The sequence below is a fragment of the Aphidius gifuensis genome, linkage group LG4 (assembly GCF_014905175.1).
Source record: "Aphidius gifuensis isolate YNYX2018 linkage group LG4, ASM1490517v1, whole genome shotgun sequence".
NCBI lineage: Eukaryota > Metazoa > Arthropoda > Insecta > Hymenoptera > Braconidae > Aphidius > Aphidius gifuensis.
The window spans coordinates 18390948-18535126 of record NC_057791.1 but is presented as its reverse complement, the minus strand read 5'-3'; the positions used below and the strand labels follow the sequence as shown (position 1 = coordinate 18535126).

At 26.2% G+C, this 144179-nt stretch overlaps 1 protein-coding gene and 1 long non-coding RNA gene across 2 annotated transcripts; both read right to left on the bottom strand.

The window, feature by feature from the left end:
* Positions 1-36560: 36560 nt before the first annotated feature.
* Positions 36561-55065, bottom strand: LOC122855428 (homeobox protein abdominal-A homolog). The gene is made up of 3 exons (XM_044156773.1): positions 52761-55065; positions 51520-51552; positions 36561-37282 (listed from the first exon to the last, which is right to left on the bottom strand). Exons 1-3 carry the CDS (start codon positions 53503-53505, stop codon positions 36873-36875), a joined length of 1188 nt encoding a protein of 395 aa, XP_044012708.1. The 5' UTR covers positions 53506-55065; the 3' UTR covers positions 36561-36872.
* Positions 55066-56295: 1230 nt separating this feature from the next.
* On the bottom strand, positions 56296-115085 carry LOC122855429. Its single transcript, XR_006374072.1, has 4 exons — positions 114888-115085; positions 110456-110501; positions 82781-82828; positions 56296-56369 (listed from the first exon to the last, which is right to left on the bottom strand). It is a non-coding gene; the product is annotated as an uncharacterized LOC122855429 (long non-coding RNA).
* Positions 115086-144179: the final 29094 nt, after the last annotated feature.

The following is a 144179-nucleotide window of genomic DNA, read 5'->3' as shown; positions in this document are numbered from 1 at the left end:
ATTCGGTATAAGACAGTATAAAGTTTACACTGTTTATTATTTTTAATATACAATTTCTTATGTATTATTTCTATTCACATATTCGATATAGTTTTGAAAAAATTCTTGAAACAAAGGGTCGATTTCAATAATTTCTTTTGTTGGTATATACCGTCGCATACCAAGTCAAAGAACAGTTATGGAGATGAACTTTGATGATTATTAAATGGGGAAAAATACATCTTGGCCAAGGTTGGAATCGAACCCTAAAAAGTTTACAAATAACAAAGCAGCCGAACGTGCGGCTCTATATTTTACGAAACAAATATTGATTGTGTGCCGTCATCTAGCGGTATATTTTTGAACAAACAAATCTCAGATATATTTATAGATAGTAGTATAAAAAAAGTAAAAAGAATATATAAAATATTTTAAAGACAAAAAAAAAAGTGCTAACGAGGCATCATGACCGGCGATAGATTGAATTAAGATTGCAAAATAAAGCGAAAAAAAAAATAAAAAAAGAAGAAACTTTATTTTATTTTCAAAATGAGACAATTATGAATTAACTTTTTGCTGAAACAGTAGCATTATTGGAGTTTTAATATTCGATTATATCCCAACAACACGTATCAGGAATATAATCTACTTCATTGCCTTGAAACGACACTTTCTCGCCTTGTTACGATGATCGTCATATGAAAATTTACATATGGCGCTTAAACATATTTAATATTACTATTGAATTAAAGAAGAAAAAAAAAATAATCATCGAATTGCAACATTGAATATTAATATTATTTACATATCTTTAATTTAAAAAATAGATAATTGATATTAACATGACCTTGATATTAATATTTATGCATTATAAAGTGTGAAATAAAAAAAAATAATAACTTATAAAATATATAAAAATTATACTTAAATTATTCCATGCATTATAAATAGTATATGGTTAATGATTTTTCTGATACAACAGTATTATTTATAATTAAATTTTAATATCAAAGGGTGCTTTAATTTCAATTAAATTAAAAATATTAATTGTATTCACCGAAGTGTTGAACTTGATTGAAAACTTAGAAATTAAGTGAAATTATTATTATTTTGGATCCAAAAAAAAATTTCAATATTGCTCTCACAAATAATAAACATTATTCATGCTTAATAAATTTTTTAATAACCCAGTTTAATTAAAATTTAATTTACAATAATGAAACATCGACATAATATTTTAAGGACGTTGAATTAATTTGCTAAATTGCACTTCAATGAAGTGGATAGCCGACAAAAAAAAAATGTATATAATTTATGTTTAAAAAATTGTAGTTTAAAGTAATATTACTGGCTGTTTGATAAATCTTGTATTTGTGAATATGATTAACGTACAGAAAATAAAAAAAAATAATAATTTTTGTTTACATATTTTGAATGAAAAACCGGATTTACGCATAATGTTAGTATTATTTTAACACGCACTTGAAGTATCTTTTTATATTATCAAAACATGGCTGTTCAAGTTGGTCATGTGGGATATATAATTCGTGGCTGTTAAATAATTATTTGTAATAACAAGAACAAGAGCCAACAATGTACAGGAGAGTTAATGGCTAGTGGCATGCATTAGCATTTTCTTGGTGGGATACACACAAATGACTGTTACTATTATCATTTGTTTTAGTGCACTCAGTGTGTCATGAGTCATTAGTTGTTAGCTTTTATTTACAATAGTGACATTTAAAATATTTTATTTATGTACACATAAAAAGATAAAAAGAAAAATGACAAAGTTTAAATTTGACTTATCAATTTGTCAAGTTATCGACTGTAAATTCCGATAACTAGAAAAAATTATCGAAGGTTATTTACATTTTCATGACAAAACAAAATATAAAGACTCCAAATTTCACTCAACGGTACATCTTTATTGTCACATTGTGTGTTTTTTATTTTTTTAACAATACGATAAGTTAAAAAAGTGCTTTTCTTTTTTACTTTTTCTTTTCTTTAGTTGATTTTTTTAAATTTACTGACTTTGTCACGGTAATTCAAATGACACCTGCTATTGAATTTCACTTTGGAGCGTTTATCTTGTTGTCGAACTCGTAAAAAATTTTATGTGGAAGGTCAAAGCACCTGTAGTGCATGTTCCTAAACAATAACGACCTTATTTCGTGGGTGAAATAAAAATCATCATAAGACTGAGACCCATATTGTCCCAACCTACGACAAATTCAAAGACTCGTCTGTTTAGGTGTCGAAAGTTAACGACAAAGTCAAAGATTTTATTTAGGCAAATCTTAATGCTTCTTTTATCTACAAATTCAATAGAGCTATTTTGTTTTTTACGACTTGGATGTTTTTTATTTTCGTTTTTCAAGTTAAAATTGGTCGATAAAAAACGCTTCAAGTATTTAAACAAGGCTGGCCTTGATTATTTCATTAGGTTCTTTGGATTGAAAAATTTTAATTTAATATAAGTAGAATTATTTTTATTACGAATAAAATATTTTGATATGTTTTTTTGCGATCAATATATTTTACATTTATATGATTACGGCTGAGTTGTACGTCGCTTGTTTTTTTGCATAGTCAAAGCTCTTTTACAGATCTTAAATCAACTCGAAAAATTATTTAAAAATTACTGGAGATTACTAGATTTATTTCAAACAAAAAAAAAAGAGACGACCAATATTGAAATAATTTTTTTCAGAAGCTTGTTAGCTTGGAAAAGTCAAGGGGATTATTTATGTGTTGCATTTAATGACTTTTTCATGTTTAATGTTATTCGAAACTGTTCGACAGCTCGTGAAGGCTGCACTTAATTAAAGTTATTCTCACTATTGCTGTATACCATATTGTAGTCACGATAATACAACATTACACCTACTTTATGTCAAAATAAAAGACATAAAGAGTCCATAAAATACGACAGCAAGTGCGGATTTTAGCTAAAAGCTGATTCTTTATATGCCACATGAATAGAAATTCTTAGTATGACATGTGAATAAAAATTGAATCGAAATATATGATGCATAAATAAAATCTATGAATGTTTCTGTCTGTATACATAATCATCATGACTTTGTTCATTCAAAAATGAAAATAAAATGATTAAAAAAAAATTTTAACTCACTTTTATTGAAGTCGATGATGGAAATCCTTTTTTCGTATACCATCTGCAACAATAATTAAATAAAAAATTATTTAATTAAACGAAAAATACAAAGAAAAATATAAAAACTTATTTAAAAAATTTTAGTCAACACCCTTCAATTTTAAAATCGAAAAAAAAAATTAATAGACAGCTTGTTGGTGAGAAAAATCACTTATCGTTGATAAAATTTTTTTATAAAACATGTATCTAAGCAGAGCTTTGTTTTTTATTTGTTTTATACGACAATTTTATAAGTGACTATATAAAAGAAAAAAAATTTCCCGACGGAACGCGAATATATTGTTTCTCAATTTCCAAAAAAAATTATCTAGCTCACAGTCAATAACAAGCACTCAATATAATTGAAAGACATAATTTTTATTTTCATATGAAACGTCATATTTTATTACTATAGAATTTTCCATGTATATTAACAAGTTATTTAAAAAAATATATAACCAAATAATTCACATAGAATGCGACGGCGTCGGAATTTGAATATCACGTAATTATTTTTGAATTGTTAATAATAAAAATAAAAAATAAATACTACACGTAACAAAGTCTAATTTTTCAACTCAAGCATTTTAAAATAATCCTTCTAAAAAGTATACATATTTGACTATTTTTCAGTTATTAATTTTTAAATTAAATTGATAATTCAATTTTTTTTTGTTGTTGATTATTATTTCCTATCAAATGTACATAATTTATCAAAGTAAATATTAATAATTAAATATGTTAATGATAATGAATTATTTTATATGTACAATGTAAAATTTGTCAGGGTGGTCAGCAATATTTGTCGATCTATCTATACTCTATAAAATAATATTTTACATGTCTGTATATAAACACACTGGTATAATATGGTTTATATAAAGTTTAGCCACATTTTACGACACACTTTATCCCTACATTACCTGGTCATACACAACTCTCCTCTCCTTCGTTGAACTCGGTTTTAATACTTGGCCACAATTTCTCGTATGTGTTCAGTCATCTCGACTGCTTGTTTACCGCACCACCAAAACTCAAATGATTAATTACCCAGAAGTTCATGCATATGTGATATAACATAGTCGCAATAATTTATCAGTTATACAGTTAAATCAGCAATGCTAGATATGTCGATTAGTTGCAGACTCATGCTAATCATATATTTCTGAACTTGTCGTATTTACATTAGTGACAATCTCTAAATTCATGCGTCGAGGTGAAAATCCATAAATTCAAATATTTATAATTATTTTTATTTCTATGAAATTATTTATTAATTAATTTTATATATTTTGTTGATTTTTTTTTTCATTTCAAAATTAACAAACTTTATCATTTTTTATTATATTTGTGTAGGTTGAATTTTAAAATATTATATTTTTTTTTAAATAAATACATAAATATTGTAAATAATATAAAAAAAAATTTAATTATTTTAATTTCTTTTTTAAATCGTGCTAACAGACTATGAATGTCTTGGCACTAATATCGTTCAAAAATTTTTATGAATAGCTTTATTCTCTTTCTCTAAATTATTGGCCTATTACCATATTAAATACCATTAAAACGTGTTGATTTTTAGTCCTTCAAGATATCGACATCATTGCCACATGTAAAAAAAAGTTAAAAAAAAAAAAAAAGTAGTAATAATATCGTACCTTTTTGCGTTTGTTTATATCTTCCGCAGAAGAAAAAAAAATATATACCAGCTCAATTATCATATACATTTCAATGTCCGTTCAAACATAAAATAAAAAAAAAAGGTTTATGAAGTGATTATATTCATAATCATGCTTAATAAAATCACGGACTATTAAAATTGATAATTTCATAATCCATTTGAAAACTATATTCTTAATTCAAAAGAAAAAAAATTAAAATAACATTAAAGACATTAAAAATCATCTACAAATTCATATTGCAATATTAAAAAAAATTTTAAAAATTCATTTCTTAAATTTACATAATAAATAAAAAATAAATATAAGTTTATCATTTTTTTGTTTGAAATATGTTTGTAATGGATATGAGCTATGAATTATATCCATAAAAAAAATTTTACGATCAAATCTAGATATAATCTATATATATATTTAATATGATATATATATTTCACTTGGGGCTATATTTGGTGGATACTGAGTACACGAAGAATAGCATAGGTATAGTTTTAAGAGTATATTCAAGGGGTGATGAGGAGGGTAAAAGTAAGTTTAGAAGAATACTATGAGACGATCTGATGATGCTTGGCAGTAAGGGGATTGGTCGTGAAAGCACGAAAGACGAGGTCATACCGTATCAAAGTGGGAGACTAAAACGACAAAGAGGGTAGAAATGGCAATAGCAAGGGTAGTTGAGGCGCATGAGCACCACTTTTATTGATTCCGTAACTGCCGCCATGACTGCCTGGGATAGGTGGGTGGAGTATCCGTAACCGACAAGGGTATGAGGATTGAGCTGATGGGGTGGAAACTCTGTGGAGATAAAAAGAAACGATGGTTGGTTTGGTGCTCAGCAACGTCCGGAATAAAATAACGGAAGAAAAAAAGTAAAAAAAAAACAAAGAAAAACGGAAAAATATTGAAATAGGGAAAAAACAAAAAAAATAAAAATAAAAAAAAATACAGGACTTGGTTTTTCTTTGCACACTTTTCTCAGACTGGTGAGTTGATAAGGACAAAAAAGAAAAAAAAAAAAAAAAGTTGAATTTTACTTTTCCCGTACCAACGTCTATACACATACATATAGTATATAAATAGGATATTAAAAAGATAAATAGAATTACAAGTAATAACAATAAAAAAAAAAAATAAATAAACTCATTATTCATTAATATATATTATTTGCATAAATAAATATAATTTAAATTTATAATATTATTAGTAATTTTAATCAGACAAATAGAATTATCGATTGTTAAAAAAATATAAATTAATTTTAAGTTTAAATAACATAATATTATATGAAATTTAAAAAATAAAATATTTTTATAAATGATATTTAATTTTGTTATTTTTTTAAGGACATATACAGCAATAAAACAATTTTTATTTTTTGTTTTATTTAATCCATGTTTCACAGGTCTCATGGTAGAGGAGAAAATAGGGTAGGGTTATAGGAGTTAATGCGTTGAGATAATTAAGGCACATGATTAATGGCCATTTCGCGAGTTTGCTCGTTATCTCTCAGTTGGGTATTCATGGTCACCCTAGTATTTGAAATTACTGAGACATATACATAGTCGTAAAATCCGTTATACAAACAAAGGGTGAGTTTTAGCCTGTGGGTTTATTTTGCACCCTTCATTTTCCAATGTCCGTGAGTAAACCTATGTCCACCATCAAAAATTCGACAGTGAGTACAGAGGTCGCTGTTCAATGGTTGATGTTTGTTTCACATCTCTGACCCTCCCCAATCCTTTTATTGCATGCTCTCTGACTTTTGTTTGTTTGCTCACTTTTATATATCCATCACTGTTTTACTTTGTTTATTTTTTCTCTCTATTTTTTTAAAACTCATCTTATTTTTCTATCTCATTTCTTGACTATATATATACATTGTACATACAATACAACACAAAAACAACCGCCCACTCATTCTTTGTTTTTTTATATTTTTTAACGTTGTATCCTTTTATCGGTCTCACTTGCACTCTCAAACATCCCCTCACTCGAGTGCTTTATCGTCTGAAGCCGCTTCATCGAGGGTGCACCCTATTCCCCGCACTTTAATTGAGACATAAATAAGGTTTGTTTGGCTTTGCCGTCCAACCCGACGCCATCCAGGGAAATTGAGATTGAGCCTTTTGCCGATACAACTCGTTCTGCATAATGGTGATTGTAAATTTTTTTTTTTTCTTTTAAATAAATAAATAAAATTAAAAAAATATATACAAAAAAATTTCAATATCGTTATTTTTCAAAACGTGATATTTTATTTTTAATGGCTGATTCAAGGTCTTTTGGCAATATATACTTGCATTATTCATGAATTATAGAATTTCTGGAGATTAGTTTTTTCATCATGTCTGATTCATGAATCATTCCCTTCATTAAAGTTTTTTTTTTTTTTTTCTTGTTCTTTTTATTTTTTTGCTTAAATAAAAATTCTATCCAAATATTTATTTTTAAATTGTTGACTGTTTTTTTTTTTTTTTTAAATTTTGTTTATCATGCATGCTAAGTGCAGACCACCTACATTGACCTCTCAACTATCTTGCAAATCTTTTATTCGAATAAAAAAAAAATGCAATAATAAATAAATGTAAAAAAAAATATACATAAACACAAAGAATATCGTGTTATGCAGAAAAAAGTGTGTGATCTATGTTGACCGCATTTATTTGATATCATGGATTGTGTTTCTTCAGAAACCCGTTGAGTTATCATGAGCAATTTTAATGACATCAACATGGAAAACGAGTTAATGTGCAACTATATTTATGCAACCATATCTTTGTAGGCGTTCAGTGGGTGTAAAATAAAATAAATAAATAAATAAATATATTTTTTCACATTATTGTAATGTCTCAAGCTAAAAAATGCGAGTGATTACAATCATTGAAATAGTAATTGAAAAAAAATACAAGAAAAAACAAGAACAAAATAAAAAAAAAAAAGGTAGGGAGAGAAAATAATCGTCCAGAAGAAAATTCTATACATGGTAAAATAAACAATGAAAATATATTTTCACATTATATTTTTATGCTTGGGTTCATGTGTATATCAACATGAACTTTTTACACTTTTTTGCATTGCAATTGGTATATATGCGTAGACTGGTAGGCACCACATATACAGTTTTCAGAACTTTAACCCTCCCTCACACACAGACCTTTTTTTTCCCTTGTTTATTCCTTTTTTTTTTTTTTTTTTTCATCTTGCTTTTACTATTGCCTATATATTCTATTTTTTTTTTTTTTATTTTGCAGTTCTTTATCTCATTCGATCTACGCTGTTACACTGACAAATATCATGGAGTATATAGAGTGTAAAAAAAAAAAAAAAGTAGACTCCTCATATGTTATCCTGGCTTAATCTCATAGCACTCATTAATGCCACTGCAAAGCGACCAAACAACGACCAAATTGTCCATCTATTGTCGATTTCAGTAAAATATCTACCTCGTTTCAGAATCTCCTACTCGCCCCTCAGGCTATACCCCCGACTACGACCATTCCCATTTTGTCATCCTCGTTTATTCTCACAATTCCCATAATTGTGTTTATTTTTTAATCGTTAGAAAAAATAATACAAACATATAAATTCTTTCTTTTTGATTTTAATTTATATTTAAATATTATTTTTGGCATAAAATAAATAAGAAAAAGTATAAAAAAAAAAATAAAACCATTACTTTGTATTTAAATGAGTTCTTGGTAATATGGAAAATAACGAAATATCATAGTTCAAAATGGTGGACCATGGGGTGAAAGATATCAAGCATTTACCCCTGGAGGTCACACCATCACCAGATTCTAATCTTAGTCATATAGCCGTACTTCTTTCTCCCCTTTTCTTGTCTTTCTCTCGCCCCGTTATTGCCAGTCTATATACCTTAATATCTTCTGTAACTATACACAGACAATATATACCTATTTTGATCTCACGTTGGAGCATCTTCTCCTAATGAAATGTCAGTGAGCTATAGCTGCCGCGTGCCACCAACTGCTGTATCTATATATATACCTAGGTATCATCTCTACTTGCGTTTTAATCCTCTTCTTTTTTTTTTTTCACGAAAAAACCATCCCCTTATAGAATATATACATCGCCCATCCGACACCGTTTCGAATAAATTATTGCCACGCAGTCACAGTTGGATTTTATTGGATTTTTTTTTCTACTCGATGTATCACGTATACATAAATATGTATGTATACACTGATAGCTTGTTGTTATCATTTTGTTTTTTATTTCATCGCAAGAGTTTATTTGAGGTGGTATATTAATAAAAGCACTGATCGACAATTCATTCAAGTTCGAGGAGTTGAATGCAGAGTGAACAAAGAAAATATGATTTATATTTTTTAATTTTAATAATTTCATCGTAAAAGCATGCTGTCTAATAGATATATAGGTGCAGTAATATTTTATTTCAAGGAAAATAAAAAAAAAAATATTTAAAAGATGTCTGGCAAGCTTTATAAACGACATGAACGATTAACATTTATTTTGTAAATTAATGGGAATTTTCGCGACTCATATATGATGCTATTATTTGCAACTTTGAATTTAAGTTAGATGTTGAATTTATTTGACGTTTGAATGATTAAAATATATATATTGTCAATGTACAAAAATAAAAAAATATCAAACTCTTTTTGTCTAGTCATGAGGTCGTTGATGAGACTGGGAAAAGCTCTTGTGACCACTGAAAGTCCTTTTATTTGCAAAACTATGCGAGTAGTCCCTCAGAGGCTCGTTAAGGCATTTGCATTTCATTTTATCTCTATCCACACGGCTCTAATGGACTCCTATTTTTTTTTTTTTTTTTTGTTTCCATATAAATATTAATGCAACATTCTACTCTTGAAGCTTTTTTGTTTCTCTTTTTTATTTTTGTCTGTATATTCAGACTGGATGTATCTACTCGTGAACACGCCTCAAGCACTTTGAATGCTGATATGCTTCAAAGTTCTATGTAAAGCAAAAGAATATAGTACTGTGTAGAGGGTGTCATAAGTTCTCCGTCTAGTTTTTCAACCCCGTATACATAATGAAAAAAAATTTATGAATTTAACAATTTTTTATTCTACTGTTTAATCATAAATAATGTAAAAAATACTTTTATTATATTTATTCACACTTATTCAAGCTATTAAATATAATGAATAATTATAACGTTTGTCTAAAAAATATTAAACTTTTTTTTTTTCTTTAAATATTATTATGTCGTAGGCAATCATTTTCAAAGAGAAATTCTCCAAGTTCTTTTACGAGTAAAAAGGGCAAGCACGTATCATTGTAATAAGACGATGTTCCTTCTCATATATTTTTATAGCACAGCGTGCTTGGAATTTTCCAGAAGATTTTTCAACTTTTTTAATTTATCATTCTAATTTTACCTATTTGATTTTTCTCACGCTTTTTCAATTAAACAAAAAAAAATATTCAAAATATTCGCCAACAAAAATCTGTATATTAAAATTAGTAAATTGGAGAAAAAAAAAAAACGTGAGACAAAGAGAATGATTTAAATATTTAGAAAAAAAAAAAAAACTACGTGTGAAGTGGTGAAGCAACGAAATCTGATAGGGAAGGTCATAGTACAAAGGGGTAAAAAAAGAAATAGAAAAGTATGTATACGAGATAGTACCACGACTTAGAGGTATATATGTTGTGAACGATAAAATGGGCCTCTATATTGCCGGCATTATTGCATATATGGCACATCAAAGCAATCTTCATAGCTACGTGCTCAACATTCATTTCACCCAACATCTTTTCTTATCCTATTTCTTTTTTTTTTTTCACTTTTATCCGAGCTTTTTTTGCATTTTTTTATCTTCCTCGTGTTTTTTTTTTTTTTTTCTTTTGTGACCTAGACAAGTGTCTATAATATACTAGCATTAATCGTATTTGCGAATCTAAATTTTTATATTTTAATTACATAACGCGTTGTCATGTTAATTGCTCATATCTAGATACCCGAGTTATTAAAAAATCTCAAGAGCATCTGGCTCGTGATTTCTTTTCAATTCAAGTCGTGGCATGTCGTGTATGCAACACACTGGAATAAAATTATATATATTTAATTGTTTTATTTTCTATTTTCAAAGACTAATCAAATGATAAATAATATTTAGAATTTTTTTTCTCACAAGTTTGTATATATGCATGCAGTGTGCATCAGGTGAAGATTTTCTTATTAAAATATATCTTAATGACATTTTCGAGAATTGCCATAGGATTTGATAATTTTCAGCTGTGGTCTAGCCGAAAGCGAGAAAATGAGATTAGCTTTCTGTTGATGGCAAACGTTTGTTATTCGCAAACATCACCCGTGGGATCACTGTATAGAAGGAAGGTAAGTTTCAGTCGAGCTATTAAACAGATCACGTGGCGATTGGATTCCTTGTCGGGTTTAAGCCTGTCAAGCAACCCTTGTTTTTAGTCACTAAAATACACTCTTTTTTTCTTCTGGTGGTTTACCAATTTTCTACAAATACCATCAACTGAAAATACTCTCTCTTTCTGTTTATTTTATCCCTCACACAAAAACAATATAAAGTCTAGAACTTTCACTATAAATCTATCCTTTTGGCTCTTAATTTTGAAACTGTTTTTATATTTACTGTCAATTTGTTATATATTATTAACCCTTGTCCAACCCTTACCAATTCACATCAGTTTATTTTTTTTTTTTTTTCGTTTTTTGTTCAATTTTATTTTTCTTTTTTTTATTTTCACAAGAAATATCACAAATGTGCTCTTCAATTTGGGACAGTGCCAGTTAATAGCTATATTGGTTGAGCGCGACAAAAATTCTTATCTCAAATTGTCTCTTTTCCAACTTTTCCATTGCTTTACTTATGAAATTATACTCTGAATCATAGAAAAATGTTGATACGAAAATCCGCTTAATCAATTGAATTTCTAATCTAATGAAAATTCTCATTGCTATATATATTCTATTTTTTTTTATCATAATAAATACATGTACATTTTTTATTAAGTAATTTGAAAATTAAAAAACTTTTCTATAAATGTATTATATTGTGGGTTATAAAAAAAATAAATTGAAATTTGTTCAGCTCTGTATTAATTCGTTATATATTCATCGAATAATATACATTAAATATTATCATTTAAAAACAATATATTAAATAATCTACAACAAAATTTTGTTGTATTAATTCTATTTAAATCAAAAAGTATTATTAAATGAAATACTAAATATCGAATTGATTAACTTTAAATGAGTTAAATATGAGAAACTATGTGTTCCAATTTCAACCGTCGGTCTAGCACGTAATGGTTATTTCTAGTAAATTGTGTATTGGAAATTTAAAATAAAAATAAAAAATATATGAACATAGTATTTCAAATAAATGCAATAATATTCGATGAAATAGCTATTAATATTCCACGTTTGTACACGAATTGAATAAATTTATAATGGACAATATCATTTAAAATATTTGGAAAAGAGTTGAAAAATCTTTCAAATTGGCAACAATATCTTTTCATTAAATCTACGTTATAATAAAAGAAAATTTTTACTAATTTAAACAAGCACAAAAAGCAATGTTCCATGCGATTGTTAATAATGTAAAATATTTTTCATATTATTTTAATTAAAACAAGCCAAATAAATATAAAACAAAAATTTTTCTCAGTGTATATATTTACAGTAAGTTTTATCATATATGTATATACGAAGGTATTTGAGTAAAACCCCGAAATGGGAAAAATTTCTAGTTATTTCATTCCACATGACTCCCTAGACAGCCTTTTCCTGGTCCCGAAAACTCCACGCATTTTTATCAAACGTTACGAGCATCTGAATGGTTCAGATGAAAACCAATATCTTACCGTCGCTAGGGAATTCATCCCCTATTTCTACCGAGCTGCAGCTTTGTATCTGATGAGCTTTTTATATACCACATAAGTTTATTCGCTTTAGTTCTAAATATCACATCAACTTTATCAACATAGAATATCTAAATTATTCTATTTCTATTTTTACTTTTTGCAATTTTACAAAAATTAAAAATCGTTGATTTACGCTTTCATTCATTAGTAAATTACATTTAAATAACAAACTTGTTATTTATATTAAAAGTACCATATAATTTTGTGCATGTAGCCTGTGCCCATGGTTATTGTCTGGCATTTGTGGAGTTAACGTCTTTTGAACTCAAGCATTTTTACGCTAAAAGAGTAAATAGAGTATAGAAAAAAAAAAAAAGAAGAAAAAAATGAGCAAAAAGCAAGAAAAAATAGCCAAGATAAAAAAAAAAAGATAGAAGTACCCAAGCGAGAAGCTGGAACGTTGGCAAGGGTCGGAGGTAGTAGAATTCTTGAAATTGCGTTATCAATCTTCCGTTTCCTTCCCCTTTTAGCTTCTCTTCTATCGCAAGTTCTTACTGCTATTGTCTTACAGTACTCCATTTCATTTTTTTTTTATTTTTAACTCCTTCCATTCATCCACCCACTCTGTGCCACCCACATTTTACCAGACTATCTTCTTCAGTGCTGCAAACACCACCCGTCATACATGCCATGCTTTTACCAGGGGTCGTACCGTTAGCTCTTGCCGCGCAAGTCCTATTTCCCATCGAGTGCATAATGCTCTCTCATTCGACTAGATAGATATGCATATATACCAGATATATTTCTTTCTCTTTTAGCCCCAACCACTTTGGAAGAAGACTACCCGCATACCGAGACCTTTTCATCAGACTTTCCGTCGCTATTTCCGTTTGCCAAGAGGCAAGAACCCTTATTGCATTCTTTATATTTTATACATATGTAAAATCTATATGTATATTTCGGTTTTAGAATCATACCGACACGCAATAGTGAACCTGTTTCCATGCCATTACAACATTGAGAAAATTTACCAAGTTGCTGGTTCTCCACGATTGAGATATCGAAATAGAAAAAAAACCGCTTACTCATACCTATCCTCTACAGCAAAGATAAATTGTTATGGATATTTGCAGACTTTTATATATACGTATATGCCCACGGCTGGTTATTGCCATTACGTTATTAGCACTCACTTGAATTGAACATAATCTATACTGATAGAATTCAACTAAATATCAACATAAATGTATAAAGTTTCAAAAAATATTATTCGATTATTTTCAATAAAAAACAAAAACTAATATTTGAAATAAAAGTTTCTTTGATATAGTTTAAAAAAAAAAAACAAAATTAATGCTAATGTGGAAATAAAATTGAATTACTTGACGTTATTCATTTTACAATAATAAAACAATCATTTTTTTCATTGTCAAGTGTCTGGTATATAATTATTAAAACAATTTAATGAAGCAAAAAATTTTTAGTGCTTAAAAATAAAAAACATTTGTCCAAGTTTGTATATAGGGGTTGAATAAACGCTTTTTATTTTCATGACATGCTATCGAAACTTGTTTTATTTTTCTGTCATTCTAAGAGGTGTCAACAGTAATTACTCTCACGAGATATTCATTAATTGTTACGATATTTTTACGATGACATTAAAGTAAAACTACGGGGTGTCGGTCGACCGATACGACCAACATCGTATAAAAATAATTCTGAGGTCGCATATACACAAGAATATTCATAACCGTAATATACAGCACACTTGACCGAGCTATCGTTTATACGGTTTACATAAATTTAAGCTCTTTTTTTTTTGCATAACTTATATTTCCTTTTTACTCTATATTCAAGCCTTGATTTGTAAAATAAAATTTCATTGCGATATAAATGATTCTATAGAGCTCAGGGAAAGAAAGTTATATTTTTTTTTTTTTTTTTTTTATTATGATTTTATTGATCTTAATTGACATCTATAATATTTTTATATGAATTTTTTTCACAACTACAATGCTCAAAATGAAGTCGTTCAAGTGTAGAAGAAATTTACGAGTTCGAAATTTTCTTTTAATGTATGGGGTCTCGATTAGTAACATAAGAACTGGGAAAAATATTTGTCAAAAGACTCAAAACTATTTTGTAAGGACTAAACTATTTTTACCAGGAACATTAAATGTTTTCTTTATTTCTTTTATATAATATACACACTCTCTTTTCTAAATGGCGTACAATACTGTATTTTCATCACCGTTCAACGATTGTAACCTTACTATTTTTATAATTGTAAAAAAAAAAAATATATATCAAGAAACACTCAAACAACCGACTCAGATTTGACTCATTCAACATGTGCTTTTTATTTGTTCAGTGCATAATCGATGATGTGAAAGTACTTTCTATTTTATATCATGAAAAGAATTCAAAAAATGAATGAAAAATTTCAATAGATGGATACATGATGATTGATGAACCATCACGATAGTCATGTTGTTGGTTTTTCTTTTAAAAACATTTTCCTCGAAAAAAGTTTGAGAAAATATTTGACTTATATACCAGTTTACATGGACCCTCATTTTTTTTCTCGCATATTTTGAATAGGGTAGAAAATTTATGAATAAAAAAATATTTACGACACTAACATTATTTGATTGTTGGCATTCACCAGCATGTAGTAAAAAAAAAAGGATAATATCAAAATTGGCATGGGGCAGAAAGAAAAAAGAAAATACATTTTTCCAACAAACTGTTTGACAATAATATTATTTTGATATACTTGTGTACAATGTGAACATTGAAAGCTCGATGAAATCCTCGAATATCGTCGCATTATTTCTTCAAAAACAACACAAACACAACTTTATTTATTTTATATTTTTTTGACATATATTAATAATTGTAAACAAGACATTTAAACAAAAAAAAAAAAAAAAAAAATTATTTTTATCATCAGTTAAAAGTAGTGTATTGATTTTTATAATATAAATAAGACTCATGTATTCATACATTTGAATTCTTTTTAAAAAGAATTACAAGTATAATAACTCAAAAAAAAAACTCTAAAATCCTCTTGAGGGTCGTACACAAACTATCATGTGTGTAACCACGTCCCGTAGTAAATTTGATCGACAAATAAAGAACTTGATGCTCATAAACAATAAGACACTATTTTAAAAAGGATGAGTTGGAAAAAAAGAAAAAGAATTTTATGAGCAACGGTGTACAGAAATTATATGTATAATTAAGATGTCACTGTTGTGTGACCCTAGTAATAAATAGCTAAAAATTCTCACGTGTAAAAAGTTAGTCAATGCACACCTTGGAGCTATGAGCTTTTTTTTATATATATCTTCAGACATTTGTCAAGCATGCATCCAGTGTATTGTCTAAAATAAATTTTCAAACTATAAAGTATTTTGAATTGTATGTAGTTGTCAATTAATAGCGATTCGTATTTATAGTTTAATAGAAGAAATAAAAAATTAAAAAACATGAACAATATAAATAAATAAAATTGCAGGAGGTAAAGAAGCTGCTAAGTTTTATTTTATTTATTTTGTTTATTTATTAATTTTGTTAAACTGGTTGGTGTATGGTTAGCCGATCTCCAAGGGTGGTCTTCGGGCTCGTTTATCACCTGGCTATTGCGTTACACACTAGATTTAAAAATGTATATAGGCCCCACCTTCATTTGATTCAGAAAAAAAAAAAATAATGGGAAATCAGGTTTTAACACACAAACGTTCGTCATCTCTTCAAACAAAAATACCGGTATTAAAAATTCTTTCTACTGTCATTTTTTAGGTATCTTAATCTAAAACCAAGCCACTCCACCCAATAATATTATATTTCTTAATTTTTTTCATTTCAAGAGAAGTCGCTTGTTTTCAAGGTTTTCCAAGAATTTAAATGATGATCAAAATTAAACAGTCAACCAATTATAAATCTTTGAATATCGTATTTATTTTTTTTTCAACTTTATGTATGTATTTTTTATTAATAAATAATTATCTTTGAATTTCGAAAAAAAAATAAATGATAATTTGATGACACATAGTATGATATATCAATCAGTTGAGTCAAAAAAATTCAAGTACGAATTATTATTTTTTTTACCTGAATTTTAATGTAGATGTAACATTTCTTCGTTAACGTTTGCTTAAATTTTATACCCTCTTCAGAATCAGGCACTAATCGAATTTCAACGATCCCGCAGTTGCTTTCCATTCACCCTATTTTTTATAATTCTTATATCCCCCTAAATAGCATTTTTTCTTATTTTTTATTTAACTTTTTATTTATTTTTTTACTTTACTTTAGTTTTTTTAATTTTTTTTTTTTCGATTCTTTTCTGGCACGTTGCTTTTGCGTCTTCATTTTCTTTTTATGCTATTTTATGCTATACCAACTTGGGCAAAAAGAAAGAAAAAAAAAAAAACAAAAAACTTATACTACTAAATCTTGTTGTTTGGCAATGCCGAGTGAGACAATAATCTAAACGACTTTTTTAAATGGATTAGGGCTGATTCGAACGTTCCTTTTAGGATATAAAATACTAAAAAAAAATTAAGATAAAAAATAAAAGAAAAATAACGATCTCGTATAAGGAACTTTACAAAATGTGCATTGAAAATTTAAGTCTTTTCGTTTTAATTGATATAAGTTTATTGGATCGGTTTGCCTCCAAGATTGCGCTATTATAAGCATGAAATTCCAAACATGTTTCCTTATTATTGATTATAAAATTTTTTTAATTATCTTATTTGTATATCAATGAATAATTTAAAAAAATTATTTTTTTTATTTTTAAATATACTACTTCATTTTTGGGTCAAATTAAAATTACAATAACAATAAATTTTACTTAATAAAATTAATTTCTTAATTTTAAATATTATTTAAAACTTTGTATATTCTTTTTTTTTTTTTTTAGATTGATTTTTCAATCAAATCATAAATATATTTTCGAAATAATCATTTGCATATATGGCTAAATTTAGTATTTATATATTTTTACCCTTAAAAAAAAATTTACAAAAAGTACCATAAAGTCTTAAGACACTTTGGAGTAATATAAAGTTGTTAAAGATTACAGAAAACTCTTAAATTACTTGAAAGTTTTAACGAAACCCCCATAGCACAACGTCGGCATTATTAAGAAATAATTGAGAAGTATAAATCTTCTTACTTTTCCCTGAGTACCTACATGAATTTCACGAATCTGTCATAAAATTAATTTCTCTCTGACTCATATACATATTCAGAATTACCTTTTTTTTTCAAAAAAAAAAAACTGGTAAATTTCAAAAGAAGATTATGATGATCAGCAATATATTTGCGTGAAGAAAGATGAAACACAAAATAATACTAGTATGTTAAAGGCATATTTCATCAATCTACATATTAATTATCATATAAATAGTCGGTACAAGTTTATGAATATTTAATTCAAGATTAACGAGAGGGTTACATCGAGGAGTGTCAGAAAACAATTTGATTTAAACGATGAATATTTTTATGTATTTGTCTTCAGACTCTTATCCAGTTATCTTTTCGAGTATTCAATATTTCAATAATGAGACAAAGAAAAAAAAAAAAAAAGGCTATAAGAGAGATGTGTCTATTGGTATATAAAAAGGGGCAAACGAGAGGGTAAAAAAAGAGCAAGAAAAAAAAATATAGATATACTGTGTCGAAAAAGAAAAGCATTTGGAAAAACAAGTAAAAAAAAAAAATGAAGATAGCGATGCAATGAGAAAGACCGTCATGAAATAAACAAGCCCCGGTAATGTTCTCCTAAATCTCGTAGAAAGATTAAACAGTTAATAAGAATAAGAGACTCGGAGATTCCTCCTAACGTCTTTCGTTGTTGCACCTCTCCCCTTTTTTTTTTTTTCTTTTTTCTTATTTTTCTTATTTTATTCCCCAGTTGTACCAAAAGCAGAACAGCTCCTTTTTCTACCCACACGATCTCTTACACCCTCGCATATACCCGCGACACGGTAACGTGAACACGCACGCAAAAGACGATGGGGTGTGTGCGGAAAAAGGGGGGTTTTCCCCCTTGGGTGGTTGGAGCGAAATGGCGGCCATCTTTTTCGTGAGCTCTTTTCAAGAACCAATCACCTTTCTCGAACGAGCATTAAGGCGGCAACTCCCGCTGAAGAATTGCTTCAGTCACGTTAGACACATTTTTCTCGCTTTTCCTTTATTCTTACCGGTGAGCGCTTCTCTTTCGCGACGGGCTATCTCTCTTTTTTTTTTTTTTTTTTCCTTTCTTTATTTTCTGACTTTTATTTTTTTAACTGTTTTTTTTTTTTTACCTATCCTTCTTCTCGCTCTCCACCCTCATCTTGCACTCTATTTTGCTTTCTTTCCTTTCTTTTCTTATTTTTTTTTAGAGCGATCTTTTCCGACAACTTTGCCATATCTTAAGTCGTCGTTCCACATTTATTATTTTTCTTTGTTCCCCAACGTTTTCCCTTAGTGCAACCAGCCTCCCCCTTTTTTTTCACGGCTCAAACGATATTCATACGTACGTGAAAGGTATCAAGGAATATAATAGTGTTCATCGTTGAAGTGAGCTCCATTGAACGGCAGGTGGCTGACCTTAATAGCTTGGCGAACGTAATGCAATAGAATTAGAAAAAAAAAAAAAAAAAAGGAGAAAAGAGAAAGAAAAAAATGAATTATATGATGTATTATGTGTGATACCCGCACGCAGGAGTAATAGTGGGTATATAACATCCCAAAAATTTAAAATGATTTTACATGGGATATAAAAATGTGTTGTCAGACACCCTAAATGAAAAAAAAAAAATTTATATTACACTTTTGTCCTTGAGAATTTTTTGATATAGAAAAAAAATATTGTATATATATTAGAAATTATAAAGTATACACTATTTTTTCGTATGATAATTAACGATTGATTGAAAATTAATAATTGATAATTGCTTCGCTTAAAGAGAAGACGTTCGATTGATTTTTCTAAAGCACATGGTCAGTTAGAATAGCTATAACCAGTTGTATAAAGGGCAAATAAATTTTTTAATTATTTTTTTTTCTCATCTTTTCAAATATACTTTTAAAAAATTTTTATTACAATAATATTCTTTGTTTCATTTTTATGCATTTTACGAGACATTTTATTATCCAAACTACGTATTTCCAATTCCTGAAAGACCCCCTAGGCACATACAGAACATATTCTTTCAGTTTCAATACGTGAGATACATTTTTAGTCGTTTGTCGAGGCTGAATGCATTCGTAGACAACATCAATATTATTTTGTGAATAAGCACATGACTATCATATACAAAATAATAACAAAATAGAAGTCTTTTCACCAACAAAGTTTCGATTTATAAATAGAATAAAAATTTTATATAATTAAGAAATTTCATTTAAATATCTAAATCAATTGATAATAAAAACAATTAAAAATTGAAACATTATAATAAAGAAATTAAATCAGAAAGTTTACGTGATGTATTAATATTATTAAAAAATTCATTGTCGTTTTTTTTTTTTATGATATGACCAAATATAATAATCATTAATTATCTCATTAAGTAATAAACTTGTTGAGTGGTATTTACAGTGTCAATGCTTTTTGTAGGGGATTTTAATGATACTGTTAATTTTTATATGGTATTTTGCTTTGATATTTTTTTTTATTTAAAAGAAAAAATAATTAATGAAATAATCAATTTAATAATTAAATAATTACTCAATGCTGCTGATTTTCCCTATATTCAAACGTCAAATGGCAGAGTAGACAGACTGTCAGTCTATAAAATTGGAAACTATAAATCATAAATGCACAAAATCAATATCAACTGTATGGTAATTCATGCGGCATTAATATTCAATGAGCAAGTACTTCTATGTAGTATTTAAATCATAGCAGCAATCAAGTAATTTAAGTATCATTTTTGTATGACATAATATAATTTTTTATATTGTCTTTTTGTGATCGTTGCTCTATTAAAGATATTATAGAGACAATCATTGGCAATTGGGTACGTAAATGTCATATCACGCTCATCGCATTAGGGTTTGTGTGCTTGTACAAGAGGGTGAACTACTTATTTTTCTTTGTAACAGTGCTGTCTTTATTGCAAACGATATAGTATATTTTTGTGTCCGTAACCAACTCTATATATAGTAGCCTCTAAAACGTGGCACTTTTCCTCGGTCGTCAGAAAATTTTATGATCAAGTAACAGGATTTAAAGTGACGATGAAGCGACCTCAAGGTACTCTTTTTCATGACCTCATAAATTTATCTTACGATATTTTGAAATACTTTCACGCGTTGTAATCTTCTTACAAATTGTTTGAGTAATATAATGTTTAAGTATAAATTTATTGTTCATAATGTAGTAATAAATAAATTAATAAACAAGTCAATTAATGAATTATAGTTACATTATTATTTTTATGTAAATTTTATGATCATTGTAATACAATGTTGTTATTATGGCAATTGTAATTCATTAAAACATTTTTTTTTATTATTCATTTCAATAACTATCAAGTTGTAAAAGTTGAAAAAAAAAAAAAATTATAATTGATATTATTTTAATATTTATAACCAAGCACGACCTGTTTTTATCTCTTTCTCTTTTTTTTAAATTAAAAAAAAATAAGCGATTGATATTCGAGTCTACAGCAGCGACCTACAACGTAATTTTCATCAATTATGACGCCAAAAGTCAATCCCTACTAGCTCCATCAGCTGGAAATAGAATACCACTACGTATAACTTACCGACGGATTGCCTCGCAGTGATACGAGTCAATCAGTCGTCAGCCAGCTCAAATCTTTACGTTTATTTGAGCTTCAGTGCAACCTCCAATAAAATCTATACTGACATAATGGAATTATATTAAATAAATTTATTTCATAGTGCAATTATAATTGAAAACAGTTTATATAAGCAATCGCTTCTAATTATAAAATAGTTATTGAAATTATTTATGCAATTAACAAAAAAAAATATATAGAAATGAGTGCACTATGGATAAATTGGAGCGGCAAAAATTGTGAGGGCCGATAAAAATAATATATTCAGCCTACTGCATAATAAAGTTATATGCTATTTTCTACTGGCGATAATTTTTTCATACTGTCCGATCGTAAATGATTAGACTCATAAGTCTAACTTTTCATTGCACGAATAATTTTATTCTCTTTGTCTCAGTTTATAGCAATAAAATAGAGTTTTTTATTGTCTTATCTAGCTATGGAATAAAGAAAACCTCTAGATAAAAAAAATTGATACTTAAGCTAGACAAGAACGAGCCGAATGTTATTGACGAATGATAATATCCAGTATATAATTCTGATGGTAGTTTTAAAGCTTTTGCACTTAATGTTGGCTCCATCTGTGAGTCTTCATATCAAACACGTAATAAATTTAGTAAGTTTATTCTGAATAAAAAAAAAAAAATATTGCCCACAATATAACTGGGTTTGACTTTTGCGGCGAATATCCATATGAAATAAAAATAATTTAAAACAACAGATTTACGATCAAATTTGATCTGACAATTATTGTTATCATCCCATCATACAAGGAGGTAACAGATAATAAATTTGGTCATAAAACATTCAACTATAGTGGCCGCGTTTTGTAGAGTTGGTTTAGTGCGGAGTCGCGTGCACTGTTGATCGTTAAAACAGCCGTAAACCGACGTAACCGCCAGTTGTATTGCTATTCCAAGAGTTTAGCCATCTGAGACACCAACAAAAAAATAAAAAAAACCACTTTCTTCTCAACCGTCCTGTTCGCATTTGATATATTCAAGTTAAAGATTTGCTGAGTCTATAAAACTCAAAGGCATATCCAAAAATATATTCTTCTCACCTTTTTTTTTTTTTATTTATGGTTATTTTTTTAACTTTTATATTGCTATACTCGCCATATTTACAGTATTTTAGTGACATAAAATGGTGTCGAAATAAATCGTAATATTGTGATAAAATTTATTCGTCCCACAAAAAAATTTAATTGCCCTTTTTTATAGCAAGTTGATAAAGGAGGAATCTTCAACAGTAAATGCATCCCACAAATACGTATAAACATTTATTTATATGCACAAATTAAAATTATTATATTAGTCTATCATTTGCATAAATTAATTATACACTAACATGAGATTAAAATAAATAATTATAATCTTATTAAATTATCAATTAATTGCAAAATAAAGCAGCACTGTATAGCTTAAGAAAATACCCTTTATCCTATACAAACATACAGTTGCGCTACTAAAAAGCAACCTTCAACTTTTCGATTTTACGTTTACACTACCACTAAGTTATCTTTTTCAGTAGTACGACTATAGCTATATACTACATTAACTCGAGCTCATTCCAGACATCACCCACTACTTTTTTTTCTACCTCGCTTGTCACATACAATATATTTTTCACGCCAAGAATACCAAGTCCCTTCCCTTCAGATAAAAATTCAATTGATGAAAAAGATATTATTCATTGAGTTTCCGACATGACCGCAAAAGTTTTCCTGTCATTTCAAATGTTTTTTTTTTTCTCTTAAAATAAAACTTTAAAATAGTATATTATTTTTAAATTTGAATTATTTTTCTAGACTTTTGAGTATATAGTAATTACTTTCTATAAGTGGAAACGATAAATTTAAAAAAAAAAAAAAAAAACGATCAGCTGATATGTATAGAAGGTTAGTCGAGTTGACGTGGCTTACCAAATATATGGATGAATATATATAAACTGATCAATAACTATATACTTTTAACAAAACTTTCATAAGCCTCGTTGACTAAACACACCTGATACTGATCAATTTTATACAATATACATGAATAAATCCATCATTTATCGTATAACTTAAACAGTTTAGTAAGTTGGTAAAATTTTGCCAAGTCAATATAAACTCGATAAATATATAATAAAAAAAAATAATTAATTATTAAACGTTATCATCAAAAGACTAATTAAATCGGACTACTCAAAGTGTCATGGTAGTTTGCATGGTATTGTTATTCTAGCCAATCATAGGAACGTTATGGCTTCTAGAAGAGCAAGTGAAGCAAGTATAGTATTATAGTAACAATTGACACCGATAGATGTCGTTTTTGTATCATGATCATAAATCGTAACTGAGTTCCCGCCCATCGCATGGCTGAAGAGGCGGTGCTTGTGCATCACTATGACTTTAGCAGTCCCTCGTTTTACTCAACATTTATCCCTACTATTCAACATAACACAAATTTTTCTTTTTTTTCCTTTTTTCAACGAGTGATTCCCCTACCAAGGTGAAAACTTGCTAGGATATCATTTAGTCATCTTCAAAAATACAAGCGTTTGTTGAAAATTCTATCATGATCTTGTATGAGCTTTTTTATATTGCAATTTATCCCTCTAAAATAATGAAAAACTTTGTTTGATACAGTGTAAATATTTATCGTTTATGAAAATTTATATACTTGGATTAAATATTTAACTTTTAGCATGTCAAAAAGTCATCATACTAGACCAAGTGGCGCTAACCGATGAGAATCAAAAGCACTATAATATATATATAGCATCTCGATGACCCGTTTTGCTGAATCATGCTGTGTTTTTTATCTTTTTTGTCCCCTCTTTCTGTCTGTCCACCCACCCACTTTGAATAGTTTATTGTAACAAGTATTAATATTTGAAAGCCATCGCAATTCCTCGAGATTTTCTCACGACCTTAAAATTATTATGATATTAGACTGCTCAAATATATATATATAAAGACACAGTATTAAAATTATCACAGTGTTTATACGATAACATCATCACTAGTGAATAATTGAGATGAAAGTATTTTATTAATATTTTTATAAATATTTTATAAATTTATAAATATAAAATTTAGCTATATACATTTACAATAAATAAAGATAAATAATAATTATAGTGTGCACATTTTGAATGTACGATTATACTCTGGAGAAATAGTGTGGCTTGAAAGAATAATAAAATTTATTTATCTCTGGGGAAATAAATAGACTCACTCTCGACACACATACACACGAGTAAGCACACAAGTTGAATTCAGAATTGTAATTTAGTGGATACGGTATCTACTGGTATTATCAAAAAAATCAATCCAAAGTCTTTTTTGTTTTCTTTTTTTTTCTGCCAAAAATATTAAATATATATCAACTGACTAAATTAACATTTGAGTTGTCATATTGAAATGTGATAAACACACAAGTGAATATTAATTCATCAAAAAATATTGTTAAATAATAAAAATAATAATTTAAAAAATATCACGTGATATCTCGTTGATGATAAATAATTCAATGATTATTAATTTTATTTTTAATATTAAACTTTAATGACAAATATAAATTGAACACTTGAAACAAGATGAAACGAAAAAAGATGATGATTTGTTTGACAGAGACGAGACGTTTTCTTTAGCGGCATTTTTATTCATTAATTCACATCAGTTGTAATTTATTTAATCGGGATTATAGGCTATATTATACTGCATATTTTAGAAAGTATAAGATTTATGTTTTTTATAAGAGACAATTATTTTTTTCTTTTTTCGCAGCTATATATATAACGTGAGTAGTAAAAAACTAAAATACAAAATCCACAATTCAATGCCAAAGAATCAAAAAACGCATAAACAAAATTCTTTTTATTTTCGTCATTTAGAAATGAATGAAAATTATCATTGCTATCATGTCGCAGTGCACTGATCCCAATGCTTTTACTAATTTTTAATTTTTTTATATTCAAATCACGCGCAAATATTCAACAAACATACTCATGTTGAATAATTTGTATGGTCAAAAGATAATTCAAAACTCGTATAATTGATGTTATAACACTTTGTATTATTAATTAAATTATTAATTGAAGTAAAATATTATTATAAAATTATAAATGTAAACCGAGAATAAAATTATTGAAAATTAAAAGAAAAATGAAACAAAAAAAGAGCGTAATTAAATATTATCTTTTTTTTTTTAAACTATTACTGATAAACGATTAAAAAATAAAATTAATGAAATTAAATTATACTTGGTTTGTTGATTGTATTATAAAATTATTAAACGTGTTATTTGAATTCTCATATTTATATTCAGATCATAAAAGGTATATCAGTAAATTGATGTTTTTGTACTTTTATGATCTGCTTATTATGAATACAAAGTAACAGAGCACATAAAACGCCTGGGGAATTATATATGCAAAAATCATACCGAATATATTTTGCAGTGATTCAAAAAAATATAAAAAAAAAAAAAGTACAAGTCTTTAATAAATCAAGTAAATAATTTTAATGAGCAGTCAGACGATTCGTATAACCACGCATGAATAATATCCTTTCTTTTTGTTTTTTGATACTTAAATAACATTTATGAATTTTTAATTATTCAGTTAATAATTGAAAATAAAAATTTCAGAGAAAAGCCACGATTTGACAATTATTATTAATGTATTTATGTTTTGTAATGAGGAGAAAACTTTCGATGTATGTACACTGGATGCAGACAAATATATACTGACTAACTTTTTAACAAAAAAATATAGCTTTCACTGGGTATTGAAAAGAAAAAAAACTTATGGCTTTGAGATGTCTAAAGAAGGGTGCAAAAGAAGGGTATTTTACAAGGCTAAAAAAAAAAACTTTCACTCATGTAATAAGGGACAATATTTGTGTGATAACTTTCCATCACTTCCACGAAGACATCTACCTGCTGTATTTTTTTATTTTTTTTTTATCCATTACAGAGTTTTTTACTCATCATTTAACATTTATTGTTCAAGTTTTTCGAGAGAAAAGAATTATATTATAGGTTTAAAAAAAAAAAAAAAAAAAAAAAAGAATATTCAATGACGATTTCTAGTTATTAATTTACATACTTTTAATAACGATAATAATATTTTGTTATTTTTTATATTTTTCGGAAGTCTAAAAAGTGAAAAAAATATTTTATTTTTTCTAAATTTTCTTTGTTCTATGTTTTATCTATTCTACAACTCGTTTTACTTATCACACAAATATTTTATTTGACATTTAACCAGCACTAACGATTACATGAAAAAAAATTGATCATAATATTTGATTAATCCGAAAAATTCAAATAATAATTCCACTTGCCAATTTTCCAGCTTTAAAATTTCTCCAAACTCAAAATAATTTATTTGTTTATAATAATTATTTCTACGTAAAATTATTCACGTATAAAAAAATGATAACTAACTAACGTCGAGCAACAATTCCATTAAATAATAATATTATTGTTAATTTTTTTCACAAAGTAATTTAATGTATATATTGCTAACTAAGTCAGCTGGATAAATATGTAAATAATGTAACATGATAACCGATTTACGTTGACCAACAACGGCCGTCGGATAAAATAAACTACTGCCATTTGCATATAGTCAAAAATCATGCAACGAAAAAAAAGATGCCATTAAAAATAAAAAATTATTATTATGATTCTAATGATCGTCACTCCCTCACATGAAAAAATAACTTGAAACAAACAAGTAGCATACCGACGAAAAATTCTGTGTTACTTGTTAATAAAAATAATAATAATAATATATAAATAATAATAATAATAATAATGTTAACAATAATTTGATTTATGGTATGATTTTATTTCGTTTTTTTTTTTGTCTTGTATGTCATAGATAAAGCTTATGAGTATAATTCTACATCAAATTTCAAATAATGGATACATTTACATTCATTGTCAATGGATTGTTATTTAACATTATCATAAACGTTTTACGTTTTATTAATTTATATTTATTTATTTACTCACTGTAGTATAATTCTAAGATTTTTATATTTTTATTTATTAAAAGTGAGCACAGATGCAAGATCTATATTAATTTGTCTTACACGACAAAGACTTCGTTTGTTTAAATTTTTTTTATTTATTAATATATTTCTAATCGTAAATTAAATTAAAAATTATGACTTATTGTAATAATTAATTTAGGACAACTACGCTCTTCTTAAGCTAATAATCTTATATTTAATTAGGTATTTTGTGGATTTCCGAGGTGGGATGTTTTTTTTTTTATTTTCTTTATTTTGTAGGTGGTAATATTATTGCGACCTCATGATCACTTTTTTTTATGCCATGCCATTTTATATTCAGTAATGATAATATTTACATCAAGTTTTATTTTAAGGGCCTGCTTAATTCAAGGTTTTTTTTTTTTTTTTTTCTCCGTAGATAAAGGCCTATTTTACACTATCAATGTTTTTTAAATTACAAAATTAATGACGACTATCTGATTGGTCGAAAATAATTGGGAAGCATCGTTTTACCAATTCACTTGTGTATTAATAAATTTTGTAATTTATAATATCAAAAAATTGAATAGTGTAAATTAGGCCATAGTTATGCCAGTCGTGACAACACAGAGACACACACATTTGTGTTGACTTTGAGATTTAAAAAAAAATTAATATTTTTTTTTTTTCAAAGGTTAATATGCAATTTGCCCTATAGCAATTCTTTACAGAATTTTGCTACATTAATAACTATTTTTTTTTTTTTTTTAAATTATTTTTTCTATCATTCCATTGGAATTCTAATCATTCACTTAATTCATTGAGCTGCTCACTTTTCAGTACGTAAAAAAAAAAAAACAAACAAATTTTCTAAACAAGACAAAAACAAAAACGATGACCATTCCTGATGATCCAAACCAAACAAATGACCAATACTTATTTCAGCAATTAAGTTTGCCTTAAAAGTAATGCAATAAAAAACATGAAAAATATTACATAATGATTTTGACAAGATGCAATTGAAGAATACTAATGACAATATTAGTTTTTAAAAAAATTAAAAAAAAAGATTAACTATTTTCATGTCTTGTGCATATTTAAATTGCAATTTTTGATAAGTAACATTTAATAATGACGAGTTTTATTACGTATATATGTATTTACTTTTCGAAAAAAAAAAAAAAAATTTATTTTATTATTAATCTTTACATTGTTTCTCGAACTTTTAGACCATAATATTTTTCTAACTAGCGAACGAAAAAAATTAGAATTTAAAAAACAAAAAAAAAAAATACAAAATACAATCACTAGACTCTTTCGAAAATTTACAACATCAAAAACATTTGACTTTTTTTTACTGTAAGTTTTTTTTTTTAAGTGATATAGTCTCACTTTGCTGCCGACAGAATAAAAAAAAAAACTTATCGTTTACATTTTTGTAAAGAACGATTTCGATCATTTTGACTAAATATTAAATTTTAAAATTTAAAACAAACGAATTTCAGTAAACAATATTACGTAAAATAAACAATTTTTTTTCATAATAAATAAACAATCATATATAATTAGAGAAAAAAAAAAAATAACAGTTCTGTGCTTTCAATATTAAATTAACGACAGAATATTTAATTAATTTTCGAAAATTTTACAATGCCAAAAAAATATGTAAAAAGTTTAATCCAATTTTTTTCTTTCAACTGATTTTTTTTCTTCATACTCGGTTTAATCATGTTTAATTATTTTGAATATTAAATGTCACGTTTATTGACTGTTAAATTATTGATTATTCGTTTTACTATTTAATTCGTATAAGAGAGTTTTTATGTCACTTTGAGCCAGCACGGTAGACTTAGGATTTATAATAAAATTGTTATTTCAAATTACGAGTTTGGCAAGTCGGTGGCACTATATTAACGTTCCAATTTTTTCCATCAATTACTCTCACGTTATTATAATATTTGTATATTGAATTTTTCAATTAAATTCATTAATACATTTTGCAAATTTAAAGAAATAAAAAATTTGTAAAAATAAGTTTAGTTTGTTTCGGCAGGTGTTTCAAAAAAGCTCAAGTCTGGACGGCACCCGCTATCATATATGAATTGAGATGAAAAATTGAAACAAAAAAATAATAATAAAAAAAAAAAACAAATAATAATAATAATAATATTAATTGACTAAAATAATTTCAACTAATTTTAATATGTTTTTGACTTAAAATTTATAATTATTAATTTAAAAACCAAATAAGCTTTACTGAGATGCTGAATATCACAAGTAAATATTACTGTCACTTTAAATAACTAAACAAATTAATTTAATTATTAATATGGTCCGTAAATTATTTATAATAAAAAAAAAACATATTTTTTGACAGTCTTGCGAAAACCATTTGAACGGCCAACGAAATAATTCGCGTGTGTCTCGCGATTTTATAATTAATTTTGATGCTCCTTGAAGCAATTATTTTTTCATTAATTCCCTGTGATGAAATTATATATTTTTTCCTAATCCACATCATAATAAAAAACGTAACTGATAATGATAAAAAAAAAAGCATTCTACGGATATTTATATACTACAACTATGAGTAGTACTCTCAAACTACTTTGTAACAATGTTTTATCTTATTTAAAAAATTTTGTTGTTATATATATAATTTATGAATAATTTTTTTTCTTTTTCATTTGTTTTCATGCTCAATCGAATTTTTTTTTTTTACCGTATACATAATATGCCGTTAGAGTATAGAATTTAAAAAGGCTCAATCACACATTTTTTGACATTTCGAAATATATATTATTAATATTTCGAATAAATAAATTTAATAGAAATAAATGAAATTGCTAATTCGAGCATAATCGATATTTGGTTTTTAATTTTTTTTTATTATGCATATATGTATCCTTTAATTTCATATATGCAATATTACATTCAGCCGTATGCATTCCAATTAGGTTGGTTATTTTTATAAGATTATATTAGTATAAATAATGTTTTTTTTTCTTGTAAATATTTTATCGGATTGAAGAACCAATTATTCGATATTATACAATTTCGAAATTATATCATCTTTAGTAATTTCAAAATTTGGTTGAGATTTATCAATTATTATTTATTATTTTTCAGTTGCGTTTATTATTATTTTTATTTTTTTTTCTGCATGGGGAACTAGTTTGAATTTTATATATATAATTATTTTAAATGTAACTATACATATAAAATTTATTCAGCTTTGCACAGATTTATTATTCTATGAAATTTTATTGATACAAGAAAAGACTAATGAGTGATTATTCACTATAAAAATTTTTTTTATTTTTCATCAAGAATGGCATTGACCAACGAAGTTATTTTTAAATATATGTAAACGAATACATGGACAAATATCGTAGAATGTACTCAAATATTATCGCTAAGACTCTAAACGTTTTACGGTCATTTTTATTTTTTTATTTTTTACGTTTTACAATCATTATATTATTATTTATTATTATTATTATTTTTATCTTTTGAACTCTACTCCCCTTCTGTTGTTTACAATAATGCGGATACAATAGTATTTTTTGTCGTTTTAATATATATTTTTTTTTTACGCTATACACTTGTCATCAAAATTTAATTTTTGAATCAATTTTTATTAGAAGAATTTTAGTTTTTTTTGTCGGAGGCTGATGTGGTTCATCGAGATGAAGATATTTACAAAAACAAGATATATACACTGTTAAAAATTTTTATTTAATAATGAGTGAATTAAGGTATTTTAATGATAATTTTTTTTTTTGTTAATTATTGCAATTGTTTCAACTAGATATTATTCAATTTTGTAAAAATACAAGTTTTTTCATATGAGTGATATGTGAGATTGTAAAGAATTGATTTGATAATTTTAAAAGCGGATAATTGTTATTTTAAAATATTAAAAATTAGGAATAATCAAAGTAAAGTTTAAAGCCTCAAAAAAAAAGTATTTTGTGTGATAAAAGTATTTGTTTATTATTAAATTTAAAATAGTAAACTATTTTGGAGAAAAAAAAAAATAAACGATGGTTTGTATATGTACAAGTAATTTTGCATGACACAACAAATTGATAAAAAAAAAAAAGAAACACTGAGAAAATATTGAATTAAATACTAATAAATTAAATCATTTGAAACAAATAAATAAATAATTATTTGACATTGAAAAATATAATTACAAAAGAATAATTATGTATGGAAAAAAAAAATATATGTTTTCTCACAAATCTATTTGTTATTTAAATATATACAAATGTAAAAATTTATTCAATACAAATTAAAGTTTATAAGTTTTAAATTAATTCTTCTCGATTTAAAAATTTTAATATTCTGCATTTTGTTTGAAAAAAATTATTAAAAATAAAATAAAATTAAAAAAAAAAACAACTAGATTTTAACGCAAAAATTTGATGCTCAACTTTAAAAATTAATTAATAAATTTTTAATAATACACGAACAAAAAAAATTCAGAAAATAAACACGGAAAAGACAAGACATGTGTCTTATATTTTTTATTTTGCTTATAAACGAACTGACCTCACTCAACAAAAAAAAAAAAATAAACTTTGTCTGTTGATTGAAGGAATATGAAAAAAAAAAAAAAATCGATAATATTATTGGAGATCAAAGAAAGACATACAACACTGTTTTAAAATAATAATAATTATAATAAAAATTCAAAAAAAAAATCCCTTTGTTGTGACTGACACAAAAATTCAAGATTTTATTTTTGTTTTTTTATGTACTCTGTTATACCTAATGTATAATATATTAATTCGTTTTCTAAATTTATTATAATAAAGCATTGAATTGTTGGATAAAAATTTTAAGGAGTACTGAATATTGTTGTGTATATATTTTTTTTACTCGAAAAAAATATACAAAGTGCTGGAGTGGGGGTATGAAGTTAACTCCACTGTTGTCAAGAATGCTTGTTTACAAAAAAATGAGATAAATATTGAGAATTGAAAGAAATATAAAAAATAAAATTACTCACATCACATGTGGACAGCTCCAAACTTGTTTGACAGCCAAATCATTATATCATCATTTTCTTGGACTGCTCTTAAAAATATCAAAACTAAATTCACTCGAATAACCGCGAGTAATTTATTCACACGTAATTTTTACAAATAAAATTATTCAGAAATAATATTTTAATAATAATTAAATACCAAAACTTGAAATTTATTTAAAAAAATAAAATAGAAAAAATACTCCAATTTAGAATTTTCGCGCCCAATAAAATATTTTATATTAAAAACAATGGCCGCTGATTTATGGTTTTTTTATTTATATGCGCAAGAGGGAGATGCAATAGATAAAAAAAAAAAAAATTGGCAAAGACCGCCATTACACTGAGATGAAAAAATTGGCAATCTATAAATCAATAATCACTAATAAATCCGATCAATCCATTCGTAATTTATGAAAAATATTTTAGCCACGACAATTGTCAATAATAATACGAATATATTTTTATAATTAACTCACAATTATAATCACTATCAGTTTGCTCCAAATTTATGTTTTTTCACGGCGTCCTTTTTTTTTATTCCACTAATTGTTATAAATACACAAAAAATATATTGCATCTCACCAAAAAAATTATACACACGTATTCCTGACCTTTTAAATTTATGAAATATACAATTTTTATAATTTATTTGCAATAATAATTAACGCTATTATGACGATTATTTGGGACTGACCCGCGCGTGACTAAGGACAATTACAAACTGATTTGAGGGAGAGAGAACGCTAGGGGGCTAGGGCAACAAAAGAGAGAAAAAAAGAAAAAAAAAAAACATTATTCAAATATCAACAGGGATTTAAAAAATATGAATAAATATTTTTAATTAAAATAAAATAATAATCTGTGTTTTTAATTATTAATTAAATCATATTTAAATATTAAATAATTTATTTATTTATATTTTTTTTTTTAACAGATAATGTTGACTTGCGCAGTAGATAAAAATATAAATAAATAATAACTGCGTCATTTCCGTTGTAGAAAAAAAAAATATTAATAAACAATTACATAATATTTATAAATAAATTAATGTTTATTTACAACATTTAGCATTATTTTAATTTTTGCTAAAATTATTCATTTATATTTTTATTTGGATTTAAATTCATTGTAAAATTATGATTTGTTTTTTTTTTTTTTCTTTTCTCTCTCTGTTTCTTCCTTGAGCCGCTGTCGCTGTCTCCCTCGCGAAAAAAAAAAAAAAACAAAGGGGAGAGATTTATTTTTTCATCGTCGCCGGTTGCAGTCACATCGCTCCGATTTATTGTCATAATTTTGTTAATTATTATTGCGTATCAATTATAAAAATTGTATAATTTATTAGTTTAAACAGTCGGGAATACGTGTGTATAATTTTTTTGGTGAGATGCAATATATTTTTTGTGTATTTATAACAGTTAGTGAAAAAAAAAAGGACGCCGTGAAAATACTCAAATCTGGAGCAGACTGATAGTGATTATAATTGTGAGTTAATTATAAAAATATATTCGTATTATTATTGACAATTGTCGTGGCTAAAATATTTTTCATAAATTACGAATGGATTGATCGGATTTATTAGTGATTATTGATTTATAGATTGCCAATTTTTTCATCTCAGTGTAATGGCGGTCTTTGCCAATTTTTTTTTTTTTTTTATCTATTGCATCTCCCTCTTGCGCATATAAATAAAAAAACTATAAATCAGCGGCCATTGTTTTTAATATAAACTATTTTATTTGGCGCGAAAATTCTAAATTAGAGTATTTTTTCTATTTTTTTTTTTTTAAATAAATTTCAAGTTTTGGTATTTAATTATTATTAAAATTTTATTTGTAAAAATTACGTGTGAATAAATTACCCGCGGTTATTCGAGTGAATTTAATTTTAATTTTTCTTTGGAGCAGTTCAAGAAAATGATGACACATATTATGATTCGACTGTTAAACAAGTTTGGAGCTGTCTACATGTAATGTGAGTAATTTTATTTTTAATAATTTCCATTGAATAATATTTTTTTAATGATCTTAGTGTTGTTAATAAATAAATGTATACATAAAATATACATAACAAAGTGAGTTGAAACACAATACGATAGAGATAGAATAAAAATAAAATAAAAAAAAAGAAAACAAAACTCGTGACCTTGTAACTTCTGTGCCTGTCAAAATAAGTGACTGTTTTTTTTTTTACTTTTTTTATTACTTTTTATATGTTGTGTTTACGGATTTATTTTCGCTCATTATTGATAGTATTATTTAAAAAATTTTATCGCAATAATTATCAGAAAATTTTATTTAATTTTACGTCACAATATTAATGCTGAATTTCTATCCACATTATTCTATCAATTTAACAAAAATTTTTAACAGTGCATATAAATTTAATTTATTTTTTTATTTAAAAAAAAAATCTCCTGTCTTTAAATAAATTAATTTCGAGTAAATATTAAAAATAAAAAAGGTAATTTAATAGTCTCATTAAGAAGATTTTATTATTTCAATTGAAATATAAATATTTTTTTTTTTTCTTCGACAATTCCACATCAATCTACGTCTATGGCGAAAAATAGATAATTATCTAATTTTATAATAATATTTATTATGGTTTTGAAATATATTTTTATACCATATTTTGGTTTCTATACACTACTGAAATGTCTACCCTGACATGAAATTACGTATTTAATGGACTGAGAGTTTACATACTCATTCGGGAGTGCGTGTCACGTGACAGTAAAGATGACTTGAATCTTTATTCATGTAGACACTTATATCAAGTATTATTATTTTTTTTATTTTGTCTTCAAATTATTTTTGTTCTTCAGTGCCTTATGTAGGAAATAAAATTCGATAAAATATGATACCTTGCGAAATAAAGTAAAATTATAAATTTGTAACAAATAAATTTTTAAAAAATTGTTATTAAAAAAAAAATTAAATGAAAACAATTAATCAATTTCATTGATATCAACAAAATAATTTTTATAATTTAAATAAAAAAAAATACTAATGATCATTATTTAAAATCACGAGTATGATGTTTTTTAACAATTTCAACAAAACAAAATAAAAAGAAAAAAAAAACATGAACACAATGAGTTTCCAATAACATCAGTAGTTTTTTAGAAAAAAAAATAATTAAAAAAAAAAACATAATCAACAAAACTTAAATTTATTTAACTTATATAAAAAGAGAAAAAAAAAATATTAAATGTTTCCTGAAAGACAGATCCATCATAAGATCCAAGCTTGGAAGGATTGAAGCTTTGATAAAAAATTATTTTTTTTTCTTTCATATTATTTTTGTTATTTTTTTTTTTTTTTTCTTGACATCGATGATCCTTATTGTTGAATTTGCACACAAATTAAAATAATCATATCAGATTAAATTATTTTTGCATGACTATAGGTTGTCAATGAATTATTTGTTTTCGTAATTTTTATTTAAAAAAAATTCTGATAAAATCTATTATTGATGGCGTGTTTGTAAAATATCAAAAACCCTCAAAAGTCCAACATTTATGTACATGGTTCTTTTTACAAAATAGTCTGATATAAAAAGAACAAAACTTTATTGGGTCATTGATATACGGCTTTCAAGAAATCATTTTAATTTTAATTTTTTCTCATTTTTTTTAATATTTAAATATCGTTCTTCCACTTTAATTATTTCTCCAACTGTTTTATCAGCACCACGAGATTCACAAACACCAGTTCAATATAAAGTCACACAAACATCATGGACATACAATCTAACAATCTGTTCACATTAACATCAATGAATTAACATCATTGATAAATTATTTATTTCACAATCAGCAACCACCTTATATTGATAATTCAAAAGTCAATTGGCATCTACCAAAACCTTCAACTCCATGACAAAAAAAAACAAAAAAAAAATATGTCGAGTCTATGTATGACACTGGTATTTTAATCTTAGATTGTCCAGCTTATGAATTAACAGTCTCCATTTTTTTTTTTATTTTTTTTTAATTTTCTTTCTATCATAATTTTCTTTTTTTTTTTTTTTTATGTTATTTTTATCCTTTTTTTTTTTTCTAATTTGTTATTTATTTATTTATTTTTTTCATTAAAAAATACATTCTAAGAATCAGTCAGGCATGGCCGTCAGGCTTGGTTGTTTTTATTTCAAAACTTTTACTCATATTATTGAGATTTCATTGAGTATCTTGTTTCGGATGGCCAAGTAAGTACGTTATCGAGGATTTGGTTTGCTCCAAAAACTATACCCAAGAAAAAATAATAAAAAAGATACTTGAACAAAAAAAATTTTTTTTTTTCTTGTTATAATGATAACTGAAAGCCGTGATAATTATATTTTTAAGTTTTATCATCTATGTTGGCACTTTATTGACAGCCTTCAAAAGATCATTTTGTGCTTTATCCATACCAGATACATGATGTTGTTGATGTTGAATTGCATTTTGTTGTTCTTGCATTTTAGCTTGTTTTTCAGCTTGTTGTTTTTTCATCATATCTTGTTCTTCACGTTCTCTTCTTGCTTGTTCATTAATTTCTTTAACAGCTCTTAATTCTTTTTTTAATTTCATACGTCTATTTTGAAACCAAATTTTTATTTGTCGTTCTGTTAAGCATAATGCATGTGCTATTTCTATTCTTCGTCGTCTTGTTAAATAATGATTGAAATGAAATTCTTTTTCTAATTCAAGTGTTTGAAAACGTGTGTATGTTTGTCGTCCTCGTCGTCTCGGACAGCCATTTGGACCTGGAAGAAAATTATCACCTATCATTAAAATTAGTTTAATATTTTGTTCTTAAAATTATTGAATTACGTAATTATCTTCCTTATTTTTCAAGTTGAGTTAAGTATACATTAAAATTATTCTATTATTATTTTAGTTTTTTTTTTTTCTCATGCAGCCGCTGCAGAGATTTTATTTATATTTTTTATTTTGTTAATTTATAACTGGACGAATGCAAGTTGTAGATTATTTTTTAAATCTAAAACTTTCTCTCATACAAAGAATTAATTTCAATGGGTCAGTTTATTTCATGGGGTTGAGCGATTTCCATAGAAAATGAATAAAAAAACGAAAAGAAAAAAGAAAGTTTCTTTTTTTTTTCTTTGCTGATGTAAAGAAATATCAAAGAAAAAAAAATAGCTAACTATTATATACGACTTGAGGGCTAAAAAAAAAGAAAAAAAAAAAAAAAACCCTTTGCTGGAAATTTTTTCGTTCCGGTAGAATAGAAGGTGACAACTTTCACCTGGGATATGTGTGTATACGCTGCACATATATATATATGAGGAACCCTGAGTCGAAATGCCGTAAACAGACCGTTGACACAAGGACTTTTTTATGGTGTTTAGGGTCTCGTCATGATGCTCACGTGGTAAAAAATATATATACATTATTTGCAGGTATTTTATTTTCTCTTTTTCTTTATCTTTAAATCATTTTCAAGTTGTTTGGACTTTTAAAAATATATTTCATCAAATTGGTATTAAGCTTGAAGCTAAAATTGTCTTTTAAAATTATAATAATTAATTATATTTATGTTGCGAAATTTACAATGTAATAATGAACAAAAAAAAAGCAATAAAATGTTTTTTTTTTTCTCTAAAAATAATGCATGGAAAAAAAGAGCATAATCCCTGACTCAGACATTCGGAAAAGTAAATTAAAAAATAAAAAAAAAATATTTAAAGTGAAGAATGGATTCACTCAACTACTTCCTTCAAGCAATTACACTTTACTTGGTGTTTTTCATTTTGATTCTTGGTTTGTAATTTTCTTGAACGAACAAAAGAAGAATGAGGAAAAAAAAAAAAGATCCACGCCATTTTTTTTTCTTGCTCCAAGTTAACACCCGTTTCATTCTTTTCCCTCACGAATAACCGGTTTTTTATTCTGTAGCCCATAGATTTGTTCTTTATTTTTTTTCCCTCTTTTTTATCATTTTAACCGCAGATGAAAGATAGAATTGAGAGAGAGCAACCAATGACGCAAAACAACTGGCCATATTGTACCAGATTTTTGTGATAACACAAAGTAGTCATGCTACTGCAGTATGCAGTTAGTATTCTTGCACGAAAAAAATATTAACTTTACAATAATTTCCGGATAAATGTCATAAAAAATAGCAATCATTTTTTATTTCAAATTATTCTTTTAAACTTTCTAATAATAACAAAAAATTAGTTATAAATCAATCATTATTTTTCTGACAATTGGAGCAAAATATAAAATACTTTTTTATTCTCAATTCTTTAATTTTCATTTACTCCAATATCTATATCTAGATATAATCCTACGTAAAACCCTGATTTTAATATGAAAATCATTCATCATTTTTTTGATACAAGACTGCCATAAATGTGCGAAAACATCCATTATCCTAATCGTTATTGATGTAGTAATAAACATTGTGACATGTATATGGAAGGTAGCTGATTGTTAGGGAATCACCTACCTCCCGCAGTTGTTACAAAAAAAATACTCTTTCCAAATTCACTGACTGACACAGACGGTCGATGAAGAAAAGAAAAAAAATAAAAATTGAATAAAAGAAGCTCACGTAAATTTGAATTGTAAATAACAATGAATTTCCGGATGATGTTGGAATTTTAAAATGAACAAATCAGTGACAATATTCTTCTTCAGTTAAAAATATTCTTCTATGAGCATTCTAAATTTTTTTCCAAGTTATTAAACTACTTGTCATCTATATTGCATATCTCAGAAAAAAATTAAATTTTAAAAATCCCATACTCATCAAACAGTTGTCACTGAAATTAGCCATCCATCACGCGAATCATTGAACTACTGTATTCGAGTGTATCAAAAAATTATAATTTACAGTAAATTATTTTTTTTATTAACTGCATTTTATTTTAAAAAGAATATATTTGAATTATATATAAAAAAGAAAATGGTGAGAACAATATTGTTTTTTATATAATGAAAAATTATTGAAGCATTATTTAAAAAAATAATTATTTCTATAGACAATGTTTGTAATAAGAGTATATCATAATAATTATAGTACCACAGTCAAGTTAAAATTGAAAAAAAAAAATACATATATACCAATAAATTGAGGATGGAATGTGTATAATGCCAATATCGAATTCAACATGGCCGTAGTGTAGATATATAACTATATGTTTTTATGAAAGTTTATGTGAAGCTGTGTATATGTGCATTGGGTTTTTGTGTGTTGGAATAAAATAAAAAGACATATATAGCTATATTGGTACATCAGCAAGATAGAAATGTGGTTCGCTGTTCCAGCAAAAACTCGAGGGTGAATTTGTCGATGAGAGTGGGTACAACCAACATTCAGTAACCTTGGCAACCCAGAGGGGAAGTCATTTTGTATTGCCGACGTTGTACCAAAAACGGGGAAAAAAAACGAGACGAGAAAGATAAAAATAACAAAAAAAATATATAAAAAAAGAAAAAAGGATAGAAAATCAGATATACAGACAGTGCAATAAAGGATGAAATGTAAAAAACCCTCAGCTGCAAATATTCTTAACAATTTTTACCATAAGATTCAACACTTTGAACTAAGAGGATCCTTCAATAATTTTACCAATTTGAGTTCCATGCACTCCGTTTATAAAATCATCCCCCTTTTACTATCAGATACTTCTCCAATACTCATAAACACCACTGCTGTTTTAGAAAGCCATATATTCGAATATTATTATTTTTTTATTTTTACTCACTCCTATTTTTCATGACAAGAAATTAGCCTAACCCTGAATTATTATTTTTTTTCTTTTTCGTATATTACACACTTGGGGTTCGAAAAAATCTAAAAAAAAAAATACACATTGCACCCTTATGTAAATTTTGTCAGGTCAAATATAAAACTCATTGTTTTTACAATGACAGAATTTATATATAAAAATTTAAATATCATTAATTTTATTTTTTTTTTTTTATAAATATTTAATTTATGTCAATATGAAAATTTATTTCAAGATAAAGTTGTAATATTTATCTAAATATATTTTCTAGGCATTTAGAGAATGTTTGATTGTGCAAATAAAAAATATATATGACAAATTATATGTACATAAGATTAGAGAGAATAAAAAAAATATATTAACATATGAAAAATAATGTTTTATTATACAAGAAAAATAAGTTATCTATACGTGAGATTTATTCGAAGGCGCGGCTAAGTGCATAAGAATTTTTTACTGTGACACACTGGGTGCAACCCCTAGGTTTCTTGTATATATGTATAATTGTATATATTTATCTCTTTTGTTACGCATCATCATCTTCCATTCGGATATTCCCGCCCCTATGCATCTCACATATGAAATTGTGAAAGGATCGGCGAAAACCATCAGAAACAGAGCCAATGCTCTTCAAATGTTTCTCTCCTTTTTTTTTCTTTTCCTATTATCGTATCTCTTCTGCAGCCATGGTGGAACATCTGATGAAAAAAAGCTCTCACTGTGATTCTCTTTTTCTAAAGATTTATTTGAGCCTATTTACCGTCCCCTCGTAAAAAACAAAAAAGAAAATAAGAATAAATAAAAAAATGAAAACACGCACCGGCAAAAATGAAAAAAAAAAAAAAAGAAATCAACACTGCTCAGCGATTAGTTTTTTACTTTTTTTGCATCAACTATTTTTTTGTTTTTTTGTTTTTAATTTTACAGTACAGTACATAATATTTTTTTGCTTTTTTATATACGATATAAAATTTACTCGTGTTGGGTTGTTCAGAATGATACAACACAGCACTGAGGCTGAGTTGAAGGCCGGAACTTTATTTTTCTCGATAGCACCCATTTTGAATGAGCCTGCCATTGATAAAATATCAAAGCATCTTTTCAAATTACATTACAGCAAATTAATAATTACCAGAAAATTATTAATTATAGATTAAAGTAAAAAAAAGAAAACATTTTACTAATTTTAAAATAATATTATCTATACAGAAAAGTGACTTTGTATTGGAATGTCGTTTAACTGAAACTGGTTACTCTTAAGCTCGGTGAATTCTGTAATATAACTACACCGCCACGGAAGCTATACTACAATTTCATTACAAATTAGCTTACTTGAACATTATATTGCGATACGATGTGCATCGTTTAATTCACATTTGACAATTTTTTAAATTATAAAAAATGTCTTTGATGTGGAAAAAAAACTTAATTGAAGATATTTTCTAAAAAAATATATATATATAATTTTGATTTAAACATAAAACAAATTTTCATTGACTTCTAAAAGCTCATTATCCAATGACTGTTATAATAACGTTCAATTAAAATGAATAAAATTTTATGACTATTTTTTTTTCAATTATTTATTTATCATAAAATTGAGTTTTATATATTCACGCAGTATTATGCTTCCGGTCGTGGATGTCCTATTGAAGCAATAATACATTCGTACAGTGATATTGCCAGACTTATCTATCGTAAATCATTTAGAGGGCAATTAAATGTCATGGCCAGTTTCGAGGCTATTCGCACTCTATTGCTGATGAACTCGGTTTTGATAATATCAGTTTAATGAACGCAAAACAACAATTATTTAATATTTTTTTCGTTAAAATACTCTGGCCTGACAACAATAGATCATTATTAATTGTGAGCTTTTTTTATTTATCTGAAAAATTGACTATATAAACGACAATAAAATTATAAATTCAGGTGATTGTTCACTTAGATGAATTTTATCATGAATTAATCATATATTAAATGTATTTTTTTTTTTACATGAATTTATAAAGACGATATAAATTATCTTTTTTAATTTTTATCAGTGTAATTAATCTACAGTACAAGCCACAATTCTAGTTAATCTTTTATGTGGCATTTTATGTCAAAATTTTGTACTTTACTGAGACTTGATTATCCAGAAAAAAAAGGAATATAAAAAACCGTATACCATGTAATAACCAATAACAATTATTTTTATCTTATTATCGCAAAATACATAATTTTTATTCACGTATGAAATTATATTTTTAGTTGATATTTTTATTTCTTCATTGCAATGTATTTCTGAACATTGAAGCAATCGACTTCCCACTGTGTCGTTCATACAGTCAAGTTAGAAAAAATATTTGAAAAAAAAAAAAAACAGCAACTGTGTATTTTATTGCAATGATAAATGCATGAAACAAATAAACTTATTGCACATACGTACCCATTTATTTAAACCGAGTAGATTAAAAAAAAAAGGAATGTAAATATATGTAATTCTGGTAATGAGAGTTTAAACAATTTTCGCAATAAAGCTAGTCTAATCCTTGCAGGGAAATCATATATAAACCTGTTTATGTCAAATGGCTAAAAATATAAAGCTTAATAAAAAAAAAAAATTAAATACAAACTTACTGAATTATAGTTAACTTAAATATTGAATATGGAAAAGTTGTTGTTCAACAGTTAAGCGTGGTGTGTGGTTAGTGACATAAAAAAAAATAAAAAAATCCAAGGAAAGGAATGAAGCTGTCGTCGGTTCAATAATAATCATCTTAACATTTTTTATATGATAAAATTTTTTTTACAAACAGTACGTAGTTTAATAAAAAAAAAAAGAAAAAAAAGCTTAAAAAATGAGTTTATCAAAAGCTCGATTGAAGGTAAAACTTTGCAAAATAAATATGACAAAGCAAAAAATTGCTAAATCATATTTTACAATTTTTTACGAAATTCTTACTTCGATTTATTTATTTATCTTTTTTTTTTTTTTTGTTTTTTACCTATACCTCTATTTATTATCTTTTTCTTCTTACTCAGAGTATAACCTATTTGTATTGATGATCGCATCATACCTGTTCTGTCGCTTCCCACCCAAAAAAAATCTGTCTACATATTTCATTCTTCCCCAGGATTTTATTTACTCGAAATGTTCGCCTGCAAAATTAAGCCGTTCTGAGATATTTATGAATTGATCGAAAATACCAATTTCTTTTTTTTTTTTTTTCTCTTGGGAACACAGACAAAAGCAGTTGAACCAATCTTCTCTATAGTCTTTGGTTTTTTTGTTTTTTTTTTTTATCATTCTCCCCTTCGATGTAATACGTATTTGTTCACGATTGGCTGGCCAATGTCGAAAACATGCGTCCCCAATTTTTTTTTTTTTTTTGATATTAATATATTAGACATTGGGATGGTGACAGCCTTCATAAGATTTTTTTTTCTTTCTCTATTACTATCTATACCTCTGCATACTAAATATTATTTTTCAAATATATCTATCAAAAGAATGTTTAATAAAAAAAATAAAAAATCAACTATCAGTTTAAAAATGATAAATAATTTAAACAAATAAAACAAATTAATAAATAATATTACTCTTTTTAATGTTTAAAAGATAAAAAAACTATTTTGTTTTATTTAAACAAGTCATTTTATTTTTATTACGAGCTGTGTATCAATATATACATAAGTAAAATCATAACATAAAAATACTTTTCTCCGTTTAAAAAGTGACCAATAAAATTGGACAGTAATCGAGTGTGAATATCCAGATAAATGTCAAAATAATTATGATGCCATTGGACATGAAAAAGACCTCTCCCTATCTTAGTCTACAAAATTATTTCTAACATGTAAATATAATATTTGATTAGCGTATGTCATAAAAATAAATTTATCGAGCTACAGCCTGCTTAAAAAATAATAACAATAAAATAACCCTCTGAAATAATAACCAATTGAAAAAATCATAAAATTATATAAATAAAAGTACATTTTGTCACAGACATGTGTTGATCCATTATTGCTGTAAACCATGCCATTTAAATTGTAAACAAACAATAAAAAAATTCATGATAAACATAATGATTTTAAAAAAAAAATAAAAAAAAACCACAACAACAATCACACGATAAACACAGACTAGGTGTTTCAAATAAATATTTTTTTTTTGCAATATATAATATTAAAAAATGGGCAAAGAAAAAAGCAAATTAATTTTAAAATATATTTCTTTTAAAATGAACGTCCATTTGCAAATATCAAAAATAGTCTGATTGGTTGGATAGGCTATTCTCAGGGACGTTGCTGAATTTAAGTAGGGGACGTGTCTTGTACGCAAAAAAAAAAAAAAAAAGGAATGAGTGGGGTAGGGTCTGAATGCCAAATATATATAGTGAAGAATAGCAATAAAGGATCCTGACAAAGATGAATGGCTACAAGAGGGTTCGAGGTAAAAAAAAAGGCAAAAGACTATCATTATTTTGGTCGGAATCCAAGCGCCATCTGTATATCCAGTTTGTGTCTGATGCTAAACACAAAATTGTGTATGGATATTGTGTCCACATACTTGATAAACATGTACACACACATGTTATGATTTTATTCATTTTGTATAGTCGTTTCTTGCTCATATATATATTGCGAAACATCTATTCTATACTGAGATCTCTACCAATGTTCAATGCAGTACTGGATTATTTACACTACACATGTGTGTTTATATTTATTTTAAATCCCATGCAGCAATAATATCACCGCAAAATGTTGAATTTTGCCAGCAACAGATGAAGCGAAATGATAAAAGAGATATTGAAATTGCTGTGTGACTACTGTTTGGCTTATGTTGATAGATAAAATTTGCTAGGTTTACTGGGAGTTAATAGAACGTATCATAAAATACTATATCTAAAACCAAAGATTATTTGCGTATACTTAGAATTTTATTTTGAATGATATTAAATTAAACTTGAATTGTTTTTATCATAATGATAATAATTTTTTTTATGAATAAATATATACAAAGTATAAACATTTTAAAATGATTTTCTTCAAATGATCTTGTCTGTTGGACAGACATATTTATTTACAGGGAATATTAATCAATATTTAGTCAGCCATTAATGAAAAACACTGAATGCTAAAAAAAGTGAAACAAGTTTTTTTTTTACTTGTGAAAAAAATTCAAGCATGACTAGTGTAAACCACAATAAATTTTGCTCGTGGTAATGATTTTTTTTTTTAGTTCCTCTTTGTAGAAATACAATATTTTACTCCTTCGGAGAATAAGGTCTCAGTTATAATAGGTTTTTATCAAGAAGATGAGTTGAAGTAAAAGCTCGTAGAATTTACTAGTCGATAGATAGAGCTGTTGTCGTTCATAGTAGCTTAGTATGTTTGTTGCAAATAAAATAAGTCATAACTGTACTTGAAAAAATAAAGCATAATTAAGACATTCCATTTGGTATTTATATTTCAAACCTTATAAAATTTAATAATGCGTGTCTCAGTGTATAGAAATTGCGGAACTTATGAAGATTAAATAGAAAAAAATATTAAGCATTGCTGTAGAAAATGCAAACATCATGGCATGTCAGCATCGAATACTCAGTGAGCGTGACTTTGTATATATAAACTACTCAGCACAGCGCCAGATACCCAAAAATTTAATACTGCTGTTGATGAAACAACCCAGGGAAAAAAAAGGGACGAAAATAAAAAAAAATCAATCTTCCGAGCAGTAATTTAATCCCGCAGAACAAAGAAATACCATATTGAAATTATTGTTTTCTTGTTAAACATAATTTAAACTTAATTACAATCCTGGATATATCAAAGTGTATTTATATTTTCAAGAATGAAAAAAATATTAAAATTGCTCTTTTCTTTTTTCATTAGAATAAGTGAGACAGTGGCTTGGGATGGTACTGAGATATATCACCTCTTTGGTTTTAGGCTGCACCCCATTTGTGCCATTTCATGAAGCTCCGGAGATTCAAATTATAATATATTGTACAAGGGTCCCTGTATTTTCTTGCACCCTTATTCATGCTGAGCTCGTTACAAGCAAATGCCACCGACATGTTTCTTTTTTTTTTTAACCAATAAAAACCAGACAGTTCTTGCAGTGTAAAATTAAGGCTGAACTATATTGTTAAACTGACATTAACTCTGTGTTCCCTAACAAAAATGTTTTAAATTTTCATAAGAAATTTATCAATCGTTAATAATATTTTTTTTATTTAAAGAGTAAAGCCAGTGTGAAAGTTTTTTTCATAAGCATTATTTAAATAAAATCACTTGGTATTATTTGTGTATAATTTTTCTGAATTATTGTATTAATATATTGCAAAAAATATAATATACATATCAATCCAAAGATTTTATTTAAAAAAAAAAAAAAAAAGATGTGTCAAAGTACATGTCAGTTGTAGTTTAACAATATGTATATATAAAAATAATCAAAGTGCATGTTATGAGTATTATATAGTGCCCATTATGTTGAATCAGAACACACACTGTGTTTTTTTTTTTTTTTTTTTTTTTTTGAACATTACAGTCAAGGCTTCAAGTTGATACGGCAATTTTTTTTTACCTCCAGTATGTGTTCAAGAAATAAAATATATTTTTTTCTTTTTCATACTGAAAATAACTTTATTTGTCGTCAGATAAAAAATGAAATAAATGAATCGTGATATTCTTTGATATTTTTCAAGCTGATACATGACTTTTTCATTTTTATAAAATTAAAAGCGGCAAAAGACTAAAAAGATTATTTAACAGTCTAGTTTAAATTGACAGTATTTTACATTTAAGTTTAGCTAAATTAGACTAACTTTGTCGTTAAGCTCAAGCTTTACCACTCGGAGATCAGAAAGACATATTTATACCTCATTTTAAATATATATATTTGTTTAAAAGGATGAAATTCATGAAGCTCGAGAATATGGCAAGCATAAAAACATACAATTAAAGCAATAGAAGAGCTTGAAACTATATCTGTATCCTCTATAGCATAGAATATAACGCACGCCTCCCTTAGCCGGGGTGGGACACCAGTACAACCAAGCAATCCATGCAGACAAAAGCTGTATTTTTTGCGCTTGCGTATAACACAACTGTAGCTAGTAACGATTTCACCCTCAACTTCAACCTGACTCATGTTATCCCCTCAATTTTATAACAATAGCATTATCTTTGAACATTAACATTCTCAACTCGATTTCAAAAAGACTCATGGATACACCAAAAACCATCACACTACTGCCTAGCATTTGTTATTAATTTTACAAAAAATTTTTAAAGCTACTAGACCCAAATAAACTTTATAAGAATAGTCAATGCATTTTCCAAATACTCTTAATGAAAAAAAAAAAAAAAAAAGAAAAAAACAATTGCGCTTTTATATTTATTTATTTTTCGTTGGAGTTTTAAGTTGATAGTTTAACTCCATCACTTGGCAATCATTATAGTTGAAAAAATAAAATCCCACAGTACTGTAGATCTTAAAGAATAATCACATATGCCAAAGTAATAATGGGTTTTTGAAGTTAACATGGACATGCGCAAAGTTAACTGTAAGCAGATTGGCTAGACCCATAACCACGCGTTCGTTGGCGCCACATATACATGCTATAGAATAATAGGTGTGATAGCGTATACTCCTACTTTTGTAAAAAAAATAAAATAAAAAACTAAAAAACTAGGAAAATAAAGCCTTCAGTTTTTATTGACAAGAAAAGCTATGGTAAGTTGTATATCAACAATAGTACTGCAAAAAGAGAAAAATAAAAAAACAGACCACCATCAAAGCTTACAAGATGATCTCACAGAATTATTTCTAGCAAGAATTATACTGGTTTTGTAAATGATAACTACGATTATCGTTACTGGCTTTCTTGTTTTTTTCTTTATCATTTGATGTTATATATAGTGAGTCGTTAAATGAATTAATAAAAAATACACTTGGAGTTTGCGATGACTGAGATATGCGTATAAATATAAAGAGATATATATATTTCGTTTTTTATATTTTTTATATGTACTGTAAAAAAATTGAGACTGGGACACACGTAGCTCCTGCAAATGACTTCCTATTTCAGGTAATAACTGGTCAAACAACATCGTAGGGAATAATGAGTGCCCTTGCAATCGGCATCATCAATGATTTGATACTGATTATTTTCGCTAGTTATTCGATTGATATAAATGAAATGTTTTTGTAATTTATTGTTAACACTTTAAAACAAAAAAAAATGAGTCGATCGACTTGAGTGAATTTACTAGATTAAATAAAACAATAATTTGCTCATTTTTATTTTAACAATTATTTTTTAATTTTTGTTGCAGAATAAATAATTTTCCATGAGACAAGCCGGCGACTTGATCATCTGCAGCAACTGTGAGCTTATCAATTTTTATTTATTTATTTTATTTCGATTTTCAGATCATCAAACTCTCGTGTATTGTTTGAAATATATATATTTTTTATTATATTTTCGGGACACTTTAACTTAAAATTTATTTGATTTCAAATCGGAAAAACTGTCAACATCTTTCGGCTATTTTTATTTAATCCTGCACTTAAGCATTTTTTTAATAGATAAAATTAACGATAAAATTTAAAGAGAAAAGAATTTCAACATTTGAAATAACAAGAATGAAAAAGCTTTAAAAATATGTTTCGGATACCTAATACTTTGCTTCAACTCAACTATAAAATATCAAGAAAGAATTTTATACAAAAAATAATTTATATTGTCCTTGTGAAAGATTTTTTTTTTACGTGAAGAATTTACATACAGGTAAGTGGAAATATAGAAAAATTTAAAAATTCCATTATGTATAGTTTTTAAAAAAATATATATATCCAAGGCTGCTGACCTTACTCTATAGCTGTTTCGATAAGAGAAAAATATTTCTTTTAAAAATAAAAATCTTGTGAATGCCACACGACGTATGTTAAGAAATCCATGCTTAGTAGCTTTCATGTTTATCGCAACTGAACTTGAACACTAGATTAAATATAAAATATAATTATCACAATGTAACTGTTGGATTTTAGCTGCTTCAAGTATTTTCATTCAAAGATTTTATCGAAGCAATATTCAAAAATAAACAACTTATATTTTCACTAGCACAAAATACTGTCGAAATTTTGTGTTAACACTTGTGAACTGTTTGCAACTAAAAAACCGACTAAAATTAAAATACATCGACACCATCTCTGAGGTTGTTACTTTCACTCAGTTAAAGCATGACAACCCATGATTGAGACCCTCAAATACAAAATTTTCTTTTTTCCCCCGCTGTCCACCAGGTACGTTTCATTGCTTATCCAAACTAGGCACTTTGGCAGTTACGCATTCGACAAAGGGTAGTGAAAGTTTTACAGCTCACATGGGGTTTCACATAAGGGTTCAAAAAGAAAATAGAAAGTAGACGGGTTGATACTTTCTAAAACCTTCAAAAAATAGTTTCCAAAAAAAAATTTAGTAATAAATATTTCTAAAAATAAATTTACAAATAAAAAATTCTAATAATACATTTTAAATGTGAATGAAATGGCATAAAATATATATAAAAAAAATGTTAATATAACGTGTTATTGCATTGTGTATATATATATGCAAAACAAGATACAATCTAAAAAAAAAAAAATAATAAAATAAAAACATATGAAAATTTAGAGTCAAAGGTTGAGTTAATATATTTGTATTGATGTTGAGGGTGTGTAAAGAGAAAACTGGTGGCTCTAACTTGACTCTTAAATATTTTTTTTATTTTTTTTTTACTTTTTGTATCTGAATATGATGGCTATAGCACGCGACACCAGGGCACTACCATGGTGGCCCGTCGTATGACTATAAAATAAACGTTGAGGGTAGAGCTCACAAGCCGTAGCAACCTGGTAGCACATAAACACTTATATAACGGCAATTAAACTGCTTTTAAGATCCATAAAATTGCAGTTTCAATAATCCTCTGTAACCACACGATGTCATTTTGACTTGCCTATTTCTAACTGGTTTTTTTTTCCTTTTATTCCCTCTATATTTTGTGTATTTCAAATTTGAATTTATAACAGTTTGTTAGATAATATTTTATGTCTATTTTATTTTTAATTTATGATCTAAAAAAATATACAATAATAATGAATAGTACACATTTTTGCACGTCAAGACCTTCAAATTATTATGTAAGCATGCTTATTGCTTTGTTTATTATTATTATTATTATTATTTAGCTAAGTTTGAGTCAGAGTGACTGTCAAAATAAATGATTGAAAGCCTTCATTACCGTTTTAGAAAAATTTTAAAGAGAAAAATAAATAGAGATAAATTTTTTAAGTGCAATTAAACACTGAAGATTAAAATGTTCTTTTTTCTGTCGAAAAATAAATTACACATTTGTCAGAATAAATATTGAAACATACTTTGAAAGAGAATATAAGATGAATGATAAGCCAACCTTTTCACTGCTACCAACGACTTGAATTTATTTACTTGGCACATTTAGGAAAAATATCAGATATTGGCATCGGTTATAAGTGTCAAAACAGGCGTAATTACTGAGCAATAATTTAGAGGGTTCGTTACAATTGCTTTTGTTTCTCGGTAGGGCTGGTATATGTACAAGTACAAATCTCTTTTTCTTTTTCTCTCTTTTTACAGTTCAACACGCAATATAATACAGCCCTCATAACACTCGAACGTTGCCTCATTTTTATGGTATCCTTCAAGATTCAACTCTCAATAATTTTACTCATATACAAAATATAAAATATATAGTCTACATACACCAGCTTGCGCCATCTCAATTTTTCTATCCATTTAAAGTTTATATATAGATACTGTGGACTTAAGTACCACTTGAGGTTTTCATATATATATTCTTTTTTTTTTTTTAAACACTAAGAAAATTGCACATGAAATTTGTGAGTTTGAAGATATAAATTCTTTGTATTTATTCATGCAACTAATGTGAAACGATGATTTCACTTGTTTAATTTTCAAATAGAAAACTTTTTATTTATAATTTTAGCACGATCAACATTAATTGTTCTTATTATAAATTACCATCTTGCTCAATAACACACTGTCATATACTTTTCATCTAATTTAAGATAACGAGAATATGCAGCAACCACATGTCTCATTTTTTTCTTTTTAAATCTTACTATAATTTTTTTGCAAATAAATTATATTATTATTTTTAACTTAACAATCTCAAACTTGAAAAATAAGGAAGTCTTAATTAATTTTTTTACTTACCACAGACAACTCGGTCAAAAGGACTTATCCAATCTGAAAAAAAATAATGAAAAATAATATTTTATTGTATGATAAAAATATTATAACTATAATAATTAAAAAATTATTATCATTATTAATTAAATGACATTGAAAAGATAGCACAATGCTTGCTTTGTTAAAAATATTTAAAAAAAAAAAAATAAAGATTGTGGGTAGAAGAGAAATAGCAGATCACATATAATCATATATCAAAATTATAGCAAATAAATTTTTTTATAATATTTACGTATAAACAAAACAAAAAAAAATATTTATTTGCATGCATTTTTTTAATTCGAGACATTGGAATGTTACCAATAATTTTCAAACAAATACGTCATGCGTCAAGTCGGTTAAAATAAATATAATCAATAAAAAAAAAATTAAAAATAATATTTATATTCAATAATTGATGAAAATTGTCGTTTTAAATTTTTAAGTAACAATGAAATTTAAAAAATACATACATTTGGAATAAAATGTGATGTACTATTTCTTCTATACTCCCCTTTCTATTCCTCTTGCCACACCCCTGCTAAATAAGCCCTGAAGGCGTATAAATAAATGAATTGCTAGAAACTCATTTTACCTCTTGATATTATTTCTATTTTTACAATAATTATGTTGATTTTAATTTAATAATTTGGCTATAGAAATGATATTGTCAATTACGTAATATTTTTATTGATCGTAATATATATAGTGTAGGCATTATTTTGACTAATTTTCAAATAGCAGAGTCGTTATAGTTAGTGTATTACCTCACAGGTATTTAATATTGATGAATTCAAGAAACCACTTTGATATATGATCCTAGAATTATGAATTTATAATTTTTTTATGACCATGTAAAGCTGTGTTGATGCAATTACAACTTGAAAGTCAGAGAAGAATATACGATACCGACGGTAGTTGAGGGTACGTGGGGAAAACCGACGGAAACTGTGGGAGAGTTTTAAGCTTGCATTAATTATAAATTATATTTTGATAAATTTTCCATTAGCAAATATTAATCATAACGATATATTTTGAAATTGACAATTATACATTTATTATTTCTATTTACGATATTTTTAATTTGCAATGAAAATAAATCTATAGCGAGATTGAATAAAATAAACTTTCCGACGGTAGACAAAATTCCATGCATTAACTGAAAATAGAAGATAAAACCCTGAGCATGCTGGGTTGATGGAAAATCATACACCAGCTAAACTCACCGGTGATTGACATCCAAGGATATCTTGGGATATCAGGTATTCCAGGTTGTCCAGGTGTTGGTTGCTGGCATGATCCAGTAAGTGGATCAACTACACCCGATGCTGCGGCTGCTTGATGATAAAATTGTGCAGCTGCTGCCATTGATGCTGATGCTGCTGATACTGCTGATGATGATACAGGTGCTGATGATACAAGACCACCAGATGAACCTCCATTTTGATGATGATGACCCAAATTATAACTCATTGGATCTGTGGAACTTGGTGCAACATTACCTGTAAGACTAGCAGTATAACGACATGATTTGTCACCAGTTGCAGCATCAACAGCTGCTGCTGCGGCTAATGCTGCACTTGATGCACTGCCAAAACCTGGTACCATTGATGATGTGGCACCAAATGCAGCAGCAGCAACTGCTTGCTGTTGTTGATGATGATGATGAGCCGCTGCTGCGGATACGTAAGGGTACATACTAGATGTATTTCTTGCTGCTGGTGATGTTGATGCTGAACTACCAGAGTGTTGTGGACTTGATCCTGTTGGTGATGGTGAACTGTGATGAGCGTAATTAACAGCTGCTGCAGCAACAGCGGCTGCTGAAATGCTTGACTCAAGACTTGCTGTTGATGAGCCACTTGAGCAAGCTTGAATTGAACTTGAATTTGTATTTGCAAATAATTGTTGATGATGGAATTGCTGATGATATTTTGGTAGCATACTATCGATGATAAACTTGGAACTCATCGCTGCACCATCGATTGACTGTCAACCGTTGGGCAGTCAATATCTATTTTCAACATACCCAGTCTTTACCGTCATGCTGTGCTTACTTTTCTTGTATTCTCTCTGTTTATTTTTTTTTTTGCTATTGTATAGGAAGGACAACACGCTGAGAGGTTTATTATCCTTTCCGTTAGAATACACCACAACTTTTTCTTTTTTTAAAATACGAAAAACCCATGCGTTTTTTCCGCTATTTTTTGATAATAGATACTTTTTTTTTCAAAATAGCATCAATCCCCACTTTTAGCTTTAATGGTATTTAACTTTTTTTTTTCAGTAGCATGTGATTTATGTTTTTTTTTTTGTTTTTTCTGTTTAATCACTATTTTTATTATTTGTTTGTTTTTTTTTTTCTTTTTTCGGTTGCCGGTTTGAAGTGTTTTTATCGGTGCTTTATTCGCACTTTTTTATTACCACTTGCATAACCAGTCACATTACACTACTTCAAAACTGATGACAACATTCATGTCAACGTGTATGATTTCAGTCAGTCACACATATATATATCAAAATTCCGTACAACGAATATTGAAGCGATCACTTTTGTATTATTATTTTATTGCAAGTTAACAATATCACTTGGGTATAAGTTGTCATCAATATAATGTCAACACCCCCCCACCCCGTTATAACGATAATACTTCATTAATAAAATTGAAAATTTACCAAAAAAAAAAAACAAAAAAATAAAAACAATAATAATAATAAAAAAAACAAATAAATAATAACAAATCCCCAACTCTTTTGGCAGACACAACATATAACGATTAAGAGATGGGTAGATGGCCGCGTATCACAGCTGTCGAACGTATAACCGGGGAAATTGATCTAATTGGGCACGAGACAACGGGTGATCCGCGGCCTGTCAGGTGATAGAAGCCGTTTCTTGCGTACTTCTCGGATAGTCGACGAATCCTTTATGGGCCATGCATGAAGGTACTATAGCCCCCTATCCCAAACGCCGCGTACTACGCCACGGCAAGCTAAATGTAACCCCTTACAATAATGGCGCCGCTTGTCTCTCACACCCCCCTCTACTCAGTATGGCACAGCTGGTAAACAGACCTAACCAATGAAAATACAGACTCATGAAGAACCAACGAATCACCAGCCAACTTGGCGCTTAGAGATGAATGGATCTCCCGCTGTTTTTTCATCTCACTTGATCATATTAAATATACCATTTTAACTATCTCACTTACTCTTATACTATCCCTACTTTTTCATAACTTGCTATCTTTTTTTAACTGGTGTATTATCGCGTGTTCACTTGGCTCCTTGGTTATTTCCGTGGCGCTGTTCACCAACTTTTACCAACTACTATACAAATTCTGTCTTTTTCTTAGTCACAATAATTTCTATACTATGCATCTCATCTCAACATACACTGCAGTATCAAACACATACATACATATTCCACTGCGTCTTCTCAGCACGTTGTTATACCGTGCATTTTGTATATACTTCTACAGGTTCTAAACTTTGGGTTATGATTACAACCACATTATATGAAGTATGACTGTAGAAAGAGTGATTCTTTTGGCTATCTATTTTCAACTTAACGGTATTTTGAATTTTTTACTACTATAGTCTATTGGTAATTTCAAAGCATTTAATGATTATAAGAGTATGTTGATACTTGAAAACATATCTTAATAACTAACTTGTTTTGGCGAGAGTCAAGAACAAAGACAGATACATAGATATTTATGAAAATAAAAAAAGAAGCAAGCAGCTTTTTAGTCGTGTCGTTGGTTTTAGAGTTTGTCGTTGACTTTATTGATGTGCTAAATGCAGCCTCTCATTTTTTTCTATTTTTTTTTTTCATCTGTCTACTGTTGATATATCTCATCCAACCCTCTTTTCTCGACACCCTTCTATTATTTTGATACTGACAGATAACTTTACTTCAATGTTATATTTATATATTATTTATGTTAAACAGAAAAAAAATGTTTAAACAAAAATTTTATTTTTATTTTTTAATAATTTTATTGGATTTATCTGCAGTCTCTTGTATCGAATTGGTTTGATATACAGCATTACTGTTTGAAGATCGCTGTCTTTGAAATTGTGGGTTCCACTGTTCGATTTTTATTATGTCTCGCTCTCTCTTTCTCTCTTCCACGAAGGACTGTCACATCCTGAGTCTTTTCTGACTTTAGTAAATGCCGCGCAAGGAGTTTTGTTGATTTCTTATCTTTTTTAGTTTTCTCACACTGACGCCAGTTGAATATAATACAAATATTATTCTTTTTTTTTTTCATTTTTATAAATAGATTTTCTAATTTAAAATTACCAAGTTGAAGAAACTATATATATATATACATCGGCTATAGATGGTATTTACTACATCCAACATATATTTCGTGTATATACATAATATACATTTAAAAATATATTCATCTGTCTGAATGATAATTTTTTTATTTAATTTTTATAGATGACAATTAATTGCGAGCATCAGTGCTAAAATTTAAATGAGCTTTTTTTTTTTTTGTGAAGTAACCTTTTGTTTGTTTTGCTAGCTCATTTTTTTGTTCTTTTTTTATATATCAAAACATGTGTGCTTAGAGCAGTAAAGATCGAGTAGAACAAGAGTAAAAGACTTGCTAAAAAATTATTTAACTTGAGGGTAGAAAACGTATGGTTAGCATGAAAAACTCCCTTAGTAAAAAAAATAAAAAATAAAAAAAGATTCCTCCTATTTCTTGAAGATAACTTTTTCCAACAATAAAATAATAATTTGTTCATTTACATGCATGTTAAAAGCTTGAAAAAACTATTTACTATGACTTACCATGTCTTCAACTTCACATTCCAATCTAAAACAAACAAAAAAATAAAAATGTTTATAGTTTTATGCATAGAATCAACTTGCTGTTTTTTCATATCAATTTAGTTCAAAAAAATTATTATTTTTCTCACAAGTTTTTTAATCTCAATATATGAATCATTCTTGAAAAGAATTTATTTTCAACCGCAAATTTATTTAGCTTTATATATAACAAAAAATTAAAACACTTAATTTTTCAATTAATAAACCATTGAATCATCTCTAGATTTTTTTCTTTTTTATTTCTACAGCATCGGTGCCCATATGAAGCCAAAAAAAAAAAAAAAAAAATCACGCCCATATATTCTACAGAACTGACGATTGAAATAATTTATTGAAAAAAAAATAAAAGAATAAAGTCTGCAAGGTTATTTTGACTTTTATTATTATCGAAACAGATTGATGTTCACTATTCTAATTTACAACTTCAATAATTAATTTTTTTTTTTTCCTTTTCAATTAATAACTATAAATTATTATTTATGATAAAAAACAAATTACTGTTTTTCTGAATTAAATTTGCTTTAATTAAATTATATTTTCAAAAAATTCATATTAATATTTATTTTAATTTTCAATTAATAATAATTTTAAATTATTAAGTTTTTTGCTTAATTAGAGAGATGGCTTATAATAATCATCAAGTATATATCTTATTTTATTTTCAATGACATTTAAAAAATTTATTAATTATATCAGAAAAACTTTATTAGGCCGAGAAAGAATTCTCATCAGAAATTGCTTATAAATGAAGAACACCATTTGCTCACCAGGAGGTATGCACACAGGGGAAAAGGAAAAAAAAAAAAGGTATCATGATAGAACCCATGCAGGCCTTGAAAAAAATTCACAGTATAAATAAATATTCACCTTGTCATTTATTTTTTGAACCGATAAAACGGGATAACTGTGCGATGATATTTTATTAAAAATATTTAAATATTTAAAAAATCCATTTTACTTCTTCGTAATTTATCAATAAAAAATTATTTATTTAATGAAAGTATATTATAAAAACTACTAGTTAAAAATAAATTTATTTTTTTTATTCATGGCATATAGCTGAGTTCGATGTCTCGAATTAAAAAATTTATTCTTTGCACGTAAAATTCTTGTGGAGACTAGCCTCAGTGACTATAATTACTTCTAAACATCCGCTTGATTTCATAAGTTATTTTTAATAATTAATTGTTCATGTACTCATTTTAAAGTAAGTATTTAAAATGAGCAAACGCAGGTTTTTATGATTTATTTCATAACTCGTTAATTTAATTATACAAATTGCTAAACAGCCGTACAATAAATGTACACGTGCGTAAATTTTATAGTCAGTGGACATGTAATTTGTGGACTCAAGATAGCCATCTACACCGTGTCTGATGGATGTTTTATTTTTAGTAAAATGACAAAGCAAGGTATTGAACAAAATGCAACATCAAGTGAAAATTTTTACACTAATGTATATACGATTCAGGATTCTGTGGGCGAAAAAGACGCCTTCGAGTTTAGGACCGAGTGACTCAGTGTGCCATCTTTGAGGAAAACAAGGCAACGATCCTTAAAAGTAAAAAAATTTAGTAAACTTATTTTAGCTAGAATCAGATATTGATATTTAACAACATATATATACCAAAGACACAACTATAGATACCCAAGCAAGGATATTCCAAGCTCCCCAAAAATTACTTGCTCGTCAAAAAAATATGCCAACTTTGGACAAGCTATTTTCTTTATTTAATTTAATTTTTTTTTACTTCAATATATAAATTTGTAAATGTAAATCATTTATATTAAATTGTTGGTGTCATAAAAATTTGTCTCGTCAAAAATCTGACCAGTAAATTCATGGGTAGATGTAGCTAAGTAGACACTTGAAATTTTATGTTTATTTTGTTTGTACATAAAAAAAATTTATGATATGATTTAACAAAAGATTCATAAAAAATTATTTAAACGAGGCAAAAAAATATAATATTCATATCTAAATTAATATTTTTAAGTATAAATATAGCTCTGAATAATTTTGATTGAAATAAATTAAAGTAAAAAATAAATATGACAAAAAAAGGTCGAAATTTGTGTTTATTTTACCGACCGAAAAATAAACAACCGCAGAAATCTGCAAAATCTTTTGAAATTTAAACTGTGCGCTTCGTTGGTACCTTACCATTCTATCTTTAAAGCTATAAAAATTACATATGCAAAAATTAATAAATAAAAAACAATCGATTTCTAAAAAGTAAAAGTATTTTTTATATTTTTCTTGTAGATAAATGTAAATAAATTTCTTTGTTATTTAATTTTTTATCGTTTAGTTAATACGGATTAATTAATTTCACATGAAAATAGTAGTATAACTATATGTGTCTAAGTTGAATTAATTAATTAGATTAATTTTTTATTATTTTTTTTTTGCACGTGAAGACTCAAATAAAATTTACCACGCCAACGAGACACTGATGAATTAATATTCTCGTTTTGTCATGGCTCATAATTAATTAGCATGCAATGTTAATATTAATATTATTATTTTTATTTACAATTGAAGATCACCATTGAGGTCTCAGTTTCTATTTATCCTCAAATGCTGAAACCATCAAGATCGTAAAATTAAAAAAAGAAAAGAAATCAATAAAAGTTTTTTTTCTTTTTGTAAACTATAAATGCAGCGATTGAGCATTCTCAAGTTTTAGTTTCTTGAATCGTTTTAGTATGCAATAAAAAATAAACCGATTGTCTTATTTATTTGATATTTGACAAATGAACTCGAAAAAATATAAAAAAAAATTCTATTTTTATAGAATTCCAAGTGTGACTGACTATCAATGAAAATGAAAAAAAAATAAAAGGATATAATAGTTCGATATATTCGCAACTGACAATATTGTTTACTGTTACTTGAATTTGATCGTAACATCATGAGGCTTCAATTGATAGATCGTAAATTTTATTTAAAAGAAAATTATCATGCTTTGCAAAGATAAAATAAAATATATGAAACGAATTTATTCCTTTTTCTTTTTTTTTATAGTGTATAAGGATTTAGAGGCCTTTGGTAGTTTTCGTTGAATGTCTTTATATCTAACCTTTGGTTCATTGGGAGGTGGGGCTTGTAGCTAGACAGGCAGGATGAGGGTTGTGCTACTCTCTCCAGAAATCAATAAATGCCCGGGCGTTTCTATAGAGTCATGACAACAAGAAATATTCAGTGGCAAAGATATTAACTTCCAATTACCTTAATTTTTCCAAATTACATTTTTTATTTTCATCAATGATTTTCAAAATATTTAATAAAAATAAATGTTCAATTTTACTGGTCTTAAAAAAATTCGATATCGCTTTCCTGAAATCAACAAATAAATAATTTATAAAAATATAGACAAATAAATTTTTCATTTATATATTCAAAATATATTTCTTTTTTCAAATTATCATACATGCGTCATGAAAAATCAGAATCGATTGAGATGTGAAGGTGACCCACCTCGTAAATTTTGTTTTTTCCTAAATTTTTATTTTATTTGCAATAAAAGCAAAAGCTCATTCCAAAAAATCGTGCTTGAGCAAAAATGATTTCGTGGGAATTGAAAAAATTTAAACTGGATAAAGTGGCAAATTGTAAAAATACTTTTGGATCATAGTTTTCGTCAAGGGCATAGCTGAAAAAAAAAAAAATAAAAGCTCTAGCTGAAGCTCGACAGCAGGGACATCTGTGAAGGGGTTGCTAAACTAGCACAATCAATATTGACAAAATAGACAACCCTCCTGCAACACCGACCGACCAATCTACTACTGGCAGACCTTTTGCCGAGCCTCCCTTACACATGTATACACTCTTTTGCATCAGCTGTGATGAGACAATTTTTTTTTCCATACCGTCGGTGGTAGATACTTATATATAGTTCCCATCCTTAACACCAGAGTCTTTATTATTATTTTAATAATTTATACATAAAAAAAAAAAAAAAGTTTTACAGTTTTAAATTTAATTGTCGTAATAAAAATTAATTTTTTAAAATTAACAACACGATTTTTATTATAGTAGGTAATAAAACATAATTAGGTATCTATCCACAGGAAAAAATCTAAATTTATGGAAAACTTTGTTTATAGTAATTGTATTTTAAAGTAAAAAAAATGAAATCAAAACAACATAACGAAATTTTATATTAACTTTATTACTGGGCAGCCTGTTGCTCGAAACAATTTACTTCTATTGCTTTTTTTTTTTTTCGTTATTTTTATGATTGAACATAATTTTTATAGACACTTATATTAATAATTGAACCAGAAACTATAATAATAATTTAATTGTACAATTTTTAGCGCGTAAACTTGTTTTTTAATTTTTTTTTATTTTCAAAACCGGAAAATGAGATCGTGACATCTTTCGTTGTATCGCAGAAGCAAGGGTAGATTTTGTACTTTTGCTCAATCAACATTGCAGCCTGTGTTGTCAAGCTTTTGCCTATGGCTCTCTATATTAGTCCAAAAAAAAAAAATTATCATCTTTGACGAACGAATAGAAATAAATTTTAACTTGAAAACAAAAAACAATTTCATATTTAAATCACTAATATGTCTCGTAATATAACACCAACTATTTCCATCGCAACCAAGTTGACTATGATTTTTTTCCTCTTCAATAACTATCATTGTCGTTTATTTTATTTCGACTATACTAAAAATACATAAACATCAAGACAAATGACCTCGTTGTTCATCGTTAAAAATCTAAAATAGAGTTAAAAAAATTTTCAAATAAAAATAAAGAAAGTAAATTCATTCTCAAGACGTAACAAAGTGTGAATATAACAATATAAATAGAACAACTGGCACTAACCAGGTTATCAACAAAAAGACAAAAAAAAAAAAGAATCATAATAAAGAATGAAGAGAACAACTTGAAATATGAATGAAAACCTGAATATAAAAGTGATAAAAAGTCAGACAAATAAAATCAGCAATCTTACGAGACACAGTGGCTAGATAAGATGTCGATAAAGTTGGGAACCCCGGAGATTTACGATTCTACACGGAGGATGATCACTTGTGATTGCCATAAGACATACATATATATAATATGTGTATATCTGTATCCAACGTACGGCCTTGTGTCGTAAACCAACACCCGACAAACGCATACAAGCACATTGCTTAAAGTTGGTCATTCACTGAAAAGAAGAACGTAAAAAAATCACGAAATGGAGGCGAAAAAAAAATATAAAAACTTATATATACAATTCAGTTGACTGAAATGTGTTTTTTAGATGTTACAGCCTATGTGTCGTTTCTTGAGTGTGTCACTGGAACTTGGTGAAATACCATATGACGTGTGATGAGACCCTAAGCTACCGGAAGAACCCAAAACATTAAAACAACGTTAAACTATATCTAAATGTAAATTACTCTAGCTTTTAATAGCTATAAATTTTATGTTTACAGCTACATCAACTTGTCAAAATTCAAATAAAAAAAACATCAGACTGTATATATTTACAAAAATTTTAGTATTTTTATCATTGAATTTAACTAGACACTGCGAGATCATGTCAAGGTCGTGTTTATATTTCGTTGGGTTATCGTTTTTTACTTTATACAAAAATCATTTAATTTAATTCAATAAAAATATTATTAATAAATAATAACTGAGAATTTTTGTGAATAAAATAAAATCATTAATATATTGAAAATATATTTAGAAATGCTTAAAAGAATATTACGAAAAATTATATGATGTTATTGTCATAAAATATATAATATATATAATTTTTTAAATAATAATTTTAATTTGTTTATTTAAAGATTTCTTTTTTTTTATGATAAATATTTTTTGTTTCCTTAACAAGATACTTTTTTATATTTATTTTATCAACTTTTTATGTATGAATATATTATTTAGATAAAATGAGTCAATGTATTCTTATGAGGGTTTAAAAAAAAGCTATATACAAGTTAAACTTTTTAAATATAAAAAGATTAAAGGTTCTAATTTGTAGTGATGAAACTCAATTATCGAGATGTTTGACCATAAGTATAAGCTCGACTTAACCAGTCGAATATAAGGGAGAAAAATATCTGGGATATGTTAAGGAGCTGGGCGTGGTGGCTGGGTTATTTTATTTTATTTTTTTTCCTTTTTTTTTTTTTTTGCTACCCCCTCTTTGGTACATGTTAGTTTCCCGCTCTTTGACGTAGTATATAGTTTCTTTGTTCAACTCGACCTTTCATGATACGTCTGTTGGTCGATACTGTACGTAATCGCGAACCCCGCGTCGTCGCGACGCTGCTATTCGGCGCCATGTCGACTGACAGTGGTGGGTACAAGAGTACAACTTGATTTAAACTTAAGCCTTATTTTATATATATTTTTTTCAACTATATTTATTTACATTATGATATATTTGTAAGTAGATTTTTTTTTTAATGTATATTTCTATTCTAGTCAATGTCGTTAAAATTATTTTGCAAAATATATGTTATCGGAAAATGAAGCTGTTTATTAAATTATTATAGAGTCATTTTAAATGCTATATATATACCGAAATGTTAATCTTTACGAATCATAAAGTTCTTAAATTTAATTTTATAGATCAATAAAATAACTTGTTGATAATAATGTCAGACTTTAACATATTTAAATTCATACATCATGGTTATAACTTTATGACACTCATTTTGTCGGAATATTTTTTATTGATATACTTGTATATTGAATGATTATGAATTGTATCAGTTTATTGACATGAATTTATATTTATTTATAATAATATTTCAAATTTAAAAAATACAGGCTTTCATTTATATAAAAATAGCTTTTAAATTTTTTAAATAAAATATTTTTGCATACAATATTATGTATATTGCATTTATATTTTTTATTATTTTATTATTTACATACTCAATTATTAATAAACAATTAAAAAACAAATTATTTTTTGCAAAAATAAATAGAATTAAAATTAAACTTTAAAAGTTTCTATCTGAGAAAAAAACGAACATAAAAATTTTATCATGGTGTGATAAAAATAAAAAAAAAAAAGAATTGATGAAATTAATTAAATATAAGATTTATCAGTATCAGCTGTAGAATGATAACCCCGTCGCAATGATATATTATCAATAAATGATTTTCCAAAATTCATATAGCTGTAAAAAAATTTAAAAAAACTTGAGAATTAATTAGGAGTTAAGTTATTTATTTAATGGTATCATAAAAGTCTCTTTGCATTAATCTGTCATTAAAAATGTTTCGATATATCATTAAACAGCCACAAATCATTAAATTCTGAAAAAATAATTTTTGACAATAATTTCAAGTATATTTTTATGATATTTAAGTGAAATTTCTTGCGACGGAAGCAAACATCATGTCATGGTCAAATAAAACTTTATTAATACAAGCAATAAAACCAAAATAAAAAAAAAAGTATTTTCAGCATCGTTAAGTAATTTTCACATGTATATAAAAAAAATAATAAAAAAATAAAAATGACCTTGTTTAAGATGATAAATCTGTTTTTGAGAAATTTTAAAAAAGTAAAATCAAATGATTATTTGTGACAACATTGAACAGGTCCTTAAAAAGCAAGGACAATGTTTAAATAGGTAAAAAAAAATAAAAAAAATAACACCGATTGTTGTTCATGTCCTTGTCAAACCGTGACCATCAACCCTTCGGTGTATCTTTCTTTTATTCTTTTTTTTTTTATTTTATTATTTCTTGGGTATTTTTTTTTTTTACTTTGCCGTGACGGCCTTCAAGCCCAACCCTTATTTCAACTATACAGACTCGAGTATTTTAACGACGACCTACCAACTCAATAACTACGTGACTCTATGTGTTGAGTAATAATGAGGTGGGAGGAATTTCTTGGCTGCCTCATTTTCCCCAAGACAGCAAACTATATGGGTTATAATATTATGAATTTATTTCTTGAATTATTTCACAAGTTGAAACCAGTACCACTCGTTTCAGAATTAAATTTGACATGTACACAAAATTTATTTAATTTTTTTTTTTTATTTTTTCTTTCATATGTTTGTCATTTACTTTTCTTTTTTTTTTGTAAGTATAATCTATGCTCTTGCAATTTAAACAGGAAAAATATTAAATTGCATTTTATTTGTATATTTATTTACACGTTTTCATACTTGGCTTTTAATTAGACACTGCATTAGAATTATTATTCTCACAAAATCATTAAAATTTTAATCAGACAATTTTCTCCTTGCCTCTAATTTCAGACAAATAGCAGGGTGCATATTTTTTTTTCTTCTTTCTGATTACAAATTGAGTAAATCCATATTATTTAAAATAAAAAAAAAAATTAAACCTTGATAATATTTAAAATAAAATAAATTGTAACAATATCTTGGGGTTAAATTAAATTGTTCAAGTTTTAAATTACTTTGTACCTGTAAAATCATTGATTTTTGCTGCTCTGAATTTTCCAAAGTATACTTATAAACGATAAAACTTTTACCAATGATACTTTAAATCTAGCAATAGCCGCAAGAAAAGTTCGGTTTAGTCAAAGGATTATAGTGAATACAAACTGTAACATACAAACTAGCTTTTTAAAATGAAAAATAAAAAAAAGGGTTTATTTGTTTCTTTTAAAAGACCATAAAAAAAAATACTATCCAAGGTTAATGTGTTTTTTACACAAGATGAAAAAGAAAAACCCTTCTTTCTTTCTTTCTCCTTTTCTTCCTTATGTTACTTTTTCCGCATCTCTCAGTGACTGGCCTTCAACATTTCCCTCGTAGCCCACCACGAATATTTAACCTATCAGTCTTGCTGTATTATTCCATTTCCAGGTAGTCAAAAAAAAAAAAAAAAAAATCAAAAATATATATCTACTCAAAAAATAAGAGAGGTAAAAAAAAAGTAGCCTACCTGCCGTGTATTCTGTTGCCGGAAGAGTTTTTTTATGGTGTGTTTACGGGGGTGAATCGAGACCCAAAGCAACACAGTATGTTTTAAAACCTTCGTGCCACTAAAAGGGGTTAAAATGTATATACATAAGGCCCCCATGGTTGACAATAACCTTGAATTTAATGTATGAAACCCTAGGCACTCAGCAATATACTATTTCTATCTTTCTTACTTGACTACGATTCACTACATTCTCTGTTCGACAGTACACCCATGACTACAGGCCAACCTGTCATTCTTTCGTTGAAGTTTGTCAGTGAAACAACTCTTCGCCCACGTATTACATGTTTTATCAATAATTATTATTTAAAAAAAAAAAAGGAGAGACACTATTTCAATCAAAAATTCATATTTTTCATGATACTTTGAGTTTCCAAGTGATGACTAAAAGTAAGCTCTCATTTCAGATGTATTTTAGTCATGGTTGTTTTTTTAATTTGTGTATATAATTTTATTGTGTAATTAAGTAATTTTGATTTAAAAAATTCAGTACAATGTTGCTTGTTTGTGTTTATTTAAAAAGTGCAATATTCAGTGGAACAAATCGATAGTTGATCATCAAAGAGTGGGGGGTTTCTCAGTCGCACAATGTGAGATATAGAATTGGTATGTAGAGGCCATTTTGAATCAACTGTTTGTATATATGAATGTGGTTTGAAGGTATACGCGGCAATCGAAGTGACGCCATCTAACTGGTGTTTCACCATTTTGAAAAATTCTCTGATGAACCCTGTACATATGCTACATCTTGCCTAATGAAATTTGTTTAATTATTTTTATTGTTAAATTTATATCAATAACTTTGTTTAATTGATATTATTATTATTTTTTTTTTCAAGTTTTTCATATAATTGTTTTATGGATCTGAAGTTGGTCAATCAAGCTCTTTTTATTGTCAATCAATTGTTAATTTAAATAATTAATTTTACAACCAAATCATTAACTTCATATAATTTTAAATTATATTTATGTATAAATACTCGTAAATTTTATTTTCTTTCAAATTTAAAAAATGCAAAATATATTTTTTTAGTTAAATATACTTTTGTTATATTTATTATTATTGTTATTTTACTGCTTTGATGCTTTTAGTAACATCACTTTTAGATAACAAAATAACAAGCTAGTAATAATAATAATAATAATATAAATCTTATGACCATTTTACATGTAAATTGTCAAGATCGGTAATAACAATTGCGTATTTCTTGTTAGTAAATTGACAAAATTAACAGAGGAAACTGTCCGTCGCATTCTGTCATGTCAAGATATTAGATGCATTTTTTTAACTTCTTATATTGCCTTTATGAAAATAAATATTTATTATGTTAATAAATATAAAATGAGTTATTCAAAATTATACATCAAGTATATTTAGTTCAAAGCATTTAGTCTTTTTATTTTTTATTTTATTATTCAAAAAGCTCTTCTTGAATAACTTTTATAATTTATATTTGGTAATTAAATGTCATTATTTAATCCATTTATTTGATATTTAATTTTTCACCCACACAAAGTCATGAATTTAACATTAAATAAATAATTATTAAAATAAATTCATTGATAATCAAAATTTATATTACAATTTGATTGTTATTTGCTATTAATATTATATAAAAATTTATATTAACCATAAAAATAATTCTTTTGCATTAATAATTTTTATGGATAAGTAAATGGGTTTAATAATATTCAGACTAATATACTTTTGAGACAATGATTCAAATTTTTTTATACATACATTAAACGATAAATTTTGAATATATTTAAAAATTCAATATCAACTTGATCATTCGCCGACAAAATAATATTTTCTTTGATTTTTTTTATTAGAAAAAAAAAACACGTGAGATATTTATAATAATATTTTAGTTTTTAATTTATACAGTTTTTGCTTTCTGAAAAGTATGAAAATTCATAGTAAAAAAAATATATACATTTATAAAAAATGCTTCTGTTGAATTTGTAAAAATCCGGGATCAATAAGACAACGAAAAATCCTGAAGCTATTAAAAATACATATGGCTCAGTACGGGTCGTTGTATCTCGAAGAAAAAGCTTTAAAAAAAAGTAAAAAAAAATTCATAGAATTAACTGTGGGAAGGGGAAAGGATGAAGGCAATTTAATGTACCGGTCGTAAAGTCTAAGAGTGGCGCACGAGATATGTTGCATAATTTATATTTGCGCAAGTGCCTTGAGGGTATACGGATATACCCGTTGGTATGATAACGCACCTCATGTACACTATACATCTTTAAATTTATACATATTTACTGATAGACTATACATGAGGTAATCTGAGCAACATTGAGCATCTATTATATACACAAAAATAGTGCCAATGAAAAATAAAATACAAGTGTTAAAATTTATATACAATAAAAACAATATAAAATTCATAATATGCTTAACAAAGTTTTATTAATACATTTTTAAAAATATTAAATTCATTTTTTTTCTCATTCAAATGTTTCTATATTTAGTTGTAATAATAATAAAAAAAAAAAATTTCTCAATATAGGAAACTTAGAAGTCATTTATATTTTAAATTTAAAAAAAATTTTTATCATTAAATATTATCAGCAAATAATTTTTTTTTAGTGTCATAATCTATTTATTATATTTAAAAAAAAAATAATGCATTAATTAATTGAGTATTTATAAATATTTTATCATTTATTTTAATGAGCCATTCATGGAGTTGCATTAATTATCATATCTCAAAATAATATAAACTTTACAAGCATTTTAAAAATAATTATTTATGCTCAATAAATTATAATTCAAAATTAATCAAATATTATTGGCAATGTCAAATTATATAAATGATAATTAAAGCTTTTATGAATTATATTTATTTTCTTAATAAATTTTATGTAAATTTGTATTGTTAATAATACAATAAATGTTTATTTATAATGTTAACATAAAAATAATTGCTTAAATTTTAATAGATAATTAAAAAAAAAAATTAAATACCATTTAGGAAATAATAATAAAAAAAAAATTGAATAAAAATTTTTTTTTTATGGCTATTTAGTTAATTATGTAGTTTTCTATATATTTTTATTTTTTAATAAAAATTTGACCAACTTATAATCGTTTTACAAACTTTCACAAATATTCCCAGATCGTAAATTGCATATTTAATGAATAAATATTTTTAATAAATTATATTTCTAGTATTAGATAAATTTTTTCAAATTTCTTTCTTCGTCAAATAATTTTTAAAAATTATTTATTCATTATTACTGCTATTATTCAACAATTTAAATAATGGAAAAAAAAATGACGAATAATTTAGGACAAAGTACATTGATCTAAATATTTTAAATCTCATAAGAAGCTTTCAATGAGACTTGAAATTTTCTCTGGTCTCTTAGTGATGCATTCATATGTATTTTAGACAAGACATATTTCATTGTGTCCCATAAACAACATTGAAGCAATTAGTGTGTGCAGATATAAATCGTAAATTGTTTAATATAAATTCATGATACAGACACAGTTGCACTCAACAACTCATATCCTTTTTCATGTGCTCTGAATATAGAAGAGCCACAATAATCATCATTGTAACTTTTAAACAATTTTCAAATCTACAGTAGTAATAACCTTTTAGCTGAGTTTATTTTATTTATTAATTTTTTTATTTGAAAAACTAAAAAATAAATTATTTTTTAAATGAATTGTTGAAAAAAGTAAATTATATTTTTCATAATATAAATGGAAAATTTACTTTACAACTTTGCTACACAAAAATTTATATATATTCTTTAAAGTAAAATTATTTAAGTAATTTCATTGAGTATTTATTGAAGCAAAAGTTTCCTGACCTGAGGGAACACTGTGAATATACTATCGGCTTGAAATGTTTTTCATCACACCCAAAAACAATAAAATTATTTTATGTTATGAATCATAAATAAAAAAAAATTTATATACACAGACAAATGTTAAAAAGCACACACTCAATCAAAAAAAATATTTTAAAATAATTTAATCTCGTAAAAACATATGACTTTTGTGATATGTTTTTTTTTTTTCTTTTTTACGATATTGACATTTGAACCACAAATCAAACTACACAAGTCAATTGTTTATAAAAAAAATAATATTAATTTATAAAACAATTCATCTTTTATTTACAAACATGATTATATTAAATATAAATATTTTTTTTTTTATTAAAAATATAAAAATTATTATGAAAACTTGGTGTTTTATTGACAGTATAATTTTTCAAGTAACAAAACATAAAACAAGACTATCAAAAAAATAAATTGAATGCTGAAAAAATGGTTTTACTTTGAACAAATAAATTTCACAAATTTAAATAATATTTTTTATAAATAAAATGGGTTATTTTTCGACGCTATTTCTTTCCGTCGATTTGCCTTCACCATTCTTGCGACGACTAAAATCATCCAGACGAGTTGGAATCACCTACCTTCCGGCAAATATCACGAAACTAAATTTACTTTACTAAATAAAAAGTTATTCAAATAAAACAATTTAAAATTTAAAACAAAAGAGTTTTCTTTTTTGAAAAAAAAATGAAAAATAAACTCAAAGTTTTCCCATTTGTTCAATGAATTTTTTTTTATTTTATAAATTGATGATTAGTAAAAAGAAAAAATGATTTTAGCAGAAAGACACTAGATAAATACTTGATTAGATAAAAAGCTCATTAATTTTTTATTTTTAAGTAGTATAAACCTTATCAAGTCAGCCAATAATTTTTTTTTAAATAAAATGACAATTAGTTTAAAAAATATGGAGACAAGAAAAAGTTCAATTTTCTAGAACAAGTTTTATTTAATTTTTCCAGACGTAGATGTATAAACAACCAGCCAACATTTTTAATATTCAAAAAATGTTTCTACCGTAGAACCTTGAAATATATTCAAATATATAATTCAGCTTGTGTTGTATAAAAAAGAATTTTTCTCGAGAAAAAAATGAGATCACAAATGAGGTTAAAGTGACAAATAAATAAAACAGGTTAGAATAAATACACAAAATAAAATTATGAGTAATTGAAAAAAAGCGTGAATATTCGTTTAAAGAAAACAAAACAAAAAACAAGATTTAACAAAGAATAGGGTTACCATATAAAAAACGGTTAGAAAAAAAAATTCAAGATGGTGGGAAACTAGAAACATCATGGTGTTTCATATCATTGTACTTATGTTATATTTTATTATGTTGAATAACAGATTGTAAATAGTATTTTGCATATAATTTTGTTTTTGCATGTAGCACAATAATGCAATAAGTTATGTTACTTGTAAGACGTTTTTTTTTTCCATTTTTTATAACGTTAAAGAGAAATAAAATATAAAGCTTATTGTTACGATATTTCATAGGTAACATTTTATGATATTTATTGTTGAAATTTTGTGTTTAAAAATTTTATCAGAAAGGCAAGCGTATCATCGCTATTAATAAATTTCTTAAACTTTTTATTTCATATTTTTTTTTCATTAAATTGTTCACTGATCATATTCATATTTATTTTATATTTTTTATCGTCGTTTTACTATTTTTATTTTTATAATTAATAACGCGTTAATAAATATTCACTGTGTGTAAATGTACACATTCTCAATGGCATTTACAAACTCCACCCATTATTTAAAAGAAAAAAAAAATTATATCCACCATCAACGACACACGGTGTATTCGATGGCTTTAGCAATTTCCAACTTTTCTTATCGCTAGAGGGGATGATTGTGGAAAATCACCAACTTCTACTGCCAAACCAGCAGCAAAGTTAAACAACCCAATCGCTATAAAAAAGTTTCTCTTCAATAGCAACAAAGACACAGTGCTGATGATCTCCAAGGATATGAAATTTTCAACTTTTTTGTTGAAATTTAGTTTCGGGCATTAGTTTAAATGATCCGAATTTATAAAATTAATTTTTCTCAAGAGTAAAATAATTTTTTAAATGTCAAATATTACAGTTTAAAAAGACTATTGGATTTAAAAAAAAAATATAACACAGATATTTATCGATTAATTAACTCAACGAAAAATATTCTAAATTAAAAAAAGGTTCAATATTTTCTGGACGGTATAAATCAAGGAAAAGGATATTCTGATAAAATTCCGACTGCATACTTTTACTGTGTGTGGGCAATTTGAGAGGATGAAAAAAAAAAAAAAAATAGAATCATTTTAAAGTTTTAAATTTTAATGATCACAGTAACATTTAACTGCGTGTATAATTTTTTTTTTCCTTTCGTCATGAGCTTCTGTTGAATTTTTTGAATTTTTATCTTCTTTTTTCACATCAAAGACTATTTTTGTAATACTTATCGTACATTTTTAGTTGTTGAAAAATAATTCAGAGTGCTCGTAAAAATTTCTATCAACCAGACAAGATAACGATTTTACTATTAACATCGTTTGTCTCCATGATAACTCAACGCAGCCATTGAATTTCCAGTAAATATTACAAAAGTGTCTCCCTCTATTGGTATCATCTCTACTTCAATCGGAAAAATCCCATGAAAAATTTCCTTTTTATAGATGTAAAGCTAAGCTGCCATTTGTCGTGGATTAAAATTTTTTAAATTTTACAGATACTGCAATGTCAGTGCTGAAAATTTATGGAAAATTTTATATTATATATCGCTACTTTAAATCACATTTATATCTTCAAGAAAAAAAATTTATTTCCCAGTTGAATTCAGATAAAACTGAATGACATCCATACACTTAAATTAAATAAATATAAATTATATAAACTGATAATTTTATTCCTTTTCTTTTTTTTTTGTTTTTATGTAATTGGTGGCTCTTAAAATTGATATTTAAAACAACAGTTATTCACTAAATTGAAAGAATGATAAAATAAAAAAAACAAATCTCAAATGTACCGTAAAAGTCATTAATTTTATGTCCCATTAGATTAATCAAACATAACATTTTATTTATCGAGAAAAAAAAAAGAAAAAAGCTAGGATATATCAATTGAAATAAATAACCAGAATTGAGTGATACAAATATATTATTTATATACTTGTTGATAAAAAAAAAAGACATTAAATTTGGCAATTATTAAATAAACTGACAATTAAAAAATAAAAAAAACTTGAATTAAATATTTAAGGATAAATCTATATACCGATCTTGGCTTTAAAAATTGTCATCAACAAAATTGAGAGTAAAGAAAAAAGAAAAAATAGTAAATTAAAATTTCCTGATAAAAAAAAAATAAATATTCTATATCAAACATAATAAAAAGTGTGTAAATAAATGTAATTCATTTGAAATAGCTTTGTTTCAAAGGTTGAATATACATTTAACGTTTTTATTATGAGATTCAAGAGATACTGAAATTTCTCGTAACTGGCACCTTAATTGCATATTTGTAAATCCCTTTATGTTTCGTAAAATATAAAAGATCGCATGTTCATTCGGTGGCAGTAAATATAAGTGTATATAAACACACTCGATCCTTTGAATTTTTTATTTTCATAGCAATTTACTTTTTTATATATTTTTTTCTTTTTTTTAATCAACTTTACAAAATATGTAAATTATTGGCTGGAAGAAGCAACACCCTAAAAATTTCAGCATGCACAAAAAATAAGAAAGAATGAATGAATAAAAAATAACAAAAAAAAAAAGATGATAATCCTCGCCCACGGAATACTGTGAAAGATCAAAATGAAGCCGGGTAAAAATTGGAAAATTTTTCATAAAATATTAACAAAGAAAAAATTTAGTTTATAAAAAATATGAAAATCATAAAATTAATTTGAATTTTAATATTATTTGCCCATCTTAGTGTCCAAATTAGTTTTCTATAATTTGTTTTCATGTGCAAGCATGAATAAAAAAAATCCTATTATTACAAAAGATAAAAAAAAAGCTCTAAAATAGAGATAAGGGTGAAGTGGTATGGATCGTTGGTTGGAACAATAGATACGAATCTTAGATGTCACCATTTACCGTCACCATTTTATATGGAAACGAGTGCAGCTTTAAGTATACATCGTGTGTGATATGTTTTTCATTTTATTTTTTTTATTTTTCCCGTCAAAATATATATTTTCTTTCTTCTATTTTTATCTTGGCTTTTTTTTTGTTCACTCACCTTTTGTCCCTGGAGCTTATCAAGGGTAGAAAAGAAATACTATCATGAGTATAGGAGAGTGTGAAAAAAAATATATAAATAAAATAAGAAAACCCAAGGTATCCATGTCTCGGTGAAAATAATTTCGATATACCTAAAAAAAAGTTAGAATATGTAATTTTAAAAATCAATATTGAATAGAATAAAATTTTTAAAAAAGCTCTAGCAACGAATATCATCAAAACTTATATAGCCTATACAATTATGTCTTGTTATTAAAAAAATTATTTTGATAACTCATTAGAAAGTTAAAAAAACAAAATTGGATAATTATCAACATGTCACGTAATTAAATTTTGTTTATCAAATTTAATCAATAATCATAAATATTTTTTTAAACTGGATAATGGATTGAAAAAAACAACTACCTATTAAATTGTCATATTGTCAAGTAAAAAAAAATCAAACGTTTATTTAAAATTTTACGACTTGAAAAATGAAAAAAATAAAAAAAAAAAAACATTCATTTATTTTCAATACAATCTTCTTAACTTGATGCAAATTTATTTTCATACTATAGAACGAGCAATGTAAAAGATAATAAGATGATTAAACTTCTGATATACTTCTTATACTAATAAAATATGAAAAAAAAAAAAAAAAAAGAAAACAACTATTGAAAGAGCATTTATAAGAAAAATTTTTATCCTAAAAATATGAATTTTCAATTGGAGTATTTTTTTTATTCTTTTATACACAATAATATATAATTTATTTTTATTATAACGAAGCCAATAAGATCATGAAGTTGGAGACTTAATGGTATTTTTCATGTTAACCAGTATATCAAATACCACCATATATAAAAACGAAAAAAAAAATATATAAATAAACAAAACAAAAACAAAAAATATTCACCCTTGATAATATTTTCTCATTGCGGCTCACACAGATAAGAGACAAAGAAAAGAATGGCATTGGAGAACCGGATACCCCATCACAAAATAAGATATTATAATCTCACAAACAGTCATAAATATTACTGCGGTGACGCTGCATTACCCGTGCTCGTAAAGACGCAAAACGTGTTGCCGCAAGGTATGTATATACATACGAAAAAAAAAATGAAATAAAAATAGGGAGGGTTAGTCAAACTATGTGTGTATATATGTTTGTTTCATAAAATCGCCTTCTTTTGCACTTTTTCACTTCCAATCTAATGGACAACAGGACAAGTGTTCAAACCTGCAGAGAGAGAGACCAAAATACAAAAAATAAATGCTCTAGATTACAGGATTAAAAAGAAGGCGTGCACCTTTGCGTACATATGTATACAATGTAATTTTTATACATAGATTCATATTAATATTTTACATCCGTATACTTGCATATTCATTATTGCACATATGTCAGAAATTATGTAGATAATCTCATCACGTTATACATCATCTGGTATTTTTAATAAAACACCAAATAATAGCATATTTCGCGAAATATTGGAGATATTATATAGACTAACACATCCATTATCCCCTCACACTCACATAGTTTATTGTGAGCCATGTAACACGTGGTGGTACATCATGGCGCTACTTATTTTTGCATAAAGACTCGTGGCGCTTCTATACTCAATTCGTTGAACTAACACTGCTAGATTTTTATAGACGTATTAATTCATCCAAAAAAAAATAGTAAAATTTCCTACTCAACTGATTTTTATAGCTCGAAAGTTGTATAAAAATATCACTGCTCAGTGCAGTGGTGTAATGCAGCCATTTTTTAGTAGACTCCATCAAAAGTATTTTTAAAAGTTATAGCATGGTGACATAGTCGTGCATGCAAGTATGTCTATCACTGATCTCAGGCTTTTTTTATCCTGTCTATTTTAAGCTGTGTGTAAAAGAAATACAAAACTTAAAGGTCAAAAATTTGAATCTATATTCATTGCATTTTTAAAATTTAACCAAGCTTTCACTAGAATATCATAAAGGAAAAAAAAAAAAAGAGTTCATTTGTATTTTGCATGTGGCGCAGAGTGAATAGCTTGCTTGGTTTTTGCCTATTCTAGCGTCAAATGAAATTGCATCTTGCTTCAACTCAGTCAGTGCTATGTTATTCATTTTTTTTTTTTTTTCTTTTACATTTTTGCCCCCAATAACCGACTCAAGTCTCATCCCTACTGCGCTTGTACCTAACTCTTGTTCAACATTTTATCCCCACTATGTATTTGTTGAGATCAGGTTCCATCTTTGTTGCACTCATACAAAAAAAAAAAAGAAAAGCAATGTATATACAGTCTCTATGGCCCTGCTCACCAGCCAGTTGAATACATATTTTACAAAACATTCATGATGGCCGCCGTGCATCTGTGCAAACCTGTTTTCTTCTCTGGCTTTTCAGCAACTTTACACATATGTAGCTCCCTTCCAATTTTTCCAATAAATTTATATGTATTTATATGAATTTTTATACTATTTTCATTCCATTTATTCGACTAACAATCGTTTTCATTTTTTTAAGTAGTACAAACATACCTTTGTACAGACAATTTTTCATTTTAGTTTTCCATTTATAATAGAAAGCCAAATGTGCAATACAAATAATTATTGACTTTTAAATTCAAATTGACAATTAATTTGTTGAAAAGAAATTCATCGAAATACTTGTTAATTAAAACTAGAAAAAAGTAGAGTAGAAAAATGGTAGTAGTATGATTAAAAAATTTCTCAATTAATTTACTTTGAATTTAGAAAAAAAAAAAACAACTTAATAGAGGAAAAATTTATTTAGCATGAAGACAATAAAGACTTGATTAGACACAGGGCCCATTGAACTTTATTCTAGTAGTATAACCACTATTTGTTCGGACAATAATTTTTTAGGAAAAACATTTGTTGAAATGGCATGGAAATTAAGCAATTATACAAGTAATGAAAAAATTATTTCTCGAATCAACTACCATAGAAAAAAAAAATTTAATTTTCTCTAAAATAAATTCACTTTATTTTTAAAAGTTTTTATCATGAAGAAATTTTTTTTTCTCAGTTTATTAACACAAAGTTTTTTAATAAAACAGCCATGTTAAATTAACTTGGGAATATTTTTTTCAAGATAAATGAATTGCATTATATACAGTTAATGTCCTCAAAATAATTTGGATAATTTTGTAATAAATATTTTTTGCAAAGTGCAGTATGTAAGATGAATTTAACCCGCAGCCTTTTCTGATTTGTTCTCTGAAAAGAAAAAAAAATTAAAAAAATATTCAAGTCTCAAATAATGAGGGTGTGTATTTTGTGGCCTTGATTTTTTGGTAATGCTCGTATAAATAAGCCAGTTTTATTTTCTACACAGTCATTATCTTAATTATTAAAAAATATAAATTTTTTTTTCTCAAGCTGAGTTATTATTATACTTTTATTTATTTTCATTCAGTACCTGGAGATTATGAAAAACAGAGAAAAGGTTTTTGTTTCATGAATGCTACCATGAATCATAGTATATGTATTCGTATATTTATTTTGTATGTGAAAAGGCCACACGGTTGCTTTATGACTACTTGCTACGGACATTATGTGCGAACTTTACTGCTAAAATTTTATAGACCACCTTGCTTGAACACTCACAATCACTAGCATTACACACTTCTTCAGCTTCGAATAATATTGCGAAAAAAAAAAAAAACAAATACAAAAACTAAACATCGCAATAGTATATTATTTATTTTTTATTTTTCACCAATGAGTTTCTATATTGACTTTTATTCCCATAAGATTTGCACTCTATGAGCTGAAAAAATTTCGCCTGTAATTTTATTTTATTTTTATAATTTTCTTTTCTTTTTAATAAAAATCGAGATGATAATTGACGAGTGAGTTTTCTAAAAAAATAAATAGTATTTTTGTTTTTTACCTGCCTTTTTTTGTAATGGGGTAAATTTTTTGTACAAAAAATATATGAATGATTACGCGACGGCAAGAGGGTTTAGTATAAAATCTGTAAGTTCCAAGTATTGTAAAAGTGAGAGAATTGAATGATTACTGTAAGGCTGTTATTGTGTTTTTATTTTATATTTCATATGTTTTTTTTTACAGGTAATTTGGAAAAATAAAAAAGCTTCAACGATTTACTGAAATTGGAAATACTCTAAGCTGTCCGTCGGAATCCCAGAAGCAGATTACATCAAAATAAAGTGTCAAGGCAGTTGAATCAATTGCCTCAAGATGGCAACAGCGAGCAACTAACATTGACAACAAAAAATAAAAAAAATAAAAACACAAACAGAAATATTCTAATAACTCAACAAAAAAATAAAAACAACAATAAGGTAAATAATAAATTAATTTTTATAAATAACTAACTTTACATACAGCTTTAAAATAACACAACTTTTTAATATTTATTACAGAGATTAGACAAGGGTTGGTGTTCTAAATTGCAACATCTAAGAAATATTACAAGCACATTACCATTCAAATGTCGACATCAAAGGGCAGATACCCAGCATTTAAAACGAAATAATTTTTTCTGAATGTTTTACACAATTTAAAACAAAACAACAACAAAGAAAAAGAATAAACGTCTTAATTCAAGTATATAAAAGACAATCTTTTATGAAAAGACAAACATCTATGAATATATAAAATGCATAAAATTAAAAATGAAACTAATAATGCATTTCATAGTCAAGTCTGAATTGAATCCTCAAAAGTAAATCATAAAAATAATAGTCATGGTGTCCAGTATTATTTTTCAAACCTTTGGGTATAATATATTTATAAAACCCCCTTTAATTTATTGATGATTCTATGTGCAAGGATAAATTCTATAGCATCACTCCCTAAAGTAGCTTCACAAGGATGACGCTGGGTGGCGCCATGCTCCTTGGATATCGAGGGAGTTCACATGGACATTCATTGTGCATGTATATGAAAAAAAAAAACCAGCCCAGGAATCAAGCTCATATACGAGGGGTTATTATTTAGGGACGTGGGGAGCAAACATACTGCAGATGATGTCTCAACATAAGAACGTATAAACGTAGAGAGTTTCTGCGCAACACAAAAGAGGGATTGATATTTTTGTTCTTGCGCATTTGTACTTTAACAAAGTTTGTCATCCCCCACAAACAAATATCACAAAATTTCCAGGGGTTGTTTTTTGGGGGATACATGCAAACTTACGGGTCTGGCAAAACAGCCGCAGATAGTCATCGTGTGGCAACGGAACATGACCATCACAACTATCTTGCTCACTCTGATCAATTTTTGTTATCAAAAAAAATAAATATCTGTTTTTTTTTTATTTAACTCATTTTTGTGAGCTTGATTATACGAGAATATCATCGCGATCGCGAGTGTTATTTCTCTGGTCATGGTCGGACGAGACATCTTCACTGATCAGTCAACATAATCCAGACGTACAAAAAAATCCCCAGTCGGACATCAGCTACGGAGCTGAACACATTGCACGATGCAATTCGTGAATAAAAAAATTTATATCTTCATCATCTTGATTCAATGGAATTATCATAAAATTATTTATCATCATCATCTGAATTAACATTGAAATTATGATATAATTTTCCAGCAAATCTTATGGGATTTGAAAGACTCCAAGAAGTGAAGAAGAGATGGTGGGGGTAAATACATCTGATAATAAAATATAAATAATCTGTCAAGCATATCACATGATAGTAAGGTTAGTATCACAATTTAATAGTTAAAAATAATTTTAGCTGAATATATTTTTTTGGATTATTTAAAAATACTATTTTAAAAGTTGTTTTCCAATCCAATCAATTTATCCAAATGAGGCGGAGAATCAGGATCTCAGTGTCCTTTGATAGGTTGATACAAAAAAGATGGGACTGTTCAGCATATAAACCGGTTACAGACAAACCACTGAGACACTCTATTGGTCTTATTAAACTCAACAAAGACTATGAATTACCATTGACTTTTTATTTTCTCATCTTGTTATTCTTTATCATCATTGAAACATTGTTTTTGTCATTGTTCACATTGTTAACCCCTTTTTTAATGGGCATTAATTTTTTCTATTGCGAATCAGTATTGTAAAATTCATATACAAAACATTGACCAATCACACTGTCATTTGTGATACTCTCTACACTACGTTATTAATAACTCAACAATTTATGTTTACAGACAGATGTGTGTGCAGCTGAACACGCCATGTTGCTGCCCTTTATAAATGTGACTTACAATAGCTCACAATTAAACTGAGTTGTTACTGTGGTTAGTTGGCCATTGGACTTTGAACGTCATCTTGATCCAAATACACATCAACTGGTAATGGAAAATTTTATATATCAACACTTTTTTCTCACCAACAATTGACTTACCTATTTAATTATTATTATTTTTTTGTTTTGTTTGTTTTATATGGCACAGGCTTGCAGACGTATGATTATTATCATCATCATCATCAACACCACTGCTTATTTCATTGCCAAGTGGTGGAATGGAGTTTGCCTTTGTTGAAAATAATACTGCTGGAAGTTGAAAATATGTGGAGCTTCCTGTACGTATACTGAATGTATCCTGAGTGTATTTCTTTCCGGTATACCTTCAGTATACGTAACAGGAGGTCACACTGTTCCACGATGGACATCGATGGATTTTTATTGACAAAAAATTCACATGCAAACCTATAATATTAATACTTTCATTATTTTATCTGTATTACAAAATTAATCATTTAATTATACATTAATATTGGAAATTATATTTTTTTGAATTTAATTATTCAATTATAAATTTAAAAATGCTTAAATTAAAATTTAATATAGCGTCAGTTTTAAAAAATCAATTGTTTTCTTTTTATTTTTGTATATTATTAAAATGATTAATTCTTGGCATTGGTAAAATTCATCATGATAAAATAATTAAGTAATGACAACAATTGTAATCATGTAATTTTTTAAAATTTATATATATTATAAGAGAAAAATAAATAAAAAAAAATTTTAAGAAATGTAATTTGTCATCATAGAATAATGTTAAAATGTTGAAAATTTAATTTTCATTTTGACTGTTATATTATTGCCTTTTTCTCTGAATTTTGTGGCTCAGTAAAATCCTAAAATAAGGGTTAAGAAAAAAAAAAAAAAAGAAAGTTGGTACATACAGCGAAAAACTTTCACCCATTATCTGAAAAAAAAGGGTTGAAGTTTGACAGGTTGGTTCAGCATGTCAATTGAATTTGAGAAAGTTTTTTCTCTGCACTTTAACAAAAAGAAAAAACATACAAATATTTTTCGAAAGTTGTCTAGTAGAAAAAAAAAAGGATAAAGCAACCCTTTTAGAGTAGGGGTAGTAAAATTTTACTTTTCTTTTTTCATTTTTTATGAAGACAGTCAGTCAGTTTTTTACACTTGGATAGACAAAGTACTTTTACTTGGATATTTTTAAAAGAGTTTTATAGCTTGTGAGCCTAATGATTATTGTGATAAATTAAAGGTAAAATTATATACAAATTAAAATTGATAATTAATTTTAAAAAATATTTTCACTCTGTCGTACGAATAATAGAAAATTTAGAAAAATTTATTTCATTAATCTCTAATATATTTTGTTGATATTTAAATTTATCTATATTTAAAAAAAAATTAACAGTAAGATTACTCGAGTTTAAAAAATTAATACATTGAATTAAAATTATCGAAATTAAAAATTAAATTTCCTCAATCAGTCCAAAAAAAAAACCATTTAAATTGATTTAAATTGAACATTGATTTTTAAATCAATAAAAATTAAACTCTAAAATTGTCAATAAAGTGAGATACACATTAAATTACGTATTGATATAATTTAATGTGATAAATAAAAGTGCAGGTGTCACTAGCATCGCTCAGTGTCATGGACACTTTGGGGGATGCAGCAGGGTCGATCCAGAGAATAGAAGAGATTGGAGCTGGGACTGAATAACCGTAACGGTATGAGAGTGAGGTCCAGCATTCTGGAGAAAGTACAATGTGAAAAGCGAGATAGGATGTTGTTGGGTTTGTCAGCCAATGAGAAAGTTGACTCGTTTGGTTGGCCAACCCACGAGACTACATGTCAACATGGCTGCGCTCATTGCTTATCTATACCTATATATATTAAAAAAAAAGGGTGCTTCACTAAGGGTTTAATTTGGTCAATCTTTTTGATAACACAAAATGAAAACGAATTTTCAAAACCAAGCCTTGGCTAGTTAGCTATGCAATTGTTTGTAAAAACACACAGACTGCAGAAAAAAAATTTCGTTACTTTATTTTGTATATTTAGAAGAGTATTGATTCGAGTCTCTGGTAGTTATTGTCACGTTCTTCAAGTGATAGTAGGTCGTTAAAATGCCTCAAGCAAGTATCATAAATTTACAAACGGTTATTAAGAAAGGGTTGAACATGAAAATATCGATTTTGTCTGTAGTTATTTGCACTGTACTTTGAAAATTATTTAAAACTTTGCAAACGATATATTTTGCTGAAACAACTACGTCGTTCTTCCATTTGTCATCAAATATTTGCATGCAATTTCAAAACATGCTTCACCTATTTTTACAGCAATCAAAAGTGAATTTATAACTCTCATTCACACACCATTTGTTTAAAACTTGTTCTAGAAATTTACGATAATTTTTTATGGTAAATTAATAAAAAAAAATTTAGCTGTTTGATTTGTTCAATCATTTTTTTTTCTTTTTTTATTCAAGTATCGATTTAGATAGCCAACATTGTAGTTGCTTTTATTTAATGGAAATCAATAATCAATTTTAGTAGACTGTTGAAAATAAAATCCGACAGTCTTGAGATCTTTGACTTGATTTTATATATTTTTATTTTCAATGTAGCAAATCTGATTAAAAAATTCCCCGTATATATGTATTTTTTTAATTTAATTTATAAATTGATCTATAAAAAATATAAATAATATTTTTTTTTTTTTGTTTCTTACTGCCTGCAGACACATTGACCTTTACTACTTGTACTATTATTTTTTTTTTTCAAAGGGTCATACCATAACTGAAGCCCAAAGAAATTACAAAAAAAAAAAAAAAATTAGAAACTCTCAAGGTTATTCCCACAGAAAAGAAAAATATGTTTTTGAAAAAAAAATTTCAAGGTTTTTAAAAGAGACATTAAATTATTTTTTTTTTTTCATTCTTCAAGGTTTTTTTATTTTCATATTTATTTTCTTTTTTCAACCGTGTAATATTATGATTTTTAGTTTTTTCATTTTCCAATTGGCTACATTTTTTTTTTTTGCATTCAATACACAAGTTTAAAAATCAATCAAAATACAATTTAGATTTAATTGTACATATTTTATTTCATAATAAAAAAATGAATTAAAAACTAACCTTTGAAAATAAATCCATGCACTCGGTGGCCCGGCTTGCTCCAGTAATCTACAACAAAAAATAAAAAAAAATCATATATTAGTAAAAATTCAAAGTGTAAAAAAACATACCACCATGGGGTCTGTAAAAAAAAAAAAAATAATAAATATAAATTGAATAAAAAAAACACCTGAAGTAAAGTTTGCGAGGTTACCAGGAGAAAGCTACGTCCTGGTCTTTCGAAAAAATAAAAAAGGGTTGGAGAAAGTTGTTTTAATTTATCACCAGCTTTTAAAATATTTTAAAAGGGTTTTTTTTTTTTCTGCTTTTTCTTTATGAGAATAGCCGACTGATTCATCTCGTCATGTTTTATCTTACAACGTCTTTTTTTTTTTTTTTTTTATTTTCATTTTATTCCTTCTTTTTGATTTTTTACTGACGTATTCACCTTTTTCGTACAACAAATAAGGCATTAAAAAAATCGTTTGGTAATAAATCCCATTGCTCAGTAATCAATGTCAAAAAAGATCAATTTAACTCTGTTTAGGTGTTTTACTTTTTACATTTATGGGTCTTTTGTTTTTAATAGCCTCTTAAAATGATAAACGAGACTGTCAAAAGAATATTGTCTCTGTATATATAATTCGAGTCTTATTTAATTTTGAGTAAATGACTCGTAAAAAAAAAAAACACCTGCTGGATTTGTTAGTGCCATCAGAAGCATTTTTAGTGAACATTCAGCAAATATATAAAATAAATGTTTATTTTTTTATTTTTATAGTCCACAAAAATCAATGTAAATTAAGTGATTTAAACATTAGACAAATTGACATATTAATCACGCTATTTTTATATTCCTACGTATTAAAATTTACCCTCTAATAAAAATTATTTTACTCGATAAATTAACAATAATAATAATATCAAACAAAAAAGCGGGACAAATTTTTTTAAATAAAAAAAACATTTATTCACTTTATATTTGAATAGTTAATTCATGAATATACTGCATATTTTTTATTAATAAATGCACGCAATATAATTTTGTTTTTTTTTTTTTTCATACTTGTATCTGACATTTATGCTAACATTTAATATAAACGAGTTAAAAACCCTTGTAAATTTCGTAGATGAATATTGTTGAAAATAGCATATCGTGTCTTTATAATATTCCGAGAAGGTCAAATCACGTTGAAAGTATGTTGACCGCAAAAAAAAAAAAATATGAAAAAATATGTGGGATGATGCAAAATGGCGATGACTAAAAAAAAAAAAAAATGATGATGATGATGGTATTGAACAGTTGATTTTACTTTGCGGCAAGTTTGTGTATACGCCCCATGGTGGAAATATTTGCATAGTTTGCTCGTCCCTTATCGCGATAATATTATGTTGTCTTGAAGCAAAAGAATTTACATTAAACCAATATGGAGACCAGTATTAAATTCAAAAAAAAAAAAAAGGAAACAAACCTGTGTGTATTGGATCTTGTATAAGCTTGTGATGATCGTTGCAGTTAAAATGAACGCCTTATGAGGCTCATACGATTGGCTATTTTAATGCATCCGCTTCGCTCGAAAATCCGATAAGCCTTATACATACAGCGTATCACAAGAAACAAGATTCAATTTCTTTTTTTTTTCATTATTTTTTTTTTTTTTTAACGAACGTATATTTAGAAAACTTTTCAGTAGATAACAAATGTTCATTATAGATTAGTAATATATAGGCTGGATATTAAATAAACATTTCATTTTATTTCATTTTATTTCGTTTTTAAATTTTTAAATTAAATTAATTAGATGGTTATTTATATAATTGGAATGATGGTAATTAATTTTTATATCTACGGTCTTTGGTAGTAGTTTTCTATGTTCAATTAAATTTTTTAAATAGCTAATTAAATATTTTATAAAATGTTTATCGACACAGTAGTTAAAAAAAAAAAAACTTGTCAAATAGAGCAAAGAAATATTTACAATAAATTTTAGTACTTTTTCTTTTGTATGTATGTTAAATGTTGTTTTGCAAATATTGATTTTAACATGTCCTTGACATATTTGTCTAGTCTTCAAAAGTATACTTGTTAAAATCTAAACAGAAACTTATTTTTTTTTTTTTTCGGTCATAAATGTAACCCGACGATAAAAATATCTATCATTCAGGTAAATGAGCATGAAAAAAAACCAGGTTGTTTAACTTGTGTATAAACATAATAAAATTTTATAATAGCATCTCGTAAATCATATTTTATAAAGTAGCCTGAATAAATAAATCTAGAGTCTGAAAGATAATTTTTTTTTTTTATGTTTTTCATGATGAATTGAAACTATTATAAACATATCTGATTATATATCTTGTATAAATTCATAAATATAAATACAAAAAAAATTAATTTTATTATTATTAACACTTGCCATTTATATTGATCATGAAAATTGAAAATTTTCCACTAAATTTTTAATAATATTTATCTATTTATTTCGGTGTTTTCATTTTTATCTTTGACATTCAAAATTCAGTCGGAATGATTAATGTGTCTAGCTCTGAAAATTCTTGGGTGGTTTTTACCAGTCACAACAACACTGACAGGACTATTTTTTGATATTTTTTTTTTTAAAAAGCACTATGTTAAAAAATAAAATGCATGAATAAAAAAAATTTTGATGATAATTATCTTGGTGCGTGCCGCCGGATCCAATGGCGCTTGTAATAAATCGCATGGGTAACAAGAACTGCTTTTAAATTGAAATTACGGCTGCATATAAACATGCAATCATCAAATAAATCAAAAAAAAAAATGTTTATATATTCAAATTGCATATATAAATAAACAGAGCCTACGGGCCCACGTGAATCAAGTCCCAGAAATAAAAATGACGCAGTAAATTGTCAGATGTGTGCTATAACGTCAAAAAATTCACACTACGATGCTCATTTTAAAAACATTTATCAACAATATGAGTCATTAAAAATTGCTGCTAAATACATTTTAATAATAATTAATTGTTTCTCTGTCAAACGTAAATCACAACTTGATTATAGATAAAATTCTTCATTGAAGTAGTACAACCACTATTAGTTCAGGCAATTTTTTTTTCTTTTAAAATAACGCATGAAAAATAAGCAATTGCTTTTGAAAGAATTATTAACTTAATGAAAAGGAAAAAAATAAATAAAGAAGTTAGGAAAGTTTTTAATTTAGAAAATTTTATTTCTTTACCATGTGCCATTTTGTTTTGACTCAAGTAAATTTAGTTTACCAATAAGTATAAGTATACTTTATTTGTTAAATCTGTGATATTTACATGAATCAGGATCAAACAATTTCATGGAAAATTGAAAAAATAATAAAAATAAATAAATCAGAAAGATGAGAATCGATATAATAATAAAGAATAGTAAAAATGCGTAGAGATATACTGGAGCAGCCAAATGGTGGAATAAAAAAAAAAGAAAAATCGATTGAGCATGTATCCAAGGATGTCCTCTATTTGCTGCTTTACTCCATCTTTGATTATTTTATGTGGTATTTGTGGCAATATGTGTTGCTCATCTACTTTCATTTCTACTCTGTATATGAAATCCTACGAACTGTTTGCTTGAATCTTCTACTTGCTGCAATTCGATATAAATTGCCAGACGACCAGCATCGCTGAGAAATAATCCGGGTAAATAAATTGGATTGCCAAGGCAAAGAAAAACACGGCCAGAAAAAATATAGGCTTGAAATGAAATTGTTGATAATAATACTAGACTTGAGTCGGTGCAATTTCAAATGTAAATTATAGCTTACTCATCTCTCAATTTAATCCAAATGAATATTTATTTATTTTTAGTTTTGTTTTTTATAGATTAATGCAGTTCACTTTTTATTCTTGTATTTTTTTTAGTTTAAAAGACTTTATAATGATATATCCCTCATAGATTTTCTTTAAAAAAATAATACTATAAAATTAAAGTTTAAAAAATAAAAACAACTATCTAAACATTACGAGTTTTTTTTTCTTGAAGCTATTTTCATATACTTTATTTCCCCTAGGAGATTGACTTTTTGACTTTCTAATTTTGAACTTTTTAAAATTGGAAAACTCTTTCAAAATTATTAAGAAAAAAAAATATTTTAAGGGGTTTCATGTTACAAGTTTTTCAAATCATAATAATCAAAATTTACAACCGAGCTTTTTTATATTCGTTTAATTAATTTTTTTTATATTTAGATTTTAAATATAAATTAAAATGATAAAACATCTAAGAAGATCAAAATGGATTTTCAACTTTTGATGGATTTCATATTTTATTTTTTATACTGTGGTCCATGACAAACACCCTGAAATTTAAACCGTAATAATCTCCTGCAGATGTACATACACACAAAAAAGAAAATATAATTTTCCCAACATAATTTGGAAGTAAAAAAGAAAATATTACGCTTTCCCAAGCAAATATTATTCCACCAATATCTTTTTTTTTCTGTCAAAAATATATTTCTCTAAGAAAATAACAAAATTCGTTTAATAATAAAAGAAAATAATATTTCTAATTTTTAAAATTTCCATGTACACTTGCTTATTATCATAACTAACTTTATTCTTTAAAAAACTTTTTTCATTTTGAAATATCATGAAAACTAGAAACATGAGAGCTTTTGACATTTTGAGACTATATTTGCAAGAAAGTTTCAAACGCTGTAACTGAAGTTTGATCATATATATATTCTACATTGAAATTGTAAAACTTGATAGTTTCCAAAGAGATGAAAGTGTTCTCGTCCAAATGAGTTACTTAACTTGAGAAATATATACCTTCATCATAGATACATATAAATTGCAAAATGAAACTATGTAGATCATTGCAAAAATAAGAAGAAGAAGAAGAGTCAGTATAATATCAAAATAACAAAAAAATTAGAAAAAAAAACCATAGATATATAGGCAGACAGACAGACAGACAAAAATGAAGGGAAATAAGTGTGTTTGAAAAAATTGGCACGCCTCTGTGGTAAATATAATATATCAGCCCTCTGCAACTTTGGTATATATATATATTGAAGTAATGGTTGCGGCTGTCTGAGTGGATACAGACAAAATTCATTCTCAAGGCATATATTTGTGTTGATGTGGTTTGAGAGAGAAGCAGTCACTGTATACCCAGGTCAATTTAACTATTTTGAAAGTGTGCGCGATTGCAGCTTTGTCGTCAACGCGAATCCTTTGTCTGTTCTCCACCCTTCTATATATATAAGCCACTTTGCGCAATCGATAGCAACCCTGGTCGACACCCAAACTCATCTGAAAGTCCCTCTTGGTTATAGACGCTTGAACGAAACTTTCACCGCTTTCAACCATTGTTCAGTCTAGTTTGATATTTGTCTGTGTTGGTTTTATCTTTATGCCTGTGTATGCAGGTTCTCATCATCCTCACAATGCACGTTTTACCCTTCAAGTTATTCTGCACTATACTTGTCTAAATAATATTATACAGCTTTGTCAAATAAAGCATCAGAGCTTTCACATACAGTAGTCTACTTAACCATACATATTCATGTGGATTTTCATTTGTAAATGTTATGAGCGTACTTTGAATTTTGAGATTTGGAAAATTAATTATATTGATGATTTTTTTTTCTTATTGGCTTAGGATATTATGTCCAGATAAATATATCTAAGTCTAAAATGTCATTTCAAATAATTTGATAATAAATTATATATGATAATTGTATGGAGTGAGATTTCTTTTTTTGGTATCTTGTTAATTTTTTGAGTCGTAAAATAATATTATTTTATAATTATTTTACATGTTGGTAAATCTATTTTTATGATAATTATTTAACTGGTTTTTTGACTCAATTAAATTTATTGATAAAATTAATTAACAATTAATACGTTGATTTAATTTTATTAATTACGAATAAATTTTAGTATATCGTTTGTATGAATAAATGTTTTTTTTTTATTTGAAAATTAGATGCTACTTACTAATTTTTAATATATAATTTTTTTAATTTTAATTTGAAAATGCAATTTGAAATTTTTATTTACCCATTCTCTATTGAGAGCAGTAAAAGAATCCATGTTTGTTTTGAAATTTTTTCTTTGATGATTTATTTAAACAGCACAGTAATTTAGTTTTCTTATTAATTTTTTTATTCAATATATTGATAATTTAATATCAAATTAAAAATAAAATTATTTGAATACTGTAGTATGACTTGAAGTTGACTCTTGATCGTCATTTTTTAACAGCCCATGTTATTACTGAAATCAGCTTAAAAGTTTTTCATGGTCGTCAAGTAATAACTCGACAAATAAATAAGTAAATAAACAAGTGAATAAACAGTTCAATAATTGGACCACGAAAAGCATTTGACCAATATATGAGAAAATAAAATTGAATTACAAATACCAAAAAAAATATCCTGGAAAAAAATATAATAAAATATAGAATAAAAATAAAAATAACCCCGTCAGAATTCAAAGTAAATTCTACTTTGCTTCGAGCTTTCAAATGCCAAGTTGATTTCGAATTGTCTGTAATTTTTACCAGGGAAAAAAGTGGAATAAATAAGGTTGGGCCAAGCCCTGAAGCTTGCCAAATTTATCAATACATATATATATCTTCTATCTGTTATTCTACCGGATCAATATGACCGGCGGCTTTATTTTACTCTGTGGTTAGCTCTCAATACTCTTCCAATTATTTATATTGATAAACGCAATATCTGACTCAAATAAAACGACTCTAGGCATTTAATAATTCTGGTAAATCGAACGAGGGAGTAATCACTATCATTTACAATCTTCCCTTGAAAGAAATAATTTCAAAAAAAATCTATTCCTCGCACATGTAATCAACAAAATAAAAATAATCATATATATTTTTGTGTTTTTATTTTAATTTTTTTTAATCAAGTCTATTAAATAATTGCAAAACAAAAAAAAATATCTCATTAGTTCAACACAAATAGATACTTTATTATAATTAAAAATTTGATTTGAAAAAATTGTTATTTAAATTGTTATTTAATAACCAATCAAAATGTTTTTTCAATTTTTTTTTAAATATACCTGTCGTTAATTATTACAATGTAAAAATAATATGTTATCTTTTTTATTTTTAGCATCGTTAAAAAAGCCACACAATAAATATTGATAAAATTTAATTTACAAGTAACATTGTATATATAATATGTAAAAATATATTCTTGTATTTTTAAATAAGCCGCAGAATGTGACTTGAAAGCTTTGTATGTATAAAAAATAAATAGCCTTATAACTTTGTAAAAAGTTTGCCTCCAATGCCCTTTGTCAAGCAACAAAATGCGCATGCTCCAATAATTCCCAATGTCTTTTCCATGTAAACACAATTTAGTCCCGCCTTTTTTCTCGCTTTCTCTTATACTAAAATTTCATATTAGTCGATTTTTTTTTTCTTCATTTTTTATAACTATTAGTAATTTTATTTTCTCACTCATACACATTGTAATTTTATTTTTGTTTCATGTCGTTACACCCGAATGTCATGGCTAAACGATACATCATGTAAATTTTTTTTATTTGCCGGTCTTTTAAGAAGTTTTACTTCAAAAACTTCTCAGTATTTGTTAAGCTAGCTTAAATCTCGACAAAGTATTACTTTTGTTGAAATATAATAAATAAAATTCATTAATCATGTTAATGTGCATTTAATTTTCTAGAAACAAATAAAAATAAAAATTTAATATTTGACTATTGAATTTTTAATTTATAAATGCCAAGGTTCAGTTACAGGGCCAAAACTTGCGGTGAAATTAAAGCTCATTTTGAAGATAAATATTTTTATTTTCTCAACCCTATTTTGCCACTGATTTAATTTTATTTTCTTTGTTTCGCAGAGAATTAACATACAAAAACTAAGCCTCAGAATCTCAAGGCAAATATTTAATTTGTATTAATTTTATTCATGGTTGAGACGAAAAAAAAATAACAAATATAATCCAATATGAAGTTCTATCAACTAATTGAAAAAATTCTTATCTGAATTTAAATAGAAGTCAGTATTCATTTTGTTTTTGTTATATTAATACTTGTCTTTGATTTTGTTGTATTTATTTATTTTTTTTATGTGTTTACATGTAAGAGGAGACAGTTGCTAAGGCCAAGAATTAAGCACAGCAGGGAGAATAAAGTTAAAATGATGCAAATCCCTTGGTGGCGTCAGAAATAAAATAAATAAAAAAGAAAAAATTTATTTTATGTCATTGAGAACTTATATTGACAGAAACTTCTTTACTAAATTACCAATTTCAATGGAAGAAGAGACCTTCAGATACAATCACATCATACCCGACGCAACATAGTCAAAAACATGTTTTAAAAAAATACAGAAGATCGAGCTCCTACAATTTTTTATCTGTATATTATAAATTGTAAAAATATTATTTAAATTAAAATTTCAATTTAATAAAATAGATTTTCACAGCTCAAATTTAATTTGTATTATATTTTTAATTTTTTACGGGTGAATATAGATATTTATTTATTTCATCGATTTTAAAATTGAATTATACACAATATATAATTTTACCACCACTACAAAATACATATGTATATATTTTTTTGTTAATTATATAAAACTGTCTGGTAAGTTTTTTAGTGATGTCAATAAACTGCAGTCAGACACGGTTATAACTTGTAAGATATAGCTGACTGTCTACTTGCCAATCAGCTAAAGTATTGAAAAATATCCTTCTTATTTAGGATTTTTTTTTATTATAAAAAAAAGATAAAGCTAATGGCACAACCAGATTATAAAAACGATTTAAATTTTTGAAAAATATCTTAAACTTGATTGGACAAAACTGATACTGTTGTTATTAAAGTGATTTGAGATTGACTAGATGACTTACTCATTTTTTATTGTGGCATGTATACAATAAAAATGAATATTGATTGTACGAACCAGATCTCAGGTTAAAACGTGATTATTTTATTATGCCGGATAATATATTTTGATAAAAAAATTTATTTTTCAGTATTTCAAGCGAGAAATCAGCACTGAGTGTAATGGATATGAAGTGAGCTAAATGTATGTGCTAAATATACAAGAGTGCCCACACAGAAATACTTTTTATGAAATTTATATCAAATTTATTTATTTATAAATAAGTACATTTTATAAAAATTTTTTATTTGTTGGTAAATAAGTATGAATATATTTTCAATTATTTTTTCGCTGATTAAATTGATTATAATTGAAAAATAAATATATTAAATTTTCATAAATTTAAATAATATCAATTTTGAAAGTATATTTAATTTTTATTACTAATTTTTTAATATTATTATTTTCTTAACTCAATTTAGTAGTCATAAATATTCATTGTTTCAAAAATCAAAAAATCCTAATTTTTAAATCAGTTGACAAATTTTTTACTGATGTTTACATCGAAATTTTGACTCCATTTTATATTATTTATTTTATATTTATGAAGTAATAGTTTAATTAGATAAATAGATTACTATTAATCGAAAAATTTAAATGAATAACTAACAAATGAATTTAATACGAATTAATAAATTATTTGGAAAATTAAATTAACCGAGAATAAATATAACAAATAGTTTAAATTTAAAACTACTTTTCTACGAAATTAATTCCCTGCATTTTCGGTAAATTGTAGCGACATCTGTTGGGTAAACTAGTAAACTGATGGGCAAATAGTCACCTGAAACTGACACCGTGGCGCAGGCACATCCCATTTTGTAATGGCCCCTGCTAGAAACTTTCTGATTCGTCAAGTGGATGGTGGCCATCATGGAAACCATTACTTGTCGTGTAATAAATTCGATCATGGCCGACTTTCCACCAATTAGATCAAATGGGATGTAACCTTAAGGTTGCCCATTAATTTGAATATCATACTTAAATGGGCAGTCCTTAAGCTACTTTTACCAATAAAAACGCCCCTTTAATTTTATATTTCAAGTCATTCAACTAAATAATCAATCAATGAAACATGAATGAAAGAAAAGTTCGATGCATTATGGCTATTAACATGTGTCTTTAGTTTCAAAACATAAACAAAAATACATAAAAAATAGATCATCGTAATTGAAAGTAAATATTCATATTTATGCTATATCAATTAAATTTTATGTATTTTCTTTTTTTTCTGTACTAAAATTTTTTATGTTATGATTTTTTAACAAGTTCAAGTTCAATAGTCTTCAGGTATTTATAGCTAAAAATAACATAAAAAAAAAAAAAAAAATAGTACAATCTTTGTCAATATATATTACCATAAATTTATGTGCAAAATCATGTGTGTGATTGAGCCTTGAAAAAAATAAAAAAACACCAAGGTCTTTCAAGAAGACAAGTAGGAGTCTAGGCCAGCATAAACAATTTTACGATTATGACCAATAAAATGACGTAACGATGTGAGCAAATTTAAAATGTGTTATTGTGACGTCAAAAAAATAAGACCGGAAATTGAGTATGAATATATACAGAAATATAATGAGATGAAAAAAAAAAAAAAAATCACCTAAAATAATAATAAAAACAAATAAAATAAAAATGGCAGGTTGATAAAAATTTTAAGGGGGGCATCATAGGTCACAAGTAGTTTATTGTTGGTACCAATGAGAATATAAGGGGGTAGGGGAGTTTGAAAGAGAGATGGTCGATGGTTTACGGCATTTTGTTGATAGTCGTAGTAGCGTAGTAGTGTCGTTGAGCTCATAAAAATGTAACGAGCCTGTAAACGTTCGTTTTCATTGCCATTTGCTTTTACACCCGTCTGAATTGGGGTAGGTCGTTTGTATGTTTCTTTGAAAACCTGACACACGTCACAAGACACACGTCAAATATCACATCTGAGACGCAAGTCCGTGAATATATAAATATATATTTGTGTCAGTTGAACTAAAAATAATAATATAAACATATGCAATCATAGACGAAAATTATTTTTAAATTTTATTATATAAGATCTTCCATTAATTGGCAAATATTTATTTCATTTTTTTACATAATAAATTATCTATTGCATATTTGCATGAATATAATATTAAAATTATTAATCAACGGAGAATTTTTTTATTTTCTTTTCTGATTGTCTGACCTATTTGTGGTTATACTACTTGAATAGAGTTTAATGAGCTTTGTTAAATAAACGATATACATATGTATATTTACAAATGACCTTGAAATTAATCATAAATTATATAATACAAAAAAATTATTGTATTCATTCATTTGCATCGATTGTAAAATGTACGAGTAACTCACCAGGCAGAAACATTTAAGTGAACGATGGAGTAATATAAGTCATCATAAAAGCGAGAGGTTAACGCACACTTAGCTATTATGCTACCAGTAAGACCTCTTTTTCGCTCTTCATCTAGATGAGTTAACACTCATTTTTATATTCTCTTGAATGTTGATGTTTTATTTTTTTATGTCTCTGTCTTTCTCTACCTATTTGTTTTTAGTATCAATCATATTACTATTGAAGTCATGGCTCTATGCAGTTGAGGTAGAAAATCACATAAAGCTTTATGTATAGCTCTATTAACTAGTCAAAGTTTACTATATATTATTAAAGAAAACGTGGACCGGAAACTCACCCCAACATATTTTTATTTTTTCTCCCTGTATTTGTATTATTTTATTTTATTTGGTCCAGACAGTATTAATTTAGCAGGATGTAATCAGACACCTCCACAATTTCCAAAAACATAAAATAAATATATATATTTTTTTTTTTTTTAAATTAAAATATATATATGAAGAATAATAAGTTTTTGGTTTTTCATTTTTTAACTTTATATGATAAAATACAATTAATATTATTAAACAAATAATTTATATTGATGGAAATTTGTTAAGTGCTGTGTGAACTGAGCTCGTGGCTGAGCGGGCTAAGTGTTCTGTAATTATTGCTTTCAGTATAGGGTTCAAAACCCTTCCATATCGAAGCATGTCGTTTTCGATTAGTAATATACAAAATTACCTGTGTCTACAACTATAGTTGGGCAACCAAGACGTTGAAGCAAATACTTTGTTGCAAAGAAGAGGAGAGGGTACATATAATACTCCTTCACTCGTTCTATGCTAGGAAGTATTTGCCCCAAATGTCAAACACCTTTTGCAAAAGAAAACAAAAAAAAAAAAGAAGAAATTCATAACACTAATTTTAATTTATATATATGTTCTTATTAATTAACATTTACATTAATTATTCAAAATTTTTTTTTTCTTTAACAATTTTGCTAAAATAATACAATACTTGTGTATTTACACTGATTAAAATTATTAATTTCATTGACAATGTAAAAGTCAAAATATATATCTACATCGTGATAAAAAAAAATACTTATGAAACCATGTATAAAAAAAATACATTTTCACAATCATTGCTAAATAATAGTAATAATAGTAATATATTTAAATAGCTATTTAAATGTATATTTTTCTTTTTTTGTTTTGCCACTTGTTATTGTTTCGGGGCACGCAATATTTCAAAGACTTTAGATTATCTCTCAATTTTTGAAGCTTATAATTTAATAGTAAATATAAGATTAAAGAATTAGTCATGAATGTTAAATATTTATTATATTTTTTTAAAGTTAATGGACCTCAAAATAATCACAAACAAAAATTATTTATCATTTAATATTATAATTACTGATAAAAAGCTCCATTCAGCCAAAAAAAAGTTCAATTTTAACTGGAAATTGTGTAGTTTATTCTAAATAAACTCACTGTATTTATAAAACTTTCAAGATTAATTAAAACAGTCGTTCACTTTGTATATTTATAATTAAAAAATAATTAATCTTTAATTCTATATACCGACAATATTTTTTTAGCCGATTAGGAGATAAGCAAATGATTATCTAAAAAGTAAATTAAAAAACCGATTTATAAAAAAAATAATAAGAAAAATACAATTCGAAAAAATTAAAATAATTAAAAAAAATTATTTTTTTAAATAAACCATACGTCAGCTAAATTCAGACTATTATAAATCCAATTTTCGAGTCCAATTTTTATTTTTTCTATATTATATTTTAAAATCAACGAACCATTTTTAATACATATATTTTTGTTTCTTATTTTATTCAAAATATAAAAAAAAAAAAGAATTCGTTCATTAAAAAAATAATAATAGTACAAAAACTAATAATATTCCCATGACATTTGAGTATTAAAAAAAAAAAATATATATACATCCATGTTTATTTTTGGGATTGCATTGGAGTATAGGGAGTTGAAACCAATCGAGCAAAGGGATATAAGATAAGGGGAAATATACAGGGAGAATCAACGAATGTCCACGCCTTCGGCTACATTATTTTTTTGGATGCCCAAAGATATATTTTGAATATAATACTAGCAAGTTTATATATATATACATGCACACACTCATCGAGCAAACTTGATTTTATACACACGGCACTGGCCCTACTTGCAGTCGCACAACGTGAAGGCTCATAAATATTCTCTCCCATTAAGACCCATAAAGAAACCGCTTTGCGCTCAAAAGGGTTAAGTCGTTTTCGTCATTTTTTTCTTTTTTGCTTTCGACATATTACGAAGAAGAGAGAAGCAACAATTCCTGGTCGGCGGGTCTGTCCGCCAAGGACATTGACCTGGCTCTAAAGGGTTGCCCAAAAAATATATACATATTTTTTTTTTCTTCTCACAAACATACACATTTTTTTGAATATAAGCTTCACGCCTGTTTAACACGTAACATCTTGGATTATTTAAAAATAAAAAAAAAACAAACAATTTTCTTCGGTTTGAAAATTTATCCAAAATTCATTTACAAAAAATTTAAAATATTTTTAAACATTTTTAAAAATACGACAAAGCTTCAAAAATAATCACGACTTAAGTATAATATATATTTTTTTTAAATCTTGATAAATAAATTGATGTGTGTGTGTGTATGAATATAGTGTGAGCTTTTTATTCCATTTCATGACCATTTTTAATTCCCATTTATCAAACAAATCAACAAATCATAATTTTGTATGAAAAAAAAAAAAAGAAAAAAGAGGTCATATATATTGACAATGAGCGAGACAAGCAACGAGACGAAAAGGGCAAACGTGACCGCCTTCATTGACTTTACGACCAGTAAAATGTGGTTTTATAGTTTGTGGGGTCGTTCACGTCTTTTGGCGTGTGGATACTTCACTCTGACTTTGGTTGGGTTATAGTATCGTTTATATGACCGAGACACACAAAACGACTTTTTTGACGAGTATTAGCGACACAAGAAGCTGTCTATTAGGTGTAAACAGTTTCGTAATTTTACGAATAAAAAAAACAAAAAAAAAAAACACCTGACGAAACTGTAAATAACTTGAAATACATTTATTTTTCATATTGATATATATTTTTTTTTTTAAATAAATATATTTATCATGATAATAATAAATACTGTTTAAATAAATATATTTTTTTTTATGATGTCTAGATGGTTTTGTGTTTCTCGACCTTGGATAAAACCTTGGGGGTCCCATGGTATTTTGGGGACTCTTCAATAATGTAGCAAAGGGTTGCCTGAGTCTGTCTCGCTGTTGTTCTATTTCTATGCTCTATTCTATCGATGCTTAGCTTGTTTGGCCTCCATTTAGATTATGTAAAAAAATTCAGTCATTCTCAAGGATATTCTATTTTTTTTTTCTTCAATCTGCCCTACTATTGAAACGACTAGTCAGTAGGTGACTTGTCTTTGTACGAGAAACGACTTGGATTTTTTTCTCTTGTTCGTTTTGAAATAATATGTGAGGATAAATTTTGGATAGTCCAAGATTATTGTAAATTTGTTAATTTTTGTTTTTTTTTTTAAATACATTTGGATGTGACGAATTTAATTTTATGTTAAAAATTAGTGGCAGGATTATGTTGACTAAAAAAAAAATCAAGTAAGTAATTTAATTATATTTTTATCTCGAAGATTAGTAGTTTGTAGAAATTTTTATTTTTATATTATTCGATTTTAGGATGAAATTTCTTTGCTAAGCTTAATCAATGTGTGAGCGTTTGAAGGAACCACCACCACGCGTCGGTATAAACCATTTTTTTTTTTTTTTTTTATACATACAAAATGTCCGACGGTATTTTGAAAGTTTGACTCTTTGTTTCATATTTTTTTTATTATATTACATTTAAATAATTTATTTTTTTTTCTACAAATATCTTCATTATTCAAAATTTTATTTTTTTGAAAATAATAAAGTAGGATAGAATGTAATGAAATGAAATAATATAAAAAATATAAAACAAAAATAGTCGTTGAAGAACGGATGGGAGTCTCGTTTTTTTTCCCAAGAGTATTGAAATAGTAAAGAGCTTTTTTTTTTTTTTCTTTTTTTTTCATTATATTATTTTTTTCTGTCTTCGATTTTTTTCACGATTCACTTAAAGATATTTTTTCTATCAACCTTCAACTTCTTGCTATCATCAACTTTTTATCATCGTAAACTTTTGATTCAATTGTAAGAAAAAAAAATAAATAAAACAAGAAGTTTCTTGATCGATTTCTGATCATTTTATCTTGATATTATTTTTAGAAAAAGTTTTCTTTTTATTAAATCACATTACTGGTTTCTTTTTGCCTAATTTACCATTTATTTTATCATCGAAGTAAATAGTTTAGAGCTTTAAAAATCATATGATAATAATTGAGTCATTACCCAACTGTCGTAATTTCGTTTTAAAAAATAATTGTGAAAATTATCATCGTGTTTTTCTTGATGACGGTAATTTATTAAAAATTCAGTGTAACTATTATGGCTATATTAAAATAATGATCAATAGTTTTTTTATAATAACCGAGACCTGCTTAAAATAAATAAACTGACCGTATCAAAAATGAACCAGTCAAAATTGGCTCGCAAACTAATTAACAATAAATTGCTACCCTCTTCTTTCTAATATCCCCAATCTTTTTTTGTTGGATTTTTTTTATATAATTTTTTCTTGAATATATATTTTGGTTGTTCTTTTTTTTTATCCATTTTGTATCATGCCTTGAGACATACATATCAAGTCACGCCCTTCTTTTACGTTCATCCATATACAAATTTTGTTTTTTATTTTAATTTTTCGAAGACCTTTCACTGATTTTGCTTGGATTTAAAATTCTTTTTTTTTTTTCTAATTTTAAACTACGATATTTAGGCCCCCAGCATGTGCCTTATTTTTTAAGATAATTTACAGTTTGAAATATATAAAATAATTCTTCAGCTATAGGCGTTTTGAATTAACTTGAAATTTCGGATAAGATCAATAATCAAAAATAATAAATAAAAAATAAACTGTTAAGTAGAATAAAGAAATAAAATATATTCTAAGATATTGATTTTGTATATTTTTCTATTTTTTTTCTCTTTTCAGGGTCACTATATTTTTTTTTGAGATCATTGGGTTATATTTTTATGCATTGGTGTCGTCAGCAGATGATGCAGATAAATTAAAAATGCACAGAAATATATTTTTGCTAAGAGAAAACAATACGTAATAAAATACTGACAACCTCAAGAATATCATTCTGAGGTTAACTGTAATATCATTTATAATTTTCTCACGACAAGTGCAAGGTATAAATTTATTTTTATTTTTTTCAATATTTCATGTAGCTATTTTAAAAAAATAATTTATAATATATTCCAAAAATACTTGACTCAAACACAGATAAAAATACAAAGTTTTATTGAAAAAAAAAAAATATTTAAATTCATTTTATAAAATAACTTTGTGACTTCATTTTACAAATAGCTAATTTTTTTTATGATTAATATTTATATTTTAAAAGAATTTTTGTAAATGCATTTATCTATAAATTAGCATTGGCTATTAATTTTATAAATTTATAATCCACCAAACAAACACAAACTCAATTTATATATATTACATTTTGAAATCCCAACATCTGTTAAAATTGTATGTAAAAAAATTCAAATGAAAGTATATATAAAAAGAATTTAAAAAAATAAAAAATAATCAACAACCGTTTCAATCTTAGAATATGCATAAAACTATGAAAAAATTTGAGCTATAAAATGCGCCTACTCGATACTTGCTTCATGTAAACAGCTTCAACTGATTTTATCTTGAATAACGCCATGTTTCTTATTTCAACTTTTTTCATTTACACAAAAAATAAATATATATATAAAAAAAAAATATAGTAAATTGACCAAAGATCAAACAGTTTTTCCTTTCATTTTACGATGATGTGTTTGAAGCAAATCCATTGATAAAAAAAAAAACGGCAAAAACAATGTTTTTTTTTTTTCAAAGTACCATACAATATCAAGGAAATAAATTTGTGATTTTACCTTTGAAATAACTATGGCATTTAAAACTTCAAAGAAAGGTAAAAAAAAAAAATGATTGTATTTATTTACGTTTATTATTTTTTTTTTTTTCAATCTCAAAGCGATGTCGAGTTCTGACGTCAGCTAAAAGAAAAAACAAAAATCCAGATCATTGTTATCACTATTTTTATTGAGATTAAAATAAAGAGGGAGAGGAATCAGGAGTTTCGGAGTCGGGGTGAATTTCTGATGACTCAGGAAGTTTTTTTTTTTTTGTTGCAGTTTGACGATGGACCACTACAAGCTTATCCATTATGGGCTGCATACAGTTCCAAAACTTTTTTTTTTTTTTAAACGAGAAAAGCTTCAGGGATACATTCTATGATGTTGAAAAGTTTTTTCATCTTTTCTTAATCTTGGAAAATATATATATTTTTTCATTTTCATGAAAATGGAAATTTCAGGATAACGACAAAAGACGGATCATTTCACAGTGACAACCAAAGTTTCAATAGAGATGATAAAATATAATTTAAAAAAAAAATGTAAATCTTAAAAATTAAATAATTAATAATGTTAAATTTTGTGTATAGCATTCCTCTATATTTTTTTTCAATTTAATCAATACATTTCGATTACAGCAATCACTATTTAATTTAATAAAAAAAAAAACTTTTAATGTTGTTAAAAAAAATCTCAAGATTCTGCGGGAAATAAAAAAAATGAATAAATGAAATACAAAAATTTTTTGTATAATATTTTCTTCAATGTCACAGGTGCGAGCAATTTTTTTCTTTTATGAAAATAGTTTTAAAATTTAAGAACATACATTTTTTTTTTTTTGATTGCTTTTTTTTTTTATTTTCAGAAGTCCTTGGTGCTGTGATTGTCTTGAGTCTCTATGTACATATTGAACACAGCTGGGTGCAAAATTCTGAAGAATACTTTTGACAATGACCATAAAACGTTGTCAATAGTTTGAAAAAAAAAAAAAATATGACGAATTTTTTGTGTATTTCCACGGTGCATTATTGAAAGAAAATATATAAAAAACAGGTAATAGAATTTTTACGAAAGGGTTCATCCAAAATGTGAACAATCCTTTTTTCCTTTTTTTTTATTTTTTCCGTGAGCGTTTGGGGTCCGTACCTGCGGGGGTGCTTACCATCCAAAATAGCTAAGTGATAAAACTGACGCGGAAAAGGGTTAAAAGATTCCCAAGGGTATTGCCTGCAATAAAGAAATTACAATGCTTGAAAAGTGTGAAACCAAAGGTCTTGGCAAAACATGAATTTTATGGAAGATGTTTTTTTTTATTTATTTTTTCTTGCTACATCACGACCCCCTTCTATTTTCTTCGCAAAAAAAAAAAAACATAAAGAAAAGGGTTGAGAAAGCGAATTTACTGTTATCGCATAGAGGAAGGGTTTTTTTTTTTTTTTCAAAAGCCGAAAATCAGAGGTAGTATAAACAAGTAAAAAATTGTCAGTCTTGGACTTAAAGGTTTGCGTGAAACATTAAATCTTCTCGAGTTAAAAATTTTCTTTAAATATTACTTAATTTTTTATTTGTGAATATTTATGTGTTTTTTTTTTCTGCAATTTTGGATATTGGCTAAATTTATTGTGAATACAAAGTAAGTTGATAATTTATTAATTTAAAATTATTTGTATAATTTATGCATTTATTTGACGTTGAGTTTAGATGGTGAAAAAAAATATCTGTGGATATAAGATATGTTATTTTATGTACTCAAGTATTTCTATAGCACCCAAGAATATTAACAAAAATGTAAACAGTAAGTTCAAAAAGTATATTACCAACGTATCGTAATATAACACTAGGTTTATTATAACGCTCTTTGGGGTGGCATTTCATGTCTTGTATCGTCATATTCAAGATGCTACTTTCATATCATGAAATGGTCTTCCGCTCCCACTCGTCCCTTGCCTCAAACTGCGATATACTACAGATAGTGACACTTAAAAATTTTTGCGATTATACCTTCTGAATAATTTAAATTCATTTTATAAATTTTATTTGACAATTTGTATATAAATTTATAAATTTTTATACAAAATTTAGATTATTAAATATATCGTCAGATTTAATTTTATATCTTTGAAAAAAATATAAATTATGGTAAATCTAATTTGAAATAAAAAAAATATAGAATCATATGCAGCAAGGAAAAAGCCATACGTTGAATATTTTATAGAGATTTTTTTTTATATGTAAATTGAAACCAACAGAGGTGAAAAATAATGGTAAAGCTTTTTTTTTTTTCTACATATTGTTTTGTTTTTATACTCAATTGTATTGGTAAAACTTTTTTGCTCGTGTAAAAATGCTTCTCAAGGGAAAAAAATAAATTAGGGGTTGAAAAATACTGAAGATGGCGGCATGCCATTGAAAACAAGAGAGGCGGGCATAGCCTAATGTCTATTTTTCTTATAACCAGATTTAAAAAAAAAAGGATAAAATAAATTTTTTTTAAAATTTATAAAGTCTTTCTTTAAATAATATAAAAATACGAGAATTGATTTTTTTAATGAGAGTAATAAATGAATAATACTAATATTAAAAATTTATTTATTCAAAAATAATATTGATAAATTGCCAATAATTATTATTTAATAAATAAATTTTTAATATTAATAATATTGATTTATTATTATTATTATTTAAAAATTAATTTTATTATTTTTATATTATATTATTTAAAGGCAAAATAATTTTTATAAATGATAGCAGAAAATGGAAACAGAGCTTTTTTTTTTTAAATTAATCCTGATTTTTTTATGAATATAAATATTTATATTTTTTTTTTATATAACTTTTGTACAATTTTTATCGACAAAAATTGATAATAAATTAAATAAACACGTGGGCGCAAATTGAATTGAACAAAATAAACGTAATGACTTTCTATCCTACCAATTTATTTATAAATTATAAAATATAAAAATTGCACTTTGCCCTTGTCGTAAGCTGCATTATTAATAAAATAAAATAAATAACTATGTTTTTGATTTAAAAATAAAAAACACCATAAAAAAAAAGTACGTTCTATTGTAGCTATCGATTAATAAAATACTAAAATAAAAAAGATGAAAGTACAAAAAATTATACGATCAATTTATTTTATTTTATATGAATAAAAACACGTTTAAATATAAATTTATTCTTTCAACTTTTTAATCGTCTTTCTCGGTATTTACACCCTCGTCTTATTACATCAACAATATAAAATTAAGTATCAATATTTTTGAATTATATTTTCAACAACTCAACTATTTAATTTTCTAATTTTCCTCTGATATAAAAAATCAATTGAACCTTTTAAAATTTTAATTAATTTTCAATTGTTTTTCTTTTTCAATAATTACTAAAAATATTTTCCAACTTTTTTTAATAAACCATAATAAATCCAATAACTTCCAATGAATATAAATTAAAAAAAAAAGCTTCAATAGTTTGTTTTTTGTTGCCTAAAAAAAAACTGTAATATAATTTAATATTAAATTGAATTAATTCAAGACAAAGAGCTTTTCAGTGAAAATATAAGAAATAAAGTTATTCCATGTATGAATAAACGTGTGAAAAGTTTTTGTTTATTTTTGTTGATTATACTGAAAGGAAAATTACATATATCAAAAGATCTAAAATTCTGTAATACAATGCATTGTCCCTATATATATTCAGTGTATATACCAGAGTAATATATCTCTACTCAAAGCCTTCTTATTTTTTCTTTTTTCTTTCTGCATTTTGTTCAGCTATATAGCTCGTCGTGACTGATGTATATTTTCCGCCATTCACTCACAACCCTCTACGGGTAGAATCACCAATTCTACGAGTTTTCGAGGGGTGAAAACTGAGAGGTAATGCGAGCTTAGCATGAAACATTGTATACACATATATACAGGAACAAAAAACATTTACTCGGGGTTTGTTGGAAAATATATATCTTGAAAATATATACTACAGAACGAATGGGTGGATATATATGTTGGGTTTTAAAACTGGCAAAGTAGCTTCAAACTCATCTCAAAAATATACACATGCACTGAGTATTTCTCTATTTACCTGTAACCACTTGGAAACTTCAACTATTCAAGCTCTTGTTAGCAGTTGTTTTTAGCATTCTATGCCAACAATTGTTTTAGTCATTGTTACAATGTTAAATTTTTTTATTTTTATTTGCAAGATAGTATGTCATTGTTGTTTAAGTCTTCTTGACTTGACTTTTCCTTTTTAAATATAAAGGGTTTTTTTTTTTTATTTCTTTTTGAGCTTTTGTAAATGAACTTGTTAATTTTAAAATATTATGAATTTTATTGATCAATCATAAAGTGGGTTGAATTTGTTTTTGACAAGAGTATTATGTCAATTTTAAAATACAATTATATTACAAATTTTAATTTTGCAAAGTTTGTTAAATTAAATTGGAAAACTAGAGAAATAAAAGATTAATTTAAACAGTGAAGTTTCATTTTGAAGTTGTCTGTAAATTATCAAACTTTAAAATCAATAAAATTTATCGACTTTTTCGATGCTCAGCAGCTTTGTGATATGTTTGTTTTCGTAGAATAATAATCAGATTATATTAATGTTCTATATATGTTCTGTCAACATAGCAGTTTTATATTTTTTCTTTCTATTTGCAAATGAAAATATTCATTATTTTAAATTACTAAAATTTCATCAAATATTTTTGATTAAATAGAACGAAAAGTTTCTGATTTCTTGCGACAAATTTTTTTCAAGCCAAAGGACATGCGTACATGTTCCCCACACATGCCCTGACATAAGTGACAGACGAAGCATGACATAACCCTCGTTCCATGCATTCGCTCACTATAAAAGTATATTTTTTTTTCACCATGCTTCTATTTAAAAAAAAAAAGCTTTTTAACATGTAACAAAAAATTTATTCTTTTAAAAAAATCTCTGGTTATATAGAAAAAAATTCAAGCCAATTATTTTTTCATGATATTTTATTATTCAAACAAGCTTTGATCTTTATTTTTTTTCTCCAAGTTATTTGCACATTTTATCTGTGTATTTTTGGAATTTTTTTCCATCAATTCAGGACAATATATTTTTCAAAAAAATATAACATTGTAGCCAATATATCCACGAGCTTACCAAGCAGAAAAAATAAATATATATATATCTGTTTTTATTATTTTCAAATATGGTTTGGTGAATTGAATAAGTTATTTCATTGGTTCCATCTATTTTTCCAGCAAGAGACAAGTACCACGTAGAGCATACATACAGAAAAAAAAAAAAAGGGATGGGATACAGTTTTGATATGTAGGTGGGTGCAGAGGGAGTGTATTTTTCGCCATTGCCCGGCTTATACACACTGAAAAAGAAAATATATGTATAAACTTTGGCAAGATACATGAAACTTTACCCTAAAGGAATTTAATCCCATGAGAAAAGCGACATACTTTGTTGACTATATACACAAATAGTCACCATGCATGCCTAAAATATCAATTTTTTTTCATTTTTTTATTTTTTTTCTGAATAAGTATTTTTCGTTTAGTAAATAATTTTTTTATATTTTTTCATAAAATGAGCTTTTTGAATAATTACAAAAATCAAGAAAACAAAAAAAAAAAAACTCACTACTTGATTAAATTAAGAAGTATCAAATTAAAAAAACAAAATTAAAAGTTTATGTTGCAAAGAAAAAAAAAAAACAACTTCAAGTTTTCCAACATTTTTAAATGAGAATGATACTTGAAAATATTTTTTTTTTCCCTTCAGAATGAGTCTAGAATTTTGATAGTGAAATTACCGTGTTACTTTAAAAGGTCTCGTTCGCCATTTACATGGTATATAGCAAAAATATAAACGTGTTTGGCTAAAAATTTTATATATATAGTACTAATATTTCCAAGTGGTGTATCTAAATAAAAGTCGTCTTGTGTACGAAAAAAAGAGGGAAAAAAAAAGTACTAGATATGAGGGATGAGAACGGGAGGGTAAGATAAAAAAAAAAAAGGTAAAAGATTCTATTCGTACATAACGCAAAGAATATATACCGTCGGGCTTCACGCCTCGCATAACAGATGTGAAAGTCGCAGCTGTTCAAACTATTTCAGCGAATGAAAAAATTTTCCTTCGTAAAACTCACGCCCCATCTCTTCGTAGCACGTATATAGCTATTTATTTATTTATTTTCACGAAAATATATATAGATATATTCGACGTGCTTTTTTTTTGAGTAAAGCTCCTTTCATCTTTCTATTTTGTTTATTTTGAATAAATTATTATTATCATTTTTGTTATTATATATTTTTATAAAACATGTGTATCGTGCTTTTGACAGAACGAAAAAAGCACATCACAAATTTTATGAGCTGCACTAGGGCACGAAAAAAAGAGCTTACAATTTTTTTCCGTCGGGTTGATTGTTAAAAGATTAAAAAAATTACAACCGGATTAAATTGTATCGGAAAAATATAATTAAATTAATAATTTGTTGATATGTCTGTTGAAAAATCAATATTCCAAATGTCACAGGATATTTTAAGAATTTTTAATACAAAAAATATGATATAGATTTTTAAATTTGATAAAAAAAAATCAGGTAAAATAAATACATGGATATTTTCTTAAAAGCGCGAATAAAAAATTCAAATTGATAAAACATAATTGTTTTTCAGGCCATCAGAATAATAATGCATGTTATTATTTAGCATATTTTATTATTTTTAAAAATTGTTATTCAAATGGAACACGATTAAAGTATTTTTTTTTTGCGAAATTTTAATTTGATTATTATTACAACTACAGATGAAAGTTTATTACAAGTTTGTATACATTTATATGGAAAATGAATAAATAAATAAATTGAAGTTAAATTGAATTTAAAACGAAAATTCAATACAGGTGAGATATTTATGCTGATAAAATCTGGGCGTGGGTGGGATGAATGTCAAAAGTCTTATGTTGCTTATGCTCGATAGTGATAAGTGAATGTCTGCCGAGTTTTGGTTGGACCACTCGTGGCAGACTTGGTAACTGGTGAGTGTTGCCATCTACCAGTAAACCCATGAAACAACTCGACAACCTGATCACAATCCTGATCAATTTCCCCTCCTTTTAAAAAAAATTACATTTAAATTTCTAATTGATTCTAATTATAATTTTATCACAAAATAATTTAATCAATTGACTAATATGACCTTTTTTTTTTTTTTCAATGAATCTCTTCAAGACTACACAGTCAAGAAAAAATATAATATATATAACATTAAAATTATAAACAAGTTTTTTAATAATAACAATGATAATTCATTTTTTTTTTAAGTAAATTATCATAGTGATATTCAGAAATAAAATTGACAAATTTATATGCTTTAAAATAATGTCAAGTACATTGGATGATATTCCACAAAATATTTAAGGACAAGTGCATATGATAAATAAAATACTTAATATATAAAAAATCTATTTGACATGATACTTTAATGACAATTCCGAGGGGTCCAATTAGTTGAATGCAATTTGTGCTTATCTCAATATTTCATAATGATAATTTATTATTTTTAATTATTTTTCTGTTTGTTTTATTAAAAAAACTCATTAACCCATCATGTTTATTATACAATGGTTTAATAATATAAATTTTTATTATTTATTTATTAAATTTGATTATCCAATTGAAATATTTGTATTTATTTGTGATGAGAAATATTTTTTTTGGTATTTTGAAATATATTTTGACGACAAAATTTTTAAATATATATAACCAGATTCGTGTAACCTGTATTTATGATCGATCCAAGACCTTCATGGAGGGGAAAAAATAAGAGAAATTTTTGGGGCGCGACCGTCTGTCTGCCCATCCCATTCTCTTTTCAAAATTATTGTCCCCTCTTTTTATCACCCTTCTCTTGCAAGCGCATCACACATGCAATCATAATATTAACACACACGAATCACTAACAAAAATCAACATTCAGTGACAGTCTTTGAGACAGATGGCGTTACTTGTCTTACCAAGAGCCAGAAATATTCTGCAAGGGCATCTGATCAATACTACAATTTTTATATTTTTTTTCTCTTATATTATACAGCGACTATGATTTTTGAAAAAAAATATCTTCATGATTATTTTTTAAAATTTGGATTGAGTAGAATTTATTGAAAAAGAAAAATTACATCAATTATTATAATTGATATACTTTAATTGAGTACTAAGTATTGAGTAGTGTTTTGAATTTTATAAATAATAATATAAATAGAATGTAGAGTAATTAATATTTGCCTCCAAAAATATAATTTACTAAATTTTAAAATTAACACATGTGCATTTGTATGAAAAAATTAATTGATTTAAATAATTTTTATTATTTATTTCTTAATTAGTAATCATATCATAGAAAATTTATTGTAGTCAAAAAATTGAAATTAAAGTGAAAAAAAAATCGTCTAGCTAGTAATGACACCTCACGGCAAGGATTCTCATCAAAATATATATTTTTGCGCTGAGCATTTTTATTGATTGTTGAGTCTGGTGTATTTTGAAACATTTGTTGCCCGCCCACGATTTTTATCTGGTTAAAAATAAAAAAAATTAAATGAAAAAAAAAAAAAGTTAATGGTAAATTCTTGGTGGCCACTTATATATGTGCAAGGTACATATACCCATATACATTATAAATATACATGCATTACATTATAAGACTATAAAGCAGCCACAAACGATGCAAAGTAATAAATGAAAAAAAAAAAAAAAAAACCACGCTTAAGCTATTGGCATACTTGATTGTCCCAACTTAATTAAATGCATAAATATATTTCACACATATATTCTCCAGTTGTAATAAGGCGATCATTAACTGCATCAATACATTTTTCTTTTTATAAATAATTAAATTTTATTATTTATTTACAACAAGGTTTGTTAATTAAATAAACAAAATAAAAAAGTCAATATCATTTCGAGGAAGCATAGATATTGCTTATTTAAATTCAAGTGTCACTTGAAATATTGTACGTCTTGAATATTAGATTCATCAAAGGCGGTTTCTAGCATTGATCGAAACAAAAAAAAATAAAATTGACTGTTTCCTTTTACAAGGTATATTTGTTATCTGGCTATATTTGCTTGGCGTCTATATTGAGCTCCGCCTGGCTTGTCTCAATTCAACAATTCTCTATTCGTGTCAGATCCAAACATTTTCTCATCTACAGTTGTGCTAGATGATAGTTGGAAGGGCAGAGAAATGACATTGCCACATTTAGGTGGGATGTGACTTCTGAGTTAAGAATCCACGCTTCAGTCAACCAATCAAAAACAAGATTATCTTTTACTTTGCTTACTATAGCTACTATGTTTTTTCATGACAATCGATTCAAAGTCTTTCGTATATACCGGTGAATTTAATCAAACAATATTTATTTTTTAATATTTTAATTTAAAGGTGAAAATAATCGATGAATTTTCGTTTGATTTATCATACTTATAATGTCAAAATTAAATTAAACCATAAATAATAATTTTGATAATAAATTTGTATAGCCTTTTTTTTTTTATTAAATTATTATTTCAAATTATTTTTTTATTTTTTTCTCACGAGTATTTGAATTTATATTTTGTCATTTTATTGCTGGGTATTTTTATCTTTTGTTTTTTCAAATATAATCCCTACGACTTTGGCATCAGCACGATCAAACATATTATTAAATTTGATTGTTTTTGTTGAGTTAACCAGATACATAGAGATTTATCATTTCTTTTTTTTTTTTTTTAACGTAATGCTCAATTGAATAAGTTACTGGATTATTACAGAATATAAATTCACTCGAGGATATATAAATAATTTTAATTTAATTTCTTTAAGACACATATACACTTGTGGATTTTAAATTTTTAAAGACCAAATAAATTTTAATTAATTATTTAAAATTTAAACTGAGTTTTTGTATTACAAAATTTTTTTTTTTATATATAATATTTTGGGAGAAATGAGGTTATATTATTTGAAACTTCAGCAAGTTTTTCAACTGAAAATTTTGATGACAACAAAGTTTGTTGAGTGTCTTTCAAATTTTTTGGTTGAACGAACGGAAAGTCGTTTTTTTAAATCAGCAATTTCATGCTGATAGCCAGTCACAAAAAAAAAATTTACCCTACTGATTTGAATAATCAAAATCATACATGTAAATTCATTTTTGATAAAAAAAAAATGATTACAATTTAGTTATAATTATAATTACTAAACTTAGCAATTACTAACGACTTAAAAATATATAAAAATTGTATTTAAAAATAAATAATTATGTAAAAAATGATAACAGTAACTCAAGCTAAAATTTAAAATAAAAAATTTACTTCACTCACCCATTAGCCGCTGGGCCACCGTCGTCTGAAACCCTTCACGTCACATCTGCAACATTTTAAAATGAAAAAAATATATATAAATAAATAAAATTAAAACTTTTTTTCGTTTAGTCAGACATACATGATAATATGTTATTTGCGGAGTAAACTATCACCTGCAGAAAGACGTCAATTTGTGGCGATATAACGAACATAACTATCACGCAACCCCGCAACAGTAAAAAGTATTTTTATTTTTTACATTATTAATTTTTATAAATATTTATAAAACCAACAATATAAATAAAATAGTTATTTTTATTGCCAAAAAAATACTACTGTACAAAGTAAAACATTTTATTAATTTTTCGTAAAAAAAATAATAACAAAAAAGAAAATATCAAACTGAAAATTCAGTATCAATTTTGTAAAATATAAATTCATATTTTTAACATGGAATTTATTAAAGATTGTAAATAAATATTATTTATTTTTTTGATTTTTAATCGAGAGCAAAAAAAAAATGTTAAGTAAATGTAATTAAATATAGAACAAAACGAATTTTTGAGATAAAAGAAAATAAGTCGTGGTTTGAAGAATATAATGATGATAATTTATGAGAGTAGGTCATGCAAAGCATTGATAATTCTGATGAAAGACAGCTCTGTTGTGAACAATACTTAATCATTAATTTAAAAAAATAAAAAGTGAGACTAATGACCTATAGTTTTTTTCTATCCTCTGAACATTTTAAATGCAGTAATTTTATTGTGTAAAAAATAAAATCTCCAAGTTGATTTTTTAAGTAGATATATGAAGTTTAATTTTTTTATTTATTTATTTTTTTCTAAGCAAACAATTTTAATATTAGAGTCGAGGTCACTGTTCTTCTAACTTGTAGTTGTGAGTTAAATTAAGCCAGTCAATTTTAGATTACTTTCGCCTTCACCCCATAATTTTTATGCAACTTACAAACTGCATGACTCGATGATACAAATATGTCACAATCAATTGACTACTGACTCTTGTTTTCACACTAATTTAAAAAATCTTGACATATTTTAAAATTAATCTTGAATTTAAAAAAAATTATTCTATCAAGTAAAAAAATATATATACATAGTTTTAGAAATTTTAAAATAAATATAAATTAAAATTAATCAAAATTAAATTTCTATTTTAACATAATCTTCTTAAAATAAAATTTATTTTTGAATTAATTTTTTTTTCTTTTTAAAAACTAATTGAATATTCGGGTGAAAAAATTTATATACAATATTTCAAATATTCCAAGATGACATCCGGGATAGAATAACGAAAGGACAGAAGCAAGATGTACGTTTTTTTTTTTTTTTTAAAGCCATGAAACACAGTGCTGTATTCATAAAAATTTAAGCAATTACATGTAACAGAAGACCAACCAGTTCATGCTGATAAAACTTGGACAATTTATAAGAATTTAAAAGAATTATTAGATAACGAATTAAGTTTTTAAATTAAAGTTTTTAAATTTACGTTGGTTAATCTTGTAATAATAATTTCAATTGATTTCATCAACGTAAAATTTAATTATCTTTTCAAACTTTCACAATGAACTTGAACAGAGTCATGAAAAAGTTGACCAAAATTGTTAAAAAGTATGTTGCAAAATAAGCTTCATTTTGAAGATTGAGAAGCTGTTCATGTCAAAGCTGCTGCTTCTTTTTTTTTTTTATTTATTTTTTCATTTTCTTCCCTGGGTTTTCTTTAGCCAGAGAATTTCTTCTATACTATTCATCATCGTGCTTCTATTTTTATACCCATGTAAAAATATATAAATAGTTGAGCGTTTCTCTTCACTGATATAAACTTCATACTTAATGAAACTTTATTTATATATATTATTATGAAGTTTCCATTTAACCACTTCAAGCAGATTTTATTTAATTTCTTTTTTTCACTTCAAGTTGTTTCATTTAAATTTTTATATGTATGTTAAATTGTATTAAAGTATGATAGTTGAAGCTTGAAATGATATGTTTATAATATCTATAAATAAATAAATAGATAAATATATGAATAAATAAATAAATAAGCAGTTAAATAATAAGTGAATAAATAAATGAATAGTCAGCCATTTATTGATATTGTTTTATATGTTTATCAAATTGTTACTACGTGTTATAAAATAATAAAAAAATTATTTTTATATTATTGAACTAAAGATAAAGAAGCGTATGTATTATTTTAAAGAATTTTTTTTGCTCAAGAACACTTTGAAGGTGTATTTCCAATTTTTTTAAATTGACTATTTTTTTTCATTTTAAAAATTTAAAATTACTTGAAAACCAAAAAAATTATTTCTCATGTGATGAAAGTATAGAGAGGCGTATGTCGACGGATTATTTGCATTAACATGTTTATAAATATATTTATAACATATTATTTTGGCAGAAAAAATAAAACGCAAACCTGATTTTTAGTTAGAAAATATATTCACCGCATGTATTTCATGAATTTAAATTTTTTGAAAATAATATTTGCGTAATGCTTGTTGAATTTTTTTAATTTAATATAATAATAGAATATTGTGATATATTGGGTCAACTTGAGACGTGAATATATTATTCAGAATATGAAAATTTTTCGAGTTATAAAAAGAAAAAATGTGTCGCAAAAAAATAAAAGGAAAAATATTTTCGTCTGGCACGAAGTTTGGCATGAACATGTGAATTAAGAATGGTTCCAGAAATTCGGGTAGCTTAATTTTGTTAGAAAATAAAAAGGTTCTAAAATTGAATTTCTAAAACTACACTATTATATACAACACAGGGGATTCAGTAGCTAAAATTCAAAAGAATAAAAAAAAAACGAGAGAAAAAAAAGAAAAAAAAATAACCAAAGTGAAAAAATCTGTTTCCATAAAAACCTTATTTTTTTTTTCTGATCCCTATGAAATTTGCTGAGGTCGTATTCTTAGGAAAAATTTTCTGTGATACCGTTGGATCGTAGCTTTCTCTTTTGGCCATCCCTTTTAATCGCTTTCCCAGAACTTTGTATCTCCTAGGCCAATAATAAACGCAAACGTGAAAAAAAAAGAAAAAAAGGGAAACTACGATAAAAAAAATATGCGCTGCACAAAAAAAAAAAAAAATACTAATAACAATAATATTTTATTTTCTAAATTTTAAAACTAAATAAATTAGTTTTAAAAATTTTTAGTTGAACAAATTATAATCGAAGTATTTTTTCAAGCAAGTACTTTGAAGATAAAAATTATTTTTATACGATATAACGTGTCAGTAACAAGTGCAGGTAAATTTTTTGTTGAATCAATATAAATAAAATAAAATGACACTAATTTTGATCTTTCCACTTGTAATTATTTAAGAAAATAATTTAAAATGAATAAAATTTTTAATGAATATCTGGGGAGTTGAATAAAGCCTGCTATTAAATTGCATCTACGACGGACTTGTTTGATATGACAATATTGATGAACACAAACATTGATACTTGTAATTAAATATTGCAAATTGATCCTTGGTTTTGTTTGAACACCCACGAGGAATTTTCTTAAATATATTAAAATGCTATTTCATGTCAAATTGTCAATTCATGCTGATATTGATACTTTAACTGGGCGCCATATTTTAGATATCAGTATCTGACAATCTCCACACTGGTGCTTGTGTATTTTTATATTTTTTCTCGTTAAAAACTGTGTGCACATAAAAAAGACTACCCGCATGCAATGACACTGATCCAAGATATACATGATTTTTCATTAATTACTCATTTAATATGATCAAGTTTAACATTAAGTTTAACTTGAAGATTATAAAAAATATAATACACATACATTTTTTCTTTTTCAAGATAAGAAAATGTATATAAAATACAAAATTTGTGTATTTTATTAATTAAATAAATAATGAATTTAAAAATACAACTTGTCGTTGCCAAATTAACCAAGACAATTCTATTGAGCTCGAATAAAAATAAACAAAAATTCCAGTTGATTTTTAAAAAAGATAAAACATGTTATTTATTTATTTTTTTTCTCAACAAATAATTTTAATAAACTAAAGTTTTAAAAAATATAAAATGTATATAATTTGTAAATGATCTAATAGACAAAAAATAAATAAATATCGTCCTCTTGACACCTTGCTTGATTTGTTTAACCCATAAAAAAATTATCGATTATATATACAAAAAAAAAAGACCAAAATCTAATTTATCTATTTTTTTTTAAAATATCATTTTTCAATCATAAAAATAATAATAATCTTTTGATAAAAAAATTATTGAAAAAAAACACAAATATCGATAAACAGTTATCCTTTTAAAAAAAGAAAAAGAAATTCTTATATCAAAATAAAAACCTGATTAAACCTGACAAGATATTTATTTGTTTTTTTTTTTTATTATTATTAAAATTAACAAAAAAATTATTTATGTTTCAGCTTACCCATGCAGAAGCCAAAGGCTTATGGATAATTTAAAAAAAATGACATGTTGATGATGATAATAATATTAGTTGTGCCATCGAAAAGTCCACGTCACACTATATGATTCTTGAACGAGCAACTGCACAATTTAGTTGTACCGTTCAACTTCTTATACGTTCAATGTTGCTACCAATTCAACGAGTAAGCTTTATTGAAAACAAGATACGCTAGTTATAGAGTTTTACGGCGCTTATCAAGATAACAGAATTCAGAATACTTTTTTATTTACAATTGAAAAAAAGTACAAGCATTACAAATGGCTAACATGTAAATACAAATAAAAAATTAAATAATATTCCCACATATATAAACACAAGTTAAAAATAAAATAAAAAACATTTTATCAAATATTGATTTGCAAAATATTTTTATGTACATTATATAATTTGACCTATATTTTACTAAAAAAAGAACAAACCACTATCAAATATTGTTGCATTGTTTTTTCATTTTATGAATGAATAAATTTTAATTAATAACGTGTTGTTTTTGTGTCAATGTAATTGTGTATATATATTTTTCAAAGAAAGAGCAAGTTAATCTAAAAAGAGAGAAGGACTTTCTATTTATTCAAATCTTTTTGATAACAAATAATCTTTAAAAAAATAAAAAACTTGATAAATATTGTTTTTTATTTTGTTTAGTAAGGGGATAATTAAAAAATAGAAAAAAAAAATCAATACATAAAGTCCAATTATATATATAATTCCGTCACTAGAAAAAAAAAAATTAAAATAGCTATACGATAAGATTATTGAGGGGAAAGAGGTTATGTAGAAGTGTAATAATAAATTACCGTTTAATATAAGTTGCTGTATTCAATAATTTGGGTCAAATCAAAATGTAATTTCTTATCGTTTGTAGAAAATTCAATTAAGTTACAAGTGAACATTTAAGGCGTGAATAAAAATCTGGCTAGACAACAATCTTGTGATTGTAAATAGGAGGGTTATATTTTTATGCGATGTTAAAATATTTTTTTTATTACATATACAAATGCCTAGTTGAGCTAAAAATATTATTAGTATTTTGTGCGTTTGTGTTTGTGTTTATATACATGTGTAAAAATATTTTTATTTTTTTTTTTTTTACAAAAGAAAATAATGTTGTTGAATTTATTTGTAAAATTAATCTATCAGTATATATATTTATTATATTTTCATGAACCCATATATCAAATATAAAATTTGAAAAAATATTCGTAATTGAACTGATGGGATTTTTTTGTTTTTTTATTTTATATATTTTTATATAGTGAAAGAAAACAACAGATAAATCAACAGATAATAATACATAAAATTGATGTGGCCATTATTTTTTATTTTCAATTTTTCAATTTAGACTTTTAAAGAAAATAAATAATACAAAAATACATTTTGGTATTTTGCACAGTAGTTTAACAGCAGTTAAAATATCATTAAATAAATCTCGTAACTGAGACAAAGTGTATTATACTGATGACGATAAATGTAATTTCATATTTAAAAAAAAATTAAATAACAAAAAAAAAAGCTCACCCTTCTTTTTTATGTTGTTTAAATTTTTGGTTATATAGTTGTATAACTCGTAGGCCTTTTTTTTTATTGCATTTTTATTTCGATTGATTGTTTCTTGACTCAGGAAACATTTATGTATATTATCAAAATCATTTAGGCTATTATCTATCCACCCCCAAAAACCTGTCGTAAATTTAAAATTATTATTTCAATAAATTAATTGTTTTTTTTTTTGTTTCTATTTATTAATTATTAAAAATTAAAAAAACCAAATGAACAATTGATGATTGTTATTTAAAAATTTGCTTTATCAATTTTTTTTTATGCTAATAATAATATATAAACTTTTATACACTAATATAAAAATAAATAAAAATATTCATTTATTTTTTACGTCAACAAAATACTCGAACCCACTGTGTACAGTTTTGTTGCGTCCATTTTCTTTCGTTTTTGTGACAAACCAATCGTAATATTGGATCAGTGATTCAACCTACAACCCCTTGGGAAATATGAAATATATATTTTCAGTCAGAAATATATTTTATCATTTATTGTATATATTTTTTTTCTTTCTTATCAATAAAAAGTATATATAAAAAAAAAAACTACTCGAGTAGTTTTCTCTACTCGAGTCAAAACATCGTTCGCTCAATGTACGCGACTTTTAAAAACTCCAAAATTCGTTCCGTCGGATATTCCAGACCGCCTATTTCCCATTTAAATATTTTAAATACCATTATTTCAACTATTATTTAATAACAACTAATAGCTAAAATTAATTTAAATTAAAAATTTACAATAAATAATTTTTCCAACACTTCCAACCAACTCAATTTTATTTCAAGTAATTTTTTTTTTTTTTTTTCAATAATAAATTAATCAAACTGTTTTTTTCTAATCAATTCAATTGCACATATTTATTTTAGGGTTTTTCATCTGAAAGTATAAGTGAAAAAGGTTACATTTGCAGAAAAAAATATATAAGAAAAAATAATATAAAAAAGTTGTGATGTGAAGTTCGTGACGTTTGGTACATATATTCTGTGTATGTGCAGCGTAACTCGATAAGGCTATTCAAGTCCATGTCAGTTATACGTGACCACGATATGATAAATGCAAAAGTATTGAATTCCTAACAGAGAAACACATTCGTGTAGCCATGGTTACTTTAACCACGAAGACGAAATGAACAAAAATAAAACCATATACTACTTCGTGCTATCGACATATTACTTTCTTGCATTCAAAGGGATCTTATTCACCACCATTTTACCCATACGTGATTCATGGTTAAATACGAAAAAATATATACGTGTTAAAATTGCGCAATTAGATTATAACAGTATCAACAAAAAATTCCTATTTGTATGAAATAAAAAAAAAAAATTAATCAGTAGTATATTTTTAAATGTGGCAGACAATCAAAATTTTTTTTCATCAACAACTGTCTTAAACGGTCAAATGAATATTGTAAATATATATACATATATATTTATTTTTTTAATTTAAAAATCAATTAGCTTCCGTTAATTAACATAAGGAAAAAATAATTTATAAATAATTATTAAATTAAACCTGTTAGATGTATGTGTAAATTAAAAGAAAAAAAAAAAAGGAAATTATGTAAAATTGAAAGTAGGTTAAATTTGAGTCATTAAAATAATGTGACATGGTCTGATTGACAAAAAAATATAATTACCTGTCAATTGACACAACATGTACAACTTAATACAAAGTATTAATGGCAAAGTCCAGTGTCACTGAAGTCTTATAATATATGCTATTTTATTCTGTATTAAATTTTTTTTTTTTAATATGTAGTTAACTTTTTTTTGTTTATTGCTGAGATATAAAAAAAATACGGTAGGTGTGGTTCAAATAAATACGCATGAAAATATTGATTTTCAAGAGGAATGAGAGGAAGGGAATTCAAGTTTTCATATCCTGTCATGCTTTCGCATTGACTTCCATAATGAAATTGTTGGCAAGAGTCTCATTGCGTGCTTAACCAACATCAACTTACCTCAACATGAAGTTTGAAGTTATTAAGTTTTTGGTAAGACTTTTGCCTCATGCATATTCAAAAGTTTAGTCACAAAATTTTGGAGACATCTTGGTATATTAAATGAAACAAATATTCGCATATTTATGATGATTATTTTTTTTTACTTATACAATAAAGTTATATTCAAGTAAAAAAAAATATTTTTAATAATTTGAGCTTTACCACAAATCTGTAAAAATTCACCAGCTGAAGGAAAAGAAAAAAAAAAAAAGAAAGAAAAACATAAATTGATGGCCAGTACAGTATAGATGGTCGCATATTTTTTTTTAGTGAAAGCGGAACGAATTTAACCCTAACTTTGTGGTTTCTTTTTTTGGTTTTTTAAGACAGCTTTACAGCACTCCTTAAAAATGCATTTACACACACTCACACACCCCTAAATTTGATTGATTTATTTAATTCTCTTCATAAAGTCATAAATTAATATTTGTCTATTAATCATAAAAATATTATTATCTTTAGATAATTACAGAAGAATAAAAAATTTAAAACAATGGTAATATTCAAGTTTTCAATATGAACATATTTTTTTTCATGGGGATTCACCGCAAGCGAAACACTGAAACAAGGTGATAAATGTGTCCGCAACAAACGATTAGTACTAACGTGACAAGAAGCACGTAATAAAGCAATGATCGTAGTTTATGAGGCAGTATAAACGCCGGATATACGTATACATATATACACATATACATTCACAAGAAAAAATCTAAACGCGAATGGCCATCGCTTGTGTAGAAAAAAATTTAAGACAAGAACACGCGTGCGTGTCCTCATTCCGTGAGAAAAAATATATAATAAAAATGAATTAAAGTTGTATTTTGTTTTTCTAATATATCAATAAAATAATAATACTTTTTTCACTAACCACATCATAAAAACCATATCTCAAAAATCGATGAACATCTTGAAACAAAATATATACTACTTTGTCATAATTTTATTATAACCATGTTTACATATATTTTTATGTACATGTTAATTATATTATTTGAATAACAAAATTCATAGTTAAATTATTTTTTTTATTTTACCTATATGCATTTTCATTGATGCTCGAGATATGTAATAAAATTGCGACAATATAAAAAGGTCAAGTTATGAATTTTTTTTGAGGATCTATTTTAATCAAGTAAGTAAGTGGTTTTGGCACTTGGACAATATTTCCATTACATATAATTTTTGTAATAAGAAAATGTAGATTGTAAATTGGATGGAATTTATTTTCAAGGAGAGATTAAAAATTGAAAAATTAATGTAACAGTTAGATATCTGTGAAAAGTGAAATGATTAACACGACAATACTGGTTGATTGCTGATTGAAAATTGTCAATTTTGAAATTTGTAAAATAGATGGATAGTTGGATCAGTCTAGTATATTCTAGTGGCAAAATGAATGAAATGATTAACACGACAATACTGGTTGATTGCTGATTGAAATATTTGAATAATTAGTTATATAGAAAATATTTGTAAAGCTTTTCGAGCCTGGATGCTTGGATCATGTATACCAGTCATATCGTCAGTCTAGCGTGGCACTATGATGAATTTAATGAATGTAACATTAAAATGTATGATACGTGGAATTTATTTATAATTTTTGTTATACATTTTTTATTGGCTTTTTATTCTATTCATTTCACACTATCGTTTAATTCCAGGTACTTAGAAAGATCACATATATCCTCAATTCCAATGTAATGATAACTACAGATATAATTTAAATATAGTATTTTCAATATATTGTTAAAGGTTTATATATTTATTTAAATTTTCAGTTGGAATTTAAACACAAACATAGTACAAAGTGATTTGATATGGTATAATGAAGACAATTTATGAATTAAAATAAATTTGTTTTTATATATTTGTGAATTTGCATTTTATTAATATTATATTCTTCATTTATTCATTTTTTTTTTACTTATATATGATTTATTTATAATTTATTTTATATTTACATGCAGTCAATGATTGGGTAATTTATGAAAATTTATTTTAAATAAGCAAGGAAGTTTTCATAAATTTACAGGAATCTATATGAATTATTGAATTTATTATAAAATGATTAAATTTGTATTTTTCAAAGCATAACATTTTTGTTTTTGTTTTTTGACTTTATTGTCATCATCGGTTGATTTTCAATTTCATTTCACTGATTAGTAACTGCTACCTGGCAAAACTAAATTCTACTTTATAGATTTACAATTTTTAAAAAGTATATTATAGTTTTATTTTTTAAAAATAATTAATTCTTAAAATATTTATTTCGTCTGAAATTTAAAGCATTCATTTCATTAACAAAATCAATACATGAAAATAAAATGAGATGGAAGTATTTATTTTCATAAATGCAGGATTATAATAAATATTTTACATCATTTCATTTCATAACAAGTGCTAGAACCTAAAGAAGAAAAAAAAGTATATTGTCATTTTCTAATATTTCATTTTTAATACATTATAATACTTGATTTTACTTCGAGTTTTAATTCTTGCATCATAATTATACATTCTTGCATAAACTTGCAATTTTTTATTAACTTTATAAAAAAAAGAAAAAAAAAACGAGTTCTTTCTTCTCCAGTTTTATCAGCGTGTATTAACGTATATTACTTGTATTAAAAATACTATGAGTAAATTTTCATAAGTGTCAGATATATCTTTATGCAAAAAATAAAAAAATATATACAAAGCTAAGTAATTTTTGTATATAATATATTTAAAAATTTTAAATTAATCCTTTAAAGGATTATTCATAAACAGCAATAAATATGGATAATAATTTTAATTATTTGAATTTGTTCTGATCGTTATATTGCGGCGGCATCTGCATTGTGATCATCGAAATAGATCGTTCAAGGTTTAGCCGTTTTACTCGATTCATTCCACTAACGGTAACGGTTAAGGTCCTGGTTTGTGTCCCGGCTAAACGAGAAAACCAACGATGTATTTATACATCTATGTGTTGACTAATACTAGAAAAAAATTCAACTCAGGCGTGGCTATGACATTTTTACTCACAACAGTGTTCAATGCGCAGCTTTGTTATACTCAATGTACATATTATTTTGAATTAAGCGCGTGCGCAAGTAGTTTTTCACTTGAGACAGACACGAATACTGTTGCTGGGCTCAATTCACCCTTGTCTGAAGGGTGAAAATTGTAAGTAGGTCAAATTAATATAAGCTATTTATTTTTTACCTTGTAAGATTACTATCGAACAATTTTTTTTTACACGATAAGCTTTATTTAAATACAAAAAAAAACTATCCTAGAAAAAATTAATTACTATTTTTAAATTTAATTTTTTGATTGTAGATTTGATTTATGAATTTTATAGGCAATTGGTTGTTTTTATTTTTGTATTTGTGTAAAAGAAAATTGAAAATTTATTGTTAGATAAATTTTAAGGGTTTTGTATAATACGACTATTTTTGTAAGCTATTAGAAAAAAAATTCAAACGATCCTGCCGGTAAGTATGTTTTAGGGAAACTCATCTTCTATGTTGAACTCTGGCTTACCGACTTGGGAGAATTGGATTTTTTTTTTTTTTTTATGGAACTTTGGAGTTTAAGTGCCCCTAAACAATACACTAAAAAATAGTGGCGCTAGTGTAACACATTTAAATATTTTTAACGATTTAAAAAAAAAATCTTAATAAATGTAAAAGAAAAAAAAAATAATTTAAAGCACTTTGGTTATCTTATTGTTTGAAAGCTTTTTTTTTTTTTTTTTTCTACCCGGTGATTGTTTGAGCAGTAATTTTTTTATTACTGTTATTTATATAACACCTTGTTTACTAAAATTAAATTTATACATTTGTAAATTTATGAATCACCTGACAATTGTTGCAAGTGTTGAGAAAAAAAAAAAAGAAAATGAAAATAGATGATCTTGACAATTTGACATGTTTATTATTTTCAGAATAAATTAAAATATCAATTCAACTGTATCACTGGACCTTCCATAAATAATTTAATTTGTTGGCAAGTTTTTCTCTACAAAGTAACGAAAGCGTGATGGTTAACATGTGTAATGGAGCATAGTAAAATGTATTTTTACGGCTTTTTTTTATTTTAAATAAAATATATATTTAAATCAGTTGGTGAAAATTAGATTTATAAATAGTGGCGAGTATGGGACATATCATATTTGATTAATGGAAGCTGATTTCTATGTTGAAGTAGTAAATTAGTTTCCGTATACATGAGGAGGTGGGATTTTTTTTTACTAAATAAATGTAACTTCTTATTAAAAAAGAAAGACGACTGTGAGGGTGTGACTTTACTAAAAGATATTTACAGCTGTGGTGGTTGAATAGATTTTCGTTAAAGTTGAAACTTGCTCAAGTTGTTCGCAGGCTAACTGTTAAGCTACTTCAACGACTTTGGATGTTCAAAGTAAATGACCCAATATTTACTGCTGCATCCTTACAAAGTAACTTCAAGAAAACACAGATTTATTATATATATAAAAAGAAAAATAAATGATTAATTATCGTGTGTTGATTTGTTCCTTTCAACTTTCGGGAAAAAATAAAGGAATTACTTAATGCAGGGTAGACAGTAAAATAATATAATAAATTTCAACAACGAGAAATTGAGTCAGGGACAAATAGGCTGTGGCCCTTTGATGCTTCAGGCTGATTACTATTAAAAAAAAAACAGTCTAGCTTATGGCCTAGTTTTGTTAGGCACGTAAATTGAAGAAAAAAAACATAATAAAATCAAAAACTCGGCTAAAAGAGGGCGTTTGGTGAACTGCAGCTCACAGGCGTTTGACCCAACATCTAACTCAGCTAAAAGCCCATAGGGTTCTAATCTCTAGGCGGGGCTTAACTCAACTAAAGTTAACTAAAGTAATATATATTTTCATGTGTTTATCAACAAAATATAGCTAACAAATGTTTGGTTAATAATAAAAAAAATATTTCCCACGTATAAATAAAAATTTCATAAATTAAAAAAATTAATTTCTTTTATATATACTGTTTGAATTTATTTTTTTGTTTTTTAACTCAACGAATAATTTTTTTTGTTTTAGTAATTTTTTTTTTGTAACTAAATTTATTATTTTAATTAAGAGATTTTTTTTTTTAACATAAAAGAAAAATTTTCTTATTGAAGGAACGTTGTGTAAATGATTTTAATATAGCTGTAAAATTATTTTTTATTTTGCCTCATATTATTGTGCAATTACCGGTATTTTACAACAATTAATTATGAATTTATTATTCAATTATTAATTAAAACTAGTTCTATTTTTTTTTAAGCCTGAATGTAACCTGGCACCATTTTTTTTTTTTTCGTTTTTCTTTGTATTTCAGTCCCCGCTGTGCTACAGACTCACGAGTCTGACACACGCCCACGAATTCACCGTATGGCCACATGATGCCCATGGCAACCTTCGATACTCATTTGGACCAACTGCTTTACTAAAAATCTAATTTTTAATTCAAACATTTACAACAGAATTTAATAAAAAAAAAACAATCAATATTAATGATAATCACAATTACACAATATCAATTCTCTTTGATTTTTTTTTTTTTCAATTAAAAGTTGAAACATTTTTAAAAATTTCTAAACTTAAAATCATAAGATATTTTCGTCAAATGAACCCGTTTCTAATTTTTCATAGAAAACTTGAAATTCGACAGCAAAATGAAAATAGAAAAAAAAAATAAAATTTATTAGGTAAACGTGATGTTCAAGGGCCACCTTGGGTTTCCAATTTTAGGTAAAAAAAATAAAAAAAAAAAAAAAATGGCATTGACCATAGTTTTTCAGACTTACAACCACCCTGGGTTCCTCATCCGGTTGCCAGTGAATTTACCTGAAGTTTTTTATTTTGCTTTTTTTTATATTTGTAATTTTACTGAACAACCATCACAGCAAAAACACTTTATTGTTCCGAAGATGAAAAGAATGACCGACATGTTCAACTAAAAAAAAGGAAAAAAAAAACTACTGTTAGGTCTGCTTGGGGTATTCATATTGAGCCTCGACTGTTTTTTAGATCCGGGGGGATGCAAAAGAATAAAAAAATATTTAAAAAAGAAAACATAAAATAAGGAAGAAAAGGGTTTAGGATCTGATCGAGCAAGACCGTTATAAAGTGAGGACCAAAGGGACTCAACAATTTTAACCCAGCTCATTCGTATTTTAACTTTGCTGGTGGTTGTGCAAGAATTGTGTTCCAAGTGTTAACAAGGCATTTTTATTTTTACAGATTATATTTTTAAAAACTTGTATATAACATATAATTATAAAAAAATAGCTAATTATTAATTGGAAAAATATATATTGCTAAAGGTATGTGTGAACAAAAGACAGCCATTTTTTTGAGTCACCCCAATTTTGTGTATAAAAGTTTTAAATTATTTTCTCAAGTACTGAGACTTTTTGACACCATTTTAAAATGACTTTCATATAGCTGAATAAATATTATTTTTATATTTTTTTCTCTATTTGTGAATATATTGGGTTTTTCTTGATCTTCTCTATTTAGCTTTTCACACGTACGATTGTTTTTATTTCATTTCTTTTTTCATTTTTGTCCAACCCATGCCACTCTTCCAATAGATGCTTGAAAAAAATAGTAATAAAAGTAACGAACAGGAAAAAAATGGTAAAGGGGAGGAATCATAAATTGTTAGAAAGATGTATAATGATGGATACTCAAGGGTGTGGTATATTTTTACTGATGTTTTATAAACGGTATATACTTTCCGGTATAATTTTTTAATAAAAAAAAAATGGAAGAAGAAGGAAAAAAAAATCCATTTACAACTAAATTCACACTGTTTACTATGAAATCGATTGAACTTTTTTAATCCTGTTATAAATATTCGAATTAAAAATATCAAATGAAGTAAAATTATAGATTTTTATGGATTTATTCGTACAAAGTTATCGCTTTCATTTTTTAATATATTTTTTTACATTTTTAAACTTGAATAACTCCTCATTTTTAAATTAAATTTGATTAGAAATTTGAGATAAGAATTATGAAATTTTTCAAGATATGGATAAAATAATTTCACTATTTTTTATTTTTGATGCAACAAATAGTGTGGATTTATACCGTTATTTAAACTTCATACAAAGATCTCATTAGGTAAGTTTATGAAACGTAAAAAAAAAAATTCACGTGGAGCCTAGAATTAACTTTGAAACTTTTAAATTTATTCAATTTTTTTTTTCCATTTGAGTAAAAAAAATAAAAAATATTAAACAATGTAAAAAAACAAAAAGAATTCTATAAAAAAAAAAAATTTGAATGTAAATTGTTGTGGGTTATTATGAAATAGAAATAGAGCCATTAAATTTATTTTCATTTTTAATTATTGAGAAGAGGTATGTACTTTGAAACAACTAGATTTTCCTTTATAATTTTTTACCAATTTAAATTTTTCCAAACTTTAAAAGCTTTAACAAAATAAAAAAAAAAAAAAGTATAATTTGAAAATAAAACTAGTTGTAATATATCTAGTTGTAATTTTATTTTTTCCATTTCGTAAATTTGATTTAAAAAATAAAAAATAGAAAAAAAATTACATTTAAGATTGTGTCGTTTAGTTAACTAGAAATTCTTGAATGGATCATGTATGGTATGAGCTACAGGAGTACATTGAGTTGTGAAAATAAAAAAAGGTATATGACAAACCCCTCAATCTTAAACATATATAGAAAATTCAGGGGATGATACTATTGACCGTACCGACGTGCGCACGCCGTTCTATTCGAAAATATAATCATGGCGGCGCCGTCGGACTCAAAGTTTATAATATAAAACAAACAATAATTTAATTATTTATCCAATATTATTTAAATATTCTATACTGTCATTTATAAATTTAATTATTTATTATTAATTTTTATATTTAAGTAAATTGAATATTCAAAAAAATAAAAACATTTAAATCACATTTTAAAAGCTCATACATCCGTCGGGGCAATTTACAATTTGTTTAAAATTTTCCTTGTTAATTAAACAAATAAACTTGTAAAATAAATATACAAATTACATAAAGAGTTTATCTATTTATTTGTAGGCTCAATTTTTTAATAGATAAAATATTTTTTGATGAAGAGTCATGTGTTTTAAATAGTCAATTAAAAATATGTCTGTTTTTTTAAATAAATATATTGAAAAATTGCAACAGGAATATTTATGTTTAATGCAAATAATTTAAAAAGTAATTAAATTTATTTATTTTTGAATGATAGAGTCAGTGATGTACTTGAATAATGAGTGCAGTGGATTTCAGGTCAGTTAAACAAATGCCAAAGATGAATTTATGCTTGTATATTTTTACAAAATCTTTGATCCTGTCGGTGTCTTTTAAGATTTAAAAAAAGAAAATATTTTTTTATCTCTATTTTGGTATTTTTTATTATATGTAAAGTAATAATATTTGAGCTTGTGTTACTTGATTGACATACACTTGGCTTGAAGTAACATGTTCTCTTTGACTTTTTGAAGCTACTTTATATTGATTTTAGTTTGTTTTTTTTTTACTTTCATCAAAAATTTTGTTGCAATTGGTTTGCTAGTTGAAAAACAAAAAAGAAATAGAACTCGTAAAAGTTGGAAAATGAGTTTACTACTTGCCAAAATAAAAAATAAAATGAAGAAAAATAAAAACGATATTCTGCAACATCGTTGGTTTGTATACATTTGTAAAGCGCGTTGAAAATGTCAATGGCAAATTGTGCATGATTCCAATGCGCTTACTTTTGTACCTCGACAAGAAGCAATTTCTATTCTAACGATGTCAGCTATAAAAACAAACTTGCACAGTATGTATGTATATGTCTCTAAGGGATTCAAAAATTATTCAAGCTGCAGGATAAAAAAATATAAAATAAAATAAGAGAAGAGCTTGATATCCTTGGAATGTAATTTACCATGACTGCATGTTTGTTAATTTTTTTTTTTTTATTTGTTTTTTTAAATCATCAATCTTAAATAGAAATTAATTAATAAATTTACATGGCCATTAAATTATCAACATTGTATCATACGCAAATGTTACAATGATGATTTTTTTTTCAATAAAAAAAATCATTGATATTAAAAAAATGAAAAAACAAATGTACATCATAAAATTAAATTTATTACAAAGAATATTGAATTTTAACATGAGCAACTATTTGTATATAAAAAAAAAAAAAAATTGTGGATACATCAATCATTTTTTATAGACATGATCAATGTTACTTTTTTTCATTGCTTTTTTTCTACTTTGTGAAAAAATTGAATTCCGATTCGATATAAATACATTTTATTTATTCAATTTTTTCTCAACGAAAATGTTTATTAAATATTTTCTTTTTTCGTTATTTCTCATGAACTTTTGATGACAATAATTTAATTTTAAATTTCCTATTTATTATATTTTCTATCAATTTATTTTAATGACGACTTTTTGCTCATTTTTGCGTCGACTGGTTAACGTCATTTAGACTTTTTCCATTGCATCAAAAGCTATGAATTAACTCCAGCCGAGTCTCATGATGATTCAAAAATAACTATCATATTTTTTTTTTTTCTTCACAAAATCGTTTAACGAAACCAATTGAAGTTTGTATCATTACATTTTAACTAAGATAAGATATTTTATATTTTTATTAATACTCATTAAAAAATAAAAATGAATTATCAATAAATTTTCATTTAGATTACGATAAATTTGAGAAAAAAAAAAAAAACATTATCAACAGTTTTAATTTTTTATGCAGGACATTATGGTAAACTAGATGCACGCAATCTCATTGCACACATATGATTTTTTTGTAAATATGTAACATTGTTTATTGTGCACGTGTCTAGCCGGCATAAAACTGCAGCATTGCAGTAAATCATAATAAAAAATAAATGAAAAAAAAAAAAAAAAAATTGTTTGGTAAAAGAAAAATGCTGAGTATACTAACATGCGTTTTGAAAAAGGAAAAATAAAAAAAAAAACATGTGTGGGATAGACATTAAACACGCTGCTGTAAAAAATGATAATAAAAAAAAAATTAAAATAATTGAAGAGGGATTTGATCGATCGCAAAATCAAAAAGATCATGACCTGGTAAGAGCAGTAATAGCGGTTTAGATCCAAGTTAAATTACACTCTATGTACAAAAAATATCTGCACATAAATATTTAATCCCAAATGAATACGTTGAATAATAATATGTACTTGTTGAAAATTATTTATTCTCAAGAGAAGCCGCATTGATTCTTATGGTTTCATGTGCATCTATCAATTTTATTCTTTAGAATAAATTGCTAATAAATTTTAAGATTGTTTGATTTATCCACGTTTGAAATAATTAGAATTTTACTATTTTAAAAATTTTCAAGCTGAGTGTTTAATTATTTGTAAGGTTATTAGCCAATGGAGTTGAGGGTTATCTGAAGGTTACAGCCAATTAAAATTGTATTTTTTATTTCATTCAAAATGTTGATATTATTGTTTATAAATTTATCAATTTATTTCTCCAATTATTATTGAAGTCATTTAAATTTTTTGATAAATAATCAATTGAATTTTTTGAACCAAATAAAAATATTATTTACATGCAAAAATTTATAATGATTGGAATTTATGCGATTGTCAAAAAATTCATTCGTGGAATTTTTAAATATTGAAATATTATTTTAAGATATTAATATAGAATTAAATTTTTTTATCTGTCTGTGTTTTGTAAATTAAGAGATAACGATTAATATATGTTACATATTAAAATATAAATAAGTTTATTTTATTAAGCTTGTTATCTTCTTTTTTTAATTTAAAAAAAATATAATTTCAAATAGTATATGAATTGCATATATATAATAAAGATGATAAAAGGCAAACCAAAAAGTATATAAGAAAAGGGTGAAATTGTCATTTTATAAATTACATTGAGACCGTGCATAGCATACTCTTCAAGTTTATCACAATTTTCTTCTTTTTCTTGGCTATTCAATCTCCTGAAAGTTTTTGTAGAACGCGAAAAAAATAAAAAAAAATAATAATAAAATAAAATATATAAAAGAAATAAAAACGAGTTGGAAAAAAGTTGAATGTTCCAAGACAGAATGAGATAGCGTTAACATTATGACGGCAACTTTTTTGATTAGGTTCCACTCTTATTTGCCCTTTTTATCCATCATGAGATAGAAAGATCAAGCAATTTCATTTTTTTTTTTTTTTTTTCTCAGTGAGCTTTTAAAATTTTGTTCTTTTTTTTTTATTTCACGTGTTGAAATATTCGTTTCAATTTTTCCCATTTCAGGTATAAAATTTTGCTAGATGTCGACAAAGTTCAGAAAATAAGGTAACGTAAGGGTCAAGCAAAACATATAGAATGCGGAAAAAAAAAAGGGTCTATTTTTTTTACCCACAGTTTACCAACAAGACGGTCTCTTGTGAACCCACTCTCCCACTTCTCTCTGAGAGGTACAATTTTTTTTGCACTGAGTTTAATAGGGAGCAACCAACACAATATGTCTCCAAGAAAATTTTTTTTTTAGACCGTAAAATTATTTCAAACGTGTTTTTTCTATGTTATATAAAAAAAAAAATCTGAGACGTTGTGACAAAGGTTAACAATAGGCAAAGAAAACGATAAAATGAACAAAAAAAAAAACTAAACATCCTAATGACTCCTCAAACCCTCTCAAGTTTACATGAACTCAGACAAGATTTTTCTGATCACCTTGAATTTTTTTTTTTCGGGTCTAAACTATTTCAACGATCCATTTTTTTTTTTTTCCTCTGATGGAGTCTGCTGAGGAGAGCTGATCTACATGCTCCCTCACTGTGTGAAAAAAAATTTCTCTTCTATACAATTGCTCTATTTAAAAATATAATTTAAAATCAAATTTATCAATTAATTTTTCATACGAAGAATTTAATTAATATAAGATTAATTTTTTTTTCAAATGTTTGATAAATTATTGACTAATTCTACTTGTTTTATTTTAATTTTAAGCTTTGACTATAAAAAAAAAAAAAAACGGCCAAGAGGATGGATTATCATCAGGTGGAAATTAAATATCATTGACGACGATAATAAATTTTTCTTGCGCATGTTTGTCCTTGAAAAGTCATTGAAATAAATTATTATCATTATTGAAGTTGAAGAATTAACCGACTATATACTATATCGTTACTGTACACAAACGGAAGTGTAAATCCTCATCACAATTTCTACCTGATTGGATTAAATAAGTATGAAAAAATGAATAAATAATTGTGTATGTGTAATGATCGTGGGTGGTCGTTAAAATCATCAGATATATAATAATAATTCAGTCAGACCACACATGCAAAGACTTAGATTTTGCAAAATTAAAATTTGATATACATGTTTTAAAATAGTAATAAATTTATAATAAAGAAAACTCGAAGATTAATAAATATTAAACTAAAAAAAAAAAATTATTCGTCTCGTTGATAGAGCCAAAGAAAAAAGTTTACATGCTCAAGTCAATATTGCTAAGTTATGTTATCTATCGGGTGGAGCAGAGGAATTTTTTTTTTTTTTTTAGCTTCACATATATGTCTGGAGTAAGTCGAGCATGAAAAACGTAATGCCCATCTTAGGGCGCACCCATCTAGACATGACGCGCAAAATCAACAAGAATTATATTATAAAAAAAAATAATATCTTTTAATAAATTGAATTCAAGATTATTTATCGATTCAAATTAATAGTATACATAGTTACACTTTATTCTAATTTATTATTGTAAAAAATAAAAAACTATTTTTTGTCTATGATTATTTTTCTTTACCCTGGAAATTTTAATTTTTGATTTTTTTTTAGATAAATGCTGGGCATTTTATTGTTGGACTAATTATTCTTAGAGTAAATACTTGAATGAAAAAAGAAGGTAAGTAAAATAATGAGAAAAAATTCAGTCACGTATTTTATCAGAATAGTGAGAAACAAATAACATTTGGATCTTCCCTGTGTTACACAAAAATTCTTGAGAGTCGAAATCACCCACGGCGTTGAACCACGTTTCGTTTTTACGATAATGATGGAGGGAATTGTGCATCGAAGCTCGGATTTGCACACAAATTTTTTCCAATAATATATCGAAAATTCTGTCTGCGATCTTCGATGCATCCTCACATTTTGGTATACAATACATATTCATATGTATTATGTATATATAAAAAGCATTCCTTGTCAGCCATTTTTTATTCTTTGGGATTAAGTTACCATTTTTTTTTTTTTTATTTAAAATCCTCTTTGATCACAACGCCCCTTGAATTTTTAAAACTTCAATACAAAATCTTTAAGTCAATTTTTTTTATTTTTTATAAACAAAAATAATACAACCAAGAGTTACTTCAGAGAACCTGGGAATTTTTATTTTTTTTATAGAGAGAAAGGCTTAGATAATTTCAGTAAAAAAAAAAAATAAATTGACGTGGAATACCCCATATATAATATACAATATAAAAAATACATACAAAGTTGAAAAGACACTTATACTTTTAAATATTTTTAGTACTATACATAACCTGATCTAGCAATTACCTGAATTTACATTTCAATAAAGTTTGAATTTTTATATTTTTAGTGACTGTTTCATGTGTCATCGAGAAGCAGTTTATTAGTGAAGAGTTTAAAATAGCTAAAAAGCAATTAAGAAAAAAATACAAAATTAAATTCATTGACAAAGTCATTGGAAGCTGAAATAAACTAATAAAAATTGGCAGATTAATTAAAATTAATAACACCAATAAGTGATAATATCAACGAATAGTCAGCTCTAAATTTATACATGAAACTATTTTTTTTTCTTCATCAATTTAAGCTTGGCATTAATCTTATTGGTTCCATTGGCCATTTTGGATTGGTGGATATACAGAAAATAATTAAAATCATTCTATTTAAATTACAGATGCTGTGACAGCTCAAAAAGAAAAAAAACCAAAAGCCAAATTCAAATGAAATTTATACCAATGACTAAAATAACAACCCCCCATTTTTTAAGCATCAATGTTTGGATCAATTTAGACAAATCCCGACGGGTCGCAACTATGTATTTTCATGCTTCTCGTAAACCTTCAAATTTGTTGAAGACATTTTATCACACAGACAGTCACATTTTATCCCAAAAGAAAAAACAAAAAGTAATCAAACGAAATTAAAAACTTACAAACAAAAAAAAAAAACAAAATACGTATATTATTAAATTTTTTTCTTTCTTTAATAAAAGATCATCAAATTATGTAATTAATAATTACACAAACTATGAAATCCTGAAACTATAATATCAACAAAGTCTAAGTAGAAAATACTCTTGTTATATTAGATTGAAACAGATAAAAATAAAAAAAAACGAAATCTTCAAAGTAATTGAGCTATTAAAAGTCTGAAGAATTTTGTTTGCTTATTTACTTATGGATACAAATAAAAAAAAAAAAAAAAAAACTTCACGAGCTAAATAAAGCAATCACCTAAAGATCTCATCCAGATATTTTCATTCAAATATCCCTGTGGTCGTTTTTTTTATATATATATTTTTTTTAGCTCTCAGTGGACAGTGTAAATTTATGATGGTAGGACATGTACATATGTAAAAGGCGTGGTAGTGTGTTAAGCAAATAGTATTGCGAGAAAAACGAAATATATCCATGAAACTGAAAAACATATATATCCGGGAAATATTTAAGATATACTCTGGGTATATGGGCTCAAAGTGGTGATAGTGGGGATGTATGCAGGATACATTCTTTTTGGCCATTTGGATACATCTAAATAATTTATTTATTATTTTTTTATTATTCAAAAAAAATAAAAAAAACTATACAAGCGGTTAGATACTGTGTCCATCCCTCTATGTAAAAATTCTGTACACGTAACCATGTTGAAGACCAGTAGCAGACTTGGTAATTTTTTTTTTTCTTCATTGTGGTGATATAAAGTTTTAAGCTCGTATTGTATTTCAACAATCATTCAAGGACACTTGGTAGCTTGATAATGATGTTGTTGTGAGTTACTAAAACTTTTTTGGATACTCTGTTAATTATCCTTAATTTTCTGCAGCTTTTGATGTGCAATTGACTAAAATTTTAAATAGTGTTTAGGCTAAATTATATCTGCAATTTCTAAACGATACAATTTCTATTTTACCGACTGTTTTGCCAAGAAAAAAAAAAAAGAAAAGTAACAATAGAAATAAAAACTATTTTATAACATAAAAATAAACAATTTAAATTAGACAAACAAATAATAATTTTATTGCTTTACCGAAAAATCGATCAGGGATCTTGAAAGTGTGAAGTTATTAATTGCAAATTTTCTGCAATAAGATGACTGTTATTATAAATTGTTTGTTGAAGGGGTATACTGTTATAAACATTTTATAACAACAGTTGCATACAATTAAAGATCTTTAAAACTTGGTGTAGTTTTAGCCAAATGCAATGTCTCATTCCACAAAGGTTCCGGCGGAATGAGAAAAGTACAGGTCCCATGTTGGCTGAAGTTGAGCCACTAAGAGCTATAGTCTATAAACTTTTAGATACTGAATATAATAGTAGGACGGTTTATGAGTTTACATTCTCTCTGTGTAACAAAATTTTGATTGTTTTGAGGATCGAGAAATGAAGTCACATAAATATTTCATTTATTTTTTTCATTTTTTTGGTAGTTTAAAGGTTTTTATGAAATTATTAAGTATATTTTCGAATGATACAAATAAAATTTTCGATATACTTTACAGTATCATTCAAACAATATTGTTTGTTAATCTTGGATCGATCTAGGACTGTTTTAAAATTTTATTTTTTATTTAGGAATATTTCTAAAGATATTTTTGTGCATCATTTATTTTTTATTTTTCAGGTTCAATCATTCATGAGTTTCGCTCAGGTGGACTAGGACACAGGCAAGTTAGGACTCGAGAGTCGAGCTTATCTAGTCTGGACAAGTGGAGCAATTCAATATGTGTAAAGCCTCAAGGCAAAATAGCAAAAACTTTTAAAAATTGTCTACGTTTTAAAAAAATCAAGTTAAAAATAAAAAATATTTATTTGATTTATCTATTAATATTTATTTATTACCAGTAGAAATATACTGTATCCTACTTTGTTTACGTCTAAGTGATTCCAGATTGTAGTGGGGCAAAAAAAAAAATCTATTGATCTATAAATAAGTCGATTTCTTTGAAATAATTTTTTTCTTTCTATTTTACATTAAAAAAAAATCATTCTAAACTTCTATATAATTAGAACTAAGAGACAAGTTTAAAAAATCAAAATGACTTAAATATTTCAGAATAAAAAAAAATAATTTACTTTAATTTGGTAGATACTAGAACAACCGATCTCTGTTTGAAATTTATATAAAAATCATGTACATGATGCGCAGAAGCTTACAGCAGTTTACCAAGTCCTAGAATTCCCCACTTCTCAATACGATGATGTAACAGAAAGTATATCTACAAGTTCTATGTATATATATATCTATCCAGCTAGTTTTATTTTATATACCCAAGCGAGTTTCAACGTAATCGCTTTTCAAAAGTCATCAATAATTAAACGTTACAAAAAGTATGACAATGCTGATTGACATTTTTATTTATTTTTTTATTTCAAAGTAATCAATGATAATTATATAATCTTACCTGTAAACGATTTTTCAAGCTCTGTTAAATTCCATTTAATTACTTCAAAGTACATATATATATATAAATAACTATTCTGGCAGAGAAGAAAAAATAAAAAAAAAAAATTCGTGACACGAATAGCAAACCGGCAAAAACTCGACTGAATGACTGTCACACGAGTTGAATTCATGCGGATAACCGGCCACATAGAAGCGACGAGAAAAGTAATAAAACCTATAATGTAATACATATGACGTTCTTGATCCAGACTGGTTGACTTGCCTCCATCAACCGATCATGAAATATATATATATTTTTTTTTTCTTTTTGTTACTAACCGCAATACTACAAAGTCTACATTGCACCGATAAATAAGATAATAAATGTCATATTGCCCCTCCCATCGAAGCATACAATGTTGTGTGTTGATAGCTCAACATGATTAAACGTCTGGTCACGATTTTAACTAGTGTATTTTTTAATATAACAAAAAACGCGGGAAATTATATTGTATGTTCAGTCGATAATGTAGAATACAGAGTTTGATATTATCAACAAAGTATTCTTAGTATCCCTCTGAACGGGCACCACGTGAAACACAATTTAACTTGCTATTATAGATGAACTCCCAATACAATTAATAATAATTGAAGCAATTATTATTAAAATAATTATTATTATAACAATAATAATAAATAATAATCACAACAGTAATAATAGTAATAATATATTTTTGAAAAAAGTCGATATCACTAAATTTTTAATAAAAAATACAGGGTCAATCTTTCCATTGGAAAAAAAAACAGAAGAATCTTGTCTTTGAATTAATTACACAAATATTTATAAAAAATAAAAAACAAGTATTATTGAACCTTTCCATTGGATGTGTATGTATTTACATTGTAACAGTGATGAGCAACGAAAATGAAAAAAAAAAAATAATAATAATGCAAGTTTAGTTTGTAATAATGTCGTATTCGTTGGAGCTTTGATGTTAAAAGTGGGAGAATTCTAATGCAAAATAGAAGAAGGGGAATTTCTCTACTCTCTTGGCAGCCATGATGTGAGTGGGACCAATTGAGACGCTGCGTTGCTATGTGTTACGGTATCATGGCCGCGAGGCACCGCCCCATATCAATGTGGTGAACATAACCCTCATTGGGCACTTGATCGTTAAATTTATTTTTTTTTTCCACTACTTTAACAGTTTCACCTGGTTTTTTAAAAATCATGTACCATTTAGCCCAGGTTTAAATTATATCCAGACTAGATCTGACAGTACATGTTAATTGTTTGTAAAATTTACAAATGCACTTTAGAATTTTTTTTGTTTAAATGTATCTCATGTCCTGGCAATCGTTTAATAATTTTTTCATTTTAAAATATCAACAAGAGTTTAATAAATAAATTAAGAGCTTTTAAATATGTATTATATTTAAAAAAAATAAATAAATAAAACTATCGTTTATTTTAAAATTAAATTCTTCAAAATATAAAATGATGAATGTAACTTTTGAATTGTTTTGTAAATCATAAATAAAATTAATAGTTGGACTAACTAGCTGACAAAAAAAAATAAAAACAAAAAAACAACACAGTCAGATTTTATGGACTATTAAACATTAACATGAAAACATTTTACAGTATTGTTAATGACAACTTTTTTCAAGTAAGAACCCGTTAATTTTTCATTGTGCTTTTTTTTAAAGACGATTGTTGCTTCCGTAACAATAATATACTATTCGTAAAACAATTTAAAATTTAACTAACTCTATCAACAATCTCACAACAAAAGAAAAAAATAACGCAAATTGTTATGAAATGTATAAATTATTTTTATGAACAAGTATTTTGTTGTCATCTACAAAATCACTTTGAGCATTTCCAATGACATGTGATAAAGTGTGTGATTGGTATACCACCGAGTCAAACTAACTGCAGCAATAGATCTCATCCTCTTTCAAGTACAACAATCATTAAAATAAACAATGACCTTTAAAACAAACAGGAGATGATATATACGCATGAAATTGGTAATATATTATAGCTCATTCAATTGCAATACAAATACTTAACATTGCCAATTTTTTTTCTTTTTTACAACAACAGACCGACGGTTATGATTAACTAAATCATATAATTTATACTTTAATGATTTTCAACAGCAAAAATTCAAAATGAAAATACAAAAATTTATGACAAAATTCATTTAGTGAAAAATATAAATAAATTTATCATAGTTACCTTAATTGAAAATCTTTGAAAGACTTGGTCATTTTTTATGTATGATTTCACAATTCACTGTATTACCTATTTTCCCACTAATTATTTTGCATAAATTTTCAATTTATCTTGGCAAAAATTACTTTATAAAAATGGTAGCATTTAATTTCACTATAAACATTGTTAATTTTGTAACTGTCGAGTCAATATTGTAATGTTCAAATTTAAAAAGCACATTGTTATTATTTTCTTTTTTTTTGGTTGTATCGACCATTACAATCCGTGAGATAGTGTGATAACGTCTGTAATACTTGACAAGGTATCACAATGTTGAATAGCCTGATATGACATTCGCGAGAAAACGGAAGAAGCTGCGGATTATCACAAAATAGTGATGAGGGAGAGTACATACCCCATGTGCTTGGTGTAAATTGCAAGTATAACAACGCTTGCGCAATTTACCCTGATTTAACCCGAACTTGTAACACAACTACATCATACAACAGCTTTTTAGCTACATAAATAAATTTTTATTTTTGAAGTTGTGTTGGTGCTTCATATGAAATTAACCATAAAACTTTGTAAAGTCCAGTTGCGAACCCCATAATTTTCCATTTTCATATTTACCCTTTGATTAGCTTCAAGTTAATGTTGCTATATGACAATGAAAATTATTTAAACAACTTAAATATAGATGTGATAAATTGAAGCTATATGAAGTTTTAGAAGATATGTTTTTAAAAATTTTTAGATCACCTTGTTCACCCGAGAATGTTACACACTGAATTGAGTTATATACTTTACAAAGCAAGAAGCAGTATGTGCATCATCCACTTCGTCTTTTTTATCCCTGGTCCATCCCCTTTTTTTTTTTTTTATTTTTTTTACTCTGCAGTTTTGTTGAGCATCAAGCGTTCATACAAAAGTAACATGCGCATCATAGGACATATATATTTTTTAGTATTTTTATCGAACAAGAAGAACAGCAACCATGAGTTACAAAAATCGATTTTATATAAAAGACGTTAAAAATATAACTGATCGTTCAAAGACCTCGACAAAGAAAAGAAAAATAATTTTTTTTTTTATGATCTACTGATTGACTTGAATAACCATCAATTTTCATTAGTTCTTTGTTCCAATTGAGTGCTCTTATTATTTATAAAAATAGGTACATGATACATGTCATTTTTATAATAAAAAAAAATATAAATAAGTTGACAAATAAAAATATAATAAAACTCATATCACTGTTGAATGATCGTCTGAGAATAAAATAAAAATTTAAATTTGCAACTTTAGTCTTTATATATGAAAAATATATATAATTTTTTGCATTTAAATGCTTGCATTTTGATATATTTTTTAATGAGGGTAGCTTTTTTTTTTTTATATATTTTTTATATTTTCCACAGTGTAGTTGAAGCACAGTTATTATATTATTTACATTTGCAAATTTTTTGTTGCAAAGAATTCAAGAATATCTTGTCACAAGATCACTGATTTTCATAAAATATGTCAGCAATAAAGACATAAATCATCGTGACCACAAACACACACACACACACGATTTATAAAAAGAAAAGGAAAAAAAAATAAATAAATAATAGTATTCACCTTTAGATAGTCGGCTCATCAAGTAGATATAAAAACAACTATGTATTCATAGGTGTGTTTAGTTAACAAGCGAAAGCCAAACGATAATAATTTATTCAACCCCTGATTTTACTTAATATAATATATGCAACGCAAAGTAGCTATGCTACATTGTAAATATATATAATCAAATGCCGAATGATTTCCGTATATATTTAATAATATTACTGTCACATTTATAAATTTATTTTTTATAATCTTCCATAACGGATTGAATTACAAAATATTGCTTATTATTATTAAAACCACTTTGAAAATATTAAAAGCACACACGTTGTGATAATATTCTTATGTTTATCTTATATTTTTTTTTTTTTCTTTATTATATTATAAAAAAACTTATGTGCAGGGAAACGGATAAGAAAAATATTTAAAAAGCGTGAAGAATATTTTTTTTTTTTTTTTCTTTTAAAGCACTTGACTGGTTTAATTTTATTTGATTTTTTTTTAATGAATGCATAAAATGCATGATATAAATCACACGAGTTTTGAAATAAAACACTTGTGATTTCTAATAGATGACTATGTGACTTGAAGAGTGCCATAGCTGTTCACTTGTGAAACTGTGGCTGTTTAAAATCCACAGACAAAGATCCTCATAGAAAAAAGGGCAGAAACCATACAAATATTGAAACCTCTTTTTTTTTTTATTCCTTCGCAATATGAGATGTTTTTGGAAGCAGTCATTTTTTTTTTTTCAACGGATTTGGAAAGATTTTACTGTTCAACATGGCCTAGATTATTCCACAATCTATGAAAAGGTTATAGAAAAAAAATATATTCTGCTTTCAAAGTGAAAGTTTTTTGGGGTCAAATATTGGAAATGTTTTTCAGTAGTCTGTGACGAAATTGTATTATCCGTCGAAAATTTAGAGAACATTCTCCCTGGGTGATCAAAACAGCAAAGATAATTTAAAAAAAAAAATCTATAATAAAAAAATTTTTCAATAGACAACGGCAAAAAAAAAAGGTGGACTGTTTTCGTTACCGCTGACCAAAAATAATTCGCCATGGTTAAGGGTTGGGAAAGAAAAAAAAAAAATGGTTCCAAGTGAAAGTGGCCAAAGTTTTTGAAAGACATCCGAACAAAATTATTCGTATTTATTCTTAAATATTTTTTTTTTTAAATATTTTATCCAACGTATAGAAAAATATTGGCAAAAAAAAAAAAAATTGTTATTTTAAATTATCGTTGAAAGATTAAATAATAAAAAATTTTTAAAAAATGTATGAGACCGTAATTTTAAAGCTTAAAAAAAACGGCTTTATAACGTTCTTAATTTTTTTTCAAAATAAATTCATGCTTCGTGTCATGATTATTTACAACAAACGTGATTATGCATTCGGAGAAAAAAAAATTTAAATTTTTTGTAATAAAATTCTTATCAAAATGCATGTTCTAAAAAAATTCTGTTGAATATTATTATTATTATATTTTTTTTTGTCAAAAGAAATGAGAAGAATATAAAGAAGATGCACATGCGACAAATGAAAAGAGAAGTCAGTATCATCTAGCGTCATCATTTCAACGATGGGCGGAGCTGAATGTTTTTTATGCTTTCCAGACGAATCAGTATCCTATCAGCCCCACCATTCTCTCTAAACTCACTCACCATATACGAGAAAAATAAAATAAAACCCATACTATATATATTTTTATATTTTCCATCTGAATTTCTTATCCATGAAATTTTGGAAGAACAATTTTACCTCATCTTGTCTGCTCACGAGTCACTCCAAAAATGCATCAATTATAACTGTAGTCACCTGGTCTATTAACCCTGTAGCAGCATACAAAATAAATTGTCTTGCATGTACATTTACCCTCTCCAATGTATCTCACTGACAACCCTTACCTCAATGAAGATAACTCATTAGCTAGCTCGTATGATACTCAAAACTTCTGCTTCTATGTACGACAATTTAATGACATTTGAAATTCTCAAGTACCCCGTATAACATTTTAACAAAACATATTTGTTTAATGTATATTATTTACACGAAGGTGAGGATAATTATTTTCACAAATATCTTGATGTTTAATTTAAATATTATCATATTGTTAATACGTAAACTATCTAGCCAAATACAAATCAAATTATTATTTGTTTAGGGTGCTATTTTTTTAGATTAAAAAAATTTAATTCAGGTTGTAGAATATTGTGAGAAATTAATGGCGGTATATTTGATGAAAATCTTGTTATTTTGTAAATATTAATTTAAATAAATAATTTTTATCTAGAAATAAACATCTACAGTCTAAAGTGCCTCAAGTTTATCATTGAAATATATCAACACTGTTATGTGCAGTGTATATAGCTAAGTGGGAAGTAAATTCCTAACCTTACCACTATAATCAATGAAAGCACTATACCCTGATGACTAACATTTTCCTCAATTGCCTCATTCTCCTATCAATGCTAATGCTGCAATGGAAGTAGGAATTCCACTGCGTTAAACGTCATTTCTCTCTACGCTTACCTGCCCTTTCTCATGGTTATTAATAACATCTCTTATAACCTGCAAAATATATTCACAATGTTGCAAATAAAGTACACTATCAGATCACGTACATCAGCATATTCAAACCGATTTTACACATGGCAACACGCAAGCTCAACACATACTCGCATATATAAACAAACAATGAAAATTCCATATGTAAAAATCAATGAACAATACAGAGATACAGTACACACAATAGTCTTACCATTTTTTCATGCCTTGGGCCCGACGGTCAGTCATATTTTAAACTCACAACTGTAAAATAAACTCCCACTTGTTTTTTTTTTTTTTCTGACAAATAAATAAATAAAAACAATGACAATACTAACAACACACGAAACATTAAACAAAACAAAAAAAAAAACAAAAAAAACAAACAACATTTTGAAATGTGAGCTGAATTATTCCCGAATCAATTAATATTTATTTAATACGAAAAAAAAATGTTTCTTATCAAAGAAAATATAAAATAGAAAAATAAAAAAAGGAAAGGTTTAAAATATAATCTGTTGACCCACGTGTCAGGCAATTGCTATTATGATTATTATGATTATTATTTTTTCTATTAACACCGTGCTATTTTTAAGAAATAAGTTGCCAGATGATTGCCACCAGAATATTGCACCAGGGTATATAATCCCGGTTTGTCATTCGAAACAAAAGACTCACGGTAGTAGCCACACGCGATGACGACCGGTTGCCTTTACCGATAGAGCCATGAATTGAGCTGATCATCATGATTAACAAATGTAAATACTACTTGAAATAATAATTGAAAAAAATAGATAATTTTTTCTTCCTCAAATAGATAAATTCACAAAGCAAACTTTACATATATAAATGCAATCTATGATTATAAAAAGACAGAAAAGATAGCACGTCTGTACGTCAGGTCTATACGCGATGAGTTTTGTTATACTATAAGGTAGTAAGTGAGCTCAGCCGGACCCCTACCGGCGCAGCCGTACATCTTAGTATTATGGGCAACTCACATTGGAAGATACGCCATCAAGCATAGCCCTAGCGGAGCCGATGTAGCCCGTTCGAGCGAGCGAGGAGAACGATTGTAAAAGTTTTAGGGACACTTTGCAAACACTCCCACCCCCGCAAGTTCGACCCCTTTTTGGCTCATACTTTAGGTGCCCCCTTGGCCCCTTACGCGCGATTCTCTCATAAACACTCTCCTACCGGTTAACAGAAAGCAACCGACCGCCCGCGTTGCGTCAACATTATATAGTCGCGCATTACTCCCGCCGGGGTATGTATTTTTATTTTTTGTTTTTATATATATGATTTTATTCCATCAGCATTTTCATCCTTTTTCTTAATACTCCAGAGTACTATTTTTGCACTCAAATAATCCTTTGGCGTCACGTGCAAAACAACCCTTTTTTTTTTTTACTATTTCTTCAAGACATGAATCACAATTTTTGATCCAACTGTTCCTTGTCACACCTGCTTTTTTTTTTTTAATGAAATTTGCAATGGTTTATGATTATTTTCCACATGATAAGCAACGAAACTAGAGAAGGGCTAATTCAGTGAAGCGATTAAATCTGCCAGGGTAGGTTGTTTGCCAAGGAAAGAGCTGTTTTAAATTTTTTTTTTTTTTTATTAGAGAACGTGTGAATATTGCAGTGGGGAAAATAAGTTGAGTCTGGCCAGTGGTGCCCTCTAAAATTGTGAACTTTTAGGATTGCATAAAAAATTTTTTTTATAGCGAATATTTAGGGAAAAAAAATACGGATACAAATTAAGCACATGTGTAAAACAACGAAAAAGCTCTTGATGAGTTTATGTGCAGGACTGAGTAGTGTCTTTATTTGAATTTCTGATGGTTCTACTATTTTTTATTTTTTTTTATTTCCTCGAAATGGTATGTAATCTAAAAATAGACAAATTAAGTTCACTTGGAATTTCTGAGAAGCCCAGAATTATACTTTTAAAACTTACGAGGCAAAATTTTGAGGAACAAGAGATAACCAGTTGCCTCGGGATATCTGCTTCATCTAAATTGAGATGCTCAATATGACCTCTAAATGTCTCGAAGCATATATTTTTTTTTTGGAGTAGTTGGAAATTATTATTTTGACGATAAACAGTATTGTGAATTGAATACTATTTTTTATTTTCTCATCTAAATATTTTCTTATTTCCAAGTCTATGTTTCATGGAAGTCAGGTAATAACAATTCGCACTCGTCATTGATTTTCTCACATAACTGTAAGCTTGGAGGATAACTGAAGCCTGTAATCCTGCAGAAACTTTGCGAAATTCCGTGAAAAATAAATCCCGTTTTTTCACTGATTGAAAAGTGCAATTGATTTTTTTTTTAAATGAATTATTTTTGTTCTAGTTACAGTCCCGCTAGCTTCTTTTTTTTTTTATTAACTAGAAAATTTTTCTGATTGACAAATACAAAATTATTTATATATCTATAAATATAGAGTGTCTGTATTTTATTCTAAATGCCCTGTGTTTATCGAATGTATTTTTACATTGTAAATTAACCCAAGTATTTTTTGGTGAACAATTCTGAGAAATCTCATACATATGATAGAAAAAATATCCATATAATATAGTGATATTCTTTATCCACGTCAGACAAAAAATAAAATAAATAAATAAGCTTGAAGTAGGTCGCAATTTTGATTAAAAAAAATTTTTTTTCCATGGAATGTGC

Excerpts from the sequence above, each read along its gene's own strand:
- LOC122855428 (XM_044156773.1), bottom strand. The coding sequence starts at position 53,505 with ATGAGTTCCAAGTTTATCATCGATAGTATGCTACCAAAATATCATCAG. Across the intron at positions 51,553-52,760 it reads TCCTTGGATGTCAATCACCG|ATTGGATAAGTCCTTTTGAC; the intron begins GTGAGTTTAGCT and ends ATTTTTTTTCAG. Across the intron at positions 37,283-51,519 it reads TTTTGACCGAGTTGTCTGTG|GTGATAATTTTCTTCCAGGT; the intron begins GTAAGTAAAAAA and ends TTTTAATGATAG.